This window comes from Lygodium microphyllum, chromosome 13 (assembly GCF_053477565.2).
Source record: "Lygodium microphyllum isolate KBCC chromosome 13, Lygodium_microphyllum_v1.1.10, whole genome shotgun sequence".
Taxonomy (NCBI): domain Eukaryota; kingdom Viridiplantae; phylum Streptophyta; class Polypodiopsida; order Schizaeales; family Lygodiaceae; genus Lygodium; species Lygodium microphyllum.
This window is the reverse complement of record NC_141147.1, coordinates 20,233,025-20,377,203: the sequence shown is the minus strand read 5'-3', so window position 1 is coordinate 20,377,203 and position 144,179 is coordinate 20,233,025. Positions and strand designations below refer to the sequence as shown.

Below are 144,179 nucleotides of genomic sequence, written 5' to 3'. Positions count from 1 at the left end.
GTTCGACCTATCTCCCAAACTAATCAAATATGTCTTGTGAACAATAAGAAAACTAGCACTACCCCTTGGGGAGAGACCACACGATAGGTTTTCAAATTGCAGGTGTTGAAGACTCCAACGAATGTGTCATTCAATCTTCATCAACACCCAACTCTGAATGCTTAGCCCTTACCATCCGACAAGCCCGCAAAGAATCGTCATGTGCAGAATCCCCAATAATCCAACACTTGTGCTGGCCATCAATGCAATCCCCAATACAACATAGCCCTACCGCCAACTCCAACAACCTTCCACCAGCCACCTTGGCCACCAACAGGCCCCTAGGACCTTCTTCCACACCACCACCAACACTCCTCCACGGAAACCACAGGTGTCTTGGTCACCCACGTCTTCGGTACATGCTACAGCCTGCTACCTACGATGGTGAGTGCCATGGGACTGGCACTTGTCTAGGAGGGGGGTAATGTTAACCCTCAAACGAACGAAGGTAGAAAATTTGGAAAAGCTAAAGCAGAAGACAAATACAAACCCCAAGGCAAAGAGAAATGGAAGACAAAGGCACACAAGGAGAAGAGTCCTAAATAAGGGAGAAATGCGCACAAGGAAAAGCGCAAGTCAAAACTTTTGTAAAAGAGCGCAAGCTCATCATGGTTTAATTCAAGGAGCATCGGGCTCTCACCCGTGCAATTTGTAAATGTAGACGAGTGGTGGAAAGGAAGCTAGGAAGATAGAAGGATAATGGGAAAAAGGGCCTAGGCTACAGCTGGCCATGTAAAAAAGGGGAAAAGGGGATGACTGCCCAAAAGGGATTTAGGGTTTTGTATATAAAGTTGAAAAGTGAATGAGAAGCTCATTCTTGTGTGTGGCCAAAAGTAGATCTCCTCTTCTTCTTCTTCTTCTTCTTCTTCTTCTTCTTCTTCTTGCTTGCTTGAGCTTGTGCTTGAGAGAGGGAGTGTGAGAGTGTGAGAGGGTGAGGGACCGAGGAGGAGAAGCTCTCCATCTTCTCCTCTCTTCTTCTCTTCTCTTCTCTTCTCTTCTCTTCTCTTCTCTTCTCTTCTCTTCTCTTGCTCACGGCAATGGAGCTTGGAGCGTGGAGCTTGAGGATGGAGCTTGCTTGAAGCTTGCACTTGGATCGTGGAGCTATCGGAGTGCACGGGAGAGGAGGTAACTCGAATGGCATGGAGGTAAGCTCACAACCCGTAGATATGGATGGCGCATCGGCTATGTGAGAGGTAGCCATTAATGCTCGGCTTGGAACACTTGAAACAATAAGCGGTCCGTGGGTCTTGGCGGTTGAGTGAAAGCTCCCACAACTGTACGCATCAATAAGTTCGAGAGCCTTAAAACTTAGCTAGCGACTCTTAGAAAGAACATTAATAAGGATGAGGCAATAGCAGTGCTACTTGCCAGTGTTAATCACGAGGAGAACCTTGTTTCAATACTAAGTAATGTTCCTAGTCTCTCACTTAAAGATATTGAACACTCTCTTCTTGATGGAACCAAATAGGGGTCGGCACTGGCTATGTCACTAGCCAGAACCTCATGCATACAACAGACACCTCCACCACCACACGGCCTCGCAGGCCAAGAGCATCTGTAATGACAATAAGTTCCACGTATCACAGACATAGAAGGCACCCCATCAGCTAATTGCCGTGACCCACTGTAGCTCTCCTACATCTTGGGGATTGGCCCCTAGATACATTGCTTTTACATATAAACACATTCACACAAAACTCCTCTCTTTGTCGGCAAGATCCACGAGATACCATGTTTCTTACTCATTTTTTTCCCCACGAAACGAACAACTAACCTACGGCAAGGGGAATCTCGCCCTCTCAAGTGTGGGTCAACTATAATTCAAACAATTGCTATGCATTTCCAGGAGTTGATACCACATGTATGATTAATGCAATAGTGGATGTCTCATCATGCACAAACAGTTATATTTTGAAATCAACCTATGTGCTAGTATGTAAACAATCTTTCCATGAATTCCAACTAATACGCGTACGCTTTGTTGCAAGAATCTAGCACCAAGACAAACCTTGTACTACTAGATCCCTAATTTCCAAATAGGCCATTCCCTAGATGCTATGCATAAAAACCAATCAAATTTTGTATTATTTCAACCCTTAAACTGTTGCACAAAATCCTACTCTCCCTCACCGTTTAAGTTTTGCTTCGTTGCATAGGTGTATAGAGGTTGTTTTGTCATGATTTAGTGTATAAAGAGTAATAAATCACACACTGTAACAAAAAGACAGGGAAAACTAAGGCCAAACCTCATGCTTTGCCCCACCATACATCCACAATCACTTATTATATTTTTTTATATTTTTCTAAGCCATATTCCTATTTTTCCTCTTGTTTTTCTCTATTTGTCCCTATTTTTCCAATTAAAAATTGACACATTTTCAAATATGTGGCTCTTGATTCTTAGAACAACCAAAAAATAGATTTTATTAGCATTTTATCCCATGTGTATTGGTTTTTTTCACCCGAAAACACCAAAAATCCCATTTTCCTCATAAAAGCTGTGTTTAATGGGATACTAAAAATTATTTTCAGCATTTTAAATTTATGTTTTCTGATTTTTTCATCATGGAAGTATAGAAAAAACAATAAAAAATATTTCTACCAATTTTCACTCCATAAGAACAACATTGGCTCAATCAGATGTCCAAAACAAGTAATTTTTCTTTGTAAAATAGAATTATCGATTTTTTCCTTCTTTGCGGGTTTTAAAATCTGATGCGGGACTGCAAATCAACTCTCATTCAAGACTCACCCCACCTCGAAACAACAAACTCTAGCCCTCCACCAATTCGGGATTGATCCAGTACTATGCCGAACAAGCGGTTTTCAATCTTCTTCATGGACATGAACTGCCTCTTAAGGGGAGAGAGGGAGGAGAGAGAAAGACTCGTTTTTTATCTCAGCAACCGAGCAGTCATTGGAGGAGCAGAGACAAGCGATGAAGAGCAAAGATAGCAAGAAGAATGCATCAGTTCAGTTGGGGGGTTGCTTTTAGGCTCTCCAACCCCCCTCTTCATCAAACAACTTCCATGGCGCCTCTGTCCTTCACGCAGTTGAAAAACCCCACACCCCCTCCCCATGAAATTCAAGAAATTAGGGGCCTCCAAAGGGAGCCCCCAAAAGGCACACTCCTTTGGCTCTCAAGTCCATTTTCACTTGGCCCACTTTGGCCTTGGCCTCTCGAGCACTCCCATTTCCTCGTCCGGCATCCGAATCACTTTGTGATAATTCTTGGGCGTCCGTCTCGAAGTCCCCCACTACTAGGCATCTTCTAGGGTCTCATGTGACATGTCCAAAATTTATGAAAATTCACTGACCACCGTCTAGTGACTTTTTAAAGCACTTTTTGGGCCTTGCCGCTTAACATCGTACTGATTGCAGTTGCCGCCTTCAACAAAGTCTATTTTTTCCCTAAAATTTGGATTTTTTGGCTATTTTTAAGCACTTCTTGGCATAAAAAATCATATGCCATTGGTGACCACGGGATAGGGCAACTCAGCCCATCGAATCCCGCGAATAGATCTGCACATAAACACACAACCACAAAGAGCATCAAGCTGATAAAAAATATAGGCAACAAAACATATCACAGCTTCCACCCTACCCCCTAACAAAACCAAGGCATGAAATCCACAAGGAGTAGGCCTAGCATAGTTTGACGCAAAGCCTAGGCTAGGCACTAGCCAACTGCTCCAACACAGCCAAGCTAAAAAGAACTATCCGAGAGGTCATCCTAGGTGGTGGTTTGAACTACCTACCTAACTAAGGACAACTCAACTAGGAGCTCCCTCTAGGTGAGGACTCCTATAGCCTGATCCACAAATATTATCTTTTAGCACATTGGTCATGTAACCTCTTATTTTCCTTACTCGAACGTGTAAAAAGGAGGGAGCTGAGCATAGTGACCCAAGGAGAATAAGGCATCGGCCTGAGGTCCTATCTCAGTATCCAAGAATCTACCAAGCCCGTGCGAGGCGACACTTAATCCATTTCTAATGCTCACTTTTATTTTTGCTCCAACCTTCTTTTATTCTTTGTTTTTCAACTAGTTGCCACCCCTAGGAAGACAAGGCACCAGTCCTAGGTCTTGCCTCGTCCCCAAGAACCTACCAAGCCTTCACAAGGTGATAAAAAATCGCTCAAATATTTTTTTTCTGCTCTTTTTAATTGTTTTAGGGGTTAGAACCCCTTTTTACACACCTCCGTATATTTATATATTTCCTTTCAGATATTTAGGATTTTTTACTTTTGGATATTTTGAGCAAGCTTCTCTAACTACCTCACACTAATAGGACCTCCTAGATCAGCCGTCTAGCAGGTCAGTAGAACAGGGTCACTAGAACTCCCATCTAAAATAGGCCTTTTAGTGCCTGACAATGCCTTTGCAGGAGGCAACGACTACTCAGACCTCCCACAAACATACCAAACCTAAACCTGGGACTTCATGTCGCGATTGCCGGTCCCCAACAAACAAAAAGAAAGTAACCCTCGCAGGCATATGTATCATTAATTGCTTAAGGGAAAAAAACTCAGAAAGGGGATGAAACCACTTGGAATGGCCACAAGAAGCTCCTCCACAGCAAAGGCTCCCTCTAGTGACTTCGTCAACCTATATGATGCAATCACTAAAATAAAAACCCATTAAACATACTTGCACCGAGCAGACCTAGGGCCCTCTTAGCCTAAAGGAATAGCACATTTGTACTACAAACTAACTGGCCCTCTTGACCTAAAGAAATCAAACTTTAAACCCTTAAAATGAGAGCAGAGTTTTGAGCCCGGGATATGCCTAAAATTTGCCAAAAAATCCAGAATTTAGGGGAAAAATATTCGACATCGAAGGCGGCGGCTCCAGCTAGGACGATTTTAAGCACCAAGTGAAAGACGGCTTCTAAAGGTGCCCGAGCGACACTTGTGGATTTTTTATAATTTTTCAGACTATCGTGTGGGTTGTTAGGAGTTGCCAGTCAATGCGGGATGTCAATCCGGATGCCCAAAATTTTTTAGAGCTCGAATTGGAGCCAGGACCGGGAAAAGGCCACAAAAGGATCAAGATTCGAGAAGGTGGACAAGTTTAAAGCCAAAATTGGGTGTGCCGTTTGGGAGCCTTGGACACCCCCCCCCCCCCCCCCCCCCCCGCAAAATTTTATGCATCATGAAGAAAAAAATGTGATTTCTCGTGGAGAAGAAGCGTGGACAGCAGCGCCGTTTTTTTCGCCCTCTTCCCTCATGATGAGGCATGGAGGTTGAATACAAACCCTGCAATGGATGATACCCCTGATCTTCTCTCTCTTGGCTGGTCTTATCGCTCGTGGAATGATGGCCTGAATGAGGAGATCTGATTCTAGTCTTTCTCTCTCCTTCCTCTCTCTCTTCTTTATGGGCTGTTCATGTGTTCTCTCTTGAAGAAGGAATCCGGGTGGAACAATGAAGAAAGTGATGATGAAGATTGATGAAGATGCTGAAGAATGAAGAGCAGCATTGGATTGAGAGCTATGGAGGCTCCGTCTGCTGGTTATGCATGCATTCAAGGCATCTTGGGTTACGAAAAAACACGGTATGAGTATTTTTATGAAGGAAAATGAAGGATTTTTGATAGTTTATGATGATAATTATGTTCTTATTGCATAAGCATTCAAAGCCTTTTTGTGCACAAGCACGTTGCTGATTTTAAAATGATGTTTGAGCACTTTAAAAATCATTCACCTTTGCATGTGCATGATGATCATGGTATCAGAAAGAGAATCCTGGATGCATAGCACTTGTTTTCAATGACAATGACCCACGTTGAGTGTGGTAAGGCATCCTAAGCCGTAGGATAGACGTTCGGTTTCTTATGGGATTATTTGGTGAGGAAGCATGGTATATCTCCTGGATTCGAAATGAAAGAGTGGAGTGTGTTTGTTTGTTTTATATGTTGAGCAGCGCATCAAGGGGCTAATCCCTGCAATGTAGGAGAGTTGCAGTGGGGCCGCGGTGTTTCTACCGAGAGGTTGCTCCCATGTATGTGATTATCGTGGTATTTATTGCCAATGTGTATGGGTTCTCCCTCTGTGGAGTTTATAGAAAGGGAAACGTTGGACTACAAAACTATAAAACTATAAACGCATAGATTAGGCTTTAGGGCACTTTGTCCTTTAGCAGCAGATTGATGCTCCTGGTCTATGAGGCCGTGAGGGTGTGTTTGTCTGTTATGAGCATGAGGTCCGGCTAGTGCCACAGCCAGTGCCGGCGCATTTTAGGTCCCATCAGTTGTGCATCTATCGGGAGCTGCCTATAAGTGGCGGTTTTTCGAATCTAGGGTTTAAAGGGACCCTAAATTATCCATAAAATGGGGTTTATTCAAGGATGGAAAAACTTGGGTTTAAAGGGACCCTAAATTATCCATAAAATGGGGTTTGTTCAAGGATGGAAAAACTTGGCTTTCCCCATACAGTGGTAGTGATCAATCTGATTTAGATAAGGACCAAAATCTCTTATATAAACCCGTTATGGACTTTCCTTTTAAAGGGAAAGGTATGGAAGATCCTCTAAGAGGGGATCAAAATGACATGTTGAAACTTATAGGACTCCCTAGACCACTCAGTGAGTTAGCAGAAAGGGATGTCAATGAGGATATTAACCTCCCTACACCAAAAAGGGTGGGGATGGAAGAGGTTAAAGATCCTAAGAGGCTGGACCCAGATCATGATGAATATGAAGATTTTAATGACCCGGTGTTGATCCCAAAGGGAGGACTAAATTTCCTCCTCTTTATAGGGATCTCCCAGTGTTTTATGGGTTGCCAAATGAGGATCCGATGCTTCATTTAAGAGAATATGGCATAACTTGCATTGCAAGTGGGTTCGACGATATACATCAGATGCTCGTATTCCCAAGTACCCTAAAGGGAGAGGCAAGGAAATGGTAATGGAGCCTCCCAAGAGGGTCAATCAAATCATTTGAAGAGTCTTGTGATAGATTTCTAGATGAGTATAAAAAGAAGGTCCCTGTGATTCAGGTCTTAGGGAAGCTTATGCAGTTTATACAGGAGTCTTATCCTTTTGTTAAAGAGTATACTAGAGCCTTTGATAGTACTCTTAGGCTTTGGTTAAGAAGAGCCTGTGCATTACCAGATGATGTGCTATGTGAGCTCTTTCTGAATGGCTTAGAGATTAATACGCAAATCCAAGTGGGACTGCGGAATCCTAAGTCGTTAAGGGAAGCAAAAATGTATGCCATTGATTATGAGGGTCATATTCAGAGATGTTGGAAAAACTTTTGGAGTTTTCCCCGCTCAATACAAGTGCATCCTAGCTTCCAACCATTTCTACAAGAAGACAGCTCACTTGTTGATACCAAGGCAGCCTATGAGGGGAACCTTGGTGGCCAAAATCTCAAAGCAGAAAATGGCCATCCTATGAGTAGTAATGGCACGCCTCTCAATGAAAAGGTTCCAAGCCATGTAAGTCCCATTAGGGCTTGCAACACTTCCACAAGAGGTAGTTGTGATGGCAACATGGATAGAACCAATGGACCTATGAGTGCTGATAAGCATTCTGTGTGTGGTTCTAATTTTGTTGCTTGTAAGGTTCTTGAGAGACCTTTGGTGTCGGAATCATGCTTACGGGTGGATGTTGTTCCCTTCAGTGAAAGCATGGTTCTTATGGAAAAAAATTTGTAGTGTGGACGTAAACCAGTAAAGACATCTTTTGTAAAGAGGATGCAAAATGCTAAAAGTCCACCTAGGCTTCACAAAGGTCATAAGGATGTGAGGCCATTTGGCCATAGGGATAAGTTTGCATTGAGTTTGTTAGACCAGTGCAGCAAATTGAGGGAATGCAAGAATATTAAGGGAAATGTGGGACGGATTTGGAGACCCAAAATCTCCAAAAGTATGGCAGGAGTGTCGGATGCAAGGCCAAGGATCCCATCTGGATATATTTTGTCGAACCCCCAAGAGGATAAGACTGGATATACATCTGACACAGGAGTTTTCAGTCAATGCGGGATGTCAAGCTGAACGCCCAGGATTTTTCAGAGCTCAAATCGGAGCCAGGACGGGGAAAAGGCCACAAAAGGGTCAAGATTCGAAGAGGTGGACAAGTTTAAGGCCAAAATTGGGTGTGCCTTTTGGGAGCCTTGGAGACCCTCCCCCCCCCCCCCCCCCCCCAAGCCCCAAAAATTTATGCATCATGAAGGAAAAAACGTGATTTTTCGTGGAGAAGAAGCGTGGAGCAACCGTTCTTTTCACCCTCTTCCCTCATGATGAGGCATGGAGGTTGAATACAAACCCTGCAATGGATGATACCCTTGATCTTCTCTCTCTTGGCTGGTCTTATCGCTCGTCTTCACTCGTGGAATGATGGCCTGAATGAGGAGATCTGATTCTAGTCTTTCTCTCTCCTCCCTCTCTCTCTTCTCTATGGGCTGTTCATGTGTTCTCTCTTGAAGAAGGAATCCGGGTGGAACAATGAAGAAAGTGATGATGAAGATTGATGAAGATGCTGAAGAATGAAGAGCAGCATTGGATTGAGAGCTATGGAGGCTCCGCCTGCTGGTTATGCATGCATTCAAGGCATCTTGCGTTACGAAAAAACACGGTATGAGTATTTTTATAAAGGAAAATGAAGGATTTTTTATAGTTTATGATGATAATTATGTTCTTATTGGATAAAAATTTGTGCGTGTGCTGTTTGCATTATGAATAATTGCTTTATATCAGAAAATTCTGAGTTTACAATGATTTGCATGCTTTCTTTAATTCCCGTAAACCCGAAATGCGGGTTTTAAGTGGTAAAATGCTAGTTTTTCCGTTTCGAGTGGGGAAAATATGTTCCCATGGGGGGAATATGAAAGATAAATTGATTGTTAACATGCTGAAGTGAGCGGATAAGAAAAACCAAAAAATGGCCTATTTTATTAATAAATAAATCAAGAAAAGGGAGAAATTGAGTGAAAAAATAGAAATACGACTTGGAAAAATAAGAGAAAAATATAATAATTGTGTGTGGATGTATGGTAGTGGCAAAGCATGAGGTTTGGCCTTAGTTTGCCTCTCTTTCTTAAAGTTAATTATTTATCGCTTTCTATACATCAAAAAATCACAAAATGAACCTCTACACCTATGCAATGAAGCAATACCTAAACGTAGGGGGTTAGGAGGTTTGAATGGTGTGATTTGCGTGTTCATTGTTGCTGGTTTTCTGATGCACATCATGTCATAGAGTCCATGTTATGTTAATTAAGAGGATAGTAGCACGAGTGTCGTCTCGGTGCTATCCTTTCATCACTGCAAACAACGGGTTAGGGAATAAGCATTCAAAGCATGTTTGTGCACAAGCACGTTGCTGATTTTAAAATGATGTTTGAGCACTTTAAAAATCATTCACCTTTGCATGTGCATGATGATCATGGTATCAGAAAGAGAATCCTGGATGCATAGCACTTGTTTTCAATGACAATGACCCACGTTGAGTGTGGTAAGGCATCCTAAGCCGTAGGATAGACGTTCGGTTTCTTGTGGGATTATTTGGTGAGGAAGCATGGTATATCTCCTGGATTCGAAATGAAAGAGTGGAGTGTGTTTGTTTGTTTTATATGTTGAGCAGCGCATCAAGGGGCTAATCCCTGCGATGTAGGAGAGTTGCAATGGGGCCGCGGTGTTTCTACTGAGAGGTTGCTCCCATGTATGTGATTATCGTGGTATTTATTGCCAATGTGTATGGGTTCTCCCTCTGTGGAGTTTATAGAAAGGGAAACATTGGACTACAAAACTATAAAACTATAAACGCATAGATTAGGCTTTAGGGCACTTTGTCCTTTAGCAGCAGATTGATGCTCCTGGTCTATGAGGCCGTGAGGGTGTGTTTGTCTGTTATGAGCATGAGGTCCGGCTAGTGCCACAGCCAGTGCCGGCGCATTTTAGGTCCCATCAGTCGTGCATCTATCGGGAGCTGCCTATAAGTGGCGGTTTTTTGAATCTAGGGTTTAAAGGGACCCTAAATTATCCATAAAATGGGGTTTATTCAAGGATGGAAAAACTTGGGTTTAAAGGGACCCTAAATTATCCATAAAATGGGGTTTGTTCAAGGATGGAAAAACTTGGCTTTCCCCATACAGTGGTAGTGATCAATCTGATTTAGATAAGGACCAAAAGCTCTTATATAAACCCGTTATGGACTTTCCTTTTAAAGGCAAAGGTATGGAAGATCCTCTAAGAGGGGATCAAAATGACATGTTGAAACTTATAGGACTCCCTAGACCACTCAGTGAGTTAGCAAAAAGGGATGTCAATGAGGATATTAACCTCCCTACACTGAAAAGGGTGGGGATGGAAGAGGTTAAAGATCCTAAGAGGCTGGACCCAGATCATGATGAATATGAAGATTTTAATGACCCGGTGTTGATCCCAAAGGGAGGACTAAATTTCCTCCTCTTTATAGGGATCTCCCAGTGTTTTATGGGTTGCCAAATGAGGATCCGATGCTTCATTTAAGAGAATATGGCATAACTTGCATTGCAAGTGGGTTCGACGATATACATCAGATGCTCGTATTCCCAAGTACCCTAAAGGGAGAGGCAAGGAAATGGTACTGGAGCCTCCCAAGAGGGTCAATCAAATCATTTGAAGAGTCTTGTGATAGATTTCTAGATGAGTATGAAAAGAAGGTCCCTGTGATTCAGGTCTTAGGGAAGCTTATGCAGTTTAGACATGAGTCTTATCCTTTTGTTAAAGAGTATACTAGAGCCTTTGATAGTACTCTTAGGCTTTGGCCAAGAAGAGCCAGTGCATTACCAGATGATGTGCTATGTGAGCTCTTTCTGAATGGCTTAGAGATTAATACGCAAATCCAAGTGGGACTGCGGAATCCTAAGTCGTTAAGGGAAGCAAAAATGCATGCCATTGATTATGAGGGTCATATTCAGAGATGTTGGAAAAACTTTTGGAGTTTTCCCCACTCAATACAAGTTCATCCTAGCTTCCAACCATTTCTGCAAGAAGACAGCTCACTTGTTGATACCAAGGCAGCCTATGAGGGGAACCTTGGTGGCCAAAATCTCAAAGCAGAAAATGGCCATCCTATGAGTAGTAATGACATGCCTCTCAGTGAAAAGGTTCCAAGCCATGTAAGTCCCATTAGGGCTTGCAACACTTCCACGAGAGGTAGTTGTGATGGCAACATGGATAGAACCAATGGACCTATGAGTGCTGATAAGCATTCTGTGTGTGGTTCTAATTTTGTTGCTAGTAAGGCTCTTGAGAGACCTTTGGTGTCGGAATCATGCTTCCGGGTGGAAGTTGTTCCCTTCAGTGAAAGCATGGTTCTTATGTAAAGAAATTTGTAGTGTGGACGTAAACAAGTTAAGATATCTTTTGTAAAGAGGATGCAAAAAGCTAAAAGTCCACCTAGGCTTCACAAAGGTCATAAGGATGTGAGGCCATTTGGCCATAGGGATAATTTTGCATTGAGTTTGTTAGACCAGTGCAGCAAATTGAGGGAATGCAAGAATATTAAGGGAAATGTGAGATGGGTTTGGAGACCCAAAATCTCCAAAAGTATGGCAGGAGTGTCGGATGCAAGGCCAAGGATCCCATCTGGATATATTTTGTCGAATCCCCAAGAGGATAAGACTGGATATACAACTGACACAGGAGTTTTCAGTCAATGCGGGATGTCAAGCCGAACGCCCAGGATTTTTCAGAGCTCAAATCGGAGCCAGGATGGGGAAAAGGCCACAAAAGGGTCAAGATTCGAAGAGGTGGACAAGTTTAAGGCCAAAATTGGGTGTGCCTTTTGGGAGCCTTGGATTCCCCCCCCCCCCCCCCCCCCCCCACAGCCCCAAAATTTTATGCATCATGAAGGAAAAAACGTGATTTTTCGTGGAGAAAAAACGTGGACAGCAGCACCGTTCTTTTCGCCCTCTTCCCTCATGATGAGGCATGGAGGTTGAATACAACCCCTGCAATGGATGATACCCCAGATCTTCTCTCTCTTGGCTGGTCTTATCTCTCGTCTTCACTCGTGGAATGATGGCCTGAATGAGGAGATCTGATTCTATTCTTTCTCTCTCCTCCCTCTCTCTTTTCTCTATGGGCTGTTCATGTGTTCTCTCTTGAAGAAGGAATTCGGGTGGAAGAATGAAGAAAGTGATAATGAAGATTGATGAAGATGCTGAAGAATGAAGAGCAGCATTGGCTTGAGAGCTATGGAGGCTCCGTCTGCTGCTTATGCATGCATTCAAGGCATCCCGAGTTACGAAAAAACACGGTATGAGCATTTTTATAAAGGAAAATGAAGGATTTTTTATAGTTTATGATTATAATTATGTTCGTATTGGATGAAAATTTGTGTGTGTGCTGTTTACATTATAAATAATTACTGTATATCAGAAAATTTTGAGTTTACAATGATTTACATGCTTTACTTAATTCCCGTAAACCCGAAATGCGAGTTTTAAATGGTAAAATGTTAGTTTTTCCGTTTCGGGTGGGGAAAATATGTTCCCATGGGAGGAATATGAAAGATAAATTGATTGTTAGCATGCTGAAGTGAGTGGGATAAGAAAAACCAGAAAATTGCCTATTTTATTAATAAATAAATCAAGAAAATGGAAAAAATGAGTGGAAAAATAGAAATACGACTTGAAAAAATAAGAAAAAAATATAATAATTGTGTGTGGATGTGTGGTAGTGGCAAAGCATGAGGTTTGGCCTCATTTTTCCCTATCTCTTTGTTAAAGTTAATTATTTATCGCTTTCTATACATAAAAAAATCACAAAATGAACCTCTACACCTATGCAACGAAGCAATATCTAAACATAGGGGGTTGGGAGGTTTGAATGGTGTGATTTGCGTGCTGATTGTTGCTGATTTTCTGATGCACATCATGTCATAGAGTCCGTGTTATGTTAATTAAGAGGATAGTAGCACGAGTGTGGTCTCGGTGCTATCCTTTCATCCCTGCAACGGGTTAGGGAATAAGCATTGAAAGCCTGTTTGTGCACAAGCACGTTGCTGATTTTAAAATGATATTTGAGCACTTTAAAAATCATTCACCTTTGCATGTGCATGATGATCATGGTATCAGAAAGAGAATCCTGGATGCATAGCACCTGATTTCAATGACAATGGCCCATGTTGAGTGTGGTAAGGCATCCTAAGCCATAGAATAGACGTTCAGTTTCTTATGGGATTATTTGGTGAGGAAGCATGGTATATCTCCTGGATTCGAAATGAAAGAGTGGAGTGTGTTTGTGTGTTTTATATGTTGAGGAGCGCATCAAGGGGCTAATCCTTGCGATATAGGAGAGCTGCAGTGGGGCCGCGGTGTTTCTACCGAGAGGTTGCTCCCATGTATGTGATTATCATGGTATTTATTGCCAATGTGTATGGGTTCTCCCTCTGTAGAGTTTATAAAAAGGGAAACGTTGGACTACAAAACAATAAAACTATAAACGCATAGATTAGGCTTTAGGGCAGTTTGTCCTTTAGCAACAGATTGACACTCCTAGTCCCTGAGGCCATGAGGGTGTGTTTGTTTGTTATGAGCATGAGGTCCGGCTAGTGCCATAGCCAGTGCCGGCCCATTTTAGGTCCCATCATAAAACAACTGGCCCTCTTGGCCTAAAGAAATCAATCAAACTAGCTCATGTAGATCCCTCATTGGAAGAAGGTAGATATACAAAAATACGCTCTATTCCAAGGGGAGAAATATGCCTCTCAGCCTTAAATTAAATGCATCAAGTTGTGACCCATACCTCTTGCATATATAGCAAGAGGTGTACACATAACATGTCGTCGAATCAACCTGCGGGTCCAGGATAATAGCGATGGATCTTGGCTACTCTTTACATTACCCATATCAACCATCACCTACCATATAACACATGGTCTGATAACATTCCCCACAAGCGACCAAGTCTTGTCTCATTAGTAAGAGCAACATCCGAACTAGGACCACAATTGAAGAAGAGGTCCTCTTCATAAGCAAACTTGGCTAATAAATCCACAAACTGATTCCAATAACGTGGAATCAACCGAAGAGAGACGCTCTCAAATTCATCAAGTAGGGTTATAGCAGTTCGATGATACATATGAAGGATGGGATTCCGGATTGTATATGTCCCATTGAGTTGATTTAAGATAAGGTGGGAATCCCCTTTTACTAACAAGTGCCGAATACACCTTTCTTGGCAATATTCAATCGCATAATCAAGGCTTTATACTCTGCCATCATGTTGTTAGTGAGTCCTACCCTAAGATAAGCAACTAATTTCATTGTAACTCTACATCACGGGTCTTGGATAACTACTCCAACACTCCCTTTTTTATTAGGACCCCTGGACACCCCATCAAAATATAATGTGTACGTCCACAATGGGTGTTTACACAACCAGCCATCTAGAACTCCCCTATTTGTAATTACGATATTCAAAATTCAACATATTTAGCGGATGAACGGACGGCTCCATCCCACCTTCATCATTAAAGACTACAGGGACTCTCGTCAAAATCTGCAAATAGTGATGACAGAAGACCTTAATCTCCCAAACAAATGTCCCTCGTCTTGCTCAGTCACGTTATAGCCTTTACTCCACCAAATGAGCTTTTCGTGATGATATCGTTGCTCTAGATATGGGTGCTCCAAATAAGGAATCAATCGACCCATCAAACTCTTTGTTTCCTTATAGATGTCTGATTAATCGCGATAGTGCAGTTAGAAATAATAAGGTTTAATCTTATTAATATTAACCTTATTCTTAAACTCCACACCCTCAAGATCTGCCAATAATGCTATGGATTTATCCTTCTCGATCCTAACAATCCTATAAGGGCCGTCCCATTTGGGCTCCAGCTTTCCCGGAAATAATTCTCTATGCGCATCATAGTACAAGACTAGCTGTCCTTTCTTAAAGTATATTTCTTTGCTTTTAGGCCATGGAGTTGCTCCATGCGACGCTTGGTCACCTCCTGATGTAGCAAGGTCTGCAATTTAATCTCATGGAGATGTGCCAAAGTCATAAAGCACTCTAAGTGGGCATGCCCGTCACCCAAAGAATGATTGATTGCGAATCTTATCGTCGGTAACTTGATCTCTAGAGGTAGGACGCCCATATTGCCACATATAATTTGGTATCCTAGTCTTGTTTCTTTTCAGAGACTATCTTGGATAGGATACCCACAAGCTGCTTATCGGTACTTTCAACTTGTCCACTTGCTTGCGGATTATAAGGGGCCGTCTTATTATGCTTGATTTTCCATGCTTCCATCATGCTTTTAATCACCTTATTCAAAAAATGGGTTCCACGTTCCGATACCATTTCTTTTGGCAAACCAAATCGACATACGATTTGCTCCAATAGGAAACTGGCGGTTTTCTTTCCATCGTCTTTCTGTGTTGCAGGTGCTTCCGACCACTCAGTAAAATAATTAGTTGCTACGATAATATACATTTTTTGCACAGTGGACGATGGAGTAATAAGGCCCACAAAGTCGATCCCCCAATTCTCGAACAGAAGGATTGCCATAATAGGAGTGAGTGGTCGCTTCCTATTCTCTCGGCTATCATGTCGTTGACAAATGTCACATCTTTTAATGTACTCAAATGCATCTTGGAAAATGACCGGCCACCACCAATATCCCGCCCTCAAGGCTTTTTTGTAGTTATCTGCTCAACAAAATGACCTCTGCAAGTAGAGTCATGGCATTCTTCTAAGATGAAAGGGACCTCGTCAGGTATTATGCATCAGCAGTAGATATCATCTACCCCTTGCCCATACAACCTGCATGCAATTATTGTGAATTTTAAAGCCTGCTACTTAATCTTTCTCTTTTCTGACTTCGATAGGCTACCTCCAGTCTCTCCCATCGACAAATAATGTGTTATCGCTACATACCAAGAGGGAATAGATGCCTCGTCAATCTTGAACAATGAGTCCCAGTCAATGCCTTCAGCCAGAGTTTCCTTTGGCTCCCCAAATTCCACAAGGCACTCTATGATACCCTGCAACCTGGGTGGCTTGCTCTTAACCTTATAGTCAAACTCCTGCAATGTGATTAACCACTTTGCCAAACAGTTGGGCGGTTGTAGTTTATTCATCAACAGTCATAGCCCTTCCGCCTTTGTATAAAGGACAACCTTCTCACAAAGGATGTAGTGCCTAAACTTTTTAGTTGCAAAGATCATCGCAAGGCAACACTTTTCCTCGCCTTTCACCCCTCTTTTTTTATCCCAATGGAATAGACAGCTGCGCCATGGCCAGATTGATTATGCGAGCTACTCTATTTTCTTCATTTTGCTTAGCCCTCCTAGTGAAAGATATGAATGATAGCTTCTTCACCCGCTACAATCACTCATTTCTTTCCATCACCACTCTCCAAGTATGCCTAAATCTCAAAGGGTACATATAGAGCCGGCAATTCCTCCACATGTCACAATCACTGCACCTAGGGATTCTCGAGCTAGGCACACCCAATGGCTTCGACTGGCTAGCTCTATCCCTAACCCCCTAGCCCATTTGGATTCCCCACTTCACACTTAGGATACCTCAAGGGCATGCCTTTTCGGTTTGTCTCCCTAAGCTACGCACTGCACCTACCACGATATACAAATTGGGTCCTCAAGTGTGGGACAACACCCAGGCTTGACCTAACTCCCAATTCCTCTAGCATGAGCACAATGCACCACACAGCAAGATAGACACACCCCTAGGTAGTGCACCCTCTTTTCTTTTCAAGTAAATGCAAATACTGTAACCCACCAACTTTGAAGGCCCCATCAGCCACTCAATTCATCCTTGGCCTCTACCAACTCAACCGATGATCAGTTCCTTTCCTAATCCGCTCCCCACGAGCCTCCATCATCATTGACTCAAAAACGAGTACCCAACGGTCTACTTATACAATCCCACAACAAAGTGCCTCATCTTATTCACAGGGGCATACTTCATGCTTTTAGCAAAATGGTCGCCCTTCATTCCCTCGTGATCAAGGGTCACGTTTTGGGGGCCAATCCTCACGACAACAATTAACTTCAAATTCATTTTTCTGCAATTTTTGCAAACGAAGGGGCCATCTTGAACGGGATTGTTGCACAAAAAGAAGGGTTCATGGCAAATTCTCCAAGCCTCATCCTCATGCCTACTTTACTGAATATGTTGCCTCTACTTCAGATAAAGACCAGCCCATGCAACTATTTACGGCAGATGCTACGAGTTCAATTGATAAGGCGATATGGTACCTAGATACTGGTGCCACTCATAATATGACAGGAACCTCCTCTTAGCTTCATGTTTATCAGATTCTTGCTGATCGCATGGCTGTATGCCTTGGAGATGATGGCCTCTATATTGCCATTGGTATGGGCACGGTAAAGCTATGTTTGCCTACAGGAGAGTTCACTACAATTCAACGTGTTTTCTATATTCCTGGCCTCGCGAAAAATCTCTTATCAGTCAGTGAGCTGACCAGCAATGGATCCTCCATCGAAATTTTTCACAATTACTGTTTGATTAAAGCCAAGACTACTCAACGCAAACAAATCAAAGTGCTTTGTCCTCAACACGCTCTACCCATTGGGCATTGGTGCTCTTACCCCCAATGAAGAAATGAAAGCCTCTGTCGCCTCCTCGGATGATACTATTTCAACTTTGCAGTGGCATTACCATTTGGGACATTCTCATATTCAAACCATGAGGACTATGCAGTGCCATCACATGGTCACTGGCTTCACTTCCCCAATATCTCCCTTGGACATCTGTGAAGCTTGTATCTATGGCAAAATTACAATAACTAAATTCTCTAAATCTCACTCTAAAACCACTACCCTTCTAAAGCTTGTTCATTCCGACATTTGTGGCCTGCTACCAACAACCTCACTCTCCGGCCATAGTTATTTCCTTACTTTCATTGACGACTTTTCAAAGTACACGGTGATGTATTTTCTCAAACACAAGTCGGAGGTATTTGCTCACTTCAAGCATTATTTGAAGATGGCGGAACGGCAAACAACTTGCAAGCTTCGTACAATACTACGGACATATAATGGTGGAGAGTATGTCTCTCATGAGTTTATAGACTATTGTCTAGATCACGAGCTTCTTCATCAACACACTGTTCCCCATACGCCTTAACAAAATGCCATAGCCGAGCGCAAAAACCGCATGCTCATGAATGTCGCACGTGCAATGCTACTAGTTGCAGGGATTCCTTTAAGCTATTGGGAGGAGACTGTTGCCACATCATGTTATGTCGAGAACCGTCTTCCAAGCCACACTCTCCCTAATGTGGCCCCCTACGAGTGATGGTATGGCACCAAGCCTAATCTTTCAGATTTGCGTGTCTTTGGTAGCCCGTGCTATAGTTACCCCTCCAACAGTTCCCACTGCTGAGTTGGTGCCTCCCACACCTTCCACCCGGCGCGTGATTCCTCGAGCCAGACAATCCTCTTGATCATACAGTCCTATTTTCACTCATCTATGGTATTCAACACACAGTTGTGTGAATAAACCTTCCATTCCTTCCTCCTCACAAAGAGGCTTGTCACGTCTCTCTTCACGCGAATCTTCTCCCCGGTCCACTAGACTACGACCTGTTCAAATCCTTCCTCCCTAGATGGTCAACGAATACCTTCTATCTCTTCGCCTCCTATTCCCTCATCCCTTCCTACCTCGTCTTCCGACTCACCTCCTTCTCTTGCCCAAGGGAGCTCCGACCCAACCCCATCTACTCGTTTCCATAGCCTTGCTGACATTATGGCAGAATCCCATGTTTCTCAAGCTCAGTCATCGATCCTCTTACCCTCTCTAGACTCTGATTATTTTCCTCCTGAAGGTGATGTTCCTGTTCTTGAAGCTCTTGCCTCTCTTGAAGCTGATGCATGGTGGGCCGCGATGGAGGCAGAGATGAAGTCCCTGCGTGCAAACAGTATATGGGTTTTGCAACCCCTTCCTCTCAGGCGCAAGGCAATCACTTGTAAATGGGTTCTTCGAAGGAAATATGCTATTGATGGCTTCGTCTCCCGTTATAAGGCTCGTTTGGTGGCCCGCGAATTCTCTCAAGAGTATGGGGTTGGCTACACTGAGACTTTTTCTCCCACTCTCCGTCTTGCAACCTTCCGTACCTTGTTGGCGATCGGCACACAAGCAGATCTTGGGATGCATCAAATGGATGTCCAGACTGCCATTCTCAATGGTTTTTTGGATGAACATCTTTTTATGGAGCAGTCCCCCTTATTTTGTTGATGAGCAATATCCCACACAAGTTTGTTCATTAAAGCGCTCCATTTATGGGTTGAAGCAGTTCCCTCGCCTATGGAATTCTCGTTTCAATGTCTTCATTCAGCACTGCGGCTTCACTCGATTGACTTCGGATGTCTCTGTGTATCGATGGCATGTTGATGGCGAGATACTCCTACTTGCCCTCTATGTGGATGATATCCTTCTGTTGGCTACTTCAATATCTCATTTGATCTCTATAAAACATGAGTTGACGGTCGCATTCCCCATGACCGATGGGGGGGAAGTTAGTTATTTACTCGGCATGCAGATACGGTGTCATCGTCCCTCAAGAACTTTACATTTAAGTCAATAGAAGTATGCAGAGGATATTATAGCGTGGAACAGGCTTCCTCAAAATCCCGCAAGCACAGCACTATTACCTCAGAATTATAAGCATTTACAAGAAGGCAGATCCCATACAGCAACATGGATTAAATCTTCAGCCTCAACTCACTATAGGAAAATCCTTGGGAACATTCGGTATTTGGTGACTTATACGAGACCCGATCTAGCTTTTCCATCAAGTCTACTATCAAGGTATATACACAATCCTCATGATAAGCACATGGTTGCAGCAAAGAGGTTACTCTTGTACATTGCCAAGACCAAATCACTTGGAATTACTTATGGAGGTCAACCCAACAAGAGAATTGTCTTGGAAGGGTACTGTGATGCTGATTGGGCATAAGATTTGGAGATAAGGCTATCTACAGGTGCATATATTTTTCTCATAGCTGGAGGAGCAGTCTCATGGAGAAGCAAAAGGCAATCAATAGTATCATTTTCCAGTTGTGAGGCAGAGTATAAATCAGCATGTGATGCTACGAGAGAAGCCATTTGGCTTGGTAATTTGTTAAATGAGAAGGGCATTCATGTTCAAAAACCATATTGTATATGGTGTGACAGCACTGCTACAATTGATGCGTCCAAGAAGCCAAAAGAGTCTGAAAAGATGAAACACTTGGATATTCAAGATCACTTCATATAACAAGAAGTTGAAAGTGGAGTACTCATTCTAAATTATGTGCGGACTGATGAGAATGCAGTAGATAGTTTGACAAAGTCATTGTCCAAAGAGAGATTGGACAAATGCAATTCATTGTTAGGACTGGAGAACATTCAAAATTGAAGTTTTGTTTTAAGGGGGGGTGAAGAGATTAATAAGTATTTAAAGCTAAAACTTCATTGAATCAAACGACACGATTGTGTCTAGAAGTCGCAACCCTTCCTATAAGGCGACTCCTCTCTGTGAATATACAGTCTTCTCTTATTAATGCAACATTTATTCTGCTGCTTTTATATGTTGTCTTTGTACGCTGTATTACTGTGAAAGCATATGTTTAATAAAGCGTCTACAGACACACCCTCCCCAAGTCAAGAAGGAAAAGAATGAGTGACCTCACCCTTCACTTTTGAATGCCTCATAACATATTCTAAGGAAATAACACTACTTGTTGACGAGACTGATCCATATTCCCCATATCATCAAACATCCCAAATCCGACAATACTAATCAATGATTAACGAATCAACGAATTTATAATTATAGTACTAATCAAACACTATTGATTATGACCATATTAATGTCATCAAATTCTGATCTCTCTTTAGCTAATTGATGTATAATTTATAAGCTTGCCCTCTTTCAGTTCTATAGCTCCCCATCGATTAATTCCACCTATGTTATTAGATACTTCAAGACCATAAAACCAACTCCCTATGAAGATAAGTCCCATGTGATAACATTTGGCCAGCTTTTACTAATCATCAATAGCATATCATCGAATAAGCTTTTGGATGATATGTCTTTGATATGTTAGTAGTAGACAGGAAGCTAAAGCTTTTGGACGATGACAATCATTGAGTGCATTGGATGGCCACGCTCGAGCGTGTCAACTCGCATGCATTGGATGGCCAAGCTCGAGCATGTCAACAGGCATGCATTAGATGGCCACACTAGAAATTGATCAAAGTTAGGTTATCTATGACTTGAATCAAAGCTCAAGTTAAGGGATCTACAACTCGAGTGAGAGCCAACTAGCCAATTGTTGTCACATAGCTAGAGGATCAGAGCATCAGGTGATTGACGGGGTAGGGTTGTGTAAAACGGACATGTATGTGGGCACTAATTGAGGCAACATGGAGTGTTGCATGTGACAGCTATCTTGATAAAGCCACATGATAGCTATGTTGACATGAGGGAGCCATATGTACTATTGAGTAGGGTGACGTGGGTTGACCAAGTGATTGATTGGCTATTGAGGTTTATAGCATGCTAGCACTCAAGTGGCCATTGGGTGTGGGCTGCTCAAATGGGGTTTGTGGGCTCGGTGGTCGTGAAGCCTATCATTAATGTTTGGTTAGAGGTTGACTATATGACACTCAAGTGCCTATCGCACGTGGGCCATGTGAGAGGCATCTTGAGAGGATAAGTGTGTGGGAAAGCTCTACTGTTGAGGTCATATCAAAGGGCACATGGGACTAGACATCAAGTTGTCAAATTATTGGATTACCTTATGGAGTCTACGTGGAAGGGCTGCCAAGTCATGAGTGACATTTTGAGTCGAGTGGGAATATGAAATCTAGCCAAGTAGCCACAACATCACAATTCCACCCATAATGTATTTGATAAGAGTGATGCTGAAGCTCTTGGAGACGATGGAACATGATAGTGTAGAGCCAAACATTATTTCGATGTTGTATGCTTCACAAGCATGCTCTGATATTGGTCCTACAAGCTTAGGTAAACTTATATATGACAACATTATAAGAAGTCAATTTGAGTCACATATTGCTCTTGAAAACTCCCTTATTGAGATGTATGCCAAATGTGGATATTTAGAAGAGGGATGGAATGTGTTTAATGCATTGTCATATAGGGATATGATACACTAATATATTCAACTTAATGTGGTCATCTTTCCTTCTGCTCTAAAAACCTATGGTAAAGTTGGAGACACATGGCATGAAAAAGTGATGCATGGCATTATTATCAAGGGTAGATTTGACTCGGAGCTTGTTGTTGGTAGTGTCCAAACTTGGAAGCATTTATGAAGCATACAAAGTGTTTGAAATGTTAACAAACAAAATATTACGTCATGGATTGCTATAATTGCAGGTTACAACTTAGTAGGAGGAGCGTCTATGCCTTGGATTTGTTTGAGAAGATGCAAGAGAAAGGTTTAGATCGAGATCAAGTTACTTTTTTCAATGTCCTAAAAGCTTGTGGTAATATGAGTTCCTTGGCATGTCACAAGTGGATACATAAAAAGATTGTTAGGTGTGGCTCTGATACACATTTGATGATTGCCAACCCTCTTGTTGACTTCCCTTGTCAACATGTATGCTAAATTTGAAAGTCTTAGGGAGACATGGTACATTTTTGACACACTAGTGTGTGAAAATGAACTGTTGTGGGGACAATGATTGATGGGTATACACAACATGGATTTAGTCATCTTGTTCTGGAGGTTTCATAAGTTATACCCATAGCTTAGATAATTGTTTCCCTTTTAAATAACAACCTTGTGTTCAAAAAAACATAATGTGACTTCAAAAAATTCATCCAATAAATTTTCCAAGAAAATGTGATGCATGCACAATAAGTTTTCACACAGATTTTGTTTCTAAGAGTGGCAATTATGAGAGTAAGATGTGAATTGATCTTACATGTTAGGTAGCATTTTTGGTGCTCCATTGTTTTGCATTATGGCATTGAGGTTGTCTCATGGCATGTCTCTTCACTTTCTAGCGTAAAAAACTCTTCAATGTAAACCATTGTTTGTATTGTGGCATCGAGGTTGTTTCATGGCATGTTTCTCCTCTTTGTAGTATTGAAAACTCTTCAATGCAAACCCATGTGCATATAGTACAAGAAAACTTTCCATTATACTTAATAATCATGTAGTGAACATTAGTTTGAAATGATGTATAGATTGTTTTGTAAATATCAATGATTCCAAGTGGGAAGCACTATCATCCAAGCATCCATTTTGAATGGTCTCTCTCTCTCTCTCTCTCTCTCTCTCTCTCTCTCTCTCTCTCTCTCTTTGTGGCATCATTAGTTTGAATGCTTAACACATATGGGCATGCATTACTTAACCACAATGTTTGCTTGTAATGTCTAAAGTGCATGTAACAATGGCATGGTTTAATATCACATCATAAACAAGTCTCTCTCTACATAGAATGTTGACTTGTACAACATGAATGGTGAACCACATCATGAGGTTGCACGATTGATATTTGTAGTCTTTTTTACAAGTCTGATGTGGGCCATTTTTTAAGCTCATAAGAAGTTGTGTTGTGATATGTATAGAGAGTATGCATGTGCCTAAGTGAAATGTCTTTACAAAGAACTTGATGATAGGCACCATGGACCTTACATGTGAGTACTTGGGAGACAAGGAATTCTTGGTACTATGTGCTTGGCAGAGCACATTGGATAGTTCATTACAAATGTCACAAGGATAGGCCTTATCCTTCATTGCACATGGATGGTTTTTTGCAATATGAAGGCCTATGAACACCCTATCTCACTCAAGATGCAGTAAAAAATTAGAACCTCCTTTGGTTACTGTTATCTAATTTTTGAGTTTCTTTATGTTTCATGTACACATATGTACTTTTTGTAATGTTAAAACACATGCTAGACCCACCGTTTGCTTGTGACATTGGGTGTGCAATCGGGTGTCTTCATACAATTGAGAGGCTTGCAATGCCATTGATGGAGTTCCCTTTCGAGCTTGTCACAACTATGTTTATCCTATAGGGGTGCCTGAAATTCCTACGAGGTGGTGTAGAGAGAGTGCTATTATTCTATAGGTGATGCCATAGACTTGGAATGCTAGGGGATAATTTATTAAGTGTATTTGGATGGGTCGTGTTTTCATTAGATAGTTACTTGCTACTTTTAATAAGCAATGTGATTATGTCTTGGATTTGTATACTTGGAGTGCAAAGAGATACCCTACTTTAGAAGTAGCATTGCTATCTTTGGACATGTGACTTTGATACCTTTCACTACATTTTAAACATTTCTCTTGTGACTACTATAGCTATGGTTTTGTGTATGTGCATTTCTCTTTTTTGTATGAACACCCTAATATCAAATGAAGTTCTAAGGTTTCCATAGACAGTAATCTTGGACCTTTGCCTTGTGGTTTTACTTATTAAATGTAGATGGCAAACTCTTGGCATGCTTTGAAAAGTAGTACTTGTTCTATAAATTCAACACACAAAACTTCTCCTTCACTTTCATCCAACAATTGTTTGTGATCACTTTAGGTATTTAACCAAACTTGAGATGTGTAAAAATCTCAAGAAATTCACCTTCACAATTACTCATATATATTCCTTCACTCAATGAGGATTTGTGATGGCTCAATGTACATATCTTTGACACAAATTTAACCAAAAGGTTATGACATTTATTTTTAAAAGCTCGGAAAAAACAAAACATTTGCAAAAGCACAAAACTAGAAGCTTACAAATACTAAATCCCTTTTTTGGTCACTTCATGTCTATAGTTTGTATGACTACGAATTAGTAATTGTGCTATGAATGTATGCATACAAACCATGCATGGCATACGATATTTCCATGTGGGGGTATGTTGCGTAAAGAGAATTATATGTAGAATGGCTATTTTGCACGAGAAAGCTCCAAAAAAAGGATTGACTGCAAAAGAATGAAAATGAAAGCTTGCAAAAATAAAATCCCCCAAGATCATGCCTTTATTTTAAACATTCTTTAGTAGATTGCAAGAAAAATAAGAGCATCAAGATTTATGATATCATCCATCGGGTAGTACAAGATAAGTGCTTCCATATTGACAACATAGTTCCTTATCTATCTCCTACCCAATATGATTATAAGTTTGTTTCCACACTCGCATTTGTTAATGTATCACTTCATTTTTTTAAAAGTAAAGTTACAATTCTGCAGTCCCGAGTGTAGTTTAGCCATTTCACTGATAAGTAGCATATACCAATATCATGCACTAATTGATGACTCTTGATTCAGTTATTTCATAACGCACTGCAATATTTCATATATCTTTACACAACTCTTCAACCAAACATGTTTTGGGTAACCACTTTGGCATTTGACCTTGACAAGTAATTTTTCAGCGTGTTTCTTTCCATTGTATATCATATGGAAAGACCTTACCTGAGGTGAGGAAAACAGATGTGAGGGGCAATTGTTCTGCATCCGTATGCACTGTGTGAGGGCACGGTTAAAAAGAGGCTAGAAGGGGGAAAAGGGAGCATGCAACCCTGGTCCATCTACATGTTCCAGAAAACCTACTAAAAAATATAGAACAAGTAAAAGGACTAGTATCTATAGAGGCTACAAGGAAAGAAAAGTGCACAGAACCTCAATCTACCAACATGCTCCACCAAAACTATGAATGAATAACTGAACAACAAAACAAGTTCTACCTGCCATAAATGACTAAGCACTGATGGCAGAACCAATAGAACAAGACTAACCCATGTGGATTCTTACCTTCAAGCATTATTTCCTCATTTAACCCATACTCCTATCTGTATTAAACCTGCTTGATGCCTAGGAACTTCAGTCTTCAACCCAACTATGGAAAGCCCCAAGCAAGCGTTTGCTGCAGCATGATTTTGATCATTCGTAGGTAATACAAGGGCTTACCGATGGCCATTATTCCAATAAAATATGTACATTGAGGCTGCGCATCATTCCCCCATAACCTGTGGCTGGCTGCATGCAATTTTTACCTGTACAGGCACTCTCTCTCTTTATCCCAGAAGCCTACCTCCACTGTAAATGACTACTCTTTACTTTGAAGTATCATTAGATAGCTGAACACAATTGTCCAAACCCAATTTTCACTGTTCCCTGAGGATACATGCAAACAATCTTCCCTAGGGATGTGTCCATGAATAGTCATCTTTGAGAATTTGGATCAGTGGGCAGCTTCCTCCACTGATCCAGCAAACTGAGTGCATCGAATCTCCCAAAAATAATGCACGTCATGGCTCCAAAAGCACTACCATAAGGACAATAAATCCAACAACTGTGCAGATAAGGGCCTGCAATAAGTTTTGCATAGGTCAACAGGACATCTAAATGCAACCAACTCAATGACAATACACTGTTAATGCAAAATACAATGTCTAACATTTTTAAAACAAGGTGATGTGATCACAAGGACCTATGAAGATAAGAGAAGAGGCTAGTCCTACAGCTTACTGAAGGCGAAGGCATAAACTGAAAGTGAACATCAAAGATAATAACTAGATGGGAAATTTTTCTACACAATGCATTAAGGCTCTAACGTCTGGGATAAAAATTTATTTGAAAGAATTAATAAAAGACATTGTTACCAAATCTCGAGTTAGTGAAAACAGTAAGACTCGTATTAAAACCCCTTCAAAACTTTGTCTGGTGTATTTAGTTTAGCAGTTTATTAATCAACTTAGATGAATGTGCATACATGTTCAAGTTGTGTGTGTGTATTTGTCTGTGTTACAACAAAGCAGAAGCAATATGAGGTAGAATCAAAATAATAACCATGCATTAAATTGTTCGGGGTTCATATTTTGATAGCATAAGAGAAGCTCATTCTTGTGTGTGGCAAAGAGTGGCTCTTTTCTTCTTCTTCTTCTTCTTGTTTTTGCTAGCTTGAGCTTGTGCTTGAGAGAGGGAGTGTGAGTGTGAGGGAGTGAGTGTGTGAGGGTGAGGGACCCCGGAGGAGAAGCTCTCCATATTCTCCTCTCTTCTTCTCTTCTCTTCTCTTCTCTTCTCTTGTCTTGCTTGTGGCAATGGAGCTTGGAGCGTGGAGCTTGAGGATGAAGCTTGCTTGAAGCTTGCACTTGAATCGTAGAGCTACCAGAGTGCGCGGGAGAGGAGGTAACTCGATCAGCATAGAGGTAAGCTCACTATACCCGTAGATATGGATGGCGTGTTAGCTATGTGAGAGGTAGCCATTAGTGCTCGGCTTGGAACGCTTGAAACAATAAGCAGTCTGTGGGTCTTGGCGGTTGAGCGTGAGCTCCCATGTTTTGGTTCTGTTGCTGGGACCAACGGATTCAAGCCTTGAGCGCTTGCGCGCTTCGAATCGAGTATCGAAGTAAGGGTTTTCCCCGAACTGGTGCTTGAGGTAGATAGGTAGAAAGCGAGGGAATTTGAAGAGGTACTTGATCTCCTTAACAAGTAGGTTTTTGGTTTTTGGACTTGGGAAAGCATAATTGGAGTAGTGTAGATATTTCCCTTATGATTTTTTCTTGCATCTAGGAAGGATAGGAGCAAAACATTGGAGCACACAATAGGGTTTTTTGTTGCTGTATAACAGGCTAAAACAGGGAAAAGAAGGGCAAAAAATGAAAATTTGGGTTAAATGTTAGTAAGGGAAGCAAGACTAAGGTGAGTACAGGCCTAGGCAGGGTGATAAAGGGCCAAGAGTGGCAAGAAAGGCCGCATTTTGCATTGCAGTGTTTCATGAAAGTTGGGCCCTGCACAAGCATAGATCCTCACTTGTAAAACAACAACCAAAAGCCCATGCCCGAACAAAGACAAACAGAGACCCTAGAACCTTAATGGGCCAATCTAGCCAACAAGGGAAAAAAGGCCACACCGCAAAAACATGTATGTGTTGCATTTGGACTACATCTAGTCAAAGCGGAAAGCAACAACATCAAGCTACAACTGCAAGGATGACTAGATATAACAGTCCTGAACGATAGATGCACCTTGAGTAGCACTGCACAGACGATCCAAGACATCAGTGGAGAATCCACATCTGGTCGTGCAGTTGGGGACTCAAGGGCATTTGTCAAAAGGCTTAAATTTACAAGCCAAGACTCGGAAGACGAAGACATAGAACCACCTGCTTATCTTAGGGTCAAACTCACCGCAAAAAGGGAGCATTGTGTCGACGCTCTGATCGACCAAGGAGCTGTTTTGAATATCTTGACCTATGAAGCATGGACTCTACTAGGCCAACCAGAGCTCACACAGACTAATGCAACTCTTAGTCCTTACAGGAGATACTCCCAAACACTTATGGGGAAGTGCAAAATCCTTGTAACCATTGAAACGGAAATCTTGTCTATCCTATTCCATGTCTCTCTAAATAGTGCTAATTGTGGAAAGGAAACCCTCCTCGGAAGATCCTTCAAAAGGGCGACCAAGTGTGAGGCCGATTATGTAGCACAAAGGATACACTTGACACTACCGGGTGTGAGGATAGTCACAACCTTTAGCAAGGGTGACCTCATTGAACCTCGAGGGAAAGGCAAGGAAGGTGCTGATATAACAAGCAAGCCTAGTCAATGAGAGCAAGGACCTATTGAAAGAGTTGATACAAGCACAGGTTGAACAACGAGAACCAGTGAGTGAGGCCATGCTTGAAGCAAGGAGGTTAGGAGGCAATGACAAGGATGGGCTTTGGACTTACAAATGTCATAGAAAACCACAAAAGAAGCCCAAGCCTTATAGACGAAGGTATCGAAGAAGAGTTAGCACAATGCTGCGATGGATATTCAAAGCGTTGCTATGTGCTCAAGGGTATTATACAGGTAATCGATGAATTTGGATACCAAAACACCCTGTTAAACCTCCTCTATCAGCTAAAGGCCAGACCGTATCAAGAGCAAAGAAGCGCAGGAGGAAATCTAAACAAAAATCCAAGTCTCAAGTAAAAAACATTGGAGTGACTGAGCCCCTCATGATCGAAATCAAGAAACCAAACGGGACTATGCGAAGGGTAGATCCTCAACCTAGCGTGCTTGACGAGCAGAAATTAGATGTAATCGTTGAGGGTAAGAAAAAACCACTATGCGAAGGGTAGATCCTCAGCCTAGCGTGCTTGACGAGTAGAAATTAGATGTAATCGTTAAGGGTAAGAAAAAACCACTAGTGCCGGAGGAGCCTTTGATTTCCCAAGAGGATAACAAGCATCATAGGCACAACATTGCTCATGGCAAGGTTAAATACTCAACAAAGCAAATGGCAAAATCATCTAACAGCCACGAGCAAATCTTTCAGCCAGCGTCAAAGCCACTTAGGAGTCCCAAGTCTTCTACACCCTCTTCCCCTAAACGGACACAGGAAGCACAACAACAATCGTCAAGTGCAACTGCTCAATCCCAATCTCTATCTCCATCTAAGCTTCCAAATGTCTAAGAGGTGGGACATGACACCACCTGTAGCTCTCGACCCAAGGATATGCCTGTGCAATCTATTGTGACTAGATCAACCGAGGCTCAATCTGCACAAGTGAATGCTCAAAGGGCAACAAAAGACACAACCACTTCCGATCTGCCTGAGGACCTGACACTGCAATCTACTAACAGTAGCCAGTCCACTGAAATAGCTGCTACTACTTCCAATCAGGGATCACAGCAGTCACAACCCTTGGCCGTAACAATGCCCCTTGCGGAACGTGTCCTTAGCAGTTCACCTGTGGAGGAGGTACCACAACCAACATCCTTGACAACTCTAGCACTTCCAAAGCACCTAAAGCCTAGGCTTGAGGAGAAACCTCTCAAAGATGTGGCATGGCCAAGGAGATCGTGCATCCAACCAATCAACCTAGCAAGGCTGTTCAGCAGGTCGTAGCTAAGTCCCATGAGAGGACACTAGAGAAAGAGAGTGCTAAGGCCCAACCAAGCACATCAACGATTGACCTAGTTCAGGGTCTTGAGTCCTTAAAGGAGACGCCGCAATTGCCCAAGAAAAAGAGGACAAAATAGCAAAAACAACGACAATTGCAGGTGGTTGTAGGCACCAAGAAGATTGAGACCAAGAGCGCTGAAGAGCTGAGGAATAAAGCATCGAGTCCATCCACCAATGAACCCATTGATGTCTCTCCTAATAGCGGTGAAACCTCAGACACATCCGTGTGTTTTGAAAAATTGAAGCAGCTGTTACCATCAACGGTTGCTTGCAACCCTCAATCCACCGACAACAGAACTCACATATTGACCAATCAAGAGTGGATACAACACTGTCACAACAGGGTGACGAGATTATATCAGTCACATCTGAGAAGAACCATGACACAATAGTAGCAAAACCTCAGGAAAAATGCGCAAACCTCAAGAATATAAGTAATTCTAGCATCGACCAACCTTGCTCATCTAGGTCTGATCCCCTAGCTGTGCTAAAGCCTAGGGAAACTTCTAGAACCTTGCATGAGATAGCAACTGAGCAAGCCCTCATTGAACATAACAGTATCGCAGAATGCTTAACCGGGTTGGATGCTAAACTCAAAGTATTTGCACGTGTCTACATCCTTGCAGACATGGGCACATTCCCCAGGGGGTAGCTAAAAGAAAACTTGCCATTTTACCTATCCTAGAAAGAGCAAGAACATCTTGACGAGCACTATGACAGGCTCCTGCATGAATGCATGCGACTCATCTCTGACGAGGAAGTTCACAAACTACGCTTAACTGTGATATTCAATGATGTGCTCTCCCAACCAAATCTCTTAGAGATAGAGCAACTAAAGCGACAATCAGAGAAACGAAATCAATTTGAAAAACATTGGTTTGAAAACCGTGTTACAATGGCCGAACTAGGAGCCCAAATTATGACGGTCTCAGAGGAGCAATTGGCCAAATGGCGGTCTCAAAGAGACCCAACCTATGTGGTGCCGACTTTCTTTTGAGTACGGACTGCCATTCGGGGCAGGGACTTAGCCGGAACTAGCCAAGAGAACTCTCTGGCTGATAAGGTTCTCACTGAGGAGGAATTACATGTTGCTGGTAGACTCGGACAAGGTACCATGCTACTCAATGTTGCAAAATATCTATTGTTATCGAGTAAGCTGCCACGAGTACTGGATACGTGTGCCACACTCCAGTACAATTCTGAATTCTACAATTGGTTTTTATCCTCACGAAGTGACAAGGATTCGTAAATATGCACATAAATAAACAATGAGTTTTGTGACAGTGTATAGATAATACCAACACATACAAGCAGTGTTAGTCAAGAGCAGGGAGATGAGTTTGGGTTTGACATGCTGAGCTTCTCAGGTCCTCCTCTCACCACACATCTAGAAGTCGTGTGACCGTTCACGCCTCCGGGTAAAGGGAAGATAGTTCTCATTACCAACATAGGAAGCCCTGACCAACATCTCTGACGGCGTAGACGGGGCGCCGCTCCCTTCTATATGCATTTTCCCTTTTCAGTCTATCTGTTTGGAAACGAGCCCTGCTCTACTCCATCACAACCAATCTATGCAACTTAGCCTAAGCCAAGATCTGCTACTGGTTGAAATCCACTCCACATTTGAGGCAGGACGAATATCATCATAAGGGTCATCCCTCTACAATGAATACTGCATGCCTCGCCCCACTCCTCCTCCTTATATACGCTTGATAATCCACTGTTTAATCCCTTTCATGTAAATAATTCTATCATGCCTCAAAGCCTAACCTTGATTCACATTTTGCAGATTTCCCCACAGTAGCTGTCATGGAGCACACAATGCAGCTGGCATGCAAAGCAGCTCTCTTCCGTAGAAGGGAGCATAAGGCACAAGCGCCTCCACCAGAGCGATATGTGCCTACCCTTAAGAGGTACACACAAAAAAGAGGCCCTAAGCGACACCGTCCCGGACGTAGGCCAAAGACTTCCCAGGCCAAGAGAACAAAGGCTCAAGGGAATGCCTGGGGGGTGGCAACCCCTGCCGTGCAGGCCCTCCCCAGACACTCTGGCACCACGTGCTCAAAAGAAGATAGGGAAGCTAAAAACAAGAAGGAATTTGATGAGATATTTAAAAGCATTCTTGAAACGGTAGCGGCTATGGACTACACCATTTGGGTCCCAGCCGATATCTTCCTTGCCCAGCCTGACAGGAGCCCACCACCAACATAGCCCTAGTCGCCCGATCACCCAATTCCACCCCGCCTCATAAGAATGGAATAGGCCCTATGATTGTATAAGCTGCTTGCCAAGTGCTACCTGGCCATGACGTTTTGTCTTTAGATAGTTAAATGGGAACAGGTTCCCCAACTGTACAAACCTTCCAATCTACGTTTAATATATTTCACGCCTTTAGCAAAAGAAAAAGATAATCAAGCACAGGTGATATATATCTAAGTCAACACCATGAAATTCAGATAAGTGATGTCTCTTTGCATTGCACTTGTTCATTATAGTTGAGGCATATGATGTGCATGTACTCTCACGAGTTGTCAAGTGAATGCAGGACAACACAAGTCTCTATACGAAAGCGTTCAATATCTAAGATGCTATAAGACCACCAACCCCACAAAGAGACATCACAGAAAAAGCAACAGAAATACCAAGAACAAAGAGCCTCGATGGAAGCCACACTGCTGAAAGTGAGAATCGTCCTTGCAGACCGTCCATATCGCATGGCCCAAAGCATACGCTCTCTTTCTAGGTCAAGCTCTATATTTGGCTCATGGCAGTTGTTACCTCAATTGTACCGACATCGTGTATCACAAAGAGAGTTGCAAAATCTCAAGTGTATCTCCCCATCTCAACAATTGTTTCTCTAGCAACGAGGCTAGGGCACAATCATCGCTGTAATATCCATGTCCTGAGCCTTCGAATCTCAACATTTCCCAACCCGTTAAAAGGCTCATAGCCTCAACATATTGCAATGCTTATATTCATGCAAGTCCAAAAAAAGAAAAAAAAAGGGAAAAGGAAAAAGAAAAAGAAAAGACAAGAACAAGAAAAAGTAAAAGTAAAGAAAAGAAAAAAAAAGAAAAGAAAAGATAAGAAGCACCTACGATCACAACACAACACCTAGGGGTTCCTCAAATTAGGTATGTCCAGTGACCTTGGTCGGCTGACTCCGTCCCTAGTCCCCTAGCCCTTTAGCATCACCCACAATTGTTCAAGGCACATCAAGGGTAGGACATACCTAGGGAGCTCGTCTCGCCTATGGTTAGACCTGTCACCCTGACTCATTTGCACAATTCCCTCTTGCACTCTGTCTTAATACCATTGCAATCGATCGCGGTAAGCATTACACGAATGGCCATGAAAAGTACACCATACTCATTGAGCAAGTCCAATAGCTACCAACTACCGAAAGTGCGGTGTCCCTGTGTTCAATTATGCTGCGTCGTGCTGTCACAATGCAAAGGATGCTTCATACACGTTCCTGTTTACTTCTCCTCAACAAGGACAACTTTGCTTCATCACATGTTGTTATGAGGAACCAGACCCGTGGTCTTCTAACTACGTAATATCTAAGTATATACGAGCACTCACATAATATCTGCACCAAAATATGTATATAGTTTGGGTCCTCAAGTGTAGGACATTACTCTCAGCATGCTTAGAGTTCAACTTGTCTCCCAAACTAATCAAACTATGTCTTGTGCACGATAAGAAGACTAGCACTACCCTGGGGAGAGCCACATATGAGAGGCTTTCAATTGCGGGTATTGCAAACTCCAACAAAAGTACCATCAGCTCTTCATCAACACTCAACTCTGAATTCTTATCCTTTATCATCATGCAATCCCACCAACGAATCGTCGCCCCCGTCCTAGAATCCCTAGAACATCAACACTTGTGCCAACCCCATGAGTGCACCTCCCAACAAAAGCCAGCCCTATCCCCCACTTCAACAACCCTATCACCAACCACTTAGGCCAACAACGTGCCCCTAAAAACCTTCCTCCGCATCGCCACAAAAACTCCTCCAAGGCCAACCACAGCAGTCCCTTCCACCCATGTATTCGGTGCATGCCAAAGCCTATTGCCTACGACGGTGAGTGCCATGGGACTGGCACTCGTCTAGGAGGGGGTAATGTTAATCCTCAGATGAACAAGGTGAAAAATCCGGAAAATCTAAAGCAGAAGACAAAGGCTAAGGCAAAAGTAAACGGAAGACGAAGGCACGCCAAGAAAAATATGGAAACACAAGAAGTGCAGAAAAGTCCTAAATAAAGAAAAAAGGCGCACAAAAAAAGTGCAAGTAAATACTTTTGTAAAAGAGCGCAAGCGCATCATGATTTAATTTAAAGAGCGCCAGGCTTTCACCCGTGCAATTTGTAAAGATAGATGGGCGGTAGGAAGGAAGCTAGGAAGGTAGGAGGACAATGGGAAAAAGGGCTTAGGCCACGGCCGACCATGTAAAAAAGGGGATAAGGGGATGACCGCCCAAAAGGGATTTAGGGTTTTATATATAAAGTTGAAAAGTGAATGAGAAGCTCATTCTTGTGTGTGGCAAAAAGTAACTCTCTTCTTTTTCTTCTTCTTCTTCTTCTTGCTAGCTTGAGCTTGTGTTTGAGAGAGGGAGTGTAAGAGTGTGAGGGAGTAAGTGTGTGAGGGTGAGGGACCACGGAGGAGAAGCTCTCCATCTTCTCCTCTCTTCTTCTATTCTCTTCTCTTCTCTTCTCGTCTTGCTCATGGCAATGGAGCTTGGAGTGTGGAGCTTGAGGATGAAGCTTGCACTTGGATCGTGGAGCTATCAGAGTGCATAGGAGAGGAGGTAACTCGATCGGCATGGAGGTAAGTTCACTACACCCGTAGATATGGATGGCACGTCGGCTATGTGAGAGGTAGCCATTAGTGCTCCGATTGGAACGCTTGAAGCAATAAGCGATCCGTGGGTCTTGGTGGTTGAGCGTGAGCTCCCACAATACCTCTTTTCCAAAGAGATAGAGGATATCTACGAGGCGGAGATCCTTAGATTGTTACATGATGTAGACCCTGACGTTCCATTATAGGAGCTGACTCAACAGTTCAATGAGTCCCTACACATCGCTGCAGGTGTAGCCTTCCCACACTCATGACCCACACAGAGAGCCTCCACTGGGGTGACATCTCGGAATAGCTGGTATGATGATGAGTGCCATGAGACCAGAGCACGGCTACAGAGAGAGATAGTACTGGGTCCACTACCCACAGACAGGCAGAGATACTCTTTAGACACTTGACACTGTGGAAGAAGAGAACATTCTTGGCCTAGCTAGAGCGAGACCTATATTAATTATTATTGAGCTAGGACTCTAGAGAGGCTTGGAGGCTTTTCAGAGAGCATTGCCCGACCACACCTATTACGTTCACCACTGAATGGGAGGAGTATGCAGCTAGTCATTATACTGTGGAGGATCAACCACCTCTTCCTAACCCACTTGAGCCTTGTCCAGAGACCACCACTTTCTTTACAGAAAGTAGGGTCCGAGAGGCCATTGACAGACTTAGCAGAGGAAAGACACAAGATCATGATGGATTAGTAGCCGAGCACTTGATCCATGCTAGAGATTTGGTAGCAGGATTCGTAGCTTGCATGTTATACAAAGCCATATGTGAAGGCCTACCAAAAAGCTGGAGCACGAACACTATTGTACCTATCCTCAAGTCAGGGGACCCTACTCTACCCAGTAACTATCGGACTATCATGGTTGGCCATACATTGGCTAAGTTATATGCTTCCATCCTTGAGCATGAGTTAAGCAGGTGGGCAGAGAGGTGGGGTCTTAGAGCATAGGGATAGGCTGGCTTTAGGAGAGGCTTCTCCACATTGAATCACATCCTTACACTCAGAGCGATCATTGAGGAGGGAAGGACCCATGGCCGACGGACCTACTACTGCTTTGTGGACTTCCGCAAAGCCTTTGACAAAGTACCGAGAGACAGGCTGATACATAGATTGCATACCATGGAAGTACCGAAAGAGCTCAGTTGGGGTATTTTGGCGCTGTATTAGAGAGTTGTGGGTAAAGTCCGGACACCTAAGGGCCTTTCGACACCTATTTACTCCACCATTAGGGTGAAGTAGGGATACCCCCTCTCCCCGACATTATTTGGCCTGTACATTGATGGGATTGCTAATTATATTTCACATGAAGGAGATAGAGAAGCTCCACTAGCTGGCACTTGGATACCTCTCCTATTGTATGCAGATGACATTGTATTGATAGTTGACTCTCCAGAGGGTCTACAGAGACACTTGGGATGCATTACCCTCCTATACTTTGGATAGTGGACTTTTAGCGAACCTTGGTAAAACCAAGGTGATGGTATTTAATACTACACCGCAGTGGATCAAGAGATTAGCACCTAAATTCACATATGGATCCGAGGAGCTGGAGTATGTGGATTCTTATATATACCTAGGTGTCTTATTCACAAGGCCCACCTTTTCTATGCGAGAGGTAGTAGACACTAGATTGACTCGCGGATACACAACACTAGGTGGTTTGGAGAGGATGTGCTCATAGGTGCAATTCCAAGAACCCCGCACCAGGCTATGGCTCTTCGATACATTGGTCGCATCCACACTACTTTATGGAGTACAAATATGGGGGCCTAGTCTTGACCACCATAGCAGATCAGGGCGCACTTATGACGGATGGAGGTCGATGGAGAAACCCCTAGTGTCCATGATATCCACGATGATCAGATGTAAGGCCTCAGTGCCACATGAGATCATCAGAGCCGAGCTAGCAACTACACCAATTGTGGTAGAGACCCTCACCTGATCGGTCACATACATAGCCTATGGGACTTACCCAGACACAAATATGCATGGTTGGCCCTTGAGTCCTCTAGGCAGCTTGCCAGAGAGGGTGATACTTCATGTTGGTATGCACAAATGTCGGTCTGGTTTGAGCTACATGGCTTTAGCATGGACAAGTTACTCCCCTTTCACTACTCCCTTGATGCACCATCTCTTGATCTGAGCAGGTTAGAGATTCGCAAGATCATTAGGATGGATCTTACCCAATTGGATATCAGGCGGACATGGTTGATGCTAGGGCAAGAGCTAGGGAGTAGAGACAAAGATGGCTTTCTACTGCGAGCATTTCCTTCATATTATAGATGATGGATTTATTGATCGCTTGAGATACATGGACACCCACCTTTCCCATGGGATCAGATGTACTATTGGCTAGTCGCGCACCTCCTCACATCAGCTAGAGATTGAGATTGGCAAATATAGATCCACCCCACCAAAGGAGTGCATATGCCAGATATGCCAATTAGAGCCAGAGACAGTGGAGTATTTTATTTGCCGCTGCCCAGCGTATTATGAGATCTGTGGTCATTTCCACTCTCTTTAGAGACGGATTTGGACCACTATCCAGAGTCATGGATTTTACCGATTAGCGATGCCTTGGCCTCTTTCTTCTTGAGATACGACGGCTTTGTGACATGCGCCTCAGGAGTACAGCTGCTCCAAAACTGAGGCCCTTCACAGAGGCAGCTCACAAACTTCTTTGCAAAGGAGACTCAGAAGACTTCAATACAGTTACAGCCACAGTCCACACGAGAGCCTCTCTCACTGCCGTAGTCCACACATAGACAAGGAGTACTAATTGATCGAGCCGTTCAACTTAGCCGATCCAGACGTCCTAGGCCTCGACACAGACACCGACGACACCTTCATAGGCAGATACAAGGGATTATTGCTCAGGCTAGAGCTAGGCCCTCTATACCCACATGAAATTGTACCATTTGGAGCTCATTGTTACTAGATAGAGCTCTATGTTTTACACACAGCCATAGTTAGTTTCCGTTCTTATTTTGCTTTGTGCTACATATTTTGCCCAAACACTTTGTACCATCATACACATGATTATAACTCATAGTCTCATAGGTCATTTTGGCCTTTTGTAGACATTAATATATCATTTCATTTCTCTCTGAGTCACTCTCACTCCTCGAATTGTTGCTCACTCCTCCAGCTGAGACCACAAGCATTAACTACCAGTTGCAAGATTGACACACGACAATCAGCTTGCGAATGCTCCAACAGTCGTGCAAGAGTTGAGCATCCAGCAGTCGTGGACTATTCGTGCAGGAGTCCACCGTCCAGCAATCGTGAACCAGTCCAGCATCCAATAGGCATGGCCTGACCATCGCGGAGCAGAACAGGCAGGTGGCAGTCTTTTATCAGAAATCCGTTTTTAAAAAATCAGAAATCTCTCTAATTTCTGAATTCTTTTCCCCTAGCCTTAACAAGAGTTTGTGCGTGGAAGTACAGGTCTCAAACTTGTGGAAATTTGAGCTTGAAAATTTGGGGTTTTTCCCGGATTTGATCTTGTCTATGCTTGGCAGTGACATTCAGGTCAAAATTTGCAGACATTGTGCGTGTTAACCTCAATCAAAATGGGGATTTTGCCAAATTTGTTGGAATTTCACTCTTTCGAGTAAAATTTCCTGACATTGGACCCCGAAAAATTGGGGCTTTTCATATTTTGATGAAATTTTGCTCAGCTGGGTCAGATTGGCTGACATTTATGCACAGTTGGATCTGGAATTTTGGGATTTTGTGCAGAATTTGGTAAATTTCTGCAGTATTTCCCGTGTGGTGGCTGGTTTATGTATAAACAACAAAGATTTATTTACTGTTTGAGGAAGAAGAACAATGTGTTTGCTGGTTCAGCTTGTGTTTCTGCAGTCCAGAGCATTTATTCTTGTGCTCGTGATAAAAATGGTTGCAGCTTCTTCCAGTTCAGACATCAAGAGTTTGATAGAAATCAAACGGATTGATGGTCATGGCTTTGACCTTTGGAAAGACCATATGCAAGGCATATTGTTCTTAAAGGATTGTGAGGATGCTTTGCACAAAGATAAACCCGCACAAATGTCTGATGTAGATTGGGCCAGAGTTAACAAAAAGGCTGTGGCTTACATAAAGATGGGTGTCACTGATGACATTTTGATAGACATTAAGGGTTTAGATACAGGTTATGCAATATGGGAGAAGCTGAAAACTACCTATGAGATCACCACACCTATTAATTAGGTGCATCTAATGTGCAAGTTGGTGAATATGTGACTGATAGAGTCCAAGCCTGCAGCTGAGCACTTCAGTGCATTTACAAGCATTTTACATTAGCTCAAGGATGCAAATTTGGATTTTGATGATAAGTTGAGGGCGATCTTTTTGATCATGACACTGCCTAATTCTTGGGAGACCTTGGTGGTTTCTCTTAGCAATAACCCCAATCTCTCATATAATGATATGAGGGGTTCAATCTTGAATGAAAAAATTAGACGTATGTCTAGTAGAGAAGGAAACAACTCAGCTTATGATGTAAGAGGTAGGGCTGAAAAGAAAAATGCAAATGCTAGACAGAGAAACAAAAGCAAGAGCAAAGGAAAGGAAAAGAGTGACATTACTTGCTATCACTATGGTCGGAAGGGCCACAAGAAGGTTAATTGCAGGTACTACAAGAAGGAACAAGAGAGAAAGAAGAATGCAGAAGAAAGAGGATAAAACAGATGCATCTGAGGTAGCCAAAGGCAAGGAAAAGGCCAATGTGGCCTCCAGTGTAGTCATAGAGGAGCTTTTGGATACAGAGGCTTATGTATTATTTGCAGTTGATTATGATGCCATTGTATGTCATATGCAGGACATACAAATTACCAAGGCTGATGTGATTGATGCACTTTTGTCAGTTGATGATGGTGCCACTCAGACTTGGATTGTAGACTCTGGTGCCTCTTTCCATGTAACTCCTTGCTTGAAGTGTTTTGCTATGTTCAATGCAGGCAGTTATGGAAAAGTGTACCTTGGAAATAACCATGCTTGCAACATTGATGGGATTGGCACTGTACACTTGTCTTTAGATAATGGGCAAGAACTTGTGTTGACAGATGTCAGATATGTGCCTGGCATAAAAAAGAGTTTACTCTTCGTTGGTCGACTTGACTTGCATGGCTACACTACATTGTTTGGTGGTGGTTTGTGGAAATTGAAGAAGGGTTCCATGCTGATTGCAAAAGAAACCAAGAAGGGCACCTTGTATTGTTTGCACTGTAAAGCCTTGAATGGCAAGTTCCTTGCAGTTGCTGAAATTGGTTGTCATTTGGAGTTGTGGCATAAGAGATTAGGCCATATGAGCCAGAAAGGACTTGATGTCCTTACCTCTTTGAAGAGGGTTGATGGAAAATGCTCTAAACTTGACTTTTGTAATGACTGTCAATTTGGAAAGCAAATGAAAAATTCATTTTACTCTGGTGTCTCTCGTAAGTCCAATATCTTGGACTTAGTGCATTCTGATGTATGTAGTATGCCCGTGAAATCGTTGGGTGGTGCTACATATTTTGTTTCTTTTATTAATGATTTTTCCAGGAAGATTTGGGTTTGCCTATTGAAAAAGAAAAGTGAAATGTTTGCTGTTTTTAAAACTTTTCATGCATTTGTGACCACTTAGACAAGTAGAAAACTGAAATGCTTGAGAATTGATAATGGGGGTGAGTTTACATCTATTAAATTCAAGCCCTTTTGTGACTTGCATGGAATTAAGAGAGAGGTTATAGCCCCTTACAACCCTTCTTCAAATGGGGTGGCTAAAAAATATAATAGGACATTATGTGAAAGAGTGCAGTGCATGCTGTCCACTGCTAATCTCCCTCATGAATTATGAAAAAGGTCAAATTTCAGAATTTGCAGCCACCTATTACTTCAGATAATGAGCCTTATGGTGCTGTACCACAGGCTGAAACTGATGATTAGCCGGTTATTTTTGAGTCAAATGATGATGGACAGCAAATAGGAGCACAAGGAGGTCATGGACAGCAAGATAGACTTTGCTGATTATGAAAATGCAGGTGCTGGTAATGAAAATGAAGGTGTTGTACAGCATGAACAACATGCTGAAAATGGCTTATAGCAGCCAATAAATGCTGAAAATGACATACCTCTAGATGTAGATCCAATTCTTGAAAATGTAGATCATTGGGTATGCAGGTCTACATGCGTAAGAAAGCAACCACATAGGTATGACCCCTCCTTGCATTATTTGATGCTTACAGATGAGGGTGAGCCTCTTACATATAAAGAGGCCAAGTCATGCAAATTCAGCAGAAAGTGGGAGCTAGCTATGCAAGAAGAGATTAAATCTCTGTATGCCAATGATACTAGGGATCTTGTGTCGTTGCCCAAAGGAAGGAAGCCTCTTCCAAACAAATGGGTTTACAAAGTAAAGATAGTTGATGGGAAACCCAAGTACAAGGCAAGACTGGTTGCCAAAGGATATGCACAAAAGGAAGGGATTGACTTTCAAGAGGTCTTCTCACTTGTTGTAAAAATGACCACTCTACGTGTGCTTTCTGCTCTCACTGTTGTATTGGACTTAGAGCTATATCAAATGGATGTGAAAACAACTTTTTTGCATGGTGACATTGATGAGAAAATCTACATGAAACAGCCCAAGGGCTTTGTAGTTCCTAGAAAAGAGCAGATGGTGTGCAAACTAAAACGCAGCTTGTATGGGTTGAAGCAAGCATCACGGCAACGCTACAAAAAGTTTGACACTTTATGCTCTCTCATGGGTTTACACGCAACCATGTAGATCATTGTTTGTACATGAAAAAGCATATAGATGGCAGCCCCATCATACATGTTTTGTATGTGGATGATATGTTGCTAGTTGGGAAGAGAAAGACTAGCTTGGATGCTCTCAAAGATCAGCTGAAATCAGCTTTCTCCATGAAAGATTTGGGAAATGCAGAGCATATATTGGGCATGAGAATTTGCAGGGATAAAACGCAGAAATTGCCGTTTTTATCTCAAGAAAAGTACATTGAAAAGATACTGGACAGATTTAACATAGCTGAAGCTAAGCCTTTTGGGATCCTCTTACCTCCATACCTTAAGCTTAGTAAAGCCAAGAGCCCAAAAGATGATGTGGAAGCAAATGCTATGAAGGGATTCCCTTATGCATCAGCTTGTGGCTCTCTTATGTATGCTATGGTTGCTACTCGTCTAGACATTGCTCATGCAGTGGGAGTTGTTAGCAGGTTTATGTTAAATCCTAGCAAAACACATTGGGAGGTTGTCAAGTGTATTCTTCAATGCCTAAAGGGTACACAAAGAAAGTGTATTTGCTATGGGTAGGATGCACTTGAGTCTTGGTTTGCAGCGTTATTGTGATGCAAACATGGCAGGTGACTTGGACCCTCATAGGTCCACTAGTGGGTATGTCTTTACAGTTGCTGGTGGGGCCATTTCTTGGTGTTCCAGGTTGCGGAACATTGTAGCAATGAGTACTACTAAAGATGAATAAATATCAACTTACTGAAGCTTCTAAGAAAGCTATATGGTTGAGCAGACTTGCAGAGGATCTCGGCCTGTCTATGGGTACTGCAGTATTGGGATGTGATAGCCAGAGTGTTGTGTATCTAGCTAAGAATGCCATGTATCATTCACGGAAAAAGCATATAGATGTGCGATATCACTTTATCAGACAAATTCTTAAAGATGGTCTAATCACATTGACTAAGATCAAAACACAAGACAACCCTGCAGATGTTCTCACTAAAAGTCTCAGCAAAGCTCAGCATGAGCATTGCATACAACTAGTGGGAGTTGGTTAGAGATTCACTTCGTACCTTTAAGTGGGAGGTTGTTGGGATAAAGGCCCTTTTTCACCTCCATGTATAGTACACGTATATTATTTAGTTGTACATGTGAATACACCCTTACGTGCCCTAAGTATAAATACATTTTATTCTTTGTGTACCAACAACATTGTTGGTACACCAAAATCTAATCGTACTTTCACTCACTCACTCTCTCTCTCTCTTAGTCACTCTCACTCGAACTGCTGCTCCAACATCGTGCACATTCTACTTATCACCCACAGTTATATTTGTCGCATCCGCAAGTGTTGCATGGGTTGCACACATGTATTTGTGATTAGATTAGCATAGGCTTGGTCTATATAGACTAAGATACAACCATTGCTATGAGGATTGACTAGCCTAGATTCCACAAAGGAGGGTAGGATGCCCAAAAAAGGGTACAATTCCTTATTCATAATGGTGGAAACCCTAAAACGCAAAAGGGTCACAAACCCTAAAACGCAAAGTGGAGCACAAACCCTAACCCTAATCCTAATTTGTCTATATATGGGTGAAAGGTCTCAGTTGTATTTACCCTTTTGGTGCATCCATGTTGCGCAAGCTCTATCAGTGCAACTATAGAAGCTTTCTATTCTCTTCTTCTATTTTATCATCTTGCTTCCATTGCTAAGAGTGAATGAGAGAGAGTGAGTGAGAAACTAAGGGAAGGTGAAGCTCTTCGTTGTCTTCTTGTCTTTCTCTTATTCTCTATTAGCTTTTCAACTCGTTGGTGTGCTTGGTAGTGGATGCAAAGAAGCGATGGCATTGGATCTTGTTGATCATAGTCGTGGAACTATCTTCGAGCCTTCAATCTTTCAGACTACAATGTGGGAATATAAGTTGGTGAGTTCACTACACCTCAAAGCTAGTTTTGTGTTCTTGCTTTCTTGGGATAGAGAGGAGGATGCATGGTTGGTTAGCGGAGTGTTGAGAGACAAGGTAAGAGATTGTCACCGAAGTGAGTTGCAACTTCTGAAAGAATAAAAGTCAGTCCAAAGTCCCGACTATGGGTGTGTTTGGCTCAACACTATGCAACCTAATCTTGATTATCGAGTGGAATTAGACTTGGAAGTTGGTTCCTTGTTCAAAGAAGCAAAAAGCGATTGGTGTGAAGTAGGTCTATAAGACCAAGTATCTTGCAGATGGGACCTTGGACATGCATAAGACACGAGTCATTGCCAAGGGATTCTCTCAATGGGTGAGTTTGAACAACTTTGAGATGCTTGCACCGATAGCTCGAATGTCCACTATTCGAGCTATCTTAGCCTTAGCCGGCATGTTTACAAGTTGCGAAAGGCCCTCTATGGCCTGAAGCAAGCTCCTAGGGCTTGGTGTCAAAAGATAGATTGACTCTTCTTGGATAGTGGCTTTCATCAATCAGATCATGACCCCAACCTTCATTACAAGGTTGAGGAGGACAGGTGTGTCTTGGTTATCACAAGGAGTGACACATAGGAGGTTGGTCGAACTGGGAGATATTGAGATAGGAGTTTAACATGATGAATCTTGGAATCCTACACTTCTTCCTTGGTTTGTTATCAGATGGCATAGACCATCTTCATCTCCCAGCATAGGTACATTTTCAAGTTACTCTCCGAGTTTGGTATAGCCAAGTGTCTATTTCTTGCCCTATGGACCCAAAGGAGGATTTTGCTTCTTCGTCTTCTCCCTCTTCTTCCTCGAACTCGCTAACTTTTTGCAATCCTTACACAAATGTCCCTTCTTACCATAGTGATAATACTAGGCCTTCGACCTCTTCTTCATGTCAACCCTCTTTGAAGTCGTAGGGGCCTCATTGGAACCACTAAATTGTCCCTTCTTACCACAAATAATACTAGGCCTTCGACTTCTTCCTCGTGTCGACCCTCTCTGAAGTTGTAAGGGCCTCATTGGAACCACCAAACTGTGATGGAAGCCTCCCCTGTAAATGCAAAGACGTCTTATGCTCAAGGAGCATCAAGAAAAGTACAGGTGTTGATGCGTCTGAGCCCACAAAGCATTGGCTACTACATCAAACTCCAGATAGAGCTTGTAGAGCATAGGTCCCACAAGATGAGCCTTTGGAAGAGTGGACTACATGTGTTGGAGCTGATCCTGTACTTGTGGGACACGAAGCAAGAATGACTAAATAGTGTCCTTCAGCTCCAACTTCATCTGCTGGAACTATCCATAAAGGATAATGGCATGCATGGGTGAAGGAGCCTTGCGCAACACTTGAAGCTTCACCCAAATCACGGGAGAAGTCCTGAAGGCAGCAATTGCCAGAAGAACCTCTTTGGAGATGTAACAGAGAAGGGCAGAATATACACACACATCATTAGTATGCCATGTGAGCACAACTTCTTATAATGGTCCTCGTCAAAATCAATTGGACAGGTGATGTGGATTCAAGATGGCGGTCCATTACAAGAGAAGGGCAGAATATACACACACATCATTAGTATGCCATGTGAGCACAACTTCTTATAATGGTCCTCGTCAAAATCAATTGGACAGGTGATGTGGATTCAAGATGGCGGTCCATTACAAGTTATGCCTTCTCCCTTGGATCAAGAGCTATCTCTTGGAGCAATAAGAAACAACCTATTATGGCCCTTTCTTCTATAGAGGCTTGGGTATTGTGCCCTTTGTTCTACACCTATTGAGGCAATTTGGCTCCATCATTTGTTGGCAAAGATTGGCTTTCCCCACACAAAACCTAGGCACTGCACGTGGGCAACCAAAGTGCCCTCACTCTAGCGAAGAGCCCAATGTTTCATGATCGCACAAAGCATGTTGAGGTTTGATATCACTATGTTCGAGAGCGCATCATGGATTCCAAGTCGGCAGTGGCCTACTATCCCATAGAGGACAATGCTGCGGATCTCTTCACCAAGCCTTTGCCCAAGGATTCTATGCTTCATCAAATGAGATTGTTGGTTCTTCACACACTCCCAAGATTTGAGAGGGGGTGTTAGCCTGCCTATTTCCGTCATGTCAATCTGTCATCTCTTGGTTGTGAGCTCTTGTTAGAGTCTAACAAAGACATGGGAGGTTTAATGTGCATTTCTGGTTCATTTTCTGCATTTTCCATCCTATCATGATCTAATTGACATTGTCTACTCAGCTGGCATTTTTCCCAAGTACATCTTAAAAGCGTGCCAAAAAAAGTCTTGTTTTGGCACATGTTGGTCCCTATAAACACTTTCCAACTCAATGCTTGAATGGAAAGATGACACAAAAATAGTTACTAGGACCACATTGTTTTAGTCCAGAAAATCTCAAAATATCTTCAAAATGTGGCATTCTTAAATTGTCTTCAGTCTTCTAATTTTGTAAACCCATAGACTACATAGCTTTCTGTTTCCCGCAATGCTTGTTAAATCTGATAGTCCTTGCTGAATTTGCCAGCACCTGCATGGCATTTGAATGCTGTTGGACATGCCCATGTGAACTTATTAGGCTCCTTGTCACATCACACCATCCTCATGCCTCAAGTTGTGTACCAGTTCTCATATCCTTTGGCGGTCGAATTGCTCAAGATTGTCTACAAGTTAAATGAGTGCAATATCTAGAACACCTTGTAGCAAGCTGGAAGGACTACAGACATATGGCAAGTATGAAGCAGAGTTGAGAACCAGAAAGATAATGATGATAGCATAGAAGCAATTTAAGTACAAACATATTCAAGTCACAGAAGTCCAAGGTAATCATACTATGACAAGTCTTCTGTTATAACTAAAAGGAGGTATCTTTATAATTGATACCACTGTCCTTCTCATGCATTTTCTCTCTCCACGTCAGCAGTAAATTTCAGCATCCCATGCCTGCAACTGTTGTGCAAAATTCTATATTTTATGCAAAAGAAAGTGGTGGTCTTCATATGATGATCACAAATCACAGCTTGTAGTATGACATAACAGAGCATGACTGTTAGATGACACTTCAGCACACTAGAAGAAGCAACTTACAGCAACAGCACAAGCAGCAAGCCCTGCCCGTTCTCGTAAATCTGTCCGATAATAATTCGTCAAATATAAAAAGGTCCCAAAAAACCATGCAATGGGAAATATTATTCCTAAAAGGAACCTGCCATCAAATAAGCATTTGAACATCATCTTTTCAGTTTTATGCAAAGCTACACCATCAGTTCTATAGTAACAAGCTAAACCAGATACCCTTGAACAATGACATCAAGAAAAAGCAAGGGATCATAAACAAACAACAAATCCCATAAAACTGGGCATACTTCAAGGCAACAATTTTGCATTTGGAATCTGCAACAGCCCTCTTATAATTGTCTCTAAAAGCCAACCATGATCAAAATCGAAACAAGTCCAAAAAAGAGGAGAGAATTGGATGTATAAAATAGATATCCTGCATTAGAAAATATAAAAATTAAGAATTGCAATCTCTCATGTGTTTATTATGATATGTGTGGGACCCACACGTTGACTCTTGATAATGGTCTCTTTGACTACACTACTGCTCTGATCGTACCACAATCCATCACTGAATATTAACTCTTTATAAATGATAGAGTATTGATTTGCATTGCAAACCTTGTTCCTAAGAGAGATACTTTGTGAATGCTTCAAACCAAGGCATCAATGCTGCCTACCACAGAGTGGTGATTGGTAGCTACACAATCTCCACATACATTACCCTCCTTATTCATTCGAGTTGCACTCAAATCGTTCCAGCCCTATCATAAGCATATGTCCACTATGAAAATGTATAACATTTGAATGAGTGGATATCAAATCGTTCCAGCCCTATCATAAGCATATGTCCACTATGAAAATGTATAACATTCGAATAAGTGGATATCAATTGGATTAGCACCAATACAAACAATGAGGTAATCCCAACATTTCCCCCACTCTGTCTCCAACAAGATTGGCAACTTCAGGGGTCATTGCTTCTTAGTGCTCTTATTCATCCTTATTTTTCTTCAAAAGGTTGGCTCACATGTCTTTTTCATGTGACAGTTCTCTGTCAAATAACAAGCCAAAGAGGAGTGGTTGAACAAAACTGGATGCTAAATGCAAAGTGTGTAATCAAGAAAGAGCAGTGAGCAAAACAGTGCTGCATATGCTGAGCTCGTCTCCACAATGACAAGTTGCCCATGTATAGGCATAACCATGAGGAAAATCTCAAAAGACAATGGGTGGCCATCCCTTTCAAAGCGATCTCGGTGATGCACTAGTGTCTCAGAGGGGGCTTCCCAGGATCGTGAGAAGCTTCTTCATCGGCAGTCTTCATCAATGAACTTCATCAACATTGGCATTCCTCATGCCACCGCAGGATCCGTTTCTTCTTTGGCCTTCCGGCACATCCAGGATCTAAGAGGGGATGCTAGCAATCATGATTTTCATGCTTTGTCATCTCTTACATGTGAGCCTTAGTTTGAGTCAAACGAGGACTTTGGGAGCTCTAACATGTCTATCACTTGTTTTGATGGAGGAGGTAGCTCATTCTAGAGTAGCCATTTCATTGCCCTTTTGTGCCTTTCCTCCATTCTTCCACACCACGTGTCCTAGGATACATCCATCCTTCACCCAAAACTGACACTTCAAGCGGTTCAACGAGAGACGGTATAGTCGACATCGTTCAAAGACCGCTCGAAGTCTAAGTGTTCCCTCCAAGTAGAGTGAACACACAAGTCATCCACGAAGACCTCTAACTCCTTCCTCAGTATGTCTTTGAATATTGTACACATCAGTCGTTGGAAGGTAGCCGGCGCATTAGTCAACCCAAAAGACATGACTATGTAGGCAAAGATGCCCCACTCCACTCAGTGGCAAACGCGGTCTTATGCCTATCATTAGGATGCACTTGCACTTGATTGTATCCAGAGAAGCCATCCAGGAAATTGTAGGCCTCTTTGCCAGCTACTCTCTCAAGCATATGCTCGGTATACAGCAATGGATAGTTATCTCTCTTTGTTGCCGTGTTTACCTTCTTGTAATTGACACACACTCTAATCTTTTCATTCTTCTTTAATACAATGATGATGGGGAAAACCCAGTTCATGTGTTCAATTTCGTAGATGAATCCTGTGTTGGAAAATGGCAACCAACTATGGAGAGAGAGAGAGAAGAGACAATGACAACAAGAGAGTGAGCTAAAGCAAAAAGAAAAGAGTGTACTTGCTGGAATGAAAGATAGAGTGAAAGTATAACTTATGTTTAGGTCAAGGGTTGACCTAACTAGCCTTCCACCAACTAACTAGAGTTAGGTTTATTTTACTCTAGAGCCTAGTGTCACTACTTTAAGTTTCTAAGACACTAGGTGTACACACCTTACATTGATACTTTAATAAGTGTCCACACCACACAAATTACATTGGGTGCTGCCCATAGAATCGACAAATTCAAACACCCCCCTACAGTGCCAATGTGATGAAATACAAGGATAATCAATCACCAAAGGGTAACAAGTTTAAGGACTTTTGAAAAGCCTCAAACTTCTCGTGTGGTAGTGCCTTGGTGAAAATGTCTGCAACATTTTTTTGTGTGGATACATACATCAATATGATCTCTCCTACATAGCATCTCTCTATGACATAATGGTAATGCACCCCTATGTGTTTCGTGCGAGCATGAAAGACAGGATTTCGTGCTACTGCAATACCACTCTGAATATTAGAAAGGATGGGTGTCGGACCCTCCAATGGTAAATGTAGATCAGCCAACAATCTGCGCAACCATACACATTCCACTGTTACTGTGAAGGCTGCCCTGTACTCAACCTCACAAGACGAGGTAGCCACTATAGGTTGTTTCTTGCTTGGCCATGCAATGCATGAACGGCCTAGAAAGAAATAGTGTCTACTAGTAGACTGCCTAGTGTCTGTATCACCAGCTCAATTTGAATCACTGTAAGCCTGTAAGTGCAAGTCTTTCCCCTTAGGAAATAATAATGCATGTGACTGAGTACCTTGCAAATATCTGAAGATCCACTTAACAGCTTGCCAATGTATGGTCCGTGGGCTATGCATATACCTGCTCACCTGAGATACTACATATTGAATATCAGGGCGTGTGCTGCAAAAGATAAATAAGACAGCCAACAGCCTGGTTGTAAATTGCAACATTAGACATCTCTTCACCATCATGCATAGACAGCTTTAAGCCTGGCTCTATAGGAGTGCACATAGGTTTGCAATCTTGCATACTAAACCTGTGTAGCAGCTTATCCACATATTGTGACTGTGACATGATGATACCATGCTGATTTTGGGTGAATTGAATCTCCAAATAATAGTGTAGGCAGCCCATATCTAACATAGCAAATGCATGTTTTAATTCAGCCTTAAAATCTGCAATTTTTTCTTCTATAGATCCAATGAGCAGCATGTCATCTACATAAAGAATGATAATCAACAAGTTCCCCCTCCCCCCCCCCCCCCTCATTCTTAATGTATAGAGTGGAAGCAGTTGGACTATTTTTGAACCATTTGGTCAAATAAGCATAAATTTTGGAGTACCATACACAAGGAGCCTGTTTGAGACCATAAAGAGCTTTATGCAACTTGCATACCATGTGCTCTTTTCCTTTAACCACAAACCCTGGAGGTTGTGACACATAAACATCCTCATGTAAATCTCCATTCAAGAATGTTATCTTAATGTCCAACTGATATACTTTCTAGCCATAACTTGTAGCCATAGCAATCACACATCTCACCGTACTCATATGGGATGTAGGAGCAAAAGTTTCTTCATAATCTATGCCCTTCTTCTGTGCATAGCCTTTTGTTACCAACCGTGCTTTGTACTTGTCAATTGTACCATCAGCCTTGCGTTTGAGTTAAAAAACTCATTTTGTGCCAATGGCCTTCTTACCAGGTGGTAAATCTACAAGATCCCATGTAGAGTTAGTGGCAATAGAGTCTGCTGAGCTTCGTCCAAGGAAGTAGGCTCATCATCCTCCAATAGTGAACTCACAAACACATGCTCATCACAATCATCTACTTCCGTAAAATCAATCAAATGTGCCCCCCCTACATCATTTGCTGCATTTCTGGCAGCCCTTCTAGTGCGTTGAGGTACAAGAGCATCCATTTTACTCTCTTGGGGAGCCAGTAGCAGCCATCTTGGGACTGTTTTGGCTGCATTTACAGCAGCCCTTTCATGTTGTACTGCTTCTTCCATTGCATGTGGCAAACCATCATCGATACCTTGCTATTCTGGAGCATATGGTGCAGCAATAGCTTGCCGTATTAAGTCTATCCTGCCATTTACAACATGCACAAACTCCAAAGTAAGTAGCAAAAGACCCTCAAAGACATCACCAATGTCGTGAGTGACTGGCATTTGAAATTGATCATGTGAAAATGCAGCAGTTTCAGCAAATAGAACATTCCTACTGACAAAGAATTTATTCGTGCGTGGGTCATACAAGCGATAGCCCTTGCTCTCCGAACTTTAGCCAATAAATATGCATTTTATAGCCTTGTTATCAAGCTTCCCACGAAGCTCTTTCGAAACATGTTAGGCTATGCAACCAAACACCTAAAAGTAGTCTACTTAGGGTTTCTTGCCATGCCAAGCTTCGAACAATGTGATCATCTTCAGTGCCCTAGTGTGTGCACGATTCAACACGTGATTTGCACATTGAAGGCCTTCTAGCCAAAATTTATGAGGTAGCCCCTTGCTTTTTAGCATACAATGAGTCATCTCCATAAGAGACCAATTCTTCCTTTCAGCACCAACATTTTGCTGAGGAGTCATTCTAACAGTGGCTTGATTCATAATGCCATGATCAAGCAAATATGTCTCAAAAGAACGATACATGTACTCCCCCCCTCTATTTGTGCAAGTGTCTACACTTTTAAGTCAATTCGAGCTTCAAGCTTTGCAACAAGATGTTTGAAATGCATGAACACATTGGATTTTGCTTTTAGCCCATACACCCATGTATACCGAGAGTAGTCATCAATAAATGTAAGAAAGTACTGATGGCCTCCAAGTGCACGTTTCCTCATGGGACCACAAACATCAAAGTGAATAAGCTGCATTTTTCGGACAACACGCATTGCACCATCCTTTTTGAAGGTAAATCTATGTATCTTGCGCAAAATACATCCCTCACATGCATGAGGAGGTGGAGTCTCCACTGGAGGCAATGCATCTGCCATATGATACCTCTAAAGAGTCATCAAACTCCCAAATCTCATGTGTCCATAGCGGGCATGCCATAGCTCCGCATTTTGCATAGCGGGCGAAAGAGTAGTAACTGCTAAAGCATCATGAGACTATCTGTCATATGTATCCAACAAAAATAGACCCTTATGCAAGGTGTCGGACAACCTAAGTGCATAATCCATCTCTCTATCTCTAACAATGCATTTGTCATACTCAAAGATGACCTGAAAGCCATGCTTATTAAAAACAAAGATAGACAACAAGTTCTTTTTAATGGTAGGTACAAACAAGACATCTAGAAGCATGAAATCACAACCATCTGCAGCAGTAATAGTGACTATTCCAATGCCACATACATCATAACTGTTGTTGTTTGCACATGTAACGCGTTTCCCAGTAGGGGTTGAATGCAAAGAGGTAAACAAAGACTTCTTGGAAGTGATGTGCTTTCACACCCCACTGTCAAAATACCATGTTTGTTGCGTTTCAACAGCATTAAATGCTGAATCATCCATTGAAGAATCATAATTGCATGTGAGAAATGCATAGTCCTCCTCTACAAAGTTGGCTGAAGTATCATCATCAACAGATTTTTTGGGTGATGTTTCTTCGACAGCCAAACTGGAGTTCTTTTTCTTCTCTTTCGCCAATCTCTTTCTACATTCATCGATATAGTGACCGGGCTTCTTGCAATAATGGTATTTCCCCTTCTTTTTAGTCTTTTCTATGTCTTGGACAACCTTCTTGCAATAATGGTATTTCCCCTTCTTTTTAGTCTTTTCTATGTCTTGGACAACCTTCTTGCAATAATGGTATTTCCCCTTCTTGCAATAATGGTATTTCCCCTTCTTTTTAGTCTTTTCTATGTCTTGGACAACCTTATTTGATGGTCGTCCAGCATCACCCTTTTGCTAATTTTTTACATTTTGCTTGACTTTTCCTTTGCCTTTGAACTTGGGAAGCATAGCCACATCACCTGAACGCAATGCCACATTTTTCTGAGTCTGTTCCTCTTGCAGCAAGAGGCCTTTCAACTCCACAAATGTAAGGGGCTGCTGCCCCCCCCCCCCCCCCCCCCCCCCCCCCGCCATTCAAATACAACATCAAAGAGGTGTGGAAACCAAGATATGACTCTGGAAGAGAGTTCAGTGTGATGTTTACCAGTTCATCATCCTGAATGACCTCATCAACGTTGAGTAGCTGCTCACGCAAATCTTGTATGTGAGTAAGGTGCTCTGTCATGCTATCACCTTCATCCATGGTCACATTGGCCAACTCTCTGCGGAGATGGGATATCTTGGCCTCATTGCGTGCTACAAACATACGCTCAAGTACATTCCATGCTGATTTTGAGGTCTTACAAGACCGAATGTGCGGAATAATTGCCCTTTTCATTGACAAGGCAATCAAAGAAAGTGTCTGTGCATCTTTTGAGTCCCATTTTCTCTGATCCTCAGTAGGAGGGAGAGGAGGGGCAGCAGCAGTAGCAACACCAATACCACCACCAACCTGTCCTCGAGCGTTACGCTGAGGTATCTAAGGTGTAAGACCTCCTAGTCACTGCAAATCACCTGTAACATAGTCCCACAAGTACTTCACCACAAGAAGTTCATGGACCATAAAACTTCACAGTGGGTAGTTTGAGCCATCAAGTTTGTCCTCCTGAGTGAGGACACCAAGGATGTTGCTCTGATCATTATTCCCTTGACATGCCATGTTGTCAATGATAAACAAAAATCTGCAGCCAAATGCTTCAATACTGAAGTATAAAGTAAACTCCTCAAATTACAAAAATCCCCCTATGGGATTAAGAAACAAGTACCAAACTGTCACTTAAATGCCAAAGTGTGCACAATGCCACCCAAATTAGCACTCAGCCAATAAATTACAGCACTATACTGTTATACCAAACCCGTCTCAAAATGTGTGTCTACAAAAGTACAAAATACAACAACTTAATGCTAATTCTTAACAAAATTTACTGAATTTTTCCAAAATTCTCTGCCTAATCTGACTATGACAACAATTAAATTCTGCTCTACTGCTTGTTGCTTGCCTTGGTGTATGTGTCGAGCAAAAGTCCCAAATTTCTTTCTAAAATTTCAAAGAAATTGAAAAAATTTGTACCTTATAACTAGAATTTCTGTAGAAATGTCACCTCGCGATGCGTGTCAGCAATTAACAACAGCTGAAATCTGCCTCGTGATGTATGACTGATCCAAAGAATTGAAAAGCCCCAAATTTTCTTGAGCCAATGTGGAAGAAATTGCGCAATGTCTATGAGTTTGGTAACAATTTGCACAAAGGGCCTCCATTCGGGCAAAAGCCCCAAATTTTTGGTAGGAATGTCCAAGAAATTGATAAATTTCTTTGAATTGTTGTCAATTTGAACTCCGGGAGCAAAAATTAGCAAAAGCCCCAAATTTTTGGGCAGCACGAGCTGAGATTCGAGAGGAGATGGCTGAAATAGATTGGAAATTCCAGAAATTTCGAGAAAATCCCAAATCTGAAAATTAGGGTTTCTATACTTTTTAGGGTTTGCAGAAATGGGCGGGCAGGACTGAGAAAATGGCGAGTAGAGCTAAGAAAATGGCAGGCAGAACTGAAAACAGCAGCAGCTCTTCCAAAACAGCAGCTCCTCAGGCTGCATGCAGGTCTGCATGTGGGACTGCGCATTGGACAGCGTGCAAGGCTGTGTGCAGGCTAAAAACAGCAGATCTGGAACAGATGACTGAGCTGGACAGATCTGGAGCAAATGGACAAATCTGGAGCTGATGGCTGAAATGGACAGATCTGGAGTAGACGAGACGGCTCAGCTACAGCTCCTCCACTAAAGCAGCACCTCACAGCAGCTGAAAACTGTTCCTTGAGCTGAGAACCAAGCTGGCAGCAGTAGGACCTTGGCCAGTATAGCACCGGCTGACGGTGGCTGAACGGAATCCGCACGTACAAGTTGCTCTAATACCAAATGTTGGAAAATGGCAGCCAGCTATGGAGAGAGAGAGAGGAGAGAATGACAACAAGAAAGTGAGCTAAAGCAAAAAGAAAAGAGTGTACTTACTAGAATGAAAGATAGAGTGAAAGTACAACTTTGTTTAGGTCAAGGGTTGACCTAAGCAACCTTCCACCAACTAACTAGAGTTAGGTTTATTTTACTCTAGAGCCTAGTGTCACTACTTTAAGTTTCTAAGACTCTAGGTGTACGCACCTTACATTGACACTTTAATAAGTGTCCACACCACACAAATTACATTGGCCACTGCTGCCCATAGAATCAGCAAATTCTAACATCCTGTTCTCATTACCTTATCAATTTCTTCCTTGACGGCATGGGCGTGCTTTGGATTCATGGAATACGATCGTTGCATGTGACTAGTGTTGCGTCAGGTGTCATGGGTATGTTGTGAGTTACCACACTCAGGTCTACCCCCTTTGAGCTCTTCTAGGGACCAAGCAAAAACGTCTATATACTCTCGCAAGAAAGTAACGAGACTTGCTTCATCTTGCTCAACCAAGTCATTGGCTATAAAGATACGTCGTGGGGTCTCCCCTTCCCTAGCTAAATTGACCTCTTTGACCTTGGCGGGTCCTCGATTGGTTCGCTTGCTTACCCCTATCGTTTGGCTCCTAGCAAGATCACCACCCTATCTCCCTTTTTGAGCTTCGTGAATCGCTTTGGCAGGTCTTGCGGTTTTCGCTACTCTTCAGTCTACGTTTCTTTAGGCAACTTCCGTCGTTCCTCCCTTAACCGTCGGCATCTTAGGTGGACGGGTAGGTTCCCCTCGGTTCGTCTAGTCTTGGAGGGTCGAGGTATTTCAAGATCACTATCTGAGCTAACTTTCGACTCAGAATCGAACTCTCCGTCTCCACTAGAAGAGGGGCTTTCTCTTGGTGGTCATAGCTCAAAAGGTGAGTCCATTCGCAGCATTGATGCATCACTCAGTTGGACTAGGCCTGCCTGCTTGTAGTCGATTGTGCCTGTGTGCTTCACCCAAGTTCGATTGCAGTCCTTGTGCTTGAATCTCTTCTCTATTCTAAGGGTACTCTGCTTGCGTGGTCTGGAGTCTACCCATATTTGTTTGATTATACGTCCCCCAATGTCGTATTCTATAGTATCGATTTTCCTTTCACTCTCATCACTGAAGAAGCAGCAATCCTCATATTCATCGTCAGAGCTGCCTTTGTCCGGTTGCTCATCATTCTCCAAGTTCTGATATGCCTCTTCTTGCTGGTCCCGGATCAAAGTCCAATTGTACCTTAAGTTTAAATCGTGCACCTTGGACCATCGCCATGCAGGCTCGTCCAAGAGATCTTGAAGTGGCTTGGGGTTAGTTGTTGGATCGCCACCCAACCTATCGGTCAAGTACCCTAGGATCTCAAGGAGCTCTCGTCTATTGTTTGGGACTTGGAATGTAACAAGGTTGAGTCTTCCGAGTAGGCTTCCAGCCATTATGCAGATTGGTACTAAGGATATGTCCTTGGGCTTGCCACACGTCTTGATGGCTTGTTCGTACTCATTGTCCGAGAACGGCAAGTCGATGGTAGCAAAAACATGTATCTAGTCTCGCTCGTTCTCAGGGCATGGGATATACTTGGTTAAGGCCCCATAGGATTTCCTAATCTGGCTGCTGTCACCCTTCAGCATGGTGGAGATGGCATCTAGGTTAACCGGCGTAGTCTTCCAAGAGTCCATCTCTACTCTTATAGTCTCCATTTGATTGCCTAAGAAGATGAGATCATTGCTCCAATCTTCTACAACTCTAGCATTACCCATCCAGGATCTTCAGTGGCCATAAAGTCGATAGAGAATTGGATTCTTGCGATCTTCAGTGGCCAATTTTTCAACACTCCGAATGGTCTCACCTTCATTTCATTAGCCAGCATGATGTTGAACCTAGCAGTCTCGATCGGTGGGTTACCCCAAGTTTAGAGTACTCCGTGGCTTAGCACACTCACTCCTACCCCCGTATCTACAATTTCCTTTCTTGTGACATCCCCTAGAGCTAGGACTGGCAGGATTGCATGCATTTCCGTGCCTTCCCAAAAAGCATTGACATGTAAGGCTTTAGGCATGGAGTGCAATGTCAGACTCAGTATTTGCGTTTTTGTGTCGTGTTCGGGCAAGTCTGTGGTAACTAGATCATCTGATTCCTCGACCCATTGTTTCAGCTTATGCCATAGCGTTGGATGCTGCCTAAGTAGGTCACCTAAGCTTAAGAGTCACAGGGATGGTCACCAGTGTATTAAGGAGGTTGCTAGCCGCTTGTCTTTCTGCCAACTCCGCGGTTCTTGGCCAATAGCCTTGACTCGTTTGCTGGCCCAGAGCATTTAGACTTTGTCTAGGCGGCCCTGCTTGTGGTGCCATCACCTCCCTTGATTTTGATCGTGGGAGAAAGACTAGCATGCTTATGCTTGAGAGATCATTGATCTCGTCTTCTAGTATGGGTTCAGCATCTTTTAGGTGCTCCTTAGCCTCCTTCACCCACTCTTTCACCTTCTTGATGGCTTGGAGTTAGCGCTTCGGGTTGGGTACTCCCCGACCTTAGCACTTTCCTTTTCAACTGTCCATGGAGCCGACATTTCTTCCTCTGCGTCAATGACTTTCCTTCCAATAGGAAATGTTGTGGCACTTTCGGTTTTGAGGGTGACCTTAGCGTTTAGTCTTTTCTTCCTCCGTCTCCGACTCTTCTTTCCAGCTAAGGTTGTGTCAAGGTTGCTAGGCCTTGGCAATGATATGCCAGCCTGCTTCGTCTGCGCGCGGGTCATGACATGCAATGGGATATGCGTAGCCTCCCCATCGAGTGTGTTGATACTGAACAACTCCAATGGAACCGATGGCTCATTTGCCCAACTAGAGGATAGCCTCCGTCTAGGGCAATTGACAAAGAGATGAGTAATTCCACACTCAGCGCATCTCAGGTTAGCCTTATCTCTATTTGCTTGCTCCCTCTCGGGGTAGCACGAAGAAATGTGTCCTGGGTGACCGCAAGTCCAACACACAATTGGCTCTTGGGTCTGTACTCCTAGACCTCTGTAAAGAAGACCCTGATTGTTATGTAGCCCAATTTAAAACTAGGTGGACAACAAGTGGGTTTAACCAGATGTATGGTGATCAGGTTAAGAAGTAGCAGTTTGCAGCCACATTTGAGGGAAAAGCTATGGATTGGTTTAGTAGTTGTGGAATGGGAGCATTCAATACATATGATGCACTAAAAACTATATTTTTAAGCACGTTTAGGAAGGATAAAACTCCTAGAGACATTTTGAGGAAGATAAATGGACGTGTGGGCGTGTTGGCAGTCTCATCATCTCTTGTAGTTTGGCTATGTCTATCCTAATCTCTACTAGCTCTTGTCCCGAATCAGTGCCCTTTCCTTTGTCCTGCGTGCTTGGGCCTGCTCTCTCACTCGGCGTTGAGACCCTCTCAGAACTCCTAGCACTGGACTCTTCTCAATTCAAGCCTCTGGAGCTTCTTTCCTTGAGCTAGTTATCCACTCTAATAGCTTCTTCAAAGACCCTTGTCAGTGCATCTCGCTGCAAGTTCAAGTTATCGGCCAAGGCTTTGTAGAGCTCTTCACTTCGTATTCCGTTGATGAATACCATGGATACCGCTCTTTCGATTGGTCTCTCGTCTATAGGAATTCTCTTGAAGAGGCTCCTTACATGGGTCACATAATCTCGAATATCCTCTTTTTCTCTTTGCTTGACGTTCATGAGTCGCGCTAGCAAGTTATCAAAGTACCCAGATTCGGAAAATCTCTTAATGAAGAGATTTTTCAAGCCATTGAAATTGTCACGCTTGCCAGCATCCAAACTCGTGTACCAAGTCCACCCGGCCCTTGTCGTCAAAACACAAAACAAAAGCTTGGGAGCGTTGAGTAGGATCGGTAAGGCCGTTGGCCTCGCAGACCTGCTCGAACTGCTCCACAAAGTTGTACGGGTCGTCGTTTGGTTGGTATTTATCTAGCTGCTTCGCCACCACAAGAATTTTTTATTGGCTCTTAGAGCCTTGGTTGACTCCTAACCCCACTAGTAGCGATATTGCTAATGATGCAGCACTTTGCTCTGCTGCCGTATTATCTAGCAGCCGCTTCGTCATAAGCTCGCTCAGTGTGAGGTCTCCTTCTAGTGCTCTCTCACTCTCCAACCGATTTCTACCTGCTAGGGCTAGCACTCTTTGGATCTCTCACATCTCCATGCTCTGGCACAAGCTCCCAGTTTGCTAATCCTAGTTGTATGCGGCTAGGACTTGCAAAGCCCTATATGTGCTACCTTCCTCTCCTCCTCAAGATTTGCCATGATGTCCTCTATAGACCTACCATGATGTTCTAGCCGGGTTTGAGCATCGTATTTGTTCAATAGCTACTAAACAACCTCAGGAAAATATCCTAGGTAAAGTTCTTCATTGCTCCTACGACCTGAGCTGCCCTCTTCCATATCCAAGACTTCCTGCTCTGCCAAGTTGTCGATCAAGTTGATAAGGCCAGGTAGATCCACTTCCACGATAGCATATGTCCTTGTTGTGTCCAGCTTTTTAGCTGTGTTTTTCACTTGGTCCTACTTTTGGGGATTCGTTCGCTCTTCTATGTCTTGGGATCTTCTCTTATTGGTGGATTCCTTCAAAGTTTTATGTCTGAGTGAGTTCCTTGTTAATTACAACCGGTCCTTAACTTACCCTCACTCTATGCGTATTTGTGTAGGTGTATTCTTTTCAGTGCATTGTGCGCAACCAGGCTCTTTACTCTCTTTAAGTGTGTTTCAGGTGTTGAAAATCAAAGTGAGTGAGAAAACAAAGTGTCTACGTAGCTCTAGCACTCTTGTTTATGGGTTGGCTTGACAAGGTTCTATGTTCGATTTCTAGCTGTCCTGGTCAGCTTATAGGGTTTTTCGTCACACTATTTTGTTCAGCTTGTTCAGGGTCAAGTTGGGGTCTTACAATCAGCCCACAACACTAGACACATCAAGCTTGTGGAAACATGCTACTGCACGATTCTAGACTGTTCGACCACGATTTCTAGGTCTGTAACTACCTCTGAGGTGTTCAGTGGGTTCTTCTGGCGCGGGTCACACTTCTCGTTGACTGGGGTTTGTCAAATTTCTAGATTTTCTTTTTGAGACTGTTTGATTTACCAAAGTCCGATTTTGAAAATCGGACATCTGATTTACTAGTGTCCATTACGATTTGCTAAAAATCACCACTCTAATGCCGTCACCACCTACAAGAACTTCCAAAAATCAAGTAAGGTGTAGGCCAAGGGCATCCTATACATGAATCTCGCAGAAAGCTCCGACACGCTCCGATCAATCCGATGTGGACTCCTGACCTGCAAGCTCTCTCTCTCTCTCTCTCTCTCTCTCTCTCTCTCTCTCTCTCTCTCTCTCTCTCACACACAAAGCTAGGACTACAAATGAGGCATTCCCTGGTCACCCAGGACCTTAAACCCTTGCTGAGTACCATCTTAGCCTTCCCAATCACTCCCCTTGCGACCCTGACACATCTGAGGACTCTTTTTTTTCCATTTTTTTTCCTATTAGTGCCCTGTTTAGGCCTGTTTTATAGCAGCGAATCCTAAGCTTTCCACTCCAATTTCTCTGAAGCTCTGGTTCGGTAGTGAAACCCTTACTTCGTCGCTCAATTTGAGGCATGCAAGTGCTCAAGCTTAAGTCCGTTGGTCCCGGCAACGGAACCAGAATGTAGTGGGAGCTCACGCTCAACCGCCAAGACCCACAGACCGCTTATTGTTTCAAGCATTTTAAGCGAACACCAATGGCTATCTTTTACCTAGCCAACGCACCTTCGATCCTACCGGGGTGTAGTGAGTTTACCTTGATGCCCAAACAAGTTGCCTCCTTCCTCAAGCACACCGGTAGCTCCACCATTTTCATGATACAAGCTCAAGCAACCTCAAGCCTCCACCTTCAAGCTTCATCCTCCATAGCCGCGCACAAGACAAGAGAAGAGAAGAAGAGAGGAGATGATGGAGAGCTTCTTCTCCTTGATCCCTCATCTTCACACACTCACTCCCTCACACTCACACTCCCTCTCTTAAGCACACACAAGCAAGCAAGAAGGAGAGAAAAAGAAAAGAAAATGAGTCCACTTTGCCACACACCAAAGAATGAGCTCCTCATTCACTTTTCAACTTTATATACAAAATCCTAAATTCATTTTGGGCGATCATCCCCTTATCCCTTTTTTTACATGGCCAGCAATGTCCTAGGCCCTCTTTCTCATAGTCCTCCTATTTTCCTAACTTCTTTCCTACCACCCATCTGTAATAAAGCATAAGTCACCTTAGTTTAGAGTAGACTAGGGTTAAGTATAAAAGGTGAAGATGTAACTTGTAGGGGATCTTTTTTGCCATTTCAAGCAATACATGCTTTGAGATTGCTTCCTCCCACCAACTAAAAGGGTGCATGCTCTTAGCCACCAAGATATAGGGTGCATACCATGTCCCACCTTGACATGAGGTGAGTATTCATGTTGCAGCTTACATCTATGATTCTCAGTCTTCCATGGAAATACTATTTCATGCCTAGCCACCTTGGCTATGGCTTTCTTGCAAACATTGTGTATTTCTTATATTTCCTGCAAGCATGATGTAATTCATAAATTTCCACTTATTTAACTTGCTGTGAGAACTAATATATTACATTGGTATTAGAGCATGGATTTTGATCCATGGGAAGAGTCATTTTCTTGGAGAATTCGGTCACAGGGACAGGAAACAGATAACTGGAGTACCAAGATTTGGTCATAGGGTTTTATACAGTTCAAACCGTGACTAGTAAAAGTGTTCTTCGGCAAGTCAAGACTAAGTTAGTGGAATTTGAAGGAGTCTGAAGGAAAAATGGCGAGCTCAAGGCCATTTTAGCAGGTCGTGGTCCATTAGGAAGTCATTTTTGGACAAAAGGATAACCTATAGTGACTAAATGAGGTAAAAGAAGAGTTACTTTTGAGAAGCAGACTTTCTCTCTCCTCTTCTCAAGCTTTTCTTCAAGAATCCATGGCTTCTACTGCTTCAATCTTCTTCCAATGGTCATTACTCACTGATGAGACGCCAGGGCTTGATTCTTTATGCCACAAGCTTTAAGTAGAGCAGTCTATTGCTTAGCTTAAGCAATCTTGATCATCCAGGAAAAGAGGAGTAGTTTACGCAAATTCCATTGATTTTCAGCCTCTTCTACTCCACGAAAAATTCAGTCATTAAGCTTGGCTATGGCTATTGCTAGCTTCAACAGGGATTACCCAAGCATTTCAACAAGTATTCAATTCTATTTGCACTCTCTTGATCATTCTTGACCTTCCAAACCCTAGCTATGGCAAATTCATGACAGCAATGAGTCTTCTTTGGAATTTCTTCAACAGATTAGAGGGCTTTTGTTCTAACAAGCATCCTTGAGCTTCTTCAACACTCATTGAACCGACATTGAAAATTTCTTGCAAGATTAGAGTACCTCTACTCTTGAAATGAATCAAAACAAGGCAACCACTTGAATTTTCAGAATTTTTTATCTTTAAAGCATGTTTTCATGGGGTTTTTGGTTCTTGATGGATCCTAAAGCTTCTATGCATGGGATTATATCAAGAATTCATGGTCTTATATCAATATTGCAAGAATAGGGCGGCTTCTTGGCATTGCAAGTATATGGGCAGCATATGCAAGCTTATGTGCTACAATGAAAGAGTTATCCATCAAGAATTGATGTCTTCTACCCCTTTTGACGCTTATCCCTTTCAAATCTCAAGCCACATTTAGGCTACAAGGATCACTTCTATCAAGCTTTTGAATATTGGAGCTTTCTTGAAGAGAAATTGGAGTCTATGAGCTACATATTCACCATGGGGATATTCTTGGCTACATCAAGCAGGAGTTCAAGAATTTCAAGTCTCATACGGATATTGGAGCTTCCATAATCATCTACTTCAACAATGCAAGAGGTATTTCTTAATTTTTCTCTTAATCCCTTTATAATCCAATTGTTTGAGCCATCCATTTGTTGAAAATGAATAATTAAGAGTAATCCCATTTAAGAATTACCATTTGATTGCATATAGACCCAACTTAGGCCTGAATGATGTCATGCTGAATTCTTTTCATCTTACCTAATAAAAATCAGTAGCCAATTGTTGTTAATTTCTTCCATTTGTTGGAAAAATTGTGCTAATCCTAACCCTGAATTGCTTGATGTGATTGAATGCAATATGGCTGAAAATAAGAATCAATCGGTAAGTGGAATAGAATTGTAAAGCAGTGAGTCACTGCTATAGGTATTCCTTACCCATATCCATTTCAATTTAGTCCTATTCCATTTTATTCTTGCATATCATGAAATGGCAAGATTTTGATTCAACCATGCATATCATACTTTGATTGATAGAATACTAGCTCTGCCATGTATATTTCGACCGAGGAAAAAGGTCGAAACCGGACAAGATAGCAAGAAAAAAAGAGGTGACCCTCCTTGCTATTTAAGACTTCGTAGGAATGCACAACCTGGACCGGAAGGAACTTTGCATACCTTCCAGAATTTCAGAGCCCATTTTGGTGCCTGTCTTGCCGTTTTATCCCTCACCACAGGTGATGGACCACACAAGACCACTTGGGAAAGAGTGGATGAAGATTTGAAGACTAGGGGTACTGAACAAGGCAGTTTGTGACATCCTTGGGCAGATATACAGGTCTTTCCAACATGTACCTATTAGTTGTAGGTGTTTACTGGATACTTACAGGTGCCTTACAGCCCATCACAGGTCTATTAATTGCTTTGGAGGTCTACAAGTAATACAGGACTCATTTCAGGGTGAAACAAGGCTGCTATAGGGTGTTAACAGGTTGCAGGAATTCACTGGACAAGTACACAGTTTCTATTACAGAAAATTCTGTCATGATCTGATTTGGGATCTTGATAGCTTAATTTGAAGAGGGGATGTTAAGCTTTCATTTGAATCAAAAATTTTAGTAATCAGACATCGGGAGTAAAAGTTATGGCCAATTTTCTGACAGTGGGTCTAGTGGACTGCACCTAGACAGGTTGACAGAGGTGCACTGTTTGAGTTCATTTTACCCATATACCCTATTGCAAGCTGAGATCTTGCTAAATCTGGAGTATCCCTGATATATAAGCTTCATTTGGATCAATAAACCATTGGCATTGGTGCAATACTAAGCAAGTTATTGACAGTTTTCTTCCCCGTAGTCATTTTGACAGCATCTATCTTTAATGGCCAAACACAAGAGAAAAGATCAAGCCATGGAGACCATTCAAGAAGATATCAGAGAATACATCAACAATCAAAACAACACCAATGAAGCCCTCAATCATAACCAACAAGATGATAATGTAAGCATTGGTAATGCTCATAGTGCACGATTGGGTAATGATGGAAATCCCTTGTCTCACGAACCTTTTGAAGAGCACATGCTTTCAAGAGAGATGCATATGCTGAATATTGGGATGCATGATCAATATGAGAAACTTTCCAAATCTTTGGGGAAGATTGAGAATACATCCAACAAAGTGGATGAAGGACTTCAGTAGCTAGTCAAGTTCATGAAGAGTGGATTTGAGGATGTAGTAGCAGCTATCAAGGATTTGAAGACTCAAACCACATCTTTTACACCAAATGAACCCACTATTCATATTGAAGATACTTCAGCCCAGCCCTCCAATATGAAAGGAAAGAGGATTGATCAACCTATTATGTCAACCTTTGAGAAAGGAGAGCCATCCACATTGAGGAGTACTCATTACCAGCCACCAATATCATCAAATCACCATGCCCATTCTCAATTCAATCCAAGCCGTGAGGCTACTTATGAAGAACAGGACATAAGAGAAGAAGAGAATGAAGAGTTCCATAGATGTGACCCCTTCTACAAATCTTTTCCCTCTCAATCTACCATCAAGTAAAAAGAATAGAACTTTCATGATAAGAGTGGAAGATTTGATGAAAGAATGTCATTTCATGATATCACCAACAAAGATAAGTCATGTTATGGTCAGCCCACTAATGGACAGCATCATTCTTCCGGATTGGGACAACCGAATCATGGTGGTAATAATCCTAGACCAAACTCTTTTGGAAGAGATTCAATGAATAGAGATTTTTTGAGACAATCATCTTTTAGGCAGCATTCCAATAATTTCCAGCCAACTTATAATGAAAGGGAGTACAAAGAAAAGATTACTATTTCTAACTTCAAGGGGGATAATGCATCTCCAATGGAGTGGGAAGAATGGGTAAACAAATTAGAGATGTATTTCACACTTTTTCCTCGCCATGATGAGGCCAAGATCTATTTTGCAGCACTCCATCTTGAAGGCTACGCGTATACATGGTGGAGATATATACAAAGACTTTGTCACAATTTTGCTTCTTGGGAGGATTTTAAGAAGACAATGTTGGAAGTGTTTGTCTCTTCAATGGAAAAAGAAAGATTGCAAAGAAGATGGTATGGTCTTCAACAAAGGGGCATGTCTATTCGTGATTACTCTAATATGTTCCTTAATCTTTCTATGTACATTGAAGGAATTGATGATTTGGCCAAGTTAAACAAATACATCTTTGGTTTAGATTCAGCCCTCTCTTCGGAAGTAGGTGCAATGCAGCCCAAGAAAATTCATGAAGCCATTTTATATGCTGAAAGATATGGGCAGAAATATAGAAGAGAATCAATGGGGTTTCAGCCAAAAAATGCACGGTATTCATTACCTAATCAGCCTTCAAGGGTTGGAGTACATTTCAGCCAGCAAAGGGATGTTTATAGGCAAGAAGGCAAGGGAACTAATACCTACAGCAGTAATTATAGCAAGTTGCCTACATATCCAACGGTCTATGGATCAAAACCAAGTGGAGAAAATGGTTATAGACCAATGGCTGAAGCAAAACAGAGCTTTGCAAGGGCTGAAAATGCACAAAAGGATCTCAAAACAGCACTTACAACAAAGTTCTTTCAAATGAACAAATTAGAGACATAAGGGCAAAAGGGTTATGTTTCAAGTGTGGAGAGAAGTGGACACAAGACCACAGGCTAAAATGCAAATCCAAAAATAGCAAGCTTAACTTTGTCATTATTGATGAGCCGGATGAGGATGAAAGTAAAGAGGAGAATGTATTTCAGGTGGAAGCAAACCCTATGGTTAAAGAAATGCATGACGAAGATTAAGGAAATAATGATGAATTTTATGATATTGTGGACAGTTTTCCTTTTGATCCGGGTGGTTCTTTATGTGCAATTTCTCATGATGCATGGACCGGTTGTAAAGGAGAAAACGCCCTTAGACTTGAGGGGCTGATCAATGGTAGAAAAGTTCACCTTTTGATTGATACGAGCAACACCCATAGCTTCATTAATACCAAATCTTTGCATGGGTTGAGATTGCTTCCTTAACAAATGCAAGTGCCATTGAAGATTTAAGTTGATAATGGAGCTTATGAATCAAGTAATGAAGTATGCCTACACACTCCTATTACTCTATCTCCTTCATGTATTATGGAAGTGGACTTAATAACTTTGAAAATGGGTCCCATACATATTGTCATTGGCTGCAATTGGTTGAAAACCATTGAAAATTTTTCTTTGGATTTGCAAAACATGCTGATGGAATTCCAATGGAATGGACAGCCTCTAATATTGAAGGGCATTGGTCAAAAGTAAATGGAACTTATCTCTATGAAGAAGATGCGTAAAGAAATCAGTGTAGGGTCATGCATATTCACTCTTTTGCTTGTGAAAGTGGACGAAGAGCAGTCACCGAATAAGCCATCATCTTCTTCAAAGCAAAAGGATCCAAGAATGTAAGAGCTATTAGAGGAATACAAAGATTTATTTCAACAACCATCATCTTTGCCTCCAAAGAGAGAGATAGACCACCCTATTGACTTGCTGCCCAACACAAAACCCATCAACAAACCTCCCTATCACTTGTCCAAGTTTGAAAGGGAAGAAATGGAAAGACAAGTTAAAGAGTTGCTGCAAATGGATTCAATTCAGCCAAGTCAATCTTTATTTGCCTCTCCTGTGCTCTTGGTTAAAAAGAAAGATGGATCTTTTTGCATGTGCATTGATTATAGGGAGCTTAGCAAGTCCACGGTGAAGATACCCAATTCCTCGCATTGATGACCTCTTGGATGAGCTCAAAGATGCAAAGGTTTTCACCAAGATTGATCTTCGTTCGGACTATCATCAAATTCGAATGAAGGAAGGGGATGAGTATTAAACAGCCTTTAGGACTGAAAGAGGGTTATACCACTTCTTGGTTATGCCATTTAGGCTTTCAAATGCACCCGCTACTTTTCAAGCACTCATGAATAAGATATTGTAGCCTTTCTTGTTCAAAACAATCCTTGTATTCTTTGATGATATCCTCATTTATAGCAAATCCAAGGATAAGCATTTAATGCATGTGCGAGAGGCCTTTGACACATTACGAAGACACACACTCTTTGCCAAAATGTCAAAGTGTTCTTTCATGAAAGATAAAGTGGAATACTTGGGTCACATTGTGGGAGAGCAAGGCATTCGTATGGATCCTACCAAGGTGAAATGTATCAAAGAGTGGCCTACTCCTACGAATTCTACTTCCGTGAGAGGTTTTCTTGGATTATCTTCATTCTATAGGAGGTTTATAAAAAATTATGCTCATGTGGCGGCTCCTTTGACCGATAGGTTGAAGAAAGAGGCTTTCTTTTGGAACTCTATAGCTGACAAGAGCTTCAACGAGCTGAAATCTCTATTAGTTTCAGCACCTATTCTTATATGCCCGGATTTCTCTAAGGAATTCATCATATGTGCGGATACTAGTGGAAGAGGAGTTGGGGCTGTTTTGTATCAAGACCATGGAGTTATAGCCTATGAAAGTCACAAGCTTGATAACAAAGAACGTCAACTACATGTCTATGAACAAGAGATGTTGGCAATTTTGCATGCTATCAAAAAGTGGCATCACTAAATATATGGCAACCATTTCAAGGTAAAAAGCGATCATCATATGCTGAAATACTTTCTTTTCCAACCAAATTTTTCCCCTAAACAAAGGAGGTGGCTAGCTACTCTTCAAAGCTATGATTTTGAAATATCCTACATGGTTGGAAAAGATAATGTTGTGGCGGATGCTTTATCACGTATGTGGACATGTTCTTTATCTTCAATTTCAATTGTACATAAGGATTGGATTCATGACATTCAAGAAGAATATTTGCTTGATGAGCAAGCATTAAAGATGATGAAGGAATTTCAGCAAGGAAAAGGAGAAGAGTATCCCAATTTCAATTGGCACAACGGTCTTTTATGGTATCATGGTAGAATCTACTTGACACCACAATCCTCTTTCAAAGACCGTATTTTGCATGGATGCATTCTTCACCTTTAGCGGGCCATCATGGGCTATTCAAAACATTTAACAACATCCATAAGAATTTCTATTGGAATGGCATTTGGCAGGATGTCAAGGACTATGTAATGCAATGTCTTCAGTGTCAACAAAATAAAGACTTATCACTCATCTCTTCTACCCAGCGGATTACTTCAACCACTCTCTATTCCTCAAGGCAAGTAGACTGATATCTCTATGGATTTTATTGTGGGATTACCTACAACTAAGCGTGGGTGGAATAGCATTTATGTGGCAGTTGATCGGTTGACTAAATTAGCCCATTTCATCCCTATTAAGGCCCAATTTACAGCCAAGCAAGTGGCTCAACAATTCATGGAATGTATTTTCAAGCTTCATGGTTTACCAATGAAGATTGTGTCCGATCGCGACACTAAGTTTATGGGCAGCTTTTGGAGGAGTTTGTTTTCTTCAATAGGGACTCTTTTGACTCCTAGTACCGCATATCACCCACAAACGGATGGGCAAACTGAAAGAGCTAACGAATGGCTAGAAGTTTATTTGAGGCACTTTTGCCATGAGACACAAAATGCATGGGACCAATGGCTCCATCTTGCAGAGTTTTGTTACAACAATACTTACCATATGAGCATTGGAATGCCTCCTTTTGAAGCTTTATATGGCTACAAAGTACAAGTATCCTCCACATTGTTTCATGAAGATGTAAATCCACAAGCGCGTGAGGAGTTGCAAAAGATGGAGGCCCTTATGAAGCAATGCAAGGACGATATTCATAAAGCTCAAGAGACAATGAAGGTCTATGTGGATGAGAAAAGAAAATATGTGGAGTTTGAGGAAGATGAATGGGTATTTTTGAAGGTTCCCAAGTCACGTTATGTTTCTCTTAAAGGAGGACCCAACAAACTTGCTCATAGGTTTTATGGTCCTTATCATATTGTCAAGCGAGTTGGGGATCTTGCTTATCAACTAGACTTACCTTCAACCGCAAGAATCCATAATGTCTTTCTGTTAGGAATAAAGGCCTCGTGCTTTTAAATTTGCTCGGGTGTGAACACACCCTTAGCACTTGTACTTAAACATATATATCTAGCTAAAAACCTAAAGGTACACACTCGTCATTGTACCTACAAACATGCTCACTCTCTACTCTACTCTCTCTCACTCTCTCTGTCTCTCCGCGCACAACGAACACCCGTTGTCTCGATCTTCGTGCCTAGCTTGCCACTACAAACTGGTATCACAGCGCAGAGTGCATGCTCCGGGCAGCTCACGTACAGCTACTGGGTGTGTGACCATTGGCAGACAGGAAACGAGTAGCAGTTCCAGATTGAAGGCGCAGGTTAAGAACGTCAGTAGACAATCGAGTAGTCAGTTGAGGCAGGCAGGATCACGGCAGGTCCAACAAGCGACAGTAGGTCCAGCATGGACCAGTGGACGTGACGGGCAGTAGCGGGGCTCACGGATGGGACCAATGGGCAGCACAAGCAACATCCGCAAGTGACTTTTGCAGGGAGCAACGACTAGGCGCTAGCATGTCGGGCAGCAGTCGCAACAAAGGGCTCGTGATGGGTAAGCGCAAGCGACAACGGCTTTGTGGCGGGCAAGTGCAAGCAAGGCCAAGTCACGCGACCCGCCCCACGAGTCAATGGACCCTTCCCCCCCCCGGGTCACTTTTTTTTTCAAAATTATTTTTTTAAAGGAAAAAAAAAAAAAAAAACAACTTCTACCTCCCCTTTCTTAACAGGGTTTCACGCGCCAAGCATAAAAGGTCATATTTGTGTAATTGTGGTTCAAAAAATTTGGAGCTTTTCCTAGATTTGGGAATGTGATGCAAGAAAACAAATTTGTCTCAGAAATTGCAAGAATTTGTGACATTTTGTCCCCGACATTTGGGGCTTTTCCTGTACATGCACAAATTGGGCTGAAATTTACCCAATTTCTCGACATTGATGTACATTGGGCCCGTGCAATTTGGGCCTTTTGCAATTTGGGCCTTTTGCAGTTTGGGCAAAATCTATGCAGCATTTGGTCACTTTATGTACATGCAAGTTAAATTCCACGCAATTTGGACATCAACACTTGGTAAAATTTGATGCTTTGACCACAAAATTTTGGGGCTTTTGACCGTTCGTTTCAAATTTTATACCCATGGGTACATGTACAACAGAAATTGCAACTAAAATTTGGGATTTCTCATGTAATGTGATGCATAACCCCTTGGAACAGCTGTAATCAGTTGTGGAATGCTGTAGCACATGGTTTGGTGCTTCTGAAAATTTGTTTACAGATCTGAAATATGTGCTTCTACGTGGTCATTTATTGTTGGTTGGTACTTCTTTGTTCCTTGGTCACTTGGGTGACAATTTGGGCCTGCATTTGCTAGTTTTTTTGTCACATTTGGGCTGAAAATCATGGGTGGCAGCATTGACAGTAGTAATCTGATGCACATAAAGAAACTTGAAGGAGCACATAACTTTGCAGTTTGGCAAAAACATGGCTACAACATCCTGTTGCAAAAGAAGCAGGCAAAGCTGATTAAAACCAAAGGGGCAAATCCTGCAGACATTGAACAAGAAGATTGGGATGAATTAAATAAGCTTGCACGCTCAACCATCGAGCTATCGATTTCTAATGCCTTGCTGTTTAACATTGAAGGTTTAAATTCTGCATATGCTATATGGACTAGATTGGAAGAACTGTATGCACAAAAAAGTGTTGCAAGCAAAGTGTAGTGGCTGAAAAAGCTTATGGATTTGCGTATGAAAGAGGGTACAGCAATGTCTACTCACTTGAGTGAGTGTAACTCCATTTTCAGCCAGCTGGTTGCCTTGAAGTTCATGATTGATGAGGAAATTAAGACTACCTTCTTGCTTTGCACTCTACCAGAGAGTTGGAATACATTCAGGACTGCTATGAGAAACTCTAATGTGATCCTTTTGTATACTGATGTAGAGAGTGCTCTACTCATGGAAGAAATGAATCGGCAAAGCAATGCATCCAGTAAGTCTTCCAGTGCTTTGCATACTAGGGGCAGATCACAACAAAAAGGCAAATATGATAGCAAGGGACACAGTAAATCACGTGGCAAAGATGTTGAATGCCGTCATTGTGGCAAGAAGAGTCACTTTAAACGTGATTGCTACAAATGGAAAAAAGAGAAAGGAAAAGGCAAGAAGACAGATGATAGCAAGGAAGAGAAGAAGGACAGTCAGCCTAAGAAGAGCAGTGTAAAAATTGAAGAGGTGAATGTAGTCACTCATGACAGTGATAGTGGGAGTGACATACTCTTTGTCTCTTCACACTTTGGTGCACATGCTTTACTTGCAGATACAGATGATGGCATGCATACCTGGATTCTCAATTCATATGCTTCCTTTCATGTCACCCCTCATCATGAGTGGTTCTCTGCCTATACAGGGGGTCAACATGGTATTGTCCATCTTGGAAACAACTATGCATGTGAGATTACAGGTATTGGCAGTGTGCAGTTATAGTTTCAACATGGCTCTATCTTCACACTTCAGTATGTACAGCATGTACCTCAACTTAAAAAAAGCTTGATTAGTACAGGGCAGCTAGATGATGATGGTTTTCATACCACCTTTGGTGATGGAAAATGGAAGATCTGTAAGAAATCTAGGGTTATTGCCAGAGGTTGCAATAGTGATACTTTGTATCCACTTCATGTATCTAGTGTGCGTGACCATGTTGTTGTCATGACCAAGCAGGCAAGCGTTTCTTTGTGGCATGGCCGGTTGGGACACATGAGTCAAACATGAATGAAAGTGCTTTCTCGTTTGGATTACTTGCCTTGTCTTTGTTATGCTGATTTTGAGCATTGTGATCATTGTGTTTATGGTAAATATGCCCAAACGTCTCATAAAAAGTCTCTTTCTCTAAAATCTTCTCCTCTAGAGTTAGAACATTCAGATGTATGTCAGATGCCAGGATTATCTTTAGGGGAAAAGAAATATTTGGTCACCTTTGTCGACGATGCTACATGAAAGGTATGGGTTTATTCTATTCGTAGCAAGGATGAAGTACTTGACAAGTTCAAAATATTCTTAGCATTGGTTGAAATTCAGGTTGATAAGACACTTAAGTGTCTTCGCTCTAACAATGGTGGGGAATATATGTCCAAGGCCTTTCAAGCATTGCCTCTCATAATCCGCCCCAAAATGGAGTTGCAGAGCGTATAAATCGGACCACATAGGGTAAGGTCCATACGATGCTGTCTCATGTTGCATTATCCCATGGTTTTTGGGCATAGGCTGTTATGACAGCTGTTCACTTAATTAATCGGTCACCAAACAAGTCTTTTGGGGGGGGGGGGGAGGGGGGGAGGAGGAAGTTCCCCATGAAGCATGGTCAGGCAAGCCACCTTCATATGCTCATTTGAAAGTGTTTGGCTACGAGACTTTTGTATACATTCGTAAAGAAAAACGCAGCAAACTTGAGGCAAAGTCCTAAAAATGCATTTTCCTATGATATGATGACAAGGGTAAAATGGGATATAAATTGTGGGATCCCAAGAAAAGGAAAGTAGTACGCAGCAATGATGTTATCTTCTAGGAAGATCGCATGCCCAAACAGCTCGAAAAGACTGAGGAGGTCCGTAGGATTGTATTCTAGGAAGAAATACCTTTTGGACAGCAAAATGTGCCCGCTGTACAGCAGCAAATACCTGCTGTGAATGAACCTGTAAATGCAGAAAATGATCAACCAGCTATTGCTCATGATAATGAGCCACTATATGCGCAGGAACAGCTAGGGCAGCAAGCTGTTAATGCTGATTTGCAAGCTGAAATGCCAAGATAGCATGCTGAAAATGGAAATTTGCAAGAACAGCCAACAAACAATGATCATTGGGTTAGGAGATTGTCTAGGGCTACTAGACAACCTGATAGATTTATTCTTGGTGCAAATTATGCAGCTGATTATATCATGTTGACCGACTGTGGTGAACTATCTTGCTTCAAGGAAGCAATGGACAGACAGGACAGCAAGAAATGGTATAAAGCCATGTTGTCAGAGATGGAATCTCTTGCTAAAAATGGCACTTGGGACTTGGTGCAGTTGCCTAAAGGGCAGAAAACACTTCCATACAAAGGGTTTCCAAGATGAAAATCACTTCTGGTTCCTCACCAAAGTACAAAGCAAGATTGGTTGCAAAGGGGTACAAGCAGCAGCAAGGAATTGACTTTGATGAGATTTTCGCTCCTCTAGTCAAGATAACTACATTGAGAACCATTTTGGGCTTGGTTGCAGTTGAAGATATGGAACTCATACAGATGGATGTAAAGTTTGCATTTTTACACGGTGAACTGCATGAAGACATATTAATGCAGCAGCCTGAAGGGTTTATGGAAAAAGGGAAAGAAAAGATGGTATATAAACTCAAAAGGAGCTTGTATGGACTAAAACAAGTACCAAGAGAATGGTATCATAAGTTTGATACATTCATGCAGTCCCAAGGCTTTCATAGAAGTCAAGTGGATCACTGCTTGTACACCAAGAAGACAGCAGATAGCACCCTAATTATCTTGGTTTTGTATGTTGATAACATGCTAATTGTTGGCAAGGATACTCATGCCTTGGATTCACTGAAGTCTTTATGGCAACTTTGACATGAAGGATCTTGGTGATGCAAATCACATTCTTGGCATGCGAATACTCAGAGATAGGTCCACATGCTTACTCTATCTATCTCAGCAGAAGTATATCTCCAAGGTTTTGCAGTGTTTCAATATGGAGGGGAGGAAAACAATTGGGGTTCCATTGCCTCCATGTGTGAAACTCAGTGCAGAGGACAATCCTACATCTGATGATGAGAAAGCTGAAATGGCCAAGATACCATATGCTTCAGCTGTTGGCGGTTTGATGTATGCTATGGTTGCTACATGTCCTGACATTGCCTTTGCAATGGGAGTGGTTAGCAAATACATGGCAACCCTTGGCAAAAAGCATTGGGATGTAGTGAAAGGTATTATGAGACACCTCAAAAGCACAAAGGAGTTGTGCATCTGCTTTGGGAAGCAGAAGGCATCTGTTGTTGGCTTTACGGATGCAAACTATGCTGGTCGTGCGGACTACAAAAAGTCCACAACTTCTAGGTATATGTTTACTTTCACAGGAGGAGCAGTCTCTTGGATCTCCAGGCTACAAAAGTGTGTTGCATTGTCTACTACAGAGGCAGAGTATGTGGCTACCATTGAGGCATGCAAGGAGGCTTTATGGCTTTCACGTCTGGTGGGAGAGAGCTTGGCATCATAGAGTTACATGTTCTCCATTGTGATAGTCAGGGTGCTATCATGCTAGCACGGAATCCTGTCTTTCATGCAAAGACAAAGCACATACAGGTGAAGTACCACTTCATTAGAGATGTACTTGACAACAAGAGCATTGAGCTTGTCAAAGTGCATACAGATGATAATCATGCAAACCTTCTCACGAAGGGTCTTCCAATAGAGCGGTTTGCTCATTGCCGACAAATGATGGGAGTTGGATAGATATATGCATTTCAGCTTTGTATATACTAGACTTAGCTGATTCTTTTCTCCTCTTAAGGCACATTGCCTTTAGGTGGGAGGTTGTTGGGAATAAAGGCCTCGTGCCTTTAAATGTGCTCGGGTGTGAACACACCCTTAGCACTTGTACTTACACATATATATCTATCTAAAAACCTAAGGATACACACTCGTCATTGTACCTACAAACGTGCTCACTCTTTGCTCTGCTCTCTCTCACTCTCTTTGTCTCTCTGCACACAACGAACACCTGCTGTCTCAATCTTCGTGCCTAACCCGTCACTACACTTTCATGTATCTTAGCTTAAAAAGCATGTGAGACCTCAAATTCAAGTTCTTGAAGAACTACCTTCCTTGGATAATGATGGTTTGATCATCTATGAGCCCAAGAAGATTATTGGCAAGCGGGAAAAGGTTCAAAGAAACCATATTCTTGCGGAATACCTTATCAAATGGAAGGGTTTGCCTATTGAAGAGTCTGCATGGCAACATGCATCATATTTGGAACAACTTCCATGGCTTAAGCAAGAGGACAGTTTATAAACAGGGCAGTAAACAGCTTGCTGTATTAAATTTCTGTCAAAAAGTAAATTGTCTTATCGGCATCAAAATTCGATTTTGAAGGCATGGCTGGATACTACATGTTGTCCTCTACATTTCTATATCTCGCATAAGGAAATCGGACACTTCTAACTCAAGATATGGCCAATTTTATACTACAGTCCGTTTTGGACAGTTTACAGCAGTCTGTTTCATTTATGTGGTCCATCTTCATCAATTTCTTTGATCTTCATCAACATGGAGCTTTATTTCAGCATGATTCCTAATTGCTTCAAGCTATCTTTGTAATCATCCTTGTAATTTGTTCCCAATTCAGCTTTGAGGACAAAGCTCTTTTAGACCAGGATGGCTTGTAATAAACCATAAGTCACCTTAGTTTAGAGTCGGCTAGGGTTAAGTATAAAAGGTGGAGATGTAACTTGTGGGGGATCTTTTTTGCCATTTCAAGCAATACATGCTTTGAGGTTCCTTCCACCAACTAAGAGAGTGTATGCTCTTAGCCACCAAGATATGGGGTGCATACCATGTCCCACCTTGACATGAGGTGAGTATTCATGTTGCAACTTACATCTATGATTCTCAGCCTTCCATGGCAATACTATTTCATGCCTAGCTACCTTGGCTATGGCTTCCTTGCAAACATGGCGTATTTCTTGTATTTCTTGCAAGCATGGTATAATTCATAAATTTCCAATTATTTGACTTGCTGTGAGAACTAGTATATTACACCATCTACTTTTACAATTTGCACAGGAGAGAGCCTCGCGCTCTTTTACAAAAGGTTTTGGAGGCACCTCACATTTAAAAGTACGCTTTTGCCTTTGTCTTAGCTTTTGAGACTGCCCTTGTGCTTTCAGCCGTTTCCTTTCCTGCTTCTTCCGTTGTGTCCGATTTCCTTTTGGGCCGCCTCTTTTAAGTCTTGACTTGCACCTTTTCAAAATTTTCACTTTTTCTTATGCTACAGTTAACAATAGTTGTCTTTGTACATCGTACGGTAATGATCGTACCGCACGATCCGTTCCGTACCATATCCTACCATACAAATTCTTACGATAAAACACGGCCACTTTTGCTGCCATATTCTACTACGCTTTAATCCGGCATGTTCGTCTGCATGGCACTTTTTGGGGGGTGGGAAGCCTTCGATACCTCATCTCATCCCCTTTTCCACCTATGCACTCCCCCCGCGCCCCCCCCCCCTTCTCCCCGGGTCCTCCTTGGATTCCATCCAGCTCGCCTCTTTAACTATTGACCCCTCATTGACTGTTTAAACTTTTATCCTTCTCCCATCTACAAAAGGTGCCCCTCTCTTCCATGCTTCCACACCAATTTAGCAAGCATTTACCATTCTCATCTTTCTCTCTCAGATCTTGATTTGACTTGTGATTTGTCATTCTCATCTCCCATCCCCTCTTTCCTGCATCCTATCAAAAAATTTGCCATTCTTAAATCTCATCTCCCATCCCCTCTATCCCGCACCCTATCAAAGCATTTGCCATTCTCATCTCCTATCACCTCTAGGCTCTCTCTCACTCTTGCTCTTTCAACTTTACCCCAACCCCCGGTCTCTCCCTCTCTTTTAACTTTCAAGTTTCAAAGTCGAGACTCAAGCATCTCACTCTCGACATGGTTACAAGATACGCGATGGCTCTAAGCCATCGTGTGTAATCTCTCTCGCTCTCTAAAGCACTAAACTCCAATAGAATTACAAAAAGTCATGGCAACGACGCAGAGGAAATTGCCATATGCCAGGGAAGTAAGTCCTCCCTAGGAAGTAAGTCAGAGTGCCGAATGAGATCTATTAGCCAATGCAATAGGCCTTTAAGTCTAGCAATATGTCCTTGAACATTATAGACTGAATAAAAAAGAAAAGCATTCCGAATGATCCAATTGTGCCAACAGCCCTAGTATCTAAGAAAGTGAAACAATCTTCATATGTGGCTGAGCCGGTGTGGGGTATTTGGGCCGCGGAAAAACCCAGTCAAAAGGGCTTAGCAAGAAACCAACCACTGCTCTCCAAACTGCCGACAAGAGTGACTAGATTTTCTTGGCAAGCGGGCAAGAAATAAATCGATGACGGGCCGATTCCACACTGATGGTGCAAAAGAAACAATTACCATTGGAGATTCGACGCTTGGAAAGGGTTGAAGCAAGCGGAAAACCACCGATCATGACCCGCCAAAGAAAGACCTTGCATTTGAAAGGAGTCTTGTTCATCCAGCCCTTCATCACAGTTGCCTTCCACCATGACTGAGATTTACGCAATCCCCATACATTATTGGCTTTAGTAACCAGTCATTGATGATCGTTAATCAGAAGATGATACACCTGGTTAGCTGAGGCCTTTTCCAAATTCAGGCGCCCTGCAAGGTCCCAGTCCTACCAGGGACGATCCGAAGCAAGGGCAGAGAAGCAAGGGCAGGCAAGGGTTGTTTGCTCTGGAGCACCATCAAAAGCTGCCCCCATAAATCACGGTATCCACGAGGAATCCTGAAGCGCCTTCTGGCTGTGCGAAACGATATCGATACATTGCGACTAGCAAGAGTGGCATCTGCAAAACTGAAGTCAAGCCCAAATGTGCCATACGATTAAATTTTGGTCTGAGCTCATGTTTGCCTTCCCACGAGAGTAATCGCGAGGCTGCCAACAGTTCCTGTTGAAAAGAGTTAGTAGCTAATCGATCCTCGGCTGGATGCCATTGAGCCTTCTGGAGAACCAATTTCCAGGAACATACCAAATGAGCAAGCAGGGATGATGAAGGGCTAGAGAACCGAGAGTCTACATTAAGAACATGCCATCAGGAGCTCCGAATTTGAGTATTACCATGCACAAGCCCATGATTCTCAAGAAAATAACGGGCTATCAAGACCCATGGGGTGATGATCCAAGCACATGGCACGAAAAAGAGACCACCGGAGTGCTATCATATAGGTCTCGGCATCCAAAATAGCCCCACCACCCATGCGTTTGGGGGAACATGCATGCGACCAAGAGATCCATGAAATACCTGCATGTAAGGAGTCCTTCTTCCATAACATGAAACGAATGCACTGAGTAAGAACATTCAATATAGTAGTAATCCAAGGCAGCAATGGCAAGAAATATGTGAGCATTGGCAACATAATTGTCTGAGCCACTTTGAGGCGAACATGGAAAGGCCAAGCTTGTGACTTCCAATACAGAAACTTAGCTGTCAGTTTCTGTGAAATCCACTCTAGCAGTTGCTTCGGCCGAATATCTACACCCAAAGGATACCCAAGATGCCTGACAATGGAACCACGGGGAACAACCCTTCCCTGCCAGTCCAATGACTGCAAATCTGACTTCGTGCAACTGAGAATGACTAATTTCAAAGCATTGATATGAAGACCAGAAGCATGCCCAAAGAGAGTCCATACATCCAATGCTTTGCGAAGATTATCCTTATCCGCACGCAAGATCATAAAGCTATCATCAGCCAGTGATTGACTAATGAAGTGCTAGCCAAAAGGAAGAGACAATCCAGCCAACCGAGTAGAAGCTGCCATATGAGATAACATCGAAAGCACCGGATGAGTCGCTAGGGCAAAAAAGAGAGGACTCAGAGGGCAACCCTGTCTCACAGAGCGTGCAAGGACAAAAGGCTCGGTAACACCACCATTCAGCATAACATGCGAAGAAGCTGCAACACTTATGGTGTAAATCAAACGAGCCATCTGAGTACCAAAGCCCATAGTAGACATAAGGTCTGCAATGAAGGACCAGTCTAAATAATCAAACGCCTTTTCTAGGTCCAATTGAATCAATACCACCTCCTGATTGGAGTACCTCGCATAGTCAACAGCCAATTGCACATTCAAGACATTATGCAAGATGTTTCGGCTCTTAATGAATCTGTATTGAAGAGGATGTACAATGGTAGGAATATGCTTATGGAGCCGATTCACCATTACTTTGGAAAAGATTTTATACATCGAACCCATCAAGGAAATTGGTCGCCAATGTATCAACATAGACGGCGAAGGAAGTTTTGGAAGCACTTTGATAAGTCCTTTCCATGAGGAAGGCATGAACCCTGTTTCCCAAACCTGCTGAAACATGGCCGTCAATGGTTTCACCAGACTAGTAGCAAAAACCTCAAAGAATTCATTGATGAGACCATCCCAACCGGGACTTTCATCCTTGGGCAAGTGTAACAAAACATCCATAACCTCTGCCTCAGAAATATCTGTCTCCAAAGTAGTTTGCATGTCCTGTGGAACCTGATTGCGAACCAAATCATAGAAAACTGAGTGGACATGAGTAGTTTGATCCGAAGGTGACGGAGCAGAACCAAGAAGGTTGAGAAAATAATTCCTACACATATTCACGATAGTCTGAGGATCAGTGATTGATCAGTTGACCTTCTGCATCCTGGAGTCTAGTCATATTCTCTCGAGCGGGAGATGCATGAAGAGCACGAAAGAACTTATGAGTTTGACAAGCACTATCTTGCAAATTCTCTGTCAAATTTTGCAATTTGGCCTCTTGATAAGATTTCAACTGAAACTCTTTCCCTCCGCGGCGTATCGACGCCGCCGACAAAGAGAAGCATGATGGATCCCATACTACCATGCAACCCACTGCACATTAGAGAGCAATCGTTCAAAAGAAGCATTGCCCTCAGAAGGGAAGTCCAATAAAAATCAGTCAATCAATTGCTGCATGTAACCCTGAAAGATGGAATGCTTCAAATAAGACAGGTTGAAACGCAGAGGGAGTCTATCCAAAAAATGCTTAAAAGGTGCAATGGGTTGTGCAAGCATTTCAAGCTGTAGAGGAAAATGATCCGACAGGGCATATTGCTGCAACACTTTCATTTCCAGCATCTCAGGAAAAAAAACATCATCTTGCATGATGTACATGCGGTCCAACCGCAACCAGGTAGATGTATATGTTAGCGATCAGGTCCTGGCCGTGCAAGCGCCATGTGGCAGTCTGGTCAGACTGACCAGTCGACCAGCCATGTGGCAGTCCAACCTGTACTGACCAGTCGGCTGCATTTAATGCAACCGACCTGCCATTTCTGGGCGCATTCTTTTCGGCTATTTATAGCCGACATTCTGCACAGTCTTCTACACTTCTGATTACAGATTGCAGCCGACCTGCCATTTCTGGGCACATTCTTTTCGGCTATTTATAGCCGACATTCTGCACAGTCTTCTACACTTCGGATTACAGATCTCAAGCTGGAGATTCGTGCAGATTACAGGCTGGAGATTGTGCAGACTGCAGCGTACTTCGAGGTGGACAGCAGGTTGCATCGTCGAGGTGGAGACACGGAGTCCCGTGCACTGCGCCCGTGTACATATCTGCATATCTTTGTATACAGCACACTTTATACAGCATATCTTCATCTTCCACTGTCTCTTTCTCTCTCTCTCTCCTCTCTGCGTTCACTCTCTCTCTCTGTCTTGGTCCCACACTTCCGCATCGCTACACTCTGACATGGTATCAGAGCAGTGAAGAAGGGATAACTGAGTGAAGAACCTATCTGAAGAGGAGATTCCATCGCGACACAAGACTGCGTTTTCAGCGTTCGAGGGCGAGAGGGAGGGCTGCGCATCGGAACAAGGCTGAAGCGAGCGTGGGCACGCGGGAAAGGAGTCTAGTTGGTGGATTTTCTGCTGTTTACTGCTGCTTAAAGAGGAGGAAGGCTGTGTTTTCAGCTTTCAAGTGCAGGTTTTACTTTTTCATCGCCTTCGGCGGGTGAAGAAGGTTCGGGATGCGGAAGAAAGAACCCTAGCAGGCTGCGTTTTCACAGTCAGAGGGGGCTGCTTTTTCGTTTGTGAAGGCATTACAGGTAAAGATGTCTACAGAGATTGACTTGGAGTTCCAGACGATCATGGATCGGAAGGTGCCTGTCTTACCGGCTGTTCCCGCAGATCAAAAGCTCGATGGCAACAATTACAGCTTCTGGCACGTGATGATGTTGGCCATCCTTGAGTCTTATGATTTGGCGGAGCTTGTACAGGAGGAGATCGACCGGCCCTCGGTAAGAGATGAGTCCAAACTCTCTTCCGATGCTCATGCGGAGTTGGCTAAGGCACAGTCTCACTGGGACAAACTGAATGCCCAAATTCGTTCTTTTCTTTTTCTGTCTTGTACTATAGTCGTGATAGCCCACATTGAGCACTTGACGGTGGCTCGGGAGATATGGCTGGAGCTTGATCAGATGTATAACCGGATGACCCTTATGAAGCGGGTTTCTTTGGAGGTGCAGATGCGGACCTTGTCCATGAACAAGTCTTCTTCGCTGCGGGAGCACATCAACAAGCTTACACAGCTTCAAATGCAGGTTCAAAATGCGGGGAAGCCGATTTCCTCCGAAGACATGGCGATCACACTCTTGTCCCAGTTGCCACCACGATTCGGTGCTTTTTACTCCGCCCTTATTGCCTCGGAGCGAGAGTCTACTCTTCGGTGGGAAGAGTTGGTTCCTATGGTCTTGGACCAAGAGGAACAACTCAAGGGACAGCATGCTTCCAAGTCGGAAGCTTTGACAGGTCAAGCCTCTCAGAAGAAGGGGAAGGACCAAAAGAAGAAAAAGGACAACAAGTCAAAGAAGGACAAGGAAAAAGAATCCACATGCCATATTTGTGGTAAGACCGGCCATTGGAAGAAGGATTGCCCCGACAAAGACAAGAAGGACTCCAAGGATTCTGCAACAGTGGCTGCACCCTCATCAACTGTGTTTCTTCATCTAGCAGTCATTGAGGACTCTACCACGAAGGCTTCTGATGCTACGATGGCAGCTCCCTAGGCTCAAAAGTGGATCGCTGACAGTGGTGCCTCCCGGCACATGACTCCTTCATCAGTTGGTGTTGCCCAGTTGCGACCTTCGCGTGGGCAGATTCTCATCGGAGATAGCTCTACGGTGTCTATTGCAGGACAGGGTGAGATGCAGCTTATTCCTGATGGACGTGGTGGTACTCATACCTCAGAGGTCTTGCATGTGCCAAGTTTAGGGTATCATCTACTTTCGGTTCACAAGATTTGTTCACTTGGACTTTTGGTGGAGGTTGACAGTGATTCGGTGCGAGTCCTTGATCAAGGGTCAAGGAAGGTTCTCTTATCAGGATATGAGGAGAACGACATCTACAAATTGACGTCTTCTACCGCTCTCCCTACTCTTCTTCTTACCTCTCAGGCACAGTCAGAGCTATGGCATGCTCGGTTTGGTCACCTCAACTATGATTATCTTCGGAGGGTGTCACGTGGACAGCTTGTTCGAGGGTTGCCGGACATAGTGGTGAGCCAGCAGCCATGCATTTCCTGCATTCGTGGGAAACAGCATAGGGATGCGATTCCCAACAAAGCTTCGCGGCGGTCTACTTCCCCGATGGAGCTTGTATCTACGGATTTTTGTGGCCCTATGCGGAACGAGTCCTTGAAAGGGAGCTCGTACTTCATGTTGATCGTAGATGACTACAGCAAGATGACTTGGGCCTACTTCTTGGCATTGAAGTCGGAGGCATTCTCCCACTTCAAGGATTGGCTTCTCTTTGAGGAGAACCGATCGGGCCGGCGATTGAAGACCTTGTGATCTGACAAGGGTGGTGAATTTGCTTCTAATGAGTTTGCTCGTTTTTGTGCAGATAAAGGCATTCACCAGGAGTTTGCTAACACCAACACTCCTCAACAAAATGGCATTCTTGAACGGAAGAACCGTAGTGTGATCAAGATGGCTCGTGCCATGATGGAGCACCGACAGACACCTCATTTCCTATGGGCCGAGGCTATGGCTACTGCAATCCACATCCTTAACCGATCCCCCACTTCGGCCGTTGATGGGATGACACCTTTTGAGGCTTACTTTGGGACTAAGCCCGATGTTTCTTATTTCAGGGTTTTTTGGGTGTGATGCCTATGTTCACATTCCCAAGACTCATCGTGATAAATTTGAAGCAGCTTCCCGAAGACAGGTGTTTGTTGACTACAGCTCTCAGTCCCAAGGCTATCATTTATATGATCCCGTCAAGCGGGATGTGTACACCAGTCGAGATGTGCGGTTCATGGAGGTTCCGGCCATAGCAGCGGGTAAGGAGCATCCCGTTCTTGGAGATCCAAGGGAGAGTTGGGCTCCCGAGACAGTTCCTTTGGAGCCAGCGCCTTTTGATTCCGATTCTGTTTCCGATACAGAGTCTACTGTTCCACCGGTCACCCCCGAGGAGTTACCACCGGTGGATATCCCAGAGTCTTCAGCTGATGGAGAGAGACGAGGAGAGGTCCGGCCTCCTCCTCGTTGGGCCCGTGACACACTCCAAGATTCAGGGATTGAGGGAATCCCTGAGGAGTGGGAACCGCAGGATGATCCACGGCGGTCACGGAGCCACCAGGCACATTCTACGGAGCTTGTTTATTCTAACTATTGTTTGATGACCCGTGTTATGCAGGATCGAGAGCCCACCTCCGTGAAGGAGGCTTTACAGTCCGCACCATGGAAGAAAGCTATGGAAGCCAAGTTGGAGGCTATTGAGAGGAATGGCACTTGGTATCTCGTGCCTCGCCCCTCGAATAAGTAGGTGATTGGCGTCAAATGGGTCTTCAAGATCAAGTACCTTAGCAATGGTTCTTTGGACAAGCACAAGGCTCGCCTTGTTGCTAAAGGTTTTGCACAGCGCCCAAGGATTCATTGTCATGATACTTTTGCCTCCACTGCTCGTATGGCGACTATTTAAGCTATTCTTGCCCTGGCTGGCCATAGGAGATGGCCTCTCTATCAGTTGGATGTAAAGTCGGCCTTCCTCAATGGTGATTTGAAGGAGGAGATCTATATCAAGCAGCCTCCTAGCTTTGGATCTTCAGATGGGCATGTCTACAGGTTAAAGAAGGCCTTGTATGGCCTCAAGCAAGCTCCGCATGCATGGAACGAGAAGATTGACTCGTTCCTTCAGTCACAGTTGGGATATCGGCGTTCCAAGGCCGATCCGCAGCTTTATGTACACACTTCCGGGGCTGGTTGTGTGCTTTTTGTGTTGTATATTGACGATTTGATTGTCACATGTGATCATGCACAGAAGGTCAAAGAGACGAAGGCAGCTTTACATCAGGCGTTCGAGATGACGGACTTGGGTCTAACTCCACTTTTTCTTGGGCCATGAGATTTATCAGTCTCAGAGGGGGATTTTCATCTCTCAGCAGAGATATGTATAGGAGCTCTTGGTTTCTTTTGCGATGGGGGATTGTCATACCATTTCTACTCCTATGGATCCGAACTGAAAGGCCACTTAACATTCAGATTCTCCCTTGGCGGATGCTTCCCGCTACCGTCAGTTGATTGGATCATTGATTTGGCTCCTCAACACTCGTGTTGATCTTTGTTTTGCTGTTGGTCTCTTGGCAAGGTTCATGAGTGAACCTCAAACGGTGCATTGGCAGGCTGCCCAGAGGATACTTCGGTATTTGAGGGGGACATCTGACTTAGGGATTCATTATCCAGCAGGCACAGGTGGTTCAGATCTTGTACTTGCAGGTTGGAGCGACTCAGATTGGGCTGGCGATGTGGACCACAGGCAGTCTACTACAGGCTACTATTTTACCTTGGGTGCAGGTGTTATCTCATGGAGTAGCAAGAAGCAGCCCACGGTAGCCCTTTCGTCTACTGAGACGGAGTATCGGGCCGCGTTTTCCACCACATGTGAGGCTGTGTGGCTTCGGAGATTGTTGGAGGAGCTTGGCTGCCCCCAGACTCGTCCTACTTTGATGCAATGCGACAATGAGAGTTGCATTGCCTTGGCACGGAATCTTGTTTTCCATGCCCGGACGAAGCACATAGAGATCCAGTACCACTTCATCAGAGAGAAGCTTCTGGATGAGACCATCGCTGTGGAGTACTGCAAGACGGAGAACAATCTTGCAGATTTGTTTACGAAGGCGCTTCCCCAGGCTCTACTTCGGAGACATGCCAGATCCCTCAGGCTTTTGCCCCGTCCAAGCTCTGAGAGGGGGTGTTAGCGATTAGGTTCTGGCCGTGCAGGCGCCACGTGGCAGTCTGGCCGGACTGACCAGTCAGCCAGCCACGTGGCAGTCCGGACCAGTCGGCTGCATTTAATGTAGCCGACCTGCCATTTCTGGGTGCATTCTTTTCGGCTATTTATAGCCAACATTCTGCACAGTCTTCTACACTTCTGATTACAGATCTCAGGCTGGAGATTCATGCCGATTACAGGCTGGAGATCGTGCAGACTGCAGCGTACTTCGAGGTGGATAGCAGGTTGCATCGTCGAGGTAGAGACACGCAGTCCCGCGCACTGCGCCCGTGTACATATCTACATATCTTTGTATACAGCACACTTTATACAGCAGATCTTCATCTTCCACTGTCTCTTTCTCTCTCTCTCTCTTCTCTCTGCGTTCACTCTCTCTCTCAGTCTTGATCCCATGCTTCCGCATCGCTGCACTCTGACAGTATACTGCGCAGAATGAAAAGTAAATCCTGTAGAAGAATGGTGTAGCCAGGACCAGAGATCTTGCTTTAGTACTGCAAGAGCAAACACATTCCACACACGGCTTTCGGGAGTATCCATCACCGAATGCTCTAATGTGGACTGCGAAGGATCAACACACATATTAAAATCCCCCATCAAGAAACCCTGTTTGCCAAGGGTCAAGGAGGTCTTCAAAGTATTCCAAAGTTCCCAACGGGATGAAGGGTCATTTGGAGCATAAAGCCCAAGTAGCCATAAGATCTCTCCTTCAAATAAAACTTCAATCACCACAAAACGACCATGGACATCATTCTTGATAAGAACAGGTTGATATTTCTCATGGACAATCATAAGCACACCCGAATAATGCATGGCATGAGTCCTTGCATAAAACAAGCGAAAGCCATGGCAATCCACAACTCTTCCTGCTTCACCGTGACTCTTGTGCTCAACAGCACACAAGATATCCCACTGATTCTCATGTAATAAAGTCCACATGGCATGCTACTTATTACGAGAACAAATGCCTCTCACATTCCACGTGGCTATCTTCATGTATCTTAAAAAAGAAGATCAGGAACGAGGCAACACTTGCCTCGATTTAACCTTCTCTGCAAGAATGTCAAGGACTCCCTCGTCCAAGAAATCAACCAACACGGCAAAAGAGTTCCGACGGGCAAATTTAGAGGTAGACGGTATATCCACTGACTTTGGGATGGAACGGGGATAACGCCGATCCCATGGGGTAATCACATTACCTCTAGCATCGAAAGCCAACTTAGCAGGTGGGCCCTTCGGACCATCCGAATATACTTTCCTCGTGGGCGGATTGCGAGGAACAGAAGAAACCCTAGCTTAAGAAGGGTGCTCCGACGACAATATATCTTTCCTGCGTGCATAAGTACGCAAGGAATCTTGCGAAGCATTAGGCACGGTATCCGTCATGCCAGCATCAAACCTTTTATCTTTTTTTGCACGTACATCCACCCAGTCATTATCACGGGAATCCATGCCCAAAACATGTTGTTTGCCTTTATCCAAAACTTTAGGAGGCTGGGTCGCATCCTGCGACGGAGCATCAGGCACCATGTCTTCCCTGGGATGCAAAACATGCTCCGCCTCTGAAGTCAATTGCTTTTTTGGACATTCAGCCATAAAATGCCCCAATTTACCACACGAAAAACAATGGCTTGCAAAGTTACCCCATTTAAGTCGAAAGTGCAAAGGATGCATGCCAGAGCAATTAAGACGTAACCAAGCAGGCCTTTTCCGAGCAGTGTCCCATAACATACACAACCGGTTACGATTCATAGCCCTTAGGCTCGAGGGGACCAAAACAATGCCCACAACGGCCATGGCATCCTTTAACAGTGGCCAATAGACAGCTGGACAGTTTTCCACCTCAACCCACACCGGGCATTCATGTTGAAGCAGGCGCTGAAAATCTGCCATTGGGCGCCATGGCACAACATGGACCAAACGGTGATCAAAGAACAGTGGCAATTTAGACAGTAGATTAGCACGGTGCTTCTCGGATTTCAATAGCACCTCATAAAAGCCACGGGGCCCAACAAAAATCTCTTCAACACACTCCCCTTGTAGGAGACTCTGTAGCCACTGGCGAATATGAGCAAGCATTGGAATCCTGCCAGTAAAGAAGAGTAAAAGAGCACGTTCATAAAACACTGAGAAGGAGCGCAGGACATTTTTCGAGTCCACAGTAGCTTCCAGAACATCTTCAATTCCAAAGTCGGAATACACTTCATGATTATGTTGAACATAATCACCAAGCAGAGTGTTGGCAAACTCCAGCAAATGCTCCCAATCAACATCCCGAGAATCCACAGAATCAGAAGCAACCTGCGCATAAGAACGTTCCTGATGATCCATGGCCTCTTCCGAAATGTGCTTGGTGCGTTTGCCCGCAGGCTGAAAGTCAGAACCAGGGGGCATCTCCTCCGTACAAGGAACCATATCCTCTGGTTCCTCTGTATTAGAATCCGGACCAAGGGCTGCCACCGTTTGGTCGAGAAAGGCCATATCCAAACCAGCCATATTGTATCATCACTTGTGCAGGTTGGAAGCTGCACCAAAAGCTCACAAGAGCCAGAAATAGCACCAACCGTTCTCTCTCTCTCTGTTGCTCACACTATGTGTCTGCTGTATCACAGATCTCTGTCTACTGTGATGGAAATCTGCACCTCTGTAACTCTCTCTCTCTCTCTCTCTCTCTCTCTCTCTCTCTCTCTCTCTCTCTAGGGCAGAGCACATGGAAGACGGGTGTATTGCTGCTTCGTGGACTTCCGCAAGGCCTTTGACACAATCCCACGAGCGAGGCTCACGCAGAGACTACAGGAACTGGAGGTCCCAACCGAAATGCGATGGGGGATACTGGCACTATACGAATCAGTAACGGGCCAAGTTCAGGCACCAGGAGGGCTGTCAAAGGAGATAACCAACACCATCGGAGTCAAGCAGGGATGCCCACTCTCACCCACCCTATTTGGCCTCTACATTGATGAGATCTCAGAGTACATAGATAGATTGGGCGAGGAGGGATCGAGCCTGGGAGGGACACTGATACCCATCTTACTATATGTGGACGACATAGTCCTCATCTCCAGCACACCCGAAGGGCTACAGTGCCAACTGGACGCACTACAGGCCTTCTGCCAAGACAAAGACCTAACTATGAACCTGGGGAAAACCAAGGTCATGGTGTTCAACACGTCAACCCAATGGCTCCGATGGTCGGTTCCCCCCTTCACATACGGCAGAGAGACCGTGGACGTGGTCCAAAGATACGTCTATCTGGGGATTACATTCTCTCGACCGAGATTTACCCTGAGAAAAGCAGCAGAAGATAGACTAACCCGAGGCTATGCAGCCCTCGGGTCAATGGAGAACCAATGTGCCCGCATACAGTTCCAGGAACCCCCGACAAAGCTCTGGCTTTTTGACGCCTTGGTCACACCAGCCCTCTTGTACGGGGCTCCCATATGGGGATCCAGTCTCTACCACACGCGGAGAGCCCCACAAGATCAACCACTGCCTAAGGAGGAGGCCACCTATGAGGGATGGGAGCAGATGGAGAGACCCTTAATACTTATGATCTCACGGATGATCCGAAGCAAGCCCTCCGTACCACACGAGATCATCCGCGCAGAGCTCGAGGCACCGCCCCTCGTGGCTGAGGCTCTCTTCCAGGCCGTGGCCTTCTTGCACCGAATATGGGACCTGCCCCAGCACCGGTACCCCAGACTCGCCCTAGAGTCATCCAAATAGCTAGCAACACAAGGGGACACTGAGTGCTGGTATGCCCAAATAGAGACCTGGCTACGGCTCCATGGCTTGCACATGGACCACCTCCCCCCACTACAATACAGCCTAGACTGCCCACACCTGGAGCTCAGCCGAGAGAAGGTAAATCGCATCATCAGAATGGATATCATCCAGACAGACACAGCCACGACATGGGTGACCCCCACGTCGGAACTAGGAACCAAGAAGGCTTTCTACCGAGAGCACTTCCTGCACATCTCCCCGGATGGCTTCATCACCTGCCCAAGCTACATGGACACACACCTGTCTCACGGGGTCAGAAGTGCCATCGGACAAATCTGCACGTCCTCACACCAACTACAGGTCGAAAAGGGCAGATACGGGCCAACCCCCTCCCCCCAGAAGACCGAATCTATCAGCTCTGCCATCTCGAGCCAAAGACAGAGGAACACTATATCTATAGATGCCCAATGTACTACGAAATCCGGGGCCGCTTCCACTACCTATTCAGCGAAGGATTCGGACCACTCTCCAAGGTGATGGAATTCAAAGACCAGAGATGCCTGGGGCTCTTTCTACTGGAAATATGACGCCACAGAGACCACCTCCTACGAACCACGGAGCAAAGACAAGGAGCCACCAACCAACGTACACTCAATGAATTCTACCAAATACCAGCTACCCTCCTCACCACCGAGCCCCCACCAGCCCAACCGGCCTCCCGACCCCGGGGGACCACCTTAGAAATAGCCACAGCGAGAGACAAAGCCCGGCACCCACGCCCCGCCGGCCCCCGTCCCCGCAAAAGACACATGTCAAAGATACAAAGCCCGGTGCCCACGCCCAGCGGACCACCTTAGAAATAGCCACAACGAGAGACAAAGCCCGGCGCCCACGCCCCGCCGGCCCCCATCCCTACAAAAGACACATGTTGAAGATACAAGGGATACTATGCTGCCATTGGAGGGCCCTACCCCGCCGCTTTAGTCTCTCCATGTTACGACCCATGCGGGACATCCTAAGATGAACACTCCAGGAGCAGTTCCACACCGCACTGGGAGTACCTCTAGATTGTATCTAGTCTAGATATCATTTTGTACCTACTCAATTTAGTTCAACATAGCATAAATGTTAGCTTCACAAGGACTTTTGAAATCTCCCAGACATTTTATATGCAACATTTTGGTCTCATAGGCCAACTTGACCTATTGTAGACGTTGATATAACTTTCTTTCTTTTGTGTGTGTGTGTGTGTGTGTGTGTGTGTGCGTGTGTGTGTGTGTGTGTAGGAGCAGATCAGCTCTCTGATCTGCGCAGGGTTGCAGTCACGTACTGCAAGGTTAGGGCTCCCTTTCTCTGTCGCGGCACTGCAAGATGCATAGGGCAGGCACCCGCGGCCAGACGCCGTGCAAATGACTGACGGGGTAGCGAACGAAAGGTGCCTGTTGCTGCAAACGTCGTGGCCTGTCAAACTGTCGTGTGGACCCCGTTCACTCTGTGGACGGAACAATTCGTCGCTCCCTGCGCTATGCCCCACTACTCGCGAAAGACCAAGCGGAAAGGGATAGGACAATAGGTGGCGGCAGACGGAGCAGCAAGTCAAAAGATGACGGGCACGATGTGGACGACGAAGCAGACTGGATCGCGCGCAGGTCAGAAGTCTCCCACAACACCGGAATCACGTCGCGTGGTCAGGGGGGCACCAGATCCGCCATCGCCCCTCTCTCCTCTCTCTCTCTCTCTCTCTCTCTCTCTCTCTCTCTCTCTCTCTTCCTCGGGGCACTTCATACGTCATCATCAACACCATGACTCTTGAGAAGCACGAGACCTTCAATTTGCACGCAATCCATGTGGAGAGGAACACAAAGAAGTTCAACTCCCATCATTATACATGCAAGTATTGTGGAAGCACTATACAAGTAGTGCAACTCGGCTCCTCCAACATCTTTCCAAGACAGGGGGGAGGCAAGTTACTCCATGCAAGGAGATCCCTCAAAACGTCACGAAGGTGGACGAATTCTCAATGTTTGAATAGTTGGTAAAGCAACACCACCTCCTGCACCGCTTCCTGATGCGCCAGAACCGCTTCCAGAAGACGACATTGTTCCTCTTTACTGTTGAAGCCTTTGCCTCTTGCACACTATTCGATCCCTAGAGCCCCCTGGGCTTTGATACCATGTAAAAAATTACACGACGCAGCGAACAAAATCTGAGAAAGAGATAGAGATAGAGAATACATAACAAATAAGAGGAGAATTAGAAAATTTCTTTAGCTCCAAACAACTGATACAGAGATGGCTCTGTCCACCTGTGCACTTCCACTGTAAAGCTTAGATGGCGATCTAGATAGAAGATAGATGAAGAGCTTAAGGCTAGCTAGAACAACTCTGACTGGATGAAAGATAGATGATCGATGACAGGGGGATCCACAAGAGGAGAAGGAAGTGGCTTATCGGCACCAACTCCTATGCCTACTAACGAGGAAGCATCGAATGTAGCCATATCTTCAACTAATGTGGGAGAGGCCTCTACCATTGGTGGTGGAGGCTCCACATCCGTATCCAGCTCCAATAAAAGACAAAGAGTGGAGGCTCATGCAATGCCGGAGAGACAATCCTCTCTCTCTCAAGCTCCTAGTCATGTATATAGATCAGTTGCGCAACACCTTGCGGACATTGAAATTGCATGCACAGCAATTGAGTGCAATCTTGCATTCAATGTTCTAAAGCAAGAGTAATGGAAGAAGATGGTAAAAGCCATTGCTAATGTGGATCCGTGTGAAGGATGGACCGGTGTCAATACAACGACACAAGGATAAAAAAGATTGATGAAGAGGAGAGGATTGATAGAGCCCTTGATCCTATTCAAGCTGCATGGATAAAATATGGTTGCTCCATTCTCACAACGGATGGAGTGATCGTAAGAAGTGGGGCCTCATCAAGATACTCATCTCATGTCCACTTAGTACTTACTTTTTGCAGACCATAGATACCGGCAAGAGGGGGAGAAAAACGACGGGCACATTCATCTACCGCCACATTTGGCAAGCTATCATTGAGATATACATTTGTCATTGCCTTTTAAATTTGTTTCACTTTCTTTCATTATTATGATTGATTTATGCATAACTATCTCCCTATTCTAATTTCTCTCTAATATCTATCTCAATTCTCTCTTTCCCCCCGGGCCCGAACTCCATCTCTCTTTATTCTTGAATCTTAAAAGTTGAAACTTGAAAGGCTCAACTCTCGGGTCTCTCTTTCTCTATCTAACCTCTAAGTATTGTTAGTATACTAACTTGTAATTTGTAAATTGTGGTTGTAGGTGGGCCCCTTGAATGTGGTGCAAGTTGTTACCAACAATGCATTGAATTGTCGGTGCATGGGCCGTTTTCTTGAGGCCAAGTTTCCCACAATTATGTACAAGTCATTGTTTGGACTTGCTCATGGAGGACACTGGGAAGCTCAAGTGGATGAAGAGGGTGGTCCGCAAAGCTACATTAGTTGTCACCTTCTTCATGGTAAAGGTAAAGGTGCTTACAATGTATCATGAGCATAGCACACTGGAGTTGAAGAAGCCTTCTTCAACTCACTTTGCTTACATGTGGTTATTGCTAAAGCGCCTTTATGAGGTGTGGTTCGCCTTGCACCAGGCAATGGTGTCTACTCTATGGAATAAGTGGAATGAGCATGAGACAGAGAAGGCCAAAGCCATGCAGCGCTTGAGCCTTAATGAGTAGTTTTGGCAAAAAGTCTGTGTCGTGCCATTGTCATTGTCTCGACTCCCTTTCATAGGGCGTTATGTATGAGTGATTGCGAGGGGTCCACCATGGGCCTTCTCATTAACTTCTTTAGAGTAGCATTGGTGGAGGCACGTGTTTGTATAGTGATCACAGAGACGTAGCGTACACATGTTTTAGAGATAGCATAGAGGAGATGGGCATGGATACATAAGCCTATCCACGGTTTTGCCGCATTGGTACATCCGGCCTGTGAGTCGTTGGCAGTCATGGATGATAGTAGACAGTTCCGTTTGGAACAGCTTGCTTATTTAACTCGTGTGGTCCTTGTGGATGACCGCAATGTAGTGCTAGAGGAGCTAGGATGTGATGTAGATTAGAGAGGACATGTAGCTTTTATGTCTCCCACTTGTTGGAGAAGAGTCACTTGTTAAGCCTTTATTTTGGTGGCAAAACTTTGGATATGCATTGGAAACCCTTCAGCCCTTAGCCATAAGGGTCCTTGGCAAGGATTGCTCTTCAAGTGCATGTGAGAGAAACTGGAGTGCCTATTCTCTGATTCACACAAAGATTTGCAATCGGCTTAGCATACAACAGTTAGAGTGGCTAGTCTATTGCCCCACTAACTTACGTATGATGAGAGCTATGATGAGCATAGGTAGTCTGAAGCAGGTAAAGTTTAAACACTCAATCATAAAATTTAAAATTTGTTGTTTTAAACTTTGAACTTTGAAGTTTATACTTTATAATTTAGACTTTAGCATTTACAATCTTACGTGCATTGTGTAGGTGAATGTTGATACATTCAAGTTGGCAAGCGACACTCTTCCGAGTGTACATCAGGAGGTGAACGAGGAGAAGGAGATGATTTTTGCAAAGCTTATAGCAGGAATTGTGATACTTGCAGTCAACATGCTCGTGGGAGAGGAGTTCGAGTAGGTAGTAGCAAGGGCATGGTCATTCAATGCCCTCCAACATCGAGGAGGGGTGGTTCAAGTTGCTTGTAGACATATATAAGGTGGGGCTCTAATAGCTCACATCCTGTGCCCCATGATGACATCCCCCCCTTGCCTACACAACCGCCACCTAGGGAGCCATCATTTAATGATGATGCTAACCTCATCAGTGAGGATGAGAATAAGTGTATCTCATCATCCAATGCCGAGGAGTCATCTTCAAACTCTCTTGATGAGCACTCAAATGGTTCGGATGATGATGATCATGATGATCATGATAATGATAGTGATGCCTCATCATAGATTCATAGGTCTCTCTCTTTTTTGTATCTACTATCATTGTATCCACATGCATGATGCCACTATGACACACTAGAGTCTAGACTATAGTTATATCGCATGTTGTGCAGCCCATGCAACCGCGATGCCAGATGGTCACCCCATGTATTCATCTTATTTTGTAATGAAATGGCTATTTCCACTTTAAACATGTATTCTATCATTTAATTATTTGTGGTTTTAAAAAAAATCATGTTAAATTTTCTTTCGTACTAATATCGTACCGTACCTTATAAAATCATAAGGAACCATTTAGTACCGTATTTTATCATACTGTTCATACCTGACAACTATGGTGCAAGGGCTGATCAGCCCTCTATATTCACGATTCTTTCCTTGTTCAATGCAGATTTCTTTTCTTCTTTTCTTGCAAAGTCTCTCTCTCTCTCTCTCTCTCTCTCTCTCTCTCTCTCTCTCTCTCTCTCTATTACTTCTTCCATTGCACACTCTCAATTTGTTGCATTGAGCATCGTACATATTTAGCATTCATTCATTCATTATCTTCTTCAATGTTTATTGTCTCTACATTAGCCTAACTGAAGCCAGCCTTCCTTCCGTAAATGGGTGGTAAATCCTTGATTACAACTTAATTACAATAGCAAACAATAATGCAAATCCAAAAATACAACTTTACCTACTAATCTTGGACAATGCGCGCCCGATTGGCCCCAAAATTGGTGCCCCTTTCGGTATTTCTTTAGCTTTATTGAAAAAGAAGTTGATTTACAATGGGATTCTCCCAATCCCTTTTGGTATTTCAACTCCCCTTGCTCTCCAAAGTGACCAGCAAGTCTTCAATCTATTTTGCCCCTTGATTTGGGTAATCAATTGGCCTTCACCCACTTTGATGAAGATGGAAAATGCCCCAAATTCAATTATTTGCTGGTCCCTCCACTTGAATGGGCTAAAAACAACTTCAGCCCTATTGAATCCAAGTCTTGGAGCTTTCAATTTTTGGCACACTTCCCGAGGCTACTGCTAAACCCTAATTTCTGTTGCAAATTAGGGTTTATAGTAGAGAAATCTGAAATTTCTCAACCTCCAAGGGTCCAAATGCTGAGATCTTCAGAGCAAGGCTTTAAAATGGCAAGGAGATGAGAGGGAAAGCTGTAGAGAGAGAAAATTCAGAGTTTTGTCATGAAGAATAACTGAAAATCAGTCTAATGCAGCTGTTGCCTTGCCACAACAGCTTGTAGATGCAAAGAACTGAAGAAAATCAGTCATTTACTGCTGCTGCCCTGACTTAACAGCCTGTAGATGCTGTCTCCTGCTATTGATTGGTCTTCTCCTACCCTTGGCAGCCTCAAAAGGTCCTCCAATGGCTGCAAATCAGACCAGTAGCCTCTCCTCCCTCCTTCTTGCAGGCTGAATTTATAAAAATGCATTTCTCCAACCTCTAAAGACTTTTTTTAGTCTTGTATGGGCATTTTTGACAAGTGGCAGCCTTCCCAAATGGTTTTTCCGGTATTTTTCATACTTAAATATTAATTTTCAGCCTTTAAATACTGAAAATTAATCTAATAATTATTTTGGTACCTTGAAAAATAATTTGACTGGCCAATAATTAAATTGGCTAGGCAACTTTCATTCCCAAGTGTCTCTACGCCATCTTTGACCATCAAATTGGCGTTAGGTACCATTAAATGCCAGTTCTCTAGTGTCACCAACTAACACTTATGGCCAAGTGGATGACCTAGGCCAACAATTGGCACCAGATACCACCAAGTACCTGTGTGGCATAACTTATAGCAACTTCTGCCTTTGACATCCCATGATTTCCTCGAGTCTCGGGCTTGTAAATTTACTCTAACCCCAGTTACACCTCACCTGTGCAACGTTTACTTAACCTTGTGATTAAAAATTAATCCACATGTTAAGTGAGGCTTCAAAAATACATGTCCTCATGACACTAATTGTAACTCGGTTAAGTATCATTCTATGCTTTGTCATATGATTGTGTTTGTTATGTATAGAAAAGTATTTCTTTACACCCTGCTGCCTTACCCCTAAGACACCATCCAGCTGCTATGTTTTGGCCTTTCCAGCATCCTCTGCTCATTAGTAAGAATCAAGATTGGGGTCTGCATTTCTGCGCTGGACTGCTCCACGTCGACAAGCAGCTCTGTTTTGCTGTCATCCAGTGCCTCCTCAGCCTTAGAGTCCCTCTCCATATCAGTGATTGCTGCATTTTGGCTCTCCTCTAGTGCATGTTGCTGCTTGCCATCTCCTCCTCATAATCTAACTTTGAGCATTGGTGATTTGCTACACTTAGGAACTATTTTGAAGGATGATATGCTCCCACAAGAGAGAGTGGATGTTGGACAGCCCTCTGTTCCTTCAAGATGCATTGTATCATCCCTTGCATACTCAATTTCTCTATTGAGTTTCCATTTCACCATTCATCATTCATTCTCTTTCTTCTTTTGTATTGTTTTTAGTGAAGTTGTTTGTCATGTTCATACAATCTCGATGTTTTCTATAAAAACCCTAGTGTATCCTCACCCATCCCATAATCTATGTAGCCATCAACCCTTTCAAGCATCAACATTGCAAGTGTTGCTTCCTAGCTTGAGCAAAGAAAAATGAACATCTTTTGTCTAGTCATGATCCCATTTTCCTCCTACTTGCTGTCACAACATAACAATGAACATTGTGCATAATGTGAGATTCTGGAACAAGATGGGACACCATTCCTCAAATCTTCTCGAAAAGCAACCAGGGTAGTGTTACTATATTCCTCTCTCTTTAGCGGTCAACACCATCTAGTCCATAGAGAAATCAACAAATGTCTCTCTCCCTCTAACGATGCAGTAAAACTAGATTTGCCTAGAGATGAGATGTGTCAACAACTTCAAAAGGAAAGACCCTTCAAAATGTTGGTGATCACAACACTAGATTGGGTTACTAAAAGATAGGTAGTTGAGTACTATTGCATTATGAACTAGCACTGGAGATGGTAAACTTGGACGTCCAAAAGCCTTTATATAAGTGTTAGCATGCATCAAGTATGCAGAATTGAGTCATATAGAACTTTAACCTTACTTGCCCAACATCAAGTTGAATCCTTTTATAATATTCTGCCAACTCTTTTAAAGTCGCAATGTGATCAATATGTTCATGATAAATAGAGGTCACAATGCAATCAATAGCTAGATCACAAGTTCGTTTCAAGGGAATTATCATAGAGAATCATGATTTACTTGAATTAATCATAGAGGATCTTTCTTAGAAGCTCTATATGTTTGCCTAAGTAAAGGGATGACACACTAATCATGTACTTGGCAAACTATAATGAATAATCTTTTGAAAATCTCAGTTGTGCATGTCTTCAAACTATGTGTAGAAAGTGGTCATCCAAAGGGAATGGCCACATCAACAATGGATATGCTTGGTAATCCTCACTATATTGTTTGGTTAGGAGAATGTACAACTTTACAAAATCACATTGGTGCATGCAATCACATCATGGATCAAGTTAAAGGTTTGTCCTAAGAGAGCTACTTGGAAGTCAATTCATAGTTTCAGTATCTTGGCATCACTACTGATAGAGTAGAACATGCAGAGTGTTATAGCCCAAGCCATACGGTTAGGTTTCCCAATTAGAATAATCAAAGGCTAGAAATTTGGCAGTGCCCAAAGTGAAGTAAATTAAGATAATAAGGTTAAGTTGGGAAGGTTAAGAAGAGAATCGGAATTTAGAAGGTTAAGCTAGGGAACCTTAAGGAAATCTATAAGGACCCATGGGGTCATTTCTAAGGGAGGAGTCCTCACTCTTGGAGTCTAGCCTTGGTATAGCTCATCCTAGACACTAAGGGTTGTGGGTTGATGTCATTGGATGCCAATTCTTGCATCTTGGAAGCTATGGCCCAATCAATTGCTAGCCCAAACAACCTAAGGTACACTGCTTCTATGGCTGAGGTGAGTCACTCTTAGAGTTTAGCCTTGGAATAGCTCGTCATACGGATCTGAGGATTGTGGATTGATATCATTGGATGCAAGTTCTTGAGGCTTGGAAGCTAAGGCCCAATCGATTGCTAGCCCCAAGTATAAATTGTTCTAGAATGGCTCTACAATTCTGAGGGAATCAAATGCCTATCCTTAGTTGTGAGGTGTGATAAATGCTAGGGTTTTGCAACTTGATCCAAGCATGGGCCTAGTACTAGTGGGATATCATCTACTCTAGCCATCCAAATCCTCTTTACCAAATGAGGTCCCTATTGGCAAAAAAGCCACATAATCAGTCCAGGTGGAGATAGGGATATTGGCAGAATGGCCATGATAGTATGGCTGAACAAGCAATGGCCAGTTATTTTCACATTAAGAGCTAGAGTGCCTCAAGTATCCCATAGATGTCCTTATAACTAGATGGATCAAAACTTCTGACAGATAATAGACAAAAAATGTTCCCAAACTATGCTTCTTGTAATAAAAACTTTGTGCTTTGTGATGGGATGGTCTAACCGACATTTAGCTAGTTCAGCAAACTTGGGAAGTGCATGAACGGACTTAAGAGAGAGTTAAACGAAAGTTGTACCCTTTTTGTCAGTGGCCCCACATGGTAGGACAAACTGCTGAAACATACAGAAATGAGGTCAGGGCCCAAAATACACTCTATTCAGGATTGACACCCCTGTCACACCACAGTAGGTTGGATTGACAACTACTTAGAAAGACATGCCATGGCTAGGAGTCGCATGCACAAACAAATCCAGCAGAATCTATGCAGACATAAAAAACAGACAAGAAAGCCAATTGCTTCCTATAACCTTCTTTCAAAAATGCAACTTAATGGTTGGATAGCCCTACTATCCTTTTGTTTGTAACCTAATTTTACTGAGCATCCGTGGCCGCCTCTCCTGACCTCACCTGCCTTCACATCAAGCTAGCCCCACTCGTCCCACTTGTAACTATTCCCCTGCGCAACACAGTTGGAGTGGGGATAACTCATCCCAGTGCCCTGTACCTATTCATCCCTTAAACAGACTACAGACTGCAGCCCCATCACCCTCATTTTCCCTGCAAGTCTAGCTTTTCCATGCTCTAGATTAATTCAAATCTACTGGCCAACCATAAACTTGTGAATCTTGTATAATTGCTTTAAAACTCTGATTTACTGTAAAACCTAACACAAAACAAGCAGAGCCTTATATTACGCCAATCTGGCATAATACCAACCTATATTCAAAGACACACACAAAGACATGCAAGCATTAATTGTAAAAGCTTCAAAAACTTACGAAAACCAACCAATCCCACAACCACAGCATGGAAGTGGCTGATCAAATATTCCACTAGATGGATACAGGTCATTCTCCCCGTCCTCTAAAACAACATAGTCTCCATTGCTTTGCAGTCCTGTGGAACAAACATGAAAGCCCTTTAATCCAAATGCTTTAAGGTTTGGATGTGGAAAGCTGGGAAACAGCTTTCCACATCCAAAACTAGAAGAACATGATATAAGCATAGGTTGCCTTGCAAAGCAGACAACCATTGTAATGTAACTGTAGTGCATGCATGTTGAAAGTTTTCTTGAAAGGAAATGGAACCATTAAAAGTAAACAAGTACATAAGCCTATCATAAGCAAACAATCTGCAGCAGTAGGAACAGAGAGAAGGTGATTGACTCCTAAGAATCACAATAAACATCAGCATGACTAGCAATAGAACGTGCATGAGAAATGTGAATCATGATAGCTCCAAGCTGGAGTGCCCCGTGTTTATGGATTTGAGTGCATAGAATAAGCCAGCAATGTATTTGACCAGAAAGAGACCTTGCTTTTCCGCTACTATGCTAGAAAGTGAATGACCATTGTACCAAATAATACAAATGACGATTGCAAATTCTAGCCATAAAATATAAAGCTTCAACCCTATGCCATTGCGGTGACCAATAAAACTTTTTCAGAAGTGGCATTGTCTCTATCCTTCCAACTGTTGCGTTCATACCTGCCGAGAGTTTACAACACAAATTGTCATGATAATTAATTGGAATGAATGCTACAATAGATACTTCTGAACTCACATGCAGTTGACATGTCTGCAATCATGTTAAGGTTGCACATGTAAAGACATGTCCCATCAGACTGAAGATCTGATAACAGAAATAGGGAAATAACAGCAAGCTGACCCACCTGCATTTAATGCAGGTCAGGGCTGTAGCAGATGCACTCCAGAAAAATGCCACGCATCAAGAGCTAATGCTGGGAAGGCCTGGGTGAGCAGAAAGCAACCAAACCAGGGAGCCCACTGTATTGCTGCCACCTCACATGTCAGGGATGAAAAGACTGACAGGCATGACAGTGCCAGAGCTCCATGTTTATATTTTCTCTCATCTCTCTCCTCATCGTTAAGATTCTCCTTCTCCTGCTTCTCTTGTCCAGCACCCTTATTCACCTGCCCTTCGGGCAATCATGCAAGGGCAGTGCCATCATCAGCTCTTTATTAAGCCCTAGTTTTGTTCAAGCATCATTCAGGTTTTGTTCTCTCGTCTCTATGTTCATTCCATCTATCTCAGTTTTGTTTCCACTCCTGCATGCTCAGTCACATTGTATCATTGCCAAATGTGCTTCTGCAAGGGATTATTGTTGCACTTCTTTGTATGCTGTGCTTTCTACTACCCCAGCTGTCCCTGCAGACCCGTTTGTGATCTTCTTTGCCTAGAGCCTCTCAATGACACTTTGGCAAACTCATCTCAGCAATCCTCATCCACTCACAGCATCTTCAGCAAGCTTTGGGCCTCCTCGTTTGCGTTTTACCTTGCTGGTTATCCCTTCTTCCATGTGTGGAAGCTTCATACCCCCAGCAAGCTCCTCTTCAGAAGACCCTCACCCCCTTTCTTCCTTTTTCAAGGATTCTGTCATGACGGATCACTAGAACAAGCAGACCTTTTCCTCCATTTCCCCCTCCACTCCCCCTTCTTCAAAGGGATGGATTCCTCATCTCTTCTTTCATGGCACCATCTGTTCATTCACCTTGTCTCTCTCTTCGTGTTCATGACTTCTTTTGTTCTGCACTCTCACGGAAGCTTGCCATAATTTTGGTTGGCAAATTTGGAGTTTTGAGCTTGAGAATGGAGCTATGCTTATTGACTAGAAATGTTTCAAAAAGTTAGAAACCTTGGTTTGACAGATGATGGGATAAAAGAAAGGCAAGAGTGAGAGAGAGGCTCTGATACAACATTGAAATTAGTCAGGATCAATGTGATAAAGATCCATGAGATAAGATAGAAGAGATTTGGTCGACCCACACACACTAACAAATGTATTGACATGTGCCTTTAAATAGGCTCTAGTGTACAATTGATTTGGCTCAGAGGCTCTTCAGAGGGGCATTCCTGAATCATCTCTACCTCTTCTAAAGATGACGATGCACCCCTGCATTTTTCCTTCACCTTCTCTGATTGAGAATCCCGATCTGATGGAAACTCTCAGCCATATATATCATTGATCACATCATTAATAAAGCAAATGTTACCATGCTAAAGATGGAGTTTCAATACACCCCTAATCTACCATTGTTTTTCAACACACAAGAGTGGGCTCTACCAAACAAGGGGTCTCCCACTATTGGGTCTCTCCATATGTAGCCTCCACCCAGAACAGACTGGTTTGGCTGACCACAAAGATCATCTACATACAAATCAAGGTATCACCAACCACAATCTCTCAAGTAGAGATGACCCTGCAAAGGTTCATTATTGCCACCTAAACATTCGAAACAGCCAGCTGCCATCCCAATTATGATTATCAACCAATTATGGATGTACTATATTAAAAGAGGCAACTGAAGTCCTTCACTAAGAGGTTGTACTCCATGGGAAAAGTACAATGTTTGCACAATCAAGAATACAATGATGTAAGTCAAACTACATTGCAATAAAGCCTGTTTATTAAGCAGCATTAAATAATATTGCATCACAAAGCCACCTGGGACTTTTCAACCAGCCCTTGGGTAGCTTCAGGTAAAGTAGGCCAGGCCATCAATAATTCTTGTCCTAAAGAGCAACCTCAACAATGTGTGAGGGGAAAATAAGAAGAGAAAACTAAAGCCAATCATGAAGCTGAACCGAGGGGAATTGCCCCACAATCTTACCAAATACTAGAGTCATGGAGTACTCTCTCTTTGTCCAGCACAACTTGTACTGACCAAACCTTCTCTCACATAAGAATAACATGCAAGATTGAGGACTTGGGAGTACTTGTTGGTTGAACTTTGATGCACTACAGCCATTATATCAAGGAACAATATAAATAATATCCCTTTCCAACATCACAAAGAAACTCGACTAACTCCTTGGTAGTTTTGTGGCAACATAAGACAACCAAATATATCTCGTCCTAGAGGTGCAACCTATCAATGTGTAAGGCATGGATAAGGAGAGTGGGCTCAAGCTAATCAAGATGCTACACATTAGGGTTTCAGCAGCAATTTCTTCAATTGTTCTTCAACAATGGCTGGAATTTCAAGCTAAAAAAGCATCAGCTTTAATCATACAGCCCCAAAAATCAAATTTATTAATGAGTTTGACCTTTTTGTTTAAAACAAATGTGGTCCTAGAGAGTTTTAGTGTCCCACATACAAACCCTAATTTAGGAGGCTCAACAAACAGGGAACAGCAGGAAGACACCTTACAAGGGCCAAGGTTGTCACCTACGATGGCGTCCAATTAGTACAGTCCGATGCTAGTACGGTATTAATTGGACTAATAAATCTTGGACCTACTTCCGATGTTACGTCTAATGAAAGAAAAAATACATATAATTTTAAGTCTATGCTTAATGTTTAGACTTAAAAGTTAAAACATAAACTTAGAGATTCAAGTCAAAAGTGCAAAAGAGAGTTGAAACAAGACTCAAGAGTCAAGACACAAGAGTGTAGTATGAACAATGAAACCAACAACCTTATTATGAGCCAGATGTGCAATCTCATACAAAAAGTATACAAAAATGGATTGAGATAAAAGCCACCATCCATGGCTCAATCTGAATCAAGATACATGATTACTGTAGGTGCTTATTTCAATCGGTATCGAAGGTGGAAGCATCCTCATCGCTGCTTGAGAAGCCATCACCCTCCTCAACAAAATCACCCTCACTAATGGCATTACCCTCATCATTATACTCAGGCTCTCTAAGCTCTATGTGAGAGATGGTGATAAGTATGTCCTCCTAGGCCAAACAAGGAGTACTTCTCAAGCCACTCCTACGCATCGTGTAGCATCTGAGGGCCCCACGAGCATCACGGGCAGCCGATGTGGACGCCAAAGTGGAAGCTCCATCGCTACTGCCGCAATGGAAAATAACATGGGCACGGCGTACACAAGTGCAAGAGACCCGCTGGTCTATCTCCTCAAGCTCCAAGTAAAGCGCCCCCCCCCCCCCCCCCCCCCCCCCCCTCCAAGTTTCTCTCGCGAGTCACACTTTTATGTGTGCTAGTAGAAAGCCTAAGTAAATTCACATTTATCTATACATTTAAATGATGAAAAACTTAGATTAAACAAATGAAACTTCTCTAAATATATTTCATAATCTATGAACAAAGTTATAAAATAAAAAGTATAAAATTTAGATATACAATACATGTCTTGCCATAGACATCTCATACATGTTGCATAGTATGCGTAAATTGGAACGACAATTAATTAGTCGCTATGATTATCATGTCCTAAGCTTATTACAAATTTTGGTGTGCACAAGGGAATAGGCGGACCAATTTCTCTCACATGCACCCGACAAACGATCCTAAACCATGTGAAGAAAAAGTTAGTTTAAACTTTAAACTTGCAATTTGTAACTAGAATTAAATGAAAAAAGAGAAGAGATTTTCAAACTTGTGCAAGAATACATAAGGCCACTCTTTGGAGAAAGCACTTGGTAGCCAAATGACTCCCACCAAAAAAGCTGCTTCATCAACAATTCCCACTTTCAACAAATGGTAGAAACAAAAGCGGTGCCCTTTTGATCACTATAATTGATGAGCTCTTGGAGGAAGGCACCATGGTGCTCTTCCGCCAAAGCCTTTGAAAGAAAGGCATCACGATCGGCAAGGACATTTGCATCTATGAAGAGAAAGGGTTTTTTGAAGACAGGATGCAAGAGTGTCGCAAACCCATGTATGGGTCGCTTCATCCACTTCTATCTTTTCTTCGTAAAAAAGAGAATATCATCTCTTTTAGAGGCGATATCCAAGATATCACTACAATAGATGTAAGATGATAGAGATTTAGAGGGAGATCTAGAGATGAAATTTGAAAAGAAAGAAAGTGAGACAATATGAATTATAGATTCTAAAACTAAAAAGAAAACTTTTTTAAAATGAAATAAAAACAATACCATGAAGAAGAAACCTCCCCATCCAAGATAGTCAATGATTGTATCTCCTCCATCACATCCACCATAAGATGATCGAGAAGGCCAATAGTAATCCCCCTACATGTCCGTTATACGAAGCACCTTGTAGATGGAAGTGACAACAATGACGCCTCTCAGACCCATCCAAAAATCCTCCTTTAAGCGAAGCCTTTGAATGGCCTTTGCTTCCACTTGGCTTGATGTGGACTCCCCTTCAAGCCACTCCTTAAACTCATCTAACACGACTGTTTTTTATAGCCTTTTGCGAACGTCATAGAGACGCTCGAGAAGAAGCCACATGACCACAAACCAAGTCTTCAAGGGCTTCTTCAACTCCAAGTCCGAGTATGAGCGATAAATTGTAAGAAATCGAACCTTAGAGTTGACAAAGTTTCTGCCCCATAGATGCACAATTCGAGAAACTCGATCTCAAGTTTCCATCCCATAGATGCACAATTCGAGACATTGTCCATGAGAACTTGCACCACATTTTGCAGCCCAACCTACAAGATTATATACGATGAAATTAGAATAAATTTAGGAGATTAAACGAAAAGAGAGATTACAAAATAACGGATTTAGAAGCATTACCTCAATGATGACTTGTCGTATGTGCCAATACATGAATGAGCCCATGGTTCTTCTTCCCCTTGTGCCTACATCCACCACTCGTAAAAAGTATATGCCAAGTGGACAAGAGACGAGAATGTTAATGATCCCCCTTTTTTGCGGTCACTCCATCCATCGGATAGAATAGAGCATCCATACTTCCCCCAACCAGCACGCATGAGCTCAAGGGACTTGTCAATCCTCTCTCTCTCCTCATCGAGTTTCTTAGTACGCATATCATTGTATGTGACACCGTACTATTGTTAGACAGTCATTTCCTGGACATTCGTACGGCAGAGGACACGTCAACAGTCGGACAGCAGGCAGCGTACAGGTGCCACATGGCACAACAGGTACAAGCACCACTTTTATGGACAGTCGAACAAATTCTGATTATTTCAAGTGCAGTCGACTGCATTTAATGCAGTCGACTTGCTACTGTGATTGCTATTTTTTCTGGCTATAAATAGCCAGCCCCTGGTGCACACTTGATTATTATTCAATGATACATATTCTGATCTTGAGATCGTTGGCTGAGACAGACTATGCTCGGGCTGACGGAGATCGAGGTCATCAAGTCGGAGACACACGTAGATATTTCCTCTGCCCCTGTGTATTTCTGCACTCTTATACAGCATACTACACTGCAAATTTTCTGCGTTTACACTGTCTTCTTCTTCTTCTTCTCTCTCTCTCTCTCTCTCTCTCTCTCTCTCTCTCTCTCTCTCTCTCTTTTTCGTAAAAGGTAATTGTATTAATTACGAAAAGTTTTCATGATTACAAGATACACAATGGCTCTACCCTATCATGTGTACAAACTGACTGTTTACAAGAACCAGAGGGCCAAATAGTTACAAAATCATGGCAAAGACGCGGAGGAAATTGTGATGTGCCAAGGGCGTAAGTCCTCCCGAGAGAGGATGTCAGAGTGTCGGAGAAGATCTATCTGCCAATACAAGAAACCTTTAAGCCTAGCAATATGCCGTTGAACATTATAAGCAGAATCAAAAAGGAAAGCATTCCGAATGGTCTAGTTGTGCCAACAGCCCCAATATCGAAGAAAGTGAAACAAGATCTTCATATGTGGCTGTGTCGGTGTGGGATATTTGGGCTGCCCGAAAACCCAATCAAACGGGCGAAGCGAGAAACCAACCACCGCTCGCCAGACGGCTGACAAGAATGACCAGATTTTCTGAGCAAGGGGGCAAGAAATAAAACGATGACGGGCGGATTCCACAGTGGTGGTGCAAAAGAAACAGTTGCCATTGGAGATTCGGCGCTTTGAAAGAGCTGAAGCAAGCGGAAGACCACCAATCATCTCTCTCTCTCTCTCTCTCTCTCTCTCTCTCTCTCTCTCTCTCTCTCTCTCTCTCTCTCTCTCTGTGTGTTCACTTTCTCTCAGTCTTTGTCCTACGCTTCCGCATCGTTGCACTCTGACATGGCATCAGAGCGGTGAAGATGGATTGACTGAGGGCTGAACCTATCTGAAGAGGAGATTTCAGCGCGACACAAGGCTGTGTTTCCAAGATTCGAGGGCGAGTGGGAGGGCTGCGCATTAGATCAAGGCTGAAGCAAGCGTGGGTGTGCGGAAAAGGAGTCTAATCAGTGAATTTGCTGCAAGTTATTGCTGAAGGGGAGAAAGGCTGCGTTTGAGGCCTTCCATTGCAGATTTTACCTTTTCATCGCCTCCGGCGGGTGAAGAAGGTTTGGGCAGTGTAGGAACCAGTCCTAGAAGGCTGCGTTTTCACAATCAGAGAGGGCTGATTTTGCATTTGTGCAGGTATTGCAAGTTAGCATGTCTACAGAGACTGATTTGGAGTTCCAAGCGATCATGGACAGGAAGGTGCCTGTCCTACCGGCTCTTCCATCGGATCAAAAGCTTGATGGTGACAATTACCGCATCTGGCAAGTGATGATGCTGGCCATTTTGGAGTCTTATGATTTGGCGAAACTGGGGATGGGGGAGATTAACAAGCCCTCGGTGAGGGATGAGTCCAAACTCTCTTCTATTTCTGTCAGGATTCGATCTCATTCAGTTTTGTGAATGCCAGGATTCGATCTTTTCTATTTCTGTCTTGCACTACAACTGTGATAGCTAACATCAAGCACTTGACAGTGGCTCGAGAGATATGGCTAGAGCTTGATCAGATGTACAACCGGATGACCCTGATGAAGAGGGTTTGTTTGGAGGTATAGATGCCGACCTTGTCCGTGAATAAGTCTTCTTCGCTTCGGGAACACATCAACAAGCTTTGGCAGCAGGTTCAAAATGCGGGGGAGCCTATTTCCTCCGAAGACATGGCGATCACTTTACTGTCCCAGTTGCCGCCACGATTCGGTACCTTTTATTCCACTCTTATTGCATCAGGGCGGGAGTTAACTCTTCGGTGGGAAGAGTTGGTTCCTATGGTCTTGGACCAAGAGGAACAGTTGAAGGGACAGAATGCTTCCAAATCGAAGGCTTTGGTTGGTCAAGCCTCTATGAAGAAGGGGAAGGACCAAAAGAAGAAGGAGGAGGACAACAAATCCAAGAAGGATAAGGAGAAGAAATCGACTTGCCATATTTGCGGAAAGACCAGTCATTGGAAGAAGGATCCGACAAAGACAATAAGGACACCAAGAAGGACATGAAGGATTCTGGAGCGGTAGCTACACCCTCATCAGCTGCTTTTCTACACTTAGCAGTCATTGAGGACTCTACACCGAAGACTTCTGATGCTGGAATGGCAGCTCCCCAGGCTCGTGAGTGGATCATGGACAGTGGTGCCTCCCAGCACATGACTCCTCCCGTTGGTGTTGCCCATTTGCGACCTTCGCGTGGGCAGATTCTCATTGGAGACAGCTCTTCTCTATCTATTGTTGTGCGGGGTGAGATGCAGCTTATTCCAAACGGACATGGTGGTACCCACACTTCTGAGATGTTGCATGTGCCAAGTTTGGGGTATCGTTTACTTTCGGTCCATAAAATTTGTGCTCTTGGCCTCTTGGTGGAGTTTGACAATGATACTGTTTGAGTCCTTAATCGTGCATCGAGGAAGGTTCTCTCTACAAGATATGAGGAGAATGGCGTCTACAAATTGAAGTCTTCTTTAGCTCTTACTTCTCTTCTTCCTACTTCTCAGACACAGTTCGAGTTATGGCATGCTCAGTTTGGCCACCTGAACTACGAGTACCTTCGGAAGGCGTTTGTCTAAGGATTGCCAGACATAGTGCTCGTTTGTCCAAGGATTGCCAGACATAGTGGTGAGCCCTCAGCCATGTGTCTCCTGCATTCATGGGAAACTACATCGGGATGCGATTCCCAACAAAGCTTCTAGGCGGTCTACTTCACCCATGGAGCTTGTATCAACGGATCTTTGTGGCCCAATGAGGACCGAGTCCCTAAAGGGGAGCTTGTACTTCATGTTGATCATAGATGACTACAGCAGGATGACTTGGGCCTATTTCTTGGCTTTGAATTTGGAGGCTTTCTCTCACTTCAAGGATTGGCTTCTCTTTGAAGAGAACCGTTCTGGCCGGCAACTGAAGACCTTGCGTTCAGACAAGGGAGGTGAATTTATGTCTAATGAGTTTGCTCGTTTTTGTGCCAGGAGCAGTCGAACGGCAAAGGACACGTCAGTAGTCGAACAATAGGCAACGTACAGGTGCCATGTGGCACAACAGGTACATGCGCCACTTTTATGGGCAGTCGGACAAATTTTGCATTATTTCAGGTGCAATCGGCCGCATTTAATACAGCCGACCTGCTGCTCTGATTGCTATTTTTTCTGGCTATAAATAACCAGCCCCTAGTGCACACTTGCTTATTATTCAATGATACAGATTCTGATCTTGAGATCTGTTGGCTGAGAGAGACTGTGCTCGGGCTAACGGAGATCAAGGTCATCAATTCAAAGACACACACAAATATTTCCTCTGCCTCCGTGTATTTCTCCACTCTTATACAGCATACTACACTGCAAATTTTCTGCGTGGTGAGATGTTGATTGTCATCGTCAGGCCCATCCTTCTTTTTCTTCTTCAGCGCCTCCACAGCTGCAGTTCCTTCCTCTGCAATCTGTGTCTCGCTTTGCCAATATCGCCACGCTTGTGCAATCCCAGCTCCAGAGTAGGAGATCTTCGAGGTGGACACATACGCAGACATACTCTTTGCACCCGTGTCTGACGGGCGAGCGTGAATGACGGGCAAGCGTGTCTGACGGACGAGCGTGTCTGACGGGCGAATGACGGGCGAGCGTGTCTAACGGGCGAATGTGTCTGACGGGCGAGCGTCTGACGGGCGGGCGAATGACGGGCGTGCTGACGGGCGTCTGACGGGCGAATGCTGACGTGGTGTGACGAGCGTGGACGAGCGTCTGACAGGCGAATGACGGGCGTCTGACGGGCGGGACTGTCGTGAGTGCCGCCACCGGGGAGCTGCTCTGCAAGGTCACGTCTCTGCACAGGGAGACAGCCACTGTCCTGCAAGACACAAATGTACTTAGAATGACATGAATGCTGGCTTGTCTGCTGTGTCCTGGGTGAATGTACTGTGGCAGCAGTGACGAATGCAGACACTCTCAGATTGCACTTACTCTCTCAGACTGACATAAATGCATGCACTGTGAATGTACTGTGGCAGCAGTGACGAATGCAGACACTCTCTCAGACTGACATGAATGCAAACTGACATGAATGCAGACACTGTGAATGTATCGTGGCAGCAATGACGTATGCATACACTGTGAATGAACCTTGCATGCTGTGTGGACTGGAAACCTACGGGATCTCAGACTGACGCACATTAACATTTCATGTTACAGTCATATCTTATGATGCAATCACATTGACAGTCTATGATATATTGTCTCTAGTTCATGCTAGAGTGATAGTTTATGTCACTGGTTTACTACTCTACCCAGACTGTAAACAGTTTTATGCTATAGCGCATACTATAATTACGATGGAAGAAACTGACAATGAAGGAATCACAAAACCAGCCATGGAGACAATGTTTCATACACCGCCAAAGAACACGAGATACAAAACCTATGGGCGTAAAACCCGAGATTGGAATGTCTCTCCAGGGTCCAGTAGATATGGGAAGACATCCCGCAAAATTAATGAAACACTATATGAGGAGATGTTGACCATACTCCGTGCTGAAATACGTACCATGAGGAAGGAAATGGAAAAGGACATACAAGAGCAGGTTCGAGCTGAAATGATGGAAGAACTAAAAAAGGAGATGCAACAAACTTTGGATGCACGCATGGCAGAGAAAGACTCATTGATCTCTAATCTACAAGAAGAACTAGACGAATGCAAAAAGAAACTGGACACACAAAAGGAACCACAAACCGCACCGGAACTACAAAAAGAAATGGATGTTTTAAAAAAGGACATGCACACCTATGCAAGTGTGGTGGAAGGCACCCAAAAGAAAATGGAGAATGTTGAGAATACCGTCAAAGAAAATGCAGAATGGATAGATATGGCAAAAAAGAACAAAGGAATGCATGGCAACAAAGTGGAAGTCATGAATGCCACCTTGGAAGAAGAGGCAAAAAGGCGAGTACGCGCACTCCACGTAAGAGTGGTTGGACTAGACGAGAAAAGCTCCCCAATTGAAGATGCTACAGCTCTTGCCACCAAAATTGGAGCTACAAATGTACCCATCATTGGGGCTTGGCGAGTCGGGAAGGCTGACACAAAAACAAAAGTCCTCATCTTGAAGTTTGGAGACCTGGAAAAAAAGAGAGCCTTCCTCTCTAAGAGGATCGCTCTCAAAGGAGAAAAGATCTACCTAGATGAAGACCTCACCCCAGCCCAATTAGCCCACAGGAGGGAAAATATGCCACGTGTTCTAGAGGCACGGAAAGCAGGTAAATGGGCTGTATACAGAGATGGAAGAGTCATCATCACAGAGAAAAGGACGGCATGACGGTGCGCGGCCTATGAGACCCTGAAGTTCACACTGTGGAATTGCAATGGCTCCCTTAAGACAGATGTAGGTTATTTTGAGGATACTTTCAAAGGTATAGACATTGCTATGTATACTGAGACACATCAATGTAAAGACAGCCGTTTACCTGATGTATATGGATATAGATGGGAAAGTGTATATCGCCCTCAGCCTAGACGGCCTGGAGGCACGAGGGGATCAGGAGGTGTGGCAATTCTATTTAGAGAAGAGCTCCGAGATACAGTCCAAGTGATACATAGAGATGTAGAGGCAAGATACATGTGGATCGAGTTACGTACAAGCAGAACTCGCGACATGTATATTGCCATATGCTATTTTCCCCCTGCATACTCTAAGTTTGCCCCTAAAGAGGCATCCCCGTATACACCACTATATGAGGACATAATGGGATACATGAGAATTGGGGATGTTCTACTAGCAGGAGACTTTAATGCACGCACAGGAAACAACCAATCTGCTTTCTTTGACACTAGTGATGAGATGTTCAGAGATATTGCATTAGATGAAGTGGGATTAGTTAGATCAGCCCAAGATAGAGAGAGAACAGAATATGGAACACACCTACTGGCACTAGGAAGTGCACATGGTTTGGCCATCCTTAACGGGCTACCACAGTGGCCAAGATCTAATGGCTTCACATGTTGGAATAACAAGAAGGGGTCAAGCACAGTGGACTATTTGATTGGATCACCCAACTTGCTACCTGACATAAAAAGTTTTAAAATCTCGGACAGACCAATTGGATTAGTAGCAGACCATGCTATTCTAGCTTTCACAATGCAATATGGGCATATACATGAAGCACAGTCACATATACCAAAATTACCACGCTATGATTTTGTGGAAGCGACCTCACACATATACAGCATTACTGTGCGAGATGCATTGAGGGAGCTAGACACACAGGCCTCTCTGGATGAGTTTACAGGACAGTTGGCCGAGATAATACACACTTCAGCAGCATACGCTTTCCCACACACTACACCGTCAGATAAACCTCCACGAGGTAATGCTCCACAGAATGGCTGGTATGATGATGAATGCAGAGAGACACGAGCACGTTTTCAGCGAGAGCTGGCACTTGGTATATGCACCCATAAGCATGCTCGAACACTCTTCAGACGGTTGGTACGCAAAAAGAAGCAGGAATACCTGAGCAGACTAGAAACAGAAATGTATTCCATGTTCTTGGGGCAGGACAGCAAGAGAGCGTGGAAAAAGATGCATGAGAGCCAGCCACCCCTACAAATTACTAGACTGGATGATTGGCATGGATATGCTTGCACACTCTATGATATCCCTGGCCAAGACCTATGCCACTCCCCTCAACCTCAAGACCAGCAAATTGCAGATTTTTCACAGGAAAAAAAGTGAGGAATGCCATATGGAAGCTGAAAAATGGAAGAGCCCAAGACCATGAGGGTTTAGTGGCTGAACACTTCACGCATGCCTGTGATATTCTGGCACCAACGCTGGCTCACATCTTTAATAGGGCAGTTTGTGAGGGATTTCCAACTTGTTGGTCAGACCATATTATTGTGCCTCTCTTTAAGAGTGGAGACCCCGCGCTACCTAGTAACTACCGAACTATCATAATTGGACACATGCTGGCCAAGATATATGCCTCTATCGTGGAACAAGCGTTGAGTGAATGGGCCGAGATGCATGGCCTGAGGTCAAAAGGCCAGGCTGGCTTCAGGAGGGGATATACAACTCTAGACCATATCTTTACGTTGAGGGCAATCATTGAAGAAGGCAAGGCATTCAAGAAAAAGATCTATTGCTGTTTTGTGGACTTTTGCAAGGCCTTTGACACAGTGCCACGTGCTAGACTCATGAAAAGAATGCAAAACAGTGGTGTGCCCGTAGAGATACAGTGGAGTATCTATGCCCTATATGAGACAGTGACAGGCAGAGTACGAACACCTGAGGGCATCTCAGATACAGTCAATAGCACCATTGGGGTGAAACAAGGCTGTCCACTTTCACCGACACTTTTTGGGCTGTATATAGATGAAATTTCAGAATATGTGGATAGGACAGGTGGGGCCAGAGCCAGCCTAGCTGGAGTGCTGATACCATTACTGCTTTATGCCGATGATATTGTACTTATATCTGACTCACCTGAGGGACTAAATAGACACTTGGATGCATTATCAGCTTTTTGCAGAGATAGAGATCTTAAGGTGAACCTTGGGAAAACTAAAGTTATGGTATTTAACACTTCAGCTGCTTGGGTGACAAGAGCTGAGCACCAGTTTACTTTTGACGGAGAGCCAGTGGAGATGGTTAGACAGTATGTTTATTTGGGGGTCACATTGAAGGGACCACAGTTCTCTTGGAGAGAGACATCAGAGGCTCGTTTGGCAAAAGCATATGCAGCCTTAGGGGCATTGGAGAGGCAATGTGCTCACATACAATTTCATGAGCCGCGCACCAAACTGTGGCTTTTTGACACCTTGGTTACACCCACACTCCTATATGGGGCAGCTATTTGGGGTCCGAATCTGTTTCACACGAGGAGACAGCCTTTGGGAGACCAGGATGGACCAGAGAAGGAATACTATGATGGATGGGAGCATATGGAAAGACCACTGGTCATGATGATCTCACGCATGATACGAGCGAAGAGCTCGACCCCACATGAGATTATCAGAGCTGAGTTGGGGGCATCACCCATGGTGGCTGAGGCCTTGGTTCAGGCAGTGACTTTCATACATAGACTATGGGAGCTCCCCCAAGATAGATACCCACGGCTAGCCCTGGCCTCTTCTAGACAACTAGCAGCAGACGGTGACAGACACTGTTGGTATGCTCAGATGAGTACATGGATGCGTCTACATGGTCTGCAGATTGACAGACTACCCCCCTTTGACTATAGCCTGGATTGCCCTACACTTGACCTAAGCCGATCAGAGCTAAACCATGTGATCAGAGCAGACATACTGAAGTTAGATACGGAGAAGACCTGGATCCGACCCCCCTCGCCCCATGGCACGAGGATGGCACACTACCAGACCCACTTCCTCCAGGTATCTGAGGATGGTTTCATCACCCGACCCAATTACATGGACACACAGCTGCCTCATGGACTACGCACAGCTATTGGTCAGATCCGCACCTCATCCCACCACCTGAGGATTGAGACAGGCAAATGGGAGGGTATACAGACAGAAGAACGCATATGCCCACTATGCGACAGAGAGCCAGAGACAGAGGAACACTACATCTGCCGATGCACTGTATATTACGACATACGAGGTAGATACCACTGTCTGTTTCGAGAGGGTTTTGGACCCCTGAGACGGATCATGCAGTATGAGGATCAGAGATGCTTGGGATTTTTCCTCTTGGAGCTCCAGAGGCGCAGAGCAACAATTCTACGGAGGAGGCCCCCACAGCTCGGCTCACATAGACAGAGGGCAGTCACTGACTTTTTCATGGATACACGACAGAGTATGGCAAATACCACTACTACTGCCACACAGCCTACAGGAGTACATCATCATTGGACCTCATCTTCTGTAGGTGTCCCTTTGGATAGAGCAGTGGCACTTAGCCGGTCTAGGCGCCCACGTCCACCCGGACGAAAGCCTAGACATCCACACCACAGACAAATTAAAGCCATCATTGAGCGCCACAGGAGACAGATGCCAAGACGCCTTAGCTATGCAGAGATACAATTCCCTAGAGAACAGACATATCATTGATGGAGAGTTTTCATTTCTCTACTCTCACTTTCAGATCACTGACATGTCTCCCTTTTATGGGACACTATTTCATTTCATTTCCTTTTCAGTCTTATAGGCATGTTTTTCATCTTTTTTCTCGTTCTAGATGAGAAACACACCATCATTGTATGTACTGCTTTGGTCTCATAGGCCACATTGGCCTTTTAGAGACGTTAATATACTCTCTCTCTCTCTCTCTCTCTCTCTCTCTCTCTCTCTCTCTGTGTGTTCACACTCTCAGTCTTTGTCCTACGCTTCCGCATTGCTGCACTCTGACAACCATCCCTAGCATGGACCAACGGCAAAAATGGCTTTCACCATCCGCTTCCATCGATCCACTTTGAGGGAAAGAGAGATTGCACTCAATTATGGTACGTGGAATCTCTAGTTCCACTTGCCTTTGCCTCTCCTTGAGAAAGGGGAGAGGACGAGAAAACTTGCCCCATTGCTTGGGCAAGAGTGGCTTGTCTCTTGAATATAGGTGCACCAGTCCAATGGCTTTTTCTAGATGGGATAGAAGAGGCCCCACCAATGGAGGAAACCAAGATAGTTGGAGAGGGATCGTCAACACATCTGAGACCTCATGCTCGAGAGAGATCACCTCCTCACTTGCTCTTGAAAGGCCTTTGCAACACTTCAATGGCAAGTATTTCCAACGACAATTTTCATAGACATAGTCAAGAATACTAGGGCATGGTGTGGCCTCCCCTCCTAATTTGCAAAGGTGGATGAGAAGGTGAGTGACGGATGAGATTTGGAGCTCTGGGAAATACTTGCATTGCCACTTGCAAGTATTGGATTTCTCCTTCACTCGTTTGAAATAGGCACAATGCAATTGAAAGGCCTCATGGAGAGGGGTGCCATAGATGATGTATAGAGAGAGCCTAGAGGATCACCAGTGGAGGGTGAGATGATTGAAGAAACGAGTGGAAAGGGTAGAGAGCTTGAAGGAGTAGAGAGCTTGAGGGAGTAGAGAGAGGCTAGAGCTTGATGGAGGAGGAGGTTGGAAGGGTTGAGAGGTTAAGGGAGGAGAGAGCTTGAGAGAGTAGGAAGGATGGAGAGCTTGGAAGTAGGAGTGGTGAAGAACTTGAAAGGATAAATGAGATTGGGGGGAGAGAGATTTTTATAGAAAGGGAGAGTGCTTTTGGGTTTAGGTTGGGAGAAAAAGAGAGAGATTTCAAATTTTGAAATTTGAATGGTGGCCCATTATCCTTTGGAGAGGATAGTTGCACTGTGCCCTTGTGTGTATATGAGAGAGAGATGGATGAAATTTGAATCATGAGAGAGGGAGAGGGAAGGAAAGAGAGTTTTTAAACTTGTTAGTTTAATCTTTAATCTTTTCTCAAGTCTTTGTGTGAGAGGAAGAAAAGATAGAGAGAGAAAAGAAACTCGCATCGAACAAAGAATGCCAAGCATGTTTTCTCCCTCAATAACCCACAGGCCACTACCCATTTCACACCGCAGGATGCCAAAATGCCAGTTTTCGGTTTCCATTTCGGTCCGAAATGGCCGGTCCATTTTCAACAACCCCAAAACACCGTTTTGGGGTAGCATGGGCTTACAACCCTCAAGACTTACTGTAGACTATTCACATGTCCTATATTGAGATCTCTTAAAGTCTACCACGGCCATTTCCATCCTGTCCACCTCTCACAATCAATGCATGTGACATAGGGAAAGCATTCACATTCTTTCTATTCACCTCTTCTATCAAGAGAACACTCTCAACATCCTGCAATTTCAGCCCATCCTTAACACAGTGCCATACGGAAAGTGTCCCATGACTCACGTAGAGTACCAAGTAGAAATAAAGTATGTAAAGTATCCTTGAACTCGATCTCCTACGAAGCTAAATGACTGATGATGAAGTGAAAAGTATGCAGACATAAAAGTCCCTTTCTTCATGTGAAGGTCCATCAACTGTTTCAGCCAATACATTTGAGATGCAGAACTTTGCTTATCATAAAGATTCTCAATCCATGTCCAAAGCTCATATGCAGTCTGATTTCCAGTTACAACATTGTACTAACTTTCTTAGAGAGTGATAAAATGATTGTGGACTTGCATAGCTCCTCCAATTCATCCCAATCCTCTGTCATAATGTTTTTTGGGTTTGATACCCCCATTTTTTAGTGGTCTAACCTACAATTTCTGCACTAAAACCTGCCATATTTGGGTCTTCCAATAGCTATAATTAGTCCTATCCAATTTCTCAATATTGAATATAGCACTGTCGCAAGAACCACTAGCTATAATGAGACCAAGCAAGTACACAAAAGGGCAAGATGGGTTGATGTAATATCCTGCAAATCAGTCCCAAAACCACTGCTAAATCAAGCGGGAGATAGGAGATATTGCCAAAGTAATGAGCTATCCACAACCTATAAGAAAAAGATTGTCAAGTCCACATGACTACCCTCAAATAGAATGCATAAAACCGAAATGACAAGCTATTGTAATAAACTACAACAATATGCCAACAATCAATTGTGAGCAACTAAGAAGAAAGAAGCCAAGAACAACCGGCATGAAGACTGTCACAACTACAGTGTATCAGAAACCATACATGCAATAGGCATAGACGTCATGCACAGGATAAGTCTCAAGGGTAAATGAAAAGAACTACCAGATGCATAACCCACTCACAGAGTAAAAGCTCAATATATAACCCAGAAGCATATAAATACCCCTGAGAACACCCTGACAAACATAAGTACCAGGTCCAAACTAAGAGATCAAATCAACCTACGATAGAGTAATTGCATCCAACAAATATCAAGAGAGCATGTATATGTCACAATGAGTCCCACTGTCTCACTGTGATAAGCTCAAGCTCAACTGCATAAACCAAATGTTCTGCAATACATCCAAGTGTCAAAGTGACTTAATACACAGAGCCAAGTAGCTTCCACTAAAGCAAAAATCGAATGCCAAATGAGCAAGCAAAACTCAAAATATCATATGAATAATGTCTAGTATCCAAGATACATGAAGCATGAGCCAAAAGCATAAAACCCAATAGATTCTTCAAGGCCGTAACTGCATAAGACACCAAAGTAACCAAGGCATGTAATCGTAGCCAATATCAATGTAATAGAGCTCAAATCTCAACGCAAAGGTATGCCATAGCATATTGGTAAGTATATATAACAATCGAAGTAATGATATATCCACCGAGTATCTTGTAAAGCATCAATGAGCATTAGGCATAAGCTTTTCACCGATAAATGCTAGTTGCCCTATTATTATAGCACTAAAATGACAATGAAATTTGAGCTATTTCAAGCTCAAATATATCCCAAAAGCATAACCATACCATCCGGGCAACAAAATAGCATCCCCGATACATCAAACATGCATTATGGAATTTACTGTTTGCTGTCCAAACCAGAACAGTTCTATTTTATGTGAAACAAAGAATAGAAAACTGCACAAAATCAACTCTATAAGTGACAAGATTTGTAGCTCTTGTTGCGCTCTTCGTTTCTAGCTATAAAATACCTAGATCCGATACCATATGTAAAAGTTATAGCCAAAATACAACAATGTTTTCAAGCTGCCATAGCTATCCATGACTTCTACAACATGCTCTGTATCCACTCAAAATAGATAAAATGGTTGCTCCTCAGCTCAATAAGCACTTGATAATACTCAGCTAAGCCTTAACAAGCTCCTCAACAAGCACAAAGCAAGCTGAAACAAACCGGAAGAAGGAAAGACTCAATCCATACCTCAAGAGAAAGATACAATGGCTGCCACGGAACCTTGAGTTGAAGCTTTGAATCCAAGCTGAAATAAAGAATGAAGAAGCTCCTCAAATGGTTGGCTCTAATACCAGTTGAAGGGAGTGAGCCCAGAGTGGAAGCACGCGAGTGAAGCAAGAGCTATGGTGAAATGAGTAAGAGCAAGAGAGAGAGATGCACAAGATATGGAAACTCCAACAGCCACAATATGTGACTCGCCTTCCCTTTATTTAAATGTTATTGAAAGAATTAAAAAACGAAGTGACAGTGATGGACGTCTACCAACTGCAATGTACAGGTGTGCGGACACTGTCAATGTAGTAATACACAGGCAGCTAGACACAAGCATCTTTACCCCCCAACACAATAGAGTGATGCTTCAATACTTGGTACCCAAGATCAGCGTAGATGCTCCCTCCCATTCTACTTCACCACGATGGGGAGGGAGTGTTCCCTCTAACTTTACCTTCCACTATGTAGTGGTTTGGGGATTTGGGGGAGGGGGGGAGGGGGTGTGTGCAGCTTCTTCTCTTGTTGCTTATAGGATTTTGATTACTTTTGCTTCAATGACATTTATTATCCTTTGTATCATTATCCATAGCATTAAGATGATCATAATTGTAAAAGGGCGCTTAAGCTAAAGACTAATTCCCTTGCAATGCCATTATCCACATGGCACCATTCATAGCATTTTGCTTAAGGATAACACTCTGCATAGCCCTTTACATTATCCCATCCATTGATATTCCATTTCTGTAAACATGCATCTATGCATATTTATACCTTTTCAATCAAAGAGTAATCGATACTAGATCCACCATGTTCATGACAACTCACATGGCAATCTCCCTAGGCAATCATGGCTTGCATCTTTCCCTTGGGGCACAAATACTTGATAGGATCAAAATAAACTGGCCAACATTTTTTTAAAGAAGTTCAAAGTGATTACATTGCCTTTGCACGTCCTGTAGGCCACTGGGCAGCCGACAAGCACCCTTTGTCTGATGCCTTGGCCTTGTTAGGGTGACCCTTTGGGATCCCAAGGTAAGATAATCATTGCCTCTATAGTCTTGGCAAGCCATTGAGTCCTAGTAGGCCATTGGACAACATGCACCCTTTGTCCGATGACCTGACTACTTTGGGACGGGACATCTTGGGGTGATTATGGACGTTATGCTTTGCCATCCCTCGCTAGTTCCAATTTTGGGCCTAAGAGAGGGTGTTGAGCTAGGAAATGCATTAGATACTAATTAGCTCTTTACTATAGACCCAAAACATGCTTATTACCAAAATTATCATTAAATTACCAAACTTTCTTAGAGAGTGTCCATGTCCCATAAGCCAAGCCCTAATTTGATTGTCCACTAAGCCTTAATCTCGTTTTTAAGTCTTTCTCCTACTAATGCCTGATTCTCCACTATTGCCTACACCCCTCCTTGGCAGATACCTTAGTTTGTGCTGGTGACCAACATCCTTCAACCCCTTACATCAGCCTACAACCCTCCAAGCCTATGTTTACTACTGGCAACTATCATTCAACCTGTAGGAGGCAATTTCAGCCATCGTCATCAGCCTAAGAGGCATCTATTGCCTGCGTTTGCAGCAACTGACATCACCAATCTGCGTTTGCAGCTCTCTTGCCGTTGCCACCCTTCCTAGAGTAGATATACAGCTGTGTTTATTGTTTCCAACAGCCACCCATTTCATCCTAACTGTCTTCAGCCTGCTGCCCACTATTCAAGATGCTCCAATCGTGTTCAGCCTGATCTAGACTCTCCAAGTTTGCAAGACTCTCTATGTCTACATTTACTGCTCCAGATCACATCCGCAAGCTGCCTCCTACATTTCAAGATCTATATAGAGTACGACATTCTCTCCAACTCATATTCTTTGCCCTAGTCCTTCAAAGGCATGGAAATTCGATGTTTTCTATTCACTCTACATAGTGTGTTTACAACATTGAGCATTGTGTCTATTCTTTCATCCATTTATCTTGTGTATTCATTGTCTCTGTGTTACCCTAACCATATGGAGTTCTATCATCAATCTGCGCTTTGTCATATGATTGTGTGTGTACTTTGTGTTTGAGTATTTCTTTACAAACAGTACAATCACAATGGAGTATTGCAAGACAAAAGACAAGTTGGCAAACCTTTTCACCAAGGCTCTTCCTAAGGTCATATTACATCCGCATTCTAGATCCCTTTGTCTCATGACCCATCCAAGATCTAAGAGGGGGTGTTAACTTTTAAGAAGTTCATCTTCAGTTTGTGGATGGTCAGACTGTTAGCAGAGTATTTGTCAGCTCATGTGTGAGTCTGAGCTTGATCTGGGCTGGGCATTTTTATTAGGTATTTTAGGTTTTTTCTGGTGTGGCATTTTATGCTATTGGGGCATTTTTATGCACCAGTCGGCCAGCATTAATGCTGTCCGACCAGCATTATTGCTCCCCACTTTTTCAGTCTATATATACTCAGTGGCTCCTCCTCAGTCATCATCATCATTTCACCATCTGCAGACTCTGTGGAGAGAGGAGCCAGTGCCAGTGCCCACGCAGCCAATGACTCACTGTTGTATGCGACTGTCTCGTGTTCAGATATATGGATTCCATTTCCCGTGCATACATCTGAGTTCTCATCTGTATCGTGTTCTTTTCTTTTCTCTTTTTGTCTTGTGTTTCAGCAGTTTATTTCAGCACATGTTTATGCTTCCACCGCTGCTCCACTTCTGACACAGACAGCATTTCATGCACAGCCAGTCAACATTTGGGTAGTCAGCCAGTTCAGCACAGGGCAGACAGGTTACACACAGCATTTTTGTCTTTATTGTATTATTTTTGACACTATTTGCAGCAGGTCGACCCATATTCAGGTCCAACTTGACTGTGTATGCTATATTTATTGCTTGTATGTGTGGCCAGTTGGTATCCAGACAGTTTGCGAGAGATTCAGTCGGTCGATGTGAGATTCTTTAATTGATGGCATATACACACTCATACTCTTGTACATATTCTACCCTGATTGTCCAATATTCAGCATTCATCTACAGAGTTTCTCTCTCTCTCCGTCTCTGCTTTTCTCTTCTATGTTTGATTTTGTAATGAGCCTATGCGTCCACTTCCATATCATGGCCCTTTGACGAAATGAGGGATTGAGGATGCACAAACAAAAGAGTCCTATTTATAGAAGATTGGGGGCACACTTTTTGTACTATTGAAAGTAAGCCTTTTATTTTGGTAATTCTGCATAAAATACTTTTTAGGGCTGTTTTAAGGTGGCTAAACTAGGGGTCATTGCACAATAATGAAGATTAAGTGCAAACCCTAAAATTAGTGGCTAAAAACACTACATGCCAAGAAACCAAGAAGAACGCCACTTTGAAAGGCAGATGCACAAGAGCATCATTTTTTTGTCAAGTGAGATTGTCTACTGCTATGTTTTTACTAAGCAATGCTGCCTATTGCATTTATTTCATGTAAGGCTCTCTTGACTTTATTTCACTCAGGCAAGGCTGATCTGCTCCCACTAAACCTTGCTACTGTGGTTCTTCACAACATTTCCTTTCTTGAAGCTGTCCAGAGACTGTCCAATGTTCATCTTTATCAGACAATTCTGCTCCATTTTCAGCTTGTATTTCATATCACAGATTGTAATTGCCATTGTGCCATGTGTGTAGCCCAGCTTGTAAGGGCCATGTGCGGACAAGATCTACTACTACTGACCTAAAGTACTTTTACTAAAATGGATATTCCTGACAATGAGGATGGGATGCTATTTCAATGTCCTCGTTCAGTGTACAATTTTCCTTCTTGTTTCCCATTTAAGGATGATTGCCTGTCTCAAGTGCTTGGAATGTAGGAAGGATTTAATAAGGTTTGAAGTTGAGTAAAGTGAATCCTCATAGCCACTTTAAATTGTCAACTCCGAGTCCATTGCTGCATTGACTACACTAGTACCGTATTCTTTGTAATCCATTCCTTATAGCTTTATTTTTACAATGGGAAAAAAGTAATTGTCATCACTGTTAGGGCACTCTACTACATTACTTCCACGTATGGCAGTAAGACATCTTCTTTGCAACAATAATGACAAAAAACTGGCCTTTGAGCGTGATGGGGCTCAGGATTCTTGTAAGGGGAGCTGAATGGTCTAAAGCAAGAACACGTTAAATTTCAAAAGACAGACAAAATGACTGGATTTTAAACACATTCATGGAAATTGGGGGATTGCCAGAAATATAAGACATAAGAATCAACAGCATAACAAGGTCAAGCTAGATGGTGCTATGCCTAGGCTATAGCTGCAGCAAGCATCCACACGGTAGACACATCTGACAGATTCAAGAAAAAACCACACAATTGCAGCTCACTCTTAGCACACAATAGGAAACTTTTGCTAAAAACCACCCTCGTATTGCCTCGATATTTCACATAGTGTAGTACAAGAAGGAGGTGCCACCAACAGCGATAGTTACCTTTAGGTTTACCCATGTCTCTGTGTGACAAAAGATTGAAAAGCCTATGTCACATGGTTCTTGATATGTAGAAGAGAGTTCAACTCTGCAAAACAGAACACTCCATGTTAAGATCTTCATTTTTAACCAACCTGCCAAGGTCTGTCCATTGACAAAAAGATGACAGGGTTTTGCAAAAGGCAATGCCTCTTTCAAATATTTACTGCCTAATAAGCCGATCATTGGTGAAAAACCTTAGATGGAGAGAAGAAAGAGAATGTTCCGTGGTCATAATGGTCTTAATAGAAAAGAAACAGGAAATCCTGCGGGAGCAAATCACAAGACATAAAGATCGGCATGTAACTTACGACACGAGCGATGCATGAGGCACGGGCCTACCTGTGACAGGGACGATGGCGAAGAAGACGAGGACGAAGAAACGAAATGCCTCAAGGTAGGAATCAGGATGACTGGTACACGTGCAGAGTGGGGAGGTTCCTCGGACAAACCAGCCCGGGCTCGCGTAATCTGTATATATTGTATACTTCCTAAATGGGATTTCTTGACACTTGTATAAAGAGCAAACGCTTTTGACGTGGCGACACGACATTCACCGTTCGCTGCACGTTCGGAACCCACAGATTTTTGCCGGTCAAAGCCCGGTTGTAACTTGTAACCTTCGGACTTAGGTCGGTTAGGGTTATAACTTATGCCACATGCACTGCTTGCTATACTAATTTAGATCTGCAAGTAAAGTGAGATCCACATGGCACCTTGTTTAAGCCTTGTACTTGCTAACTTCACCCATTAGGACATTGAGAAAGTGTAGCCATGACCTATTCCTGGCATGATCTTTACACACTCGATGGGTCCACGAACCACACACACAAAATGAAGGCATGGAAGCCCTATGTTCTCAATCGCATTTTTAGGGCTACAAACTGATTTGGGCAGGCAACAACCCTTGCCTAGTATGAGGGAAGGGAGTGTGAGGCTTGGGCAACCCCATGTCTCCCCCCTCCTCGATGGTGGATGTGCCACATGGAGCAACCATCGTTTTTGCCTCTTAGTGTGCAGGGTTCTCTATTTGGTCAAGGTAGTTGGGTCCCCCTGCTCTGAGTTCAAGTTGACATGACTCTTAGCAGTTGAGACTCATGAGGGGAGATGGAATTGACCCATGGATGCCACGAGTATAAATGAACGGCCATACTGAGTAGAGAGATGCAAGACTCCTTGAGCCATGAGTATGAAGGAACGATTGACTGCGTGAAGAGCTATGTGGAGAGAGAGATGTGGTGTACAATGCTCGTGAGCCGCAAGCTTAAAGGAATGGCCATCATGTGTGCAAAGGCCACTGAGAGTCAAAAGAGTGAGGAACTCCTAATGCCAAGAGTCTAAAGAACATTATGTAGACTCGCGAACTTGGGTCGAGTATTAAAATGCCGAGCAACCTGCCATGGCCACTGCCATGAAGCCGAGAGAGGGCGAGGGATTGAGTGGATGAAGATTGAAGAAACTTGTGGACTTAGGGTGAGTATAAAAAAACCATGCTAGTTGTCATGCCGTTGCAGTGAAGCCAAGAGAGGGCGAGGGACCGAGTGAATAGTTGTGATAAACTCATGGACTTGGGACAAGTATAAAGATACCAGGGAGCCTGCCATGCCGTGCGGTGAAGCCATTCTCCACAAGCTGAAGCAATGCTAGGGTGAGCTCTTCAATATCGATGCAATGGCTATGATACTAGTTAAACGGAGTGAGCTTGGAGTGGAAGCACATGAGTGGAAGGAAGAGCTATGGTGGAAGGAGAGAGAGAGAGAGAGAGAGAGAGAGAGAGAGAGAGAGAGAGAGAGAGAGAGAGAGAGAGAGAGAGAAGATATTGGGCCTTCCCTTATTCAAATGTCACTAAAAGAATCATATTCTTCATCCCTAGATCTAGATTTTGCCAGATTTATTTGTGTCACTCACCGCGGTAGGCCACAAGCCCCAATTTCTTTATCCTCATCTCTTGATGCTCTACGAGTCCTAGTCCTCTACCATTTTCTTCATTCGGCCCATCCTTATACTCACAGCTCTGTGAATTTTCACATTCTCAACCCCATTCGCCCAATTTTTTAATCCTTGCTCTAGGTCCATAAGTCTTCAACCTACATTCGATCAATCCCTCGTTGTATTGTGGTTCACTTGCTTCCTAGCTTGTCCTGACATGTTCCCCCTTTGCACAACCAGTAGTAGGCCCAACCAACTAGGCATGATTTGTACCTACAAGGAGCTACCCTAAATCTGACATCATCATCGGTCTCTCTACCTTTTGTGGCTCTTGGACACTTCCTCCAATCACTAAGAACCATTGGAAATTCTTCCGGCATTGGTCATTGACATTGAGCATTGGTTTTGGGTCATCAAGCTTCAATTATTGATTATGCAAACAAGGTAACATGTTGTAATATAGTCCAAGATAGCACTTACCTCATTGTCTAGAGGTCACTTATGCTTCTCGAAATGTCTATTTGATACCAGATCACTTAGGAATTCTATGTCAATGTTATGAGATGTTATTGAGTTGATTTGAGTGCACTTTTGGCTCAGTCTTCTCTTAGATTTCCTTACTATAATAACAAGGCTGAATGTCATTTATTTGGAAAAAGCTTATGCCTATTGCTACTTGATGTTATCTGAGATATCTATTGGATACACTCATGTATGCCATTAATGCCACATACTTGGTTATACTCTTGACATGCTCTTAAGTTGAGATTGGAGCTTGGATGCTTAGACATTGGCAGTCATTCATTTCATTGGATGCTACATGTATGGATTGAAGATCTTTGCTAGGTTTGATGCTCTCGACTTATGCTACATGTGTCTTGGATGTTTGGATGCTATCACTTGATGTATTGAGCCTTGTTGCTCGATTGGCATCTGACTTTTTGCTTCAGTGGGAGCTATTTAAAATTGTAGGTTAGACCACTCAAAAATGGGGGTGCCAAACGCGAAAACATTGTGGCTAAGGATTGGGATGAATTGGATGAGCTATGCAAGTCCACAATCATTTTATCACTCTCTAAATAGGTTCACTATACTATTGTGTGATTGAAAATTAGACTACATATGAGCTTTGGACATAAATTAATAATCTTTATGACAAGTAGAGTCTTGCATCTCAAATGTATTGGACTGAAACAATTGATGGACCTTCTCATGAAGGAAGTGACTTCCATGTCTTCACATTTGAATGAGTTTCACTCCATCATTAGTCATTTAGCTTCATAAAAGACTAAGTTCATGGATATTTTACATCCTTTGTTTCTACTTGGTACTCTACCTGTCATTGGACACTTTTCATATGGCTCTATGTACTAAGAATGGGCTGAAATTACAAGATGTTGAGAGTGCCCTCTTGACGGAAGAGATGAATAGAAAGAATGTAGATCCTTCATATATGTCACATGCATTGACTATGAGAGGCCCATAGGATGGAAATGGGGCTGTAGTAAAGACTCTCAAAGGTCTCGGTCTAGGACACCTAGAAAGTCTCACAGTAAATCCCTTGGCTGTTATAATTTCAATCTTACGTATCATTATCGTAGGAAAGTAGGTCACATTCAGGCACAATGCCATAAGATGTGCAAAGCCAAGCGCAAGGAAAAGGGCAAGAGTAAAGTACAAGAAAATAATAATGATCGTAGCATTGTACCTAGCAAATCTAGCGTTAAGATTGAGGAGATTAATGTGGTACATCTTGATGTATCTAATGATCTTATATTGGCAACCTCTTTCTTAGATGCATCACACAACTAACTAATGCTTTAATAGGCTATACCCAGTGCTAGTTGATAGATTCAAGAGCTTCTTTTCACGTGACCCCTCATAGAGAGTGAAAGGGAATTGGAACCTAGGAGGAAGAAGCTTGGCGATGAGAGCTATGGCGGATGGAGAGAAAGAGCCAAGAGAGAGAGAAACTCAAAAGTGGGAACTCCAACAACCACAATGTGTGGCTGGGCCTTCCTTTATTCAAATTGTCACTAAAAGAATAAAGAATAAGTAACTGTAACAGGTGCCCACCACCTACAGTATGCAGTGGTGGGTACTGTGAGTGTAGTAATACACAGGCGGCTAGGCGGAGTCGCCTTTACCTCCAACAACCTCCCACTTAAAGGCGAATCTGCCTTAGTGAGAGAGAAAAAAGAAAAGACAATACAACATGCACACATGTACAACAGGATGAGGAAAAAGATGTCATCCCATCCAATGCCCATCAATCTCTTGAGGAAGGTAAAGCGCTCGGTAGTGAGGTTTTTCGTGAGCAAGTCTGCAGGATTCTGCTCAGTCGAAATCTTGACAAGGTCAACAGACCTGTCCTCAACGACCTCACGAATGAAGTGATACCTCATCTCAATATGTTTCGCCTTCAGATTCTTGACCAACTGAATGGCACTCATAGAATCCAAATGTAGTGTAGGCATAGCATATGTCATACCAAGGTCTGCAATCAAACAGCCTAACCAGATAGCCTCCTTACAAGCCTCTCTGTGTGGCTGCAATATACTCAGCCTCTGTAGTAGAAAGAGCCGTACACTTCTACACCCTAGATATCTAAGAGATAGCCCCTCCAGCATAAGTGAACACATAGCCAGAGGTGGACTTCTTGCTATCTGCATGTCATGCATAATTAGAGTCAGTGTACCCCACGACTCCTATATCCTAGCTGCCATAACAAATACACATATCTGCTAGGCCCTTCAGGTACCTCATGATACCCTTCACAACATCCCAATGTTTCTTGCCAGGTGTAGCCATATAACGTGCCACAACCCCAACTGCAAAAGTAATATCTAGATGGGTGGCTATCATGGCATACATAAGACTTCCCATGGCTGATGCATAGGGAATCTTGGCCATCTCGGCCCTCTGCTCATCTGTATGCAGATAATCGACATGTGAAACCTTCACATGAGAAGGTAATGGACAACTAATAGGCTTAACATCCTGCATGCGGAAGCGCTCAAGGACTTTATGAATGTACTCCCTTTGTGACAGATAGAGTAGTCCCTGAGATCTATCATGCGCAATGTGCATACCAAGTATATGAGAGGCCTGTCCTAGATATTTCATCTCAAAGATCTTCTTGAGTTGAGCCTTAAGAGCATCTAGCTCTTCATGAGCTGTTTGTGTTAAAAGCATGTCATCCACATAGAGTACCAAAATCAATAAAAAACCGTCATGGGCTTTCTTCATGTACAATCACGGATCCATAGCACTGTGGTTGTAGCCCTGTGACTGCATGAATGTATCAAACTTATGGTACCATTCCCTAGGTGCCTACTTCAAGCCATATAGAATCTTCTTTAGTTTGCACGCTAGGTGTTCCCTGCCAAGGTCTGCAAAGCCCTTAGGGTGCTCCATGTAAATCTCATCATGCAAGTCCCCATCTAAAAAAGTCGTCTTGACATCCATTTGGTACAAGTCCAGGTCAAGCTGTGCAACCAAGGCCAAGACTAAGAGTAGGGTGGTCATCTTGACCAGAGAGAAAAGATTTCATCAAAGTCAACACAATGCTCCTGCTTAAAACCCTTAGCAACCAATCGAGCCTTGTATGCCGGCTTGGAGTGTCCAGGGGTACTTTTGAGCTTGTACACCCACTTGCATGGCAAAGCCTTCTTACCCTAAGACAAAGAAACCAAATCCCAAGTCTGATTCTTATGCAATGAGTCAAGCTCAGACTGCATAGCCCTCTCCCAAGAGTGACAATCACCCCTACGCATAGCCTCATCATAAGTGAGAGGCTCTCCTACATTTGTAACCAGTACATAATCCATAGAGGGCGCAAAATGGTCAGGAGGTCGTCTATCTCTAGTAGAACGCCTCAATCCAGGCTCTGCTGCCTGGCCAATATCATGTCTAACATCCGGGCCATGAGCATCAGGTAATGTTGCACGCTGTCTAGCTAGCCGTGGAGCGATGGCCATGGAGCAGGCTGAACGGGAGCAAGTGGCTCCTCTTGAAAGATAACTCTACATACCTCAACCACTTTTTCAGGCTACATATGCATTTTGTCCTCATGAAAGACGACATCATGGCTGCGGATCACTTTCCGCGCCTGCAGATCCCATAGACGGTAACCCATCTCTCCTGCATCTCCATAGCCAATGAAAATGCATTTGACACTTTTAGGATCCAACTTATTGCGTTTGTCCTTGGACACATGGCAGAATGCCTCACATCCAAAGACACACAAATGATCGTAAGAGGGGGGATTGCCTGCCCATACCTCCTCTACAACCTGAAAGTCAATGCCACTGCTAAGCGATCGGTTAATGAGATGCACTACAGTAGTAACTGCCTCAGTCCAAAAGTATTGCAGTAAGCCAACCTGGCTAAGCATGCTATGGACCCTTTCTTGAATGGTTCTATTCATGTGCTCAACCATACCATTCTGGGGTGGGGTGTAAGGGGTAGTCAAATGATGCTTAATAGCCCGCTCATCACAAAACTGTTCAAAAGCACGTGATACATAATCACCCCCATTATTTGACCTTAGACATTTTAGCCTTTTCTCAGCCTAGTTTTCTGCCAATGCAAGCCAATGCTGAAAGGTGTCTAAGACATTAGATTTCCTCTTTATGGGATAAGCCCAAACCTTACATGAGTAATCATCTATGAAAGTAACAAAGTACTTTGCCCCACCAAGTGACTGACAAAGCACGGTCCCACATATATCTGAGTGCACAAGAGCCAAGGGCTCACCCATGCGTTTCTTACCAGACTTTTATGCATATTTCTAGTCTACCTACCATACAAATAATGATCACAAGAATCAAAATGCGAAGAGTCAAAAGGCGGAAGATATTGCAAAGCACGGAGTATTTTCATTTCTTTAAAAGACATGTGCCCCAAACGAGCATGCCAAAGGGATACATGGGGAATAGAACCCATAGACAAAACATGATCCAATGTAGCTCTAGATACAAGTAAGGGATAGAGGCTGCTAGACTTGGCACCTCTTGTAAATACAAGTATGCCACGAGTAATCTTCCATGCAAAGTCTCCAAAAGACACAAAATACCCTACATCATCAAGCTGTCTAGCTGACATAAGGCTGCGAGTCAATACAAGTATATGGCGTATATCATGCAAAACAAAAGAACTGCCAGAAGGAAACTGCAGCCTAACATCTCCAATGCCCACAATGTCAAGAGACCTGTCATCACCAAGGCGCACAGAACCAGGCATAGTACGATAGGTATGAAACCAATCTCTACAGGGTGTCACATGAAATGACGCACTCGAATCCAAGAGCCAACAATGCGCATACATAGAGTGTATCTCAGAAGTCTGTAAGGCATTGCATGAAGAAGTTGCAAGTATGTAATCGTCATCTGAATCAATGGCCTATGTGACATTAACCTCTTCTATCTTCACACTAGACTTTGCAGGTACTATGCTACGCTCAGAAGACTTTTCATGCACTTTATCTTTTCCCTTTTCCTTAAGCTTATCATCACGCATTTTATGGCACTACGGCCTAATATGTCCTGCTTTCCCACAATAATGACAGGTAAGATCAAGCTTTCGTCCACGTAACTTACTGCGACCATGTGACTTGGACCTGGACTTCTGAGAGTCCCTGCCTTTATGATCATTGTCATGCCTGCCATTTCTGCCACCTCTAACGGTCAATGCATGTGAAGAGCGGGAAGCATCATTGATTCTCATGTTGATTTCCTCAGTCAATAAAGCACTCTCAACATCTTTGATTTTTAGCCCATCAAGCTTGTTCGTGCATATAGCAATATGGAAGACATCCCATGATTCAGGCAAGGTGCCAAGTAGAAACAACAGGTGCAAGTTGTCTTTGAACTCAATACCCTATGACAACAAACTCTTCATGATAGCATGAAACTAACTAAAATGAGATGAAAGGGAGGTCCCCTCCTTCATGCGAAGGTCCATTAACTGCTTCAGCCAATACATCTGTGACGCAGGACTCTGCTACGCATAAAGCTCCTGAATCTTCTCCCATAAATCCCATGCACTCTGATTTTCATCTTCAACAACATTATGATGGACCTCTTTTGAGAGTGACAAAATAATGGTAGACTTGCATAGCTCATTAACTTCCATCCAAACATCATCATCCATATCCTCATGTTTGACACCCTTGAAACGCAAGGGTTTAATCTGCAATTTTTGCACCAAAACTTGCCATATTTGGGACTTCCAATACCCATAGTTGGTACCATCCAATTTGGCAATGTTAAAGAGAGTTGTATCTTTCAAATGACTAGTCATACTGTCCCAAATCAAAGCAAAAAGGTAAAATTGCAGGTTGCTGTAATTAGCAGAAAATGCACTAAAACCACTACTAAAACTAGCTGAAAGGGTGGATTTCACCAAGAGAAGCACCTGCCCACCAAATATGACCAAGATAACATCAAATAGTAAGCATTACCCTCATAGAAGTGCTCAAAATTTACAGATTTCAGCTTGCTGTAATAAATGATAGCAGTTTGTAAAACTGTCCCAAAATGAAGCAATCACTGATATATATGTCACTGCAATTGCCATGTAACAACATATGTCCAACAGCGAGTTTCCAGGGGCAAGAAGGTACCAAGAACTATCAAACCAATAACCTGTTAGGCAAGAGACATCTCATAGGTCCAGAAGTCATGCATGTAATGGGTCTCAGGGTAAGAGAAGAGACCGAGCACAAGCACAACTGATAGAGCAAGAAGCTCAATACATAACCATCCAAGATGCATACAAAACTGACAAACCTATGACAGAGATAGGTGCATGTCCCAATAGTTGTATCAAATCAGCCCACCACAGACAAACTGCAGACATAAAGCTCTCAAGACAGAAAATGCATGTAATTATCCCACAAGCTCAAGCTCATCTGTAAATAAGACTCTGTGGACATCCGAATATACCAAGAGGCTCCCACTGGAAGTGAATTCAGATGGAAAGAGAGCAAGCAACACTCTAATACATCAAATACATAGCATCAGACATGCCAAATCTCAGTAGGGTACATGAAGCTCAAACAATGCTCAAATCTACTCCAAATCACTCCCAAAGCATAGACATAACATCTGGGCATCACCGGGCATCAAATGGGCAATGCCAAGAAGCATGAAATAGTAAATGTCAAGTGCTGCCCTGTTTTGGCAGTCCTGGGACTATATATATAGCAAAGGGTTGAAGGGGGAAGCACTCAAATCGATCACCGAGAGCCAAGATCCAATGCCAGGGAGTTCAAAGAATGTGGGAAAGGTTGCAAACAATGTCGGGAAATCGGGTGAGGAGCTATAAATGCTAGGAGGGGATTAGCCCAGCCCCCTAAAAATGAGCCGCATTTTGTGCTAGCTGCTCTTGGGGGCTGGGGGATCTCCTATAGCCCTCAAGGGCACTTGGCAATGTTGAGGGGGCTTCAATGCAGCTCGGGAAGAAGTTGTTGAAGGTCTAGAAGCTCGGGGAGGAGGTGGGAGATCAAAACATACCTACAAATGAAGGTGCCATGGTTGCCATTGAATCTCAGGTTGAAGCTCTTCAAATCTAAGCTGAAGAGAATGCTAGGCAAGCTCCAATGCCTTTGCTCTGATACCAGTTGAAAGGGAAGTGGAACCTAGGAGAAAGAAGCTTGCATGTGAGAGCTATGGCGGATGGAGAGCAAGAGCCAAGAGAGAGAGAGAGACTCGAAAGTGGAAACTCCAACAACCACAATGTATGGCCGGACCTTCCTTTATTCAAACTGTCACTAAAAGAATAAAGAATAAGTGACAGTGACGGGCGCCTGCCACCTGCAGTGTGCAGTGGCGAGTACTATCAGTGTAGTAATACACATGTGGCTAGGTAGAGACGCCTTTACCTGCAACAGAGAGTGGTTTCACTCATATCGCAATATGATTGGATATATTCGTTTAGGTAATGATCTAACATTAGAGATAGTTGGTATTGGTGATTTCCAAATCCGTTTAGGTAATGACCTAACATTAGAGATAGTGGTTTTACTCCTATCGCAATATGACTAGATCAGTTTGTTTAGGTAATGACTTGACATTAGAGATAGTTGGTATTAGTGATTTCCAACTCTTTTTTGGTTCAAGTAGTCTATTCACTCTTCATGGTGTATGTCATATACTAGCTCTCATGAAGATCCTTATCTTTGCTATCACCTTGGATGATGCAGCTTATGTTGTCCCTTTTGGTAATTCCTCATGGACGATTACCTTTGGAAATGTTGTTATTGCACGTGGTGCTATCTAGTACCCTCTATCCCTTGCTTGTATCTAGGTAAATTGACCATGTTTTGGTTGTGGCTACAATTCCACATGTATCTCTTTGGCATTGTCACCTTGGGTACATGTCTTTGAAACGAATAAAAATGCTTACTAGTTTGCAGTTCTGCCCCTAGACTATAAGTTTTTTGAGTCTTGTGATCATTGTCTATATGGATGGCAAACATGTAATATGTATAAGAAGTTTGGTATGAAGTGCATGGATAAGCGTTTGGCTCTTCTTCATTCAAATATATGTGGTCACATGCCCTATCATCACTAGGTGGTGTGAAGTACGTTGTCACCTTCATCAATGATTACTCCCATAAGGTTTGGTCTTACCCTATTAAGCAAAAATTAGATGTCTTGTCTACTTTTTAGCATTTTCTTGCTCTTGTTTATAACCAATTTGGGTATAGACTAAAATGCCTATGGTCCAATAATGGGGGTGAGTATGTCTTGAAAGCTTTTGAGTAGTTTTGCGATGAGCGGGGTATTAAGCATCAATTGACCATCCCTTACATTTCTCCCCAAAAGGGTATTTCTGAATGCATGAACATGACAATTTAGGAGAGAGTCCCTAGTATACTTAGCCGGGAAGGCTTACCACAATATTCTTAGACTAAGGCAGTGACTACTACCGTACACTTGATTAACAGATTCCCTAGCACTGCTATTGGTTGCCAAGTTACAAAGGAGGTATGGACTAGGAAACTTCCCTCATATACTCATTTGCGTATCTTTGGTTGCGAGGCATTCTACAATGTTTCCAAGGACAAGTGCAATAAGATGGATCCTAAGTCCATGAAATGCATCTTTCTTGGTTATAGGGATATAGGTGAGATGGCCTATTGTCTATGGGATTTGCAAGCTCGCAAAGCTATTCATAACCATGATGTCATTTTCCATGAGAAAAAGATGTATAGGCAGCTTGAGCATGTAGTTGAGGTACGCATGGTGATCTTTTAGGAGAAATCTACAGCTCCCATCTAGCTAGCTAGATAGCTTATAGTAGTTGATGCTCTAGTGGCCAAGGATCCACCTATTGTGCAAGATCAACTTGTTTTGAGATTCTCTACTAGAGTTAAACCACTTTACACCCTCCATAGATTATGTTATGGTGGTGATAGATGCATGTGAGTCTCTCTCCTATGATGAGGCCATGTATAGAGATGATAATCACTTATGGAATTGGGCTATGTAGTGAGAATTTGACTTCTTAGAGACAACCATACCTGGGATTCATTCCTTTGCCTAGTGGCAAGAAGGCATTGCCATGTAAGTGGGTATATAAGTTGAAAAGTATCCCTAGATCCTCAAAGCTCACTTATAAGGTCAAATTGGTAGCTAAGGGTTTCAGCAAGAATAGGGTGTTGACTCTGATGAAGTCTTTTCTCATGTGGTCAAAATGACATGATAAGATTTATATGCATCAGCCTAAGGGCTTTGAGGAAACATGCACGGAACACCTAGTATGCAAGTTGAGAAAGTGTGTCTATGGCCTTAAGTAGGAGTTAAGTAGGCACCTAGGGAATGGTACCACAAGTTTGATGCTTTTATAAACTCATAGGAATATAACCACAGTGCTATAGATATATGTTTATACACGAAGAAGGCCAATGATGGTAGTCTTATGATTCTGGTACTCTATGTGGATGATATGCTTATTGCTAGGAGAGCTCATGATGAGTTGGATGCTTTGAAAATTGAGATTAAGAAGAGCTTTAATATGAAGGACATGGGACAAGCCTCACATATTCTTGGGATGTGCATCATGTGCAATCACTCTAAGGGGCTTCTTCACCTATCACAGAAGTGTCAAAAAACATGAATCTAGAGCTAGTTGGCAATGGTGGACACAAATTATAAAACCGATATATTACATGATAAAGAGAAGAGATTGTAACTCAAGTGAATTAGGTTCTAAGATAGATTAGCTTGGACTCATAAACACAATCTTGAGTGACTCAAACTAAAAGTACCATTACTTGAAATGGGTTTCAAAAAGTACATGTCTTTATAGCTTTTGGATAGTACCACAATATCTCACTATGCTTATGGGCTTCTATCATCTCTTCCTAGAGCATACATCATTATTTTATCTTCTAGCCTCTTCAGGGCATATATCTAGCCTTTATGGGCAAGCATCATTTGCAATTCTCAACAACCCCCCTCAAATGATGAGTCTCTATACTTGTTGGCTTCCCCTCCTCCCCCCCCACATGATATCATTGCCCGGGATACTAGCTCATAGGCAGCCTAGTTAAGTTAAAGCTTGAAACTTTACATCTTTGGTAAGGGCTTTTACATCCACTAATGTGACTTTGGCTCATGGCTTAACATTACATCGGCATTGGATTTTCTTCCAAAATCAAACAAGATATTCTCTTTGAAACACGGGAAGGTCTTACTGATCGGCAGTTTTGCTCAATGGTAGTGTCTAATCCTAATTACAACAAGATTTGTGGGAGTTATAAGGATTTTTATCAAGGTTATGCTTACAAGGATTTGCACAATGAACTCAGCTTTGGAAATTAAACTGGTTTGAGTAAAATAGGTGTGAAAGGGTTTATAAGATAGAGAGGCAATATCAAAGGGGATATTTTAATAGAGGCTTATTAAAACCTTAGTAGCAGGGAGTCAGTGTCTCCTATTTTGGTGCCTCCTCTTCCTACTTAGGTGACTTCTTAGTCTCTCCATCAACCTTCACCTCACTCTCCACATTGGGAAATTGCTCCTCATTCTTTTCCTCTTCATGTTCAATTCCAAGAAATTCAGAGATAGACTTGCATGCCCCTCTTTGAAGCTTTAGTGAAGCTTCTGCCTCTTTCTTTTCTTCTTTGGTTAGAGGAATGACCTCTTGTTCTTTCTTCTCATTGGAAGCCTCAACACTTGCAACTTCTTCTTGCCATCTTCCTTTGTCTCAGCTTCTCTCTCTGTCGACGACCTCCTCCCACACAATAGCATACATTCTTGGCCACGCCTTCGCCTGCTGTCAAAGCAACACGCTACCTGCCTCCTGGCCTCTCATGCTTCCTCTGCCCCAAACCGGAAGTTCTTCTGTAGCTTTGCTATGTCCTTGCATGTGGAGTATTCTACAGAGGAGCTTGATGCTACTTCAGAGGACAGAGGATCCAATTCCATGGGAAGCTCTGACATGCCTTCTTTCCCTTCTGGCTCTTTCCTCTTAAAGCTTGCAATAGGCTCCTTTTTCTTGCCAAGAGTGTTGTCTATTGTAGCATTCCCGCTTGTTCTATAAAGGTTGTGTAGCTCCTTGGTTTCTTGAGCTAATTGCTCAACCACAGTCAGTTTCTTGGCCTTTTCAGGGGTTCCTTTCTTACCCTATTGTTGCAAGGTCTTTTGAAGAAGGTTTGGTCCATTTTTGCCCTTTAGAGCAGGTTTGAAATCCTTCTTGATGCCTTTCACATGCATGCTGCCCGCGGCAGTAGGTGGTACAAAGGAATTGTCAAAGAGATGATCCATGGTGTCTATCATGCTGAGGAGATAGTGAGATGAGAAGTAGAGAAAATGGGCCTAAGATATGGATATGGCGGTCGGAGGCCTTTAGATAGGTTCAACTCCTACTATCCATTTACATTAGAATACGGCTAACTAATGACACTAGAACTAGCTTGCCATGGCTCAGATACCATATCAACAAACATAGATCTAGAGCTAGTTGGCTATAATGGTGGATGCAAATTATAGAACCGATATGTTACATGATAAAGAGAAGAGATTGTAACTCAAGTGAATTAGGTTCCAAGATAGATTAGCTTGGACTCATTAACACAATCTTGAGTGACTTAAACTAAAAGTACCATTACTTGAAATGAGTGTCAACAAGTACATGTCTTTATAGCTTTTGGATAGTACCACTTTACCTCACTGTGCTTATGGGATTCTGCCATCTCTTCCTAGAGCATATATCATTTGTCTATCTTCTAGCCTCTTCAGGGCATACATCTAGCCTCTATGGGCAAGCATCATTTGCTATTCTCAACAAGAAGGAGCACATCTAGAAAGTCTTTGAGTATTTTGATATGTAGGATGTTTGGCTATTCTCTTCCTTCTCATGTGAAGGTTATTTAGACCGATTGTTTGTAGTCTAATAAGAAAAAGGCCAAGATGGCCAAGATCCCTTATGCACTATAGTAGGCAATTTGATGTATGTCATGATAGCCACTTGTCCTGACATAGCATTTGTAGTGAGAGTTGTGCATACTATATGGCTACACTCGGCAAATGGTATTTGGGATACCGTGAAGGGTATCATGAGGTATCTGAAGGGCACAATAGGTATATGCATACCTTATGGTGGCCAAGATATAGGAGTCAAAGGGTACATAGACTTTGATTATGTAGGATATGCAGACAATAGGAAGTCCACCTTTAACTATGTCTTCATATTTGTTGGAGGTGTTGTTTCTTAGATGTCTAGGGTGGAGAAATACATAGCCCTCTCTACTATCAATGCCTTTGTCACTTTTTTTCTCCTTCTCTCCTCACTAGGGGCACATTTTTAATTAAGTGGGAGGTGTGTATTAGTTACATTGACAGTACCCACACACCTTTACACTGCAGGTGGTGGGTGTCCATCACTGTCACTTCATTCTTTATTCTTTCAGTGACATTTGAATAAGGGAAAGCTAGTCACACATTGTGATTATTAGAGTTTCCACATCCTCTCTCTCTCTCTCTCTCTCTCTCTCTCTCTCTCTCTCTCTCTCTCTTGCTCCTTCCACCATAGCTCTTGCTTCTACTTGTGCACTTCCACTCTGAGATCACTCCCTTCAAAAAGTAAGCTTAGCAAGGGGCTAGCCACAAGCTTCAACCATTGGATACATATTGAGATAATTGCAATGGAGGCTCCTTATTCTTGTATCGTGGTTTTCTCGGGATTTGTTTCCTCTTTTTCAATGATCACCCTTTGTTAGCCATCCTAATTTACTTTGACATCCCAATGTACTAAATTTTACTACTTTAGTGGTGGCAGATACTTGGGAGCTAGTGCGAGCATGATCATGCCTTATAAATTTTGATGGTAGTAGGTGATCCCCACCATAATGTATACAATAGATGTTTTTCCACTAAGACTTGCAATGTTTTTGAGCATCCATGATCTTTGAAAGCTCTTGATTCTACAACTTAAAGTAGACAATCTCTCTTGTGCCATGTTAGACTCCAAGCTACTTTTGCTTATTTGGAGAACTTGTGATCACATGCCTCAGTTTTGTCTCTTTCTCTCTCTAAGTACATCATCAATGTGCATAGCCTCATCAAGGACACCATTGATGTTTGATCCATCCAAGATGGAAATGTGAGCCATTGGTCTCATATATCTTCTCATCTTTAATCCCTTTGATGAATCCTTTGGCAATAGATCTAGCATTGGGCCTTTCTGCTCATAATTCTCTTGTATAGACTTTGTATCTTGAGACATACTCTTCTCCCTCCTACTATGCATTCATCAATCAAACAATGAGGTTATGCCACATCTAGCTTTTGTGAAGCACATGATAAAGAGATCCTTGAGGATAGAGAACATAACATTTTTTTGCCCTTCTTGCCTAGTAGAGCTCAAAGGCTTGAGCCTTCTTAGTGTTTTTTAGTCTTGTTCATCTACTCAAATGGTTTGATAAAGCTATATAGATCATTCCCTAGGCTACCCTTGTCTACTTACTTCATGATTACTACTATTTTAGATCTCTTTTTAGAACCAGGTGTTATGCCTAGTCCTATCAATAAGGTATTGGCCATTTGTGAGCTAGCTTGTATGACACTAGAGATATCAAGGAGCCATCTTTGAACTAGGTCTAATGAATATTTGGAGGTCCTTACGAGATGATTTGAGTTTAGTAGTAGCTTCTTGTGCCAACCATTGTAATTGCACACAATCATAGAGGTAAAAAATGATGGAGATAAATGTAGTCATGTATTTATGGAGATGCTCCTTCTTGCAAGCTTGGAGATCACAACATTTGTGAAAATGCAAGAACAATTCACTCATAGACCACTCCTTCCACAATGGTTTTGATCACATTAGGTTAATAGAAAATTGTGGTTCCTTGCAATCTTGTGATTGTGTGATTGGTATAGTTGTGGAAATGTGTGGCCTAGCAATCGTAGAGACCTTGATATCTAGCAGTCTTAGAGAGATCACAATCATGCATTATTATGTAGTTATGGAGATGCTCCTTGAAATCTTAGATCACTACATTTGTGAATATGCAAGAACAACTTGCAAATAGAATATTTCCACAATGGTGATGATCACAAACATTTAGGTTAATAGGAAATTCTGATGCCTTGAAATCCAGTGATGATGTGACTAATATAGTCATGGAGATGTGTGGCTTACTAGTCATAGAGATGTTGATATATGTCAATCTTAGAGATCACAATCATGAAATCTTGGATATCACAAGCATGTGCATATACTCTTAGAGGTGTTACGAGTGTCTAGGGGTGGAGTTCTCAACAATCAACACTTATGGAGTTCAAGAATGAAGCAATCATGGAGATCCATGCCAAACGTTGAGATCACCTCAAGTTTTAGCCATGAAGATCTTGTGTTAGAGAGTTGTGGGATGTTGTGCAATGCAGCCATGGTGATGTAGATACTAAAAGCACAACAAGAGTTGGAGCTAGAACAACTATGACAAGAAATTTATCAAGCATTAATAAGAAAACATGCATACTATGATGGAGAGAAGGTGGGATAGGAAGACAATGTTGCTTTTAGTGCAGGGAATTTGTCATCAAGGGATCCATACCCATTGCAAATTAATAGAATATATTAGGGCTTACCTCAATCTCGGTGTGGCATGCAATGATAAATTTTCTTGTGTGGATATCAATGCCAATTTGTGCTCCTATCCTCTCTAATTAGTAGTGATGGAGTTAAATACTTCTTGTTGATCTTTCTCCTTTCTTGATTCTGATCAATCCCTTCCTCTTTCTCTCTTTCAACAACTTACACTTATTATAATGGCAATAGTGTGATGATACTAGGCATGAAATTATGAAAAGTTACCTTGGTGTGTCGTTTGAGAGGGAGATTTGTATAGATGGTCAAAAGGAAACAATAATGTAGATGATGATGACCATTAGCAATCATGAAGATCTTTGAGTGAAATAATCATGGAGATCTTCACCCTCTTACTTGTGGAGAATTAGAGATGGTTAAGAGCAAACAATCATGGAGATGATGACCACTAGCATGCGTGAAGATCTTTGAGGGAAGCAATCATGGAGATCTTCGCACTATAGTAATTATGGACAATTAGAGAGCACCAGTCTAGTTGCAAGTACTTGTAGAGGTGAGCACAATGTGCGGTCTTGGGGATTGGATAGTTTGCACATTAACAATCTTGGAGATTCCCAAGCTCACAATCTTGGAGATGCCAATGTATGTGATTTTAGAAGTGAATAACCTTGGAGAGGCTCAAATATACAATTGCATAGATGAAAGTGAATAACCTTGGAGAGGCTAAAATATACAATTGTAGAGATAAAAGTTTATATGTAGTTGTGGAGGTTATCTCAAAGTATAGTTGTGGACATAATTGGGGATGCAATCTTGGAGCTCATGAGAGGAGTAGTCGTGGAGATCTTGAGAGTAGAAATCATGCAGATCAAGGATTTGTAATCATGCAAATGATGAGATGCTTGTTGTCTTTAAGATTCTGCACTCACACTTAGAGGTGAGTAGTCTTAGAGATGTACACACTTAGAAATCTAGTCTTGGAGATAGGATATAACAGATCCACACCTTAGATATGTCCAATCATGGAGTTTCACAATCTTAGAGATCACACAATTGTATTGGAGACCCAACCCATTAAGAAGATAATGAGAAGTTTAATTTATGCCTTCAAGTAAATATGTCATACAAGCTCTTGATCCCTACAAGAAAACCATCGATAAGAATGCCACAAAAATACTCACACAATATTGACAAATATTTCAAAATCATTTTTGATTTTTTTTTGGTAAAGGGAATGATTCTATCCTACTCTATTCTCTACTTTGCACCATTTCATTTGTCCAAACTATCTGTCTTCCATTTAGGCCTCCTGCCTAATTTGTGTTTTGGAGTATGTGGATCATGAAAATGGGAGAGTAGTTCCAAACCATTCCATCCATCTCAAAGCACCTCAATGCCTTCTATTTCACCACATAACAATAGTATGAGTAGCCTTGAGAGAGTTGATTCTATCTAAGTCCTAGAAATTGACCATCAAAAAATTAGAGGAACATTATATGAAAGATCATAGGAATTAGATATTCTAGATCCCCCTAACCAAATACGAGTTGTGCTAAGAGTAAATATTAATCCTTTAGGGATTCTTGGATCTCCATGTCCAATCATAACTCGTCCCTTAAACAACATTTTCCTTCATTACAATGAAGAATAACTAGAAGATGATGCATTTAGGAGTCCTTACATCTCTTATGAGATGAAGATGGCAACATAGCCATGATAGATTGTAGGCCAATTCTAGTGATGATGTCAAGTTGTGATGAAGGGCGAAGGTTGCAAATCAAATGTTGGCACACTAGTTAGTCAAGGCATGTGTCTTCTAACTACCTTGAGACACAAGAACCAGTCCAAGATAACAAGAGTGACCACAAATCCAACTAGTGTGGCACCACTCATATGCATCAAAATTGCCATTAACATAAGACATCCTATAGTATAGCTATTGGATCTACATGGTTGAACATTCTTATGAAAGAGGTCAAGGACACTTAGATTGATTGTGAAGATGAGGAGGAGTGAGTGCCACATGCATATCTTAGAATCAAATTGATAGCAAAGAGAGAGCACATTGTGGATGCTCTCATCAATAAAAACTTAATGTTTTGACTTACGATGCATGAATTGGACAATGTCTTGTGCCAACAAATACAACTATCAACCCATATGGGGGGATCTCCATACTCCTTATTGAGGAAGTGCAAGATCCCAGTGTCAATAGATATTAATAGTATACAAGTGGTGTGTTATGTATTTCCAAACCACGAGGATGTTAGAAACAAAATCTTGCTTGGAAGAACTTTCAAATGAGGAGTTAATTGGAACATCTACTTTTAGACACAATATATATACCTTAGGTTCCCTAATACCAAGATTATTACAACCTTCAATAATGTTTACTATAAACTCCAAAAGAAAGGAAAGGAAATTGCATTATGATCAACCAACAATCTCTAGAAAGGGGGGGTAAGAACTTCCTTGACAAACACATCAAATTGCAAAAGAAGAAGCGGCACTAGCAAGCAAGTCCTAGCCGAACAAGCAAACCAAAAATTCTACCCAGAATAGTGGATTTCCAAGATAAATATAAAGGCAACCACCAAAGTTAACACATAATCTCCCAAGCCTATGTGTCCATATACAAAAAATGGATGAAGAGAGTCAAACCACAAACAATTGTGTTTCTCACCTAGTTGGGTGCCCAAAAGCACTCCTCAAAAAGCAAGGATACTACTAAGGAAGTTTTAGATTTTGACTTCCTAAACTTGTCCAACAACCACATCAAATTGCGCAAAAAGGAGATGAAGGCCAAACACATTCATTAGAAATAATCTAAATAATTTGATAGCAAAACCCAAGGAACAACAAAAAGTTGCACCTCGAAGAAGGTTGATCCCAAGAAAATCAAGTAAGAAGCCATGTTGACTTAGATTCTATGTTAGAAGTTAAAGAGAGTCTAAACCTATCATACAAACCAATGAAGACACCAATCTTGCAACCTAGAATCCATGACAATAGCATTGCCATTTTATTGCAAGTGCTACACATCAAGTTCAACTAACGATTCTCAAATCAAAGACATCACGACATCTTTAGTAGTGAATCCACAACAACGGTAGCCCCCAACTAGTGTAGAATGTGTGGCCAAAAAACTCAAACAAAAAAGGAGAGAGAGGCAAAAAATTTATAATAGAACTTGATATTTATTTGGAGATAAGGGACTAGATTCATCATCAAGTGAGCCCCTCCAAACCTAGACCCCTTCTTTGCTAAAGGTCAAATTATACTCAAAGAACTATTTACATAATGGATGAAGATGTTGACTCACGAACTTATTCTTAATCATGATCTTGTGGGAATCTATATATAAATAATTTCAAAAAGCATACACACAATAAGAAAACTATTGAAGTCTATCAAGAAAGCACTATACTTTTGCAACATTAGGTAGCATTACACATCAGCCCTGTAGGGAGAGGTGCAATGCAAGAGTGCCAGGTAAGGTAGATGTAAAGGAAAAGTAACCATTACATATATCCATTTTTAATACAAAAATACATACCATGCTTACAATTTAATCTATTAACTATAGATACCAAAGACAAACGAACAAGTTGTAGAGTGTAAAGCTTGAAGATTCCCAAAGGAAAATAGAGAAAAGACATGTCAGTTTCCTCAATCCCTCATCAAAGAGAGGCAAGCCCATCCATCATGACACCTTATCATCATGCTAATCAAGAACAAAGCCATCAAGTCCCATTAGCTCAATCCAAACCTTCTCCAAGTAAAGTGTAACTTGACAAATCGGTTCATCTCAATTTGCAACTTCTTCATAAAGAGTCTCTCAATGCTTCTCCAAGTGGTTGAAGAATGTTCATTGCAGAGACCTTGAAAGCTTTATTTTTCTCAAAAATAATATCATTATTAACTTTCTCAATCTACATTATGAACATCCTAGCTTATACATCTTATACAGACTCACATGCATGCATTTTAAGAGGTGAAAGCTAGCCCACTTAATAGCTATTAGCCTTTGAGTTTTAAAATTCCATGTAAAAAAGGAAACAAGCTCAACAAAATGATATTGTATGGCACTCTTTCAAAGAAAAGTCATCAACTGCAATAAAATGATATTGCATGGTATTCTTTCAAAAAATACTATCAACCTTTGTACTAAAATTCCAGCTAAAAAAGGTAACGAGTATGATAAGATGATATTGTGTGTTGATTTTTCAAAAAAAGGAAAAAAAGTAAAACAAGAAAACATTAGAAAAGAAAAGAAATATCCACTTATATTCACTGCACCAC

At 42.8% G+C, this 144,179-nt stretch overlaps 1 protein-coding gene across 4 annotated transcripts; it reads right to left on the bottom strand.

Annotated features, from left to right (window-relative positions):
- Positions 1 to 25,126: 25,126 nt before the first annotated feature.
- Positions 25,127 to 123,435, bottom strand: LOC148026398 (large ribosomal subunit protein eL20z-like). 4 transcript variants are annotated; one of them, XR_015692769.1, is made up of 6 exons: positions 123,228 to 123,403; positions 122,850 to 122,934; positions 99,217 to 99,334; positions 46,588 to 46,705; positions 25,811 to 26,367; positions 25,161 to 25,605 (listed from the first exon to the last, which is right to left on the bottom strand). XR_015692769.1 is itself a non-coding variant. In XM_087690444.1 (5 exons), the coding sequence occupies exons 2-5, from the start codon at positions 122,863 to 122,865 to the stop codon at positions 25,606 to 25,608; spliced, it is 255 nt and encodes an 84-aa protein (XP_087546570.1). In that variant the 5' UTR covers positions 122,866 to 122,934; positions 123,228 to 123,429; the 3' UTR covers positions 25,127 to 25,605. The 4 variants fall into 4 exon arrangements, 3 of the variants coding, with proteins under 3 accessions (XP_087546570.1, XP_087546568.1, XP_087546569.1); XM_087690444.1 differs by lacking the exon at positions 25,811 to 26,367 and having other exon boundaries at positions 25,127 to 25,608; positions 123,228 to 123,429; XM_087690442.1 differs by lacking the exon at positions 25,161 to 25,605 and having other exon boundaries at positions 25,623 to 26,367.
- Between the last annotated feature and the right edge of the window lie 20,744 nt (positions 123,436 to 144,179).

Bases quoted from the DNA above. Each gene is read 5' to 3' on its own strand.
- LOC148026398 (XM_087690442.1), bottom strand. The intron at 46,706-99,216 runs GTAAGTTTTTGA...ATTTGATGGCAG, and splicing joins TGTGGGATTGGTTGGTTTTC to GTTCCTTTTAGGAATAATAT. The intron at 26,368-46,587 runs GTAAGTTGCTTC...AACTTATTGCAG, and splicing joins TTGCTGCTTGTGCTGTTGCT to GCCCTTATCTGCACAGTTGT.